This window comes from Lithobates pipiens, unplaced genomic scaffold (assembly GCF_037356315.1).
Source record: "Lithobates pipiens isolate NorthernLeopardFrog02 unplaced genomic scaffold, aLitPip1_a1.2 Scaffold_1, whole genome shotgun sequence".
NCBI classification, from domain to species: domain Eukaryota; kingdom Metazoa; phylum Chordata; class Amphibia; order Anura; family Ranidae; genus Lithobates; species Lithobates pipiens.
In genome coordinates this window covers 57279537-57407266 of record NW_027507685.1, presented here as the reverse complement: position 1 = coordinate 57407266, position 127730 = coordinate 57279537, and the positions used below count along the sequence as shown (strand labels likewise).

Here is a 127730-nt window from a genome sequence, read left to right as displayed (position 1 = left end):
GTCTGTTGTGCCTGGAAGCCAAGAGCCACACTGGCCCGGCACTCCTTTCAGCTTTGCGTTCACGGGCAGATCAGTGGCTAACACTGCTCAATTTGACAGTTTGTAAAGTGGTGTGTGACAACGGTGCCAATCTGCTTAGCGCATTGAAACAGGGCAAAATCACGCACGTGCCATGCATGGCACAGGTCTTAAACTTGGTCGTGCAGCGATTCGTTGTCAAATACCCTGGGGTCCAGGACATCTTGCGGCAGGCGAGGAAAATCTCGGCCCATTTCAGAAGATCTTACACGGCCATGGCTCGCCTTGCTGACATTCAGCGGCGACACAATCTGCCGGTCAGACATCTTATTTGTGATTGCCCGACGCGATGGAACTCAACCTTCTATATGCTTGATAGGCTGCTCCAGCAGAAACGTGCAGTTAACGTCGACCTGTATGAACTCTGCGGCAGAGCAGGTTCTGGGGAGCTGTTTTTTTTTTCACCGCGCCAGTGGCTGCTCATGCGCGACGCATGCAGACTTCTGCGCCCATTTGAGGAGATCACCAAACTGGTCAGTCGCAGCCATGGCGCCATCAGTGACATGGTACCTTATGCCTTCTTTATGGAGCGTGCACTGCGTCGTGTCATTGATCAAGCTGTGGAGGAGCAGGAGCGGAAAGATGAGGAAGTCGCAATGCTGGATGAATTCCCAGGGGGGGCTACTCTATCTGAGACAAGTCAACAACAGGAGTCTGAAGAGGAGTCAGAGGAGGATGATGCCGGGGCGGATGAGGAGGAGCAAGAAGAGCATGCTTTAAACCTTTCTGGGACCCCTGTTGTTGCGCGTGGATGGGGAGAGGAGAATGAAGAGGACGACATTATCCTGGATGATGAGCAGGAGCCAGGCCACCACACCGCTTCCACTTTAGTGCAAATGGGGGCCTTCATGCTCCAGTGTTTTAATAGGGACCCCCGTATAAAAAGCATAAGGGTCAAGGACCAGTACTGGGTGGCAACGTACTTAGACCCCCGGTACAAACACAAAATGGCGGAAATGCTACCGCCGTCACAGAGGGCTGTCAGAATGCAGCACTTCCAGGCCTTGCTTCGAGAAATGCTGCATTCTGCTTTTGCGTGCGCTGGCAGAGGAGCAATTCCCACTTCCAGAGAAGGAGTTGCGGGTACCAATCCAACAGCGCCTGCAAGAAGAGGCCGGTTTGAAGATATGTTGGTGACTTCGGATATGAGGTCATTCTTTCAGCCGACCCATCGACAGGTGTCATCCGGATCCAGCATCAGGGATTGCCTAGACCGTCAGGTGTCCGACTACATCGGGTTAACGGCCGATGTGGACGCTCTGAAGAGTGATGAACCCCTGGACTACTGGGTGGGCAGGCTTGACCTCTGGCCAGAGCTTGCCCAATTTGCAATCAAACTGTTGGCTTGCCCCTCGTCCAGTCTCCTGTCCGAAAGGACGTTCAGCGCAGCAGGGGGGATCGTGACCGATAAGCGTACTCGCCTAGCTCACAACAGTGTTAACTACCTCACATTTCTAAAAATGAATGAGGCATGGATCTCGGAGGAATTCAACACATGTGACCAGTAGACCATGTATATGTCTATAAACAATTTTTTAAATCGAGCACACAAACCTTCTTTCTTCATTTGGCTCCTCCTCTTTGAAGAGGTTGAGCCGTGTGATATTTCTACTGGGGCTGCTTATTATGAGGGGCTCCCACCATGCCTGTGCTGTGCTGACTTCCTCCTGGGGCTGTACCTCTGCTGTGCATATTATGAGGGGCTCCCACCATCCCTGTGCTATGCTCATTATGAGGAAATCCCACCATCCCTGTGCTATGCTCATTATTAGGGGCTCCCACCATCCCTGTACTATGCTGACTTCCTCCTGGGGCTGCTTACGGTGCAGGTGTCAGTGCTGTATATCACGGTGCTGATGTCAGTACTCTTTATCACGGTGCTGCTGTCAGTGCTGTATATCACGGGGCTGGTGTTAGTGCTTTATGTCACGCTGCTGATGTCAGTGCTCTCTATCACGGTGCTGGTGTCAGATGACTCTATCACGGTGCAGGTGTCATTGCTGTATGTCACGCTGCTGATGTCAGTGCTCTCTATCACGGTGCTGCATATCATGGTGCTGGTGTTAGTGCTTTATGTCACGCTGCTGATGTCAGTGCTCTCTATCACGGTGCTGCTGTCAGTGCTGTATATCACGGTGCTGGTGTTAGTGCTTTATGTCACGCTGATGATGTCAGTACACTCTATCACGGTGCTGCTGTCAGTGCTGTATATCACAGTGCTGGTGTTAGTGCTTTATGTCACGCTGATGATGTCAGTGCTCTCTATCATGGTGCTGGTGTCAGATCACTCTATCACGGTGCAGGTGTCATTGTTGTATGTCACGCTGCTGATGTCAGTGCTCTCTATCACAGTGCTGCTGTCAGTGCTGTATATCACGATGCTGGTGTTAGTGCTTTATGTCACGCTGCTGATGTCAGTGCTCTCTATCACGGTGCTGGTGTCAGATCACTCTATCACGGTGCAGGTGTCATTGCTGTATGTCACGCTGCTGATGTCAGTGCTCTCTATCATGGTGCTGCTGTCAGTGCTGTATATCACGGTGCTAGTGTTAGTGCTTTATGTTACGCTGCTGATGTCAGTGCTCTCTATCATGGTGCTGTTGTCAGATGACTCTATCACGGCGCAGGTGTCATTGCTGTATGTCACGCTGCTGATGTCAGTGCTCTCTATCACGGTGATGCTGTCATGCTGTATATCACGGTTCTGGTGTTAGTGCTTTATGTCACGCTGCTGATGTCAGTGCTCTCTATCACGGTGCTGCTGTCAGTGCTGTATATCACGGTGCAGGTGTTAGTCCTTTATGTCACGCTGCTGATGTCAGTGCTCTCTATCACGGTGCTGTTGTCAGATCACTCTATCACGGTGCAGGTGTCATTGCTGTATGTTTCATAGTTTCATAGTTAGTTAGGTTGAATAAAGACACCAGTCCATCCAGTTCAACCTGAGTGAGTGTCTACAATTGTCCCTATCCCTGTACATTGCACACTCATGTTGGTCCCTACCCTCAAGGAGCCCACAATCCAAGGTCCCCATTCATATCCTAGGGCCAATTTTGAACAGAAGCCAATTTACCTACCTGCATGTCTTTGGATAGTGGGAGGAAACCGGAGTACCCGGAGGAAACCCACGCAGGCACAGGGAGAACATGCAAACTCCAGGCAGGTAGTGTCGTGGTTGGGATTTGAACCAGTGACCCTTCTTACTGCTAGGTGAGAGTGCTAACCACTACACCACTGTGCCGCCCACCATGTCACGCTGCTGTCAGTGCTCTCTCTATCACGGTGCTGGTGTCAGATGACTCTATCACGGTGCAGGTGTCATTGCTGTATGTCATGCTGCTGGTGATCATCTCCTGCACCCTCTTCTTTGCCTACCCTGACCTTCCCTCTCCTCCATTGCCTTCATGCGCTCCACAGTCCTGAATTGTCACAACAATTTCCCATATAAAAAAAGAATGCTTGTAGTTGTCGATCCCAGATTCACCTCATACATGTGTTATGTCATTGGCCATGTGGTGGGACTATGTTTGCACAGCTATTAATTATTTTGTGGCTGCAAATTTGACCTGTAGGTTTGCAAAGTTCGCCTCCCATTGAAGTCAATTGGGCCCGCCGCGAACGTTCCGGTTCGCAAACTATCGGCCGCGTTCGCGAAACTTCCCGTCAGAAGTTCGTCCATCACTATTTACCAAGTAACTATAGACCTGTTAGTTTAACTTCTTAACTTTATTAAACTCTCCAGTATCTTGCAGACAGCGTGAATTCATGAAAGACAGAAGTTGTCAAACAAATCTGATTTCTTTTTATGAGGTGGTAAGTAAAACCTTGGACAGAGGGGTGGCTGTGGACATGATATACATGGATTTTGCAAAAGTGTTTGATACAGTTCCCCACACTTGGTTAAGGTAATGTCTACAGAGTTGGAAATATCAGTTTATAAATGGAAGTAAATGGAAAATAGAAAACTGGCTAAAAGATCGTATTCAGAGAGTAGTGGTTAATGATTCATACTCTGAATGGTCTAGGGTTGTTAGGGGTGTACCCAAGGTTCAGTGTTGGGACCTTTTCTTTTTAATATATGTATAAATTATCTGGGATCAAAAGTACCATTTCAGTCTTTGCAGATGACACCAAGCTATGCAGTGTAATAACGTCCTTACATGCTGTCTCAAACTTACAAGCTGACCTCCATGCACTGTTTAACCACTTGAGGACCGGAAAGATTTGCCCCCTTAATGACCAAGCCATTTTTTACGATGCAGCACTGTGTCACTTTAACTGACAATTGCGTGGTCATGCGACATTGTACTCAATCAAAATGTTTGTCCTTTTTTCCCTACAAGTAGAGCTTTCTTTTGGTGGTATTTAATCATTGGTATTTAAGCAATAAGCATATATTGGTTTGCGCAAAAGTTATAGCCTCTAGAAAATAGGGGATACATTTTTGGCATTTTTTATTATTTATTTATTTTTTACTACTAATGGCGACGATCTGCGATTTTTACTGGGACTGTGACATTGCTGCGGACAGAACGGACACTTTTGACACTTTTTTGGGACCAGTGATATTTATACAGTGATCAGAGCTAAAAATAGCCACTGATTACTGTATAAATGCCACTGGCAGGGAATGGGGTTAACACCAGGGGCGATCAAGGGGTTAAGTGTTCCCTAGGGAGGTATTTCTAACTGTGGGGACAGTGCAGTGACTAGAGGAGGAGAGAGATAGCTGTTCCTGATCACCAGGATCAGCATATCTCTTTCTACCCCCTGTCAGAACAGGGATCTGTCTGTTTACATTGACAGATCCCCATTCTGGCTCTCTGAGGAGCGATCGCGGGTGGCCAGGAGACATCACGGCCACCGGCCACATGCATCTGTTCCAGCATTGTGCCGACGGCACGCTGTGCCCCTATCATACTTAAAGCATCCGACGTGCACCTACGGCGATTCACGCAGCCGTGCCAACCTGCCGCAGTATAATGACGGCGGTAGGTCGGCAAGCGGTTAATTGGGTAACTATGTGGCAGATGGGACTTAATGTTGATAAATGTAAAGTTATGCACTTGGGGGCTAAGAATATGCATGCATCATACATATTAGGGGGAGTACAACTGGGGGAATCAATGGAGGAAAAGGATCTGGGTGTTTCAGGAGATCATAAGCTCAATAATAGCATGCAATGCCAAGCTGCGGTTTCCAAAGTGAGCAAAGTCCTTTCTTGTATAAGGAGAGTTATGGACTCAATAGAGAGAGATATAACTTTACCTCTACAAATCATCAGTAAGACCTCATCTGGAATATGCAGTTCAATTGTGGGCACCAGTTCACTAAAAGGATATCAGGAAACTGGAGAAAGTGCAGAGAAGAGCAACCAAACTGATAATAGGCATTGAGGACCTCAGCTATGAGGAAAGATTTGAGGAACTGAATTTATTCTCTCATGAGAAGAGGGGGGATATGATCAACATGTATCAATACTGTAATACGGGGGACCATTAGCCTTAGTGGTAGATGCGTTTTCAAGTGATTCATGTCAGTCAGCACTTTAGTTTCAGGGCATGGCAGCCCATTTTTATTTTCAAAAAAGGCAAAAACAAAGCAAAAGTCCAACATATAAAGGTTTCCCACACAGGGGTTCTTCTCCAGTAATATACACAAATGAATATAAAATCTTATCCCACCTGGCCCTTAAAGGGGTTGTAAAGGTAAGTGTTTTTTCACCTATGCATTAAGGTGAAAAAACACTTGTCAGTGACTGGCCCCCAGCCCCCCCGGTTTTACTTACCTGAACCCTCAAACTTGTCCCACGGGGACACGCCGTCTCTCTGCCCGGTGTTCTCGGCTGTTGATTGGATAGATTGATAGCAGCGCAGCCATTGGCTCCCACTGCCGTCAATCAAATCCAATGACACGGCCGCCGGGGGGAGGGGCCGAGTCCTGCCTTTGACGACTATGAACGCCAAATGCTGGACTCGGGAGCACGCCCACAAGGTAACCCCCGGGAGAGCACTTCTCCCAGGGGGTTATCTGAAGCGGGGCGGAGCCGAGAGAGCCACAGAGGGACCCCAGAAGACCAGGATCTGGGCCATTCTGTGCAAAACGAGCTGCACAGTGGAGGTAAGTATGACATGTTTGTTATTTAAAAAACAAAAATTAACTTTAGTGTCACTTTAAGCTCTCACACAGCTTTAATCACAGTACCTCTGCTTTTTATGCTGGTCACCCCCAGACCATAGGTTCTTCATTGCAGACAGCTTCGCTCTAGCGCTGACAGCTTCACTCTAGCGCCCACAGCTCAGCTCTGGCATTATCTCTTGCAGACACCCATGCTCTAGCAGAAAGCATTTTTCAGAAAATCAGAAATGTGAAATTTCACACATTAGCTGCCCAACCCCGCATAAACATGCAGCAAATATAATGTATGGGAAATCACAATGAATGTAAATACACTTTGAGGGTTACTTATTAAAGCAAACTCCACTTTGCATTACAAGTGCACTTGGAAGTAAAGTCGCTGTAGATTTGAGGGGGACATGCAAGGAAAATAAAAAAACAGCATTTTAGCTTGCACATGATTGGATGATAAAATCAGCAGAGCTTCCACTCATTTCAGATCTACCCCTCAGATTTATAGTGACTTCACTTCCAAGTGCACTTGTAGTGCAAAATGGATTTGCCTTTCGTAAAAAAAAACAAAAAAAACCTTTGTCTATTTATTGAATAAAGATTTTTTTTTAACTTCTCACAAAAAAATTACAAAGCTTTATCATGTCCATGAACATACCTAGCTGAAGTCCTGGGCTGGTTTTAAACACAGCATCTAACCTCTGGATTATTGAATTTGAGGCTTCATCTCTTGACACTCCCCTCCCACAGCCACTACTGTGTATGTGATGAAGCTCTGCCGTTTCATTGTACTTGTAAGTACCGGTAGTTGTTTAAAAATTGTATTCAACAAAAAGAAGTACTGCACTATACCAATGTGCTTTTACATTACGTTGAAACAGAGTTCTGAAAAGGAGCAATGCAAAATGAATTTACATTATCCAAGCTGAATAGTTATTTACCAATGTTTGATTTTTGTGTTTGTATGTACAGGTATACCCCACTTTTAAATACACAATGGGGTTTATTTACTAAAACTGGAACGTGTAAAATCAGGCTCACTTCTGCATAGAAACCAATGAGCTTCTAACCCCAGATTGTTCAATTAAGCTTTGGTAATAAAACCTGGAAGCTCATTGGTTTCTATGCAGAAGTGAGCCTGATTTTGCACTTTCCAGCTTTAGTAAATAAACCCCATTGTGTACATAGAAGTGGGATATGCCTGCATTCAAAATAAATTGTACTGCTCGCCACAGTTTTGGGTCTGTGGTGTGAAATGAAGCCTGTTTTGTGTGTTGTAGGCTACAGACTAGCCAACATATTAAAAAATGTCCTGCCCCATGTGTCATCCATCACAATACAAGAAATCTACATACCTGATATAATCTAGCTAGTAACCTTTTAGCACTGACATTTTGCAATTCACAATTAAAGGAGTAATTTCAAGTATGCATAATCTATAAAATATGTTATCTTGAGTGGAAATCTCCTTTAATGAATATTAAGCCTATAAATGTATTGTATTATTTATTGTAAAAATAAAACATGGCAGTTCTACAACCTCTACTTTCTGAGATACCATCATTTGCAGGATTTACTGTAAGAACTGGGTCACTGAATAATAAGAATGCACACATTAAAGTTTGGCATTTCAGCTATGCATGCAAGCAATAGGGTTTTTTTTTTTTTTTTACTTATTGATAGGCACACTTCTAGACAGTGAAGATCCAAAAACTGGATATCTGTCACATTTTTTTTTATTTATTTTTTTACAGGTAAAGGAAAATATTATTGTTGATTGAAGCTATAGTATTACTAAAGCCAACACCCCTTCATTTTTTAGCATAACTATTGGAAATGTTAAAACTCCTGACAGTTTTTTTTTTTTTTGCAGCACATACTCACCTTTGCTTCACTCCTGAATCCATTCAGCCACCAAGAGCAAATACAATTATCCAGTACTGCCAGACATTGTGAATGCTTTGAAAATACATTTACAGTGCCTTGAAAAAGTGTTCCTACCCCTTGACATGTTCCACATTTTGTCATGTTACAACCAAAAACGTAAATGTATTTTATTTGGATTTTATGTGATAGACCAACACAAAGGGGCACATCATTGTGAAGTGTAAGGATAATGATAAATGTTTTTAAAATATTTTACAAATAAATATCTGAAAAGTGTGGCGTGCATTTATAGCCCCCTTTACTCTGATACCCTCAACTAAAGTTTATTGGAACCAATTGCCTTCAGAAGTCACCTAATTAGTATATAGAGTGCACCTGTGTGTAATTTAATCTCAGTATAAATACAGCTGTTCTGTGAAGCCCTCAGAGGTTTGTTAGAGAACCTCAATGAACAAACAGCATTGTGAAGGCCAATGAACACACTTAACAGGTCAAGTAAAACGTTGCGGAGATGTCTAAAGCAGGGTTAGGTTATAAAAAAATACCCCAAGCTTTGAACATCTCACAGAGCACTGTTCAATCCATCATCTGAAAATGGAAAGAGTATGGTACAACTGAAAACCTACCAAGACATGGCCGTCCACCTAAACTGACAGGCCAGGCAAGGAGAGCATTGATTAGAGAAACAGCCAAGAGGCCCATGGTAACTCTGAAGGAGCTGCACAGATCCACAGCTCAAGTGGGAGAATCTGTCCACGGGACAACATTTAGTCGTGTACTCCACAAATTTGGCCTTGATGGAAGAGTGGCAAAAAGAAAGCCATTGTTGTAAGAAAGCCATAAGAAGTCCTGTTTGCAAGAAGCCATGTGGGGGACACAGCAAACATGTGGAAGAAGGAGCTCTGGTCAGATTAGACCAAATCTGACATTTTTGGCCTAAAAGTGTGATGGAATGTGTGATGGAAAACTAACACAGCACATCACCCTGAACCCTACATCCCCACCGTGAAACATGGTGGTGGCAGCATCATGTTTTGGGGATGCTTTTCTTAAACAGGGACAGGGAAGCTGGTCAGAATTGATGGGAACCTGACTGGAGCCAAATACAGGGCAATCTTAGAAGAAAACCTGCTAGAGTCTGCAAACGACTTGAGTAGAGGTTCACCTTCCAGCAGGACAATGACTCTAAACATACAGCCAGAGCTGCAATGGAATAGTTTAGATAAAAGCATATTCATTTGTTAGAAGAATGGCCCAGTCAAAGTCCAGACCTAAATCCAATTGAGACTCTGTAGCAAGATTTAAAAACTGCTGCTCACAGATGATCTCCATCCAATCTGACAGTGCTTGAGCTATTTTGCAAAGAAGAATGGGCAAAAATGTCACTCTCTAGATGTGCAAAGCTTGTAGAGACATCCCCAAAAAGCAGCTGTTATTGCAGTGAAAGGTGGTTCTACAAAATATTGACTAGGGGGGCTGAATACAAATGCACACCACACTTTTCACATATTTATTTGTAAAGAATGTTGAAAACCATTTATCATTTTCCTTCCATTTCACAACTATGTGCCACTTTGTGTTGGTCTATGACATAAAATCCCTATAAAATACATTTACGTTTTTGATTGTAACATGAGAAAATGTGGAAAACGTTAAGGGGTATGAATACTTTTACAAGGCACTGTATGTTATTATCCAGGTTTTTTTTCTCCCCAGTGTAAAAATTATATGTTGGGTGTATTTTCATGTTTTGTGTAATGTGTTGCACTTCTAAAGTAGTAAATTCACCAAACATTCACAACAGGCATATCTCTCAAAGATTGATTCACCTACAGTGAATGTTTGGTAATTTTCACATTGAATGCTAGATATACCTATTGAAGGTGTAACTTCTGTATACTTTAGGTACTGTAGTGCAGAATAATTAGACTCAGGACTATAATTAGAGAAATTGACAATCCCTCCCCTTGTTTTATATAGTAATCAAGTATTCAAATTCTGGGCCAGTGTTACCATGTTCAGATTACCACTTAAGGCTTAAAATGTAAAACTACATACAATAATGAAATTATTATTTAGACTAAGCCCTTGTACACACGGTCGGACATTCTGACAACCAAATCCATTGGATTTTGTCCGAAACTGTTGCATACACACACACAGTCGGACAAAGTTGTCGGAAAATCCGATCGTTCGTAACGTGATGTCGTTATTTCATTACGATGGGACTACGTTCAGGCTAGTAGCCAATAGCTTTGGTCTAGGAATTTGATCTGAGCATGTGTGGCACTTTGTCTGATCGGAATTCTCTAAAACGATCAGACAAAGTCCGATTGGAAAATGTTATAGCCCTGCTCTTAGCCCTTGTACACACGGTCGGACATTCCGACGGAAAATGTCCGATCGGACCATGTTGTTGGATAATTCGACCGTGTGTGGGCTCCATCGGACTGTTTCCGTCGGAATATCCAACCAACAAAGTTTTAGAGCTGGGCTATAAAATTTTCCGACAACATGTTCCGATCGCACTTTGTCCGATCGTTTGTAGAGAATTCCGATTGGACAAAGTGCCACACATGCTCAGATCAAATTTCTAGACCAAAGCTATTGGCTACTAGCCTGAACGTAGTCCCATCGTAATGAAATAACGTCATCACGTTACGAATGATCGGATTTTCCGTCAACTTTGTCCGACCGTGTGTATGCAACAGTTTCGGACAAAATCCATCGGACAAAATCCAACAGATTTGGTTGTCAGAATGTCCGACTGTGTGTACAAGGGCTTAGACTAGTCATGGTCAGTGATCCATTTTCCCTTGCCTGACTTATCAGTGTTTTGTAATTTTTAAAAAGCTAAATAAGAATAAGGAAAAAAAACAATGCAATGTTTTCATATGAGTCCTACATAATAGGTACTAGTAAACTTGTATACTGTTGGATCACATGCACTTGGTAAGCTTTGGGTTTAATGCATCAAATGCTGTACTGAAATTGAATCTGTGCATTGCCTACCACTTGTGCTTAGTCACTGACTTAGAATATATGCTGTATTCAATATTTCTGACTTTATTTTTACTTCAATAGCTGCATATTTATCCAGGGAGAGTGAGTTAGAAAATTCTGAGGACTAAAAGAGTCAACAAATAGCATTTTCAGCAGGTCAACAATGGCAACCTATTTAATTTTACTAACAAATAATAAACAATAATACAACATCCAAATAACTGATCACAATTATTGAAAGCACTGTCCTACTCTACCCTAAACTTTCTAACCCACATCTTCAACCTCTCCTTCTCGCTCAAACATGCACTTGTTGCCCCCATATTTTAAAAACCTTCACTAGACCCCACCTGTTTGAATAACTTAAGACCCATCTCCCTGCTCCTATTTGCCTCGCAGCTCACCAAATGCCTTGTCCATGACTGAATGAGTTGCTACCTCATGGACAGCAACCTTCTCGACCCCCTACAGTCCAGATTCCGTCCACAAAATTCCACTGAAACTGCCCTACTAAAACTCACCAATGACCTACTAACTTCTAAAAACAATTGCCATTACTCCATACTCATACTCTTAGACCTCTCTGCTGCTTTCGACACAGTTGACCACCTGCTCCTCCTCAGCAAACTACACTCCCTTGGCCTCCGTGATTCTGCTTTATCCTGGTTCTCCTCCTACCTATCTCAACTTTCAATGTAATTTACAACTTAATTTCCTCCTCTCCTCTTCCTCTTTCTGTTGGGGTACCCCAAGGCTCTGTCCTTGGGCCCCTCCTATTCTCATTCTATATCTCCTCCCTGGGCCAGTTGATAACCTCCCACGGCTTCCAATACCACCTCTACGCTGATGACACCCAGATCTATCTATCATTCCTCAACTCATCCCCTCAATCTCCTCACAGATTTCAAACTTACTGAATAACATATTGGTATGGATGTCACACAACTTTATCAAACTCAATCTTTCTAAAACTGAGCTTGTTATATTGACTTTACCATTAGGATCAACATGACTTTACCCCCATGACTTTACCATTAGGATCAACAGCACAACCATTGGTCCCTCCACACATGCCAGGGTGCTGGGTGTAATCCTTGACTCTGATGTCTCCTTCAGGCCCCACATCCAATCACTGGCTAAATCCTGCCTCCTGTCTCCAGAATTTGACCCTTCCTGACTAGTGACACCACAAAGGAACTTATTCACTCCTTGATTATTTCCTGCCTTGACTACTGCAACTCTTTCCTTAATGGCCTACCCTTACAAAGGCTATCCCCCCTTCAGTCTATTATGAATGCTGCTGCTAGACTAATACACCTCACTAACCAATCTGTGACTGCTGCTCCTCTCTGCCAATCCCTTCACTGGCTTCCCCTGCCCCACCGTATAAAATTAAAAATGCTAACCACAACATACAAGGCCATCCACAACATTGCCCCAACTACATCACCAACCTCATCTGCAGATATCGCCCAAATTGTCCCCTCCACTCCTCCCAGGACCTCCTGCTCTCTAGCTCCCTTGTTACCTCCTCCCATGCTCGCCTTCAGGACTTCTCCAGAGCCTCTCCCACCCTCTAGAACGCCTTGTCCTGGTGTGTCCAATCAGCCCCTAACCTGTCCATCTTTAGGAGATCCCTGAAAACTCACTTATATAGGGGGAGCCTATCCCACACCCACCTAGCAACTGTCCCCGAGCCACCCCCATCAAATCATTCCTCACATCTATTACCTATTACCTTTTGTAGCACCCCCCCCCCTTTAGAATATAAGCTCTACGAGCAGGGCCCTCCTGTCCCTCCTGTATTGAACTGTGTTGTATTGTACTGTGATTGTACTGTCCCCCTCTACATTGTAAAGCGCTGCGTAAACTGTTGGAGTTATATAAATCGTGTATAATAATAATCTTGTTGTTGCAGCTTTTATTGTGGAAGTTTTTTTTAGGACAAACAGAAAATTCACCCGACCCATGCATACTGACTAGTATACTCAGGACTAGGTGTGGCCAGGTGCTGGTTGACAAGCTACAGCCTTGTAAATTAGCAGTTGCAATGCAGATGGTTATGCCCTCTGCAACATTCTTTAACCACTTCAGCCCAGGAAGAATTTACAGACTTCCTGACTAGGCCATTTTTTGCGATACAGCGCTGTGTCGCTTTAACTGGCAATCGCGATTGAGCGATACTGTACCCAAACAAAATTATTGTCCTTTTTTTCCTCACGAATAGAGCTTTCTTTTGGTGGTATTTTATCAGCTCTGCAGCTTTTATTTTTGTGCTATTAACAAAAAAAAGAGCGACAATTTTGAAAAAAAAAAAAGTTTACTTTCTGCTATAAAACATTTCCAAAGTAAAAAAGTGAATGGCATTTTTATTATTTATTTATTTTTTACTAGTAATGGCGGTGATCAGTGATTTTTATTGGCACTGCAACATTGCGACGGACAGATCGGACACCTAACTGACATTTTTGACACTTTTTTGGGAACCAGTGACATTATTACAGTAATCAATGCTAAAAATATGCACTGTTATTGCACTAATGACACTGGCAGGGAAGGGGTTAACATCAGGGGCAATCAAGGGGTTAAATGTGTTCCCTGTTTGTGTTTTCTAACTATATGGGGGACTTTGTGACTGGGAAAACACACAGATCCATCTTCTTACATAGCAGAAAGACAGGATCTGTGTGATCTCCCCTGTCAGAACGGAGATTTGCCTTGTTTACACAGGCAGATCCCTGTTCTGTTACTGCGGGCAACAATCGCGGATTCCCGGCGGACATCGAGTCCGCCGGACCTGCTGATTGGCTCCACTGCTGGGAGTGCGTGCGTGCATCTGGCGGCACACACACGGCCACAATAGCGAGTTCCTGAGCCGTCATACAGCTACAGCGATTTGCGGGAACGAGCCACCTTGCTGCAGTATAATGACGGCGGTTGGTCGGGAAACAGTTAAATACCACTGTAGTGCAAGCAGGCAACTCTCCTTTGAATTCAGGAGCAGTGCAGCATTGTTGCCAGGCAATCACGGGACGTGGCATTAGGTAGAATTCACTGATAGACTCGACAGGTATTTGTGGAACTTTGCAGAGGAACTAAGAGAAAACTGTCAGAGCAGATGCATTTATAATTCAGTGCTGCAACAAATAATTGTATCTATTTTAATAAAGCTATTTAATAATTGTATATGTTTTTTTTTTTTGGTATGAGTACTGTTCAAAGCTACTTTATAAGAGTTTTAGTATACTGTATGTGTGTCTGTGCTTGATCTGGCTTAGAGGAGAGGAGGCTTTAGGGGTTCAAGAGACCTCTGATCCCTCTGCAAAAAGTACCTCTCAATCTGCATATGTTATCATGCAGGGGACTTGTCAGCTCCTTTGTGGGTAGCAATAAAGTTGAGGAAAAAAAAATGAAAAAAGTGTTTAAAGATCAGAATATTATAAAATCAATAAAAAAATGTAAAACCCTCCAACCCCTGCACACTTGCACACATTAGCCAAAATATGGTGCACATGGGAACATAAACAGCAATTCCGCAACACATATTTGGTATTGCCTCTATACACAGCAGTAAGAGAATTAATTCTAGAGCCATTAACTCTACAGTGATGTGCTCAATTGGGTTTTAAAATGTCACCTATGGAAAATTCTGGCTCTTATACATAGTTTATTGTGGTATCATTTTAAAAAGAATGTGCATTTTAGCATGTGTGTGAACAAATGGCTCTGCCAGTGAACTGGTTGCATTTCCATGTCTACCAAAACTGAAATATCAGTTTTGGGCTCTTTAAAGCAATAGCCAGTTTTCTGTGTTTTTTTTTTTTGTTTTTTTGTTTTGTTTTTCACATCTTTAAGAGTTAATTTGGCATAGTTCCTATAATTTTGAGTATGTATTTATAAGCAACGGAAGTTATTACTTTCAGCAACATGCGTAATAGATGAAACATTACAGCTTAAGTTTGTTTTGACAATTTTTTATGAAATTATAAGTACAGTCTGTACTTTCTCTGTAACACAAATATCTTCCAGTCAATTGTCTCTCATTCGGCTCACTATCCCAGTTGTCCATAATGTTCCCTCTCTGCCTTCTGTACACTCCAGCTCCACAATCAGTACTCTGTTCCCCCATGATGATTCTAAGGAGATTGCACTCTTGACCATGCATGTCCAGCTAAATTGTTGTCTGATTGTCCAGATATGCACATCAGGGTTTTATGAATACTACTACACTACTGTGTTCTGTAGTTAGGTAGAGGTTGGTGGGGGGAACACAGAATGCAGGCGGGAACCAGGCATCCAACACTGCTGGAAATTGAATACTGAAGATGCTTTAGGCAAGCTCTGCAGCAGAGCCTGTATTGGTGGAGCAGGCAACGCAGCAGGTATCTTTTACAAGATGGACTTTAGTTGTTTTTTGAAAGTGACAGGTTCACCATAGGACCATATAAGGTTGATGATGTTACCAGCATCCCAATCCCTTTTATTAAGTTAAGAGGAGATGAATTCCGCGGCCACAGCTGAATGGATTAGTGGCTGGCTAATGGCTATCATGTGACAGTTTCTCGAAGGGAACCTTAGCTTATCCTTACAGGTGACCTAATTAGCCAAGAACATTTTAATGGAAAAAAGGTTCTCAATAGTATCAGACATGGTGCCCAGAGGGCTGGCCCATAGAACTGCTAAGAACTGGATACAACTTAATGGATAGCACACACATATATAACAAAAGGGTTAACAATCTGTGGGGTCAATAAGGTTGCAAGGTATTGGAGGAGTCAAACTTGAGTTACAAAAATTGCAAAATTAGATTAAACAGGTTTATTTTTAGACATTTTGACACCACAGGGACTCAGTAATGATTTGAATTTGAAATTAATTATCTATGATTGTTAAAGAAATAGGTACTGTCTCTTTGGCAGAATAATATCAATGTACAATGTGATGCACATGATAAGGGTGTAAGCTGAGGATATTTTTGCCTGTATTTTATTTGATGTATCAATGTATATATATATATATATATATATATATATATATATATATATATATATATATACACGCAGTAATACCTTGAATTGCAAGCATAATTTGTTCCAGAAACATGTTTGTAATCCAAAGCACTCTTATATCGAAACAAATTTCCCCATAAGAAATAATGGAAACTCAGATGATTCGTTCCACAACCATTTATTCATACACCCTTCAGTTTATAGTCCATATAAAAAGATTATTGCAGTGTCATAGGTTCTGTAACCGTAAAATGTCCATTCACAAATGGAAGCCTCCACAAGGTGATTAGAAGCAAAATCCAGCAGGAGCTACAGAGTATAAAAGAGAATAGAGGCTCCTCCAAGTGTAGCAATATGGTTAGATTTAATGAAGGCACTTCATTAAATATATATATATATATATATATATATATATATATTATGTATGTAAGTATGTGTGTATATTAGGGATGAGCCGAACTAGGCTAGTTATTGCCCTAAAAAGGATTTGGGGACCCGGCTCCTGCCCCAGGGGACATGTATCAATGCAAAAAAAAGTTTTAAAAATTGAAGTTTTTTCGGGAGCACTGATTTTAATGACGCTTAAAGTGAATAAAAAGTTAAATATTCCTTTAAATATCTTGCCTGGGGGGTGTCTATAGTATGCCTGTGAAGTGGCATGTTTTTCCCGTGTTTAGAACAGTCCCTGCACAAAATGACATTTCTAACGGAAAAAAAGTAATTTAAAACTGCTTGCGGTTTTAATGTAATGTCTCGTTCCGGCAATATGAATGAAAACCATTGAGAAAAATGCCATGGGTAGCCCCCCTGGTGCCACAACACTGTAAGTACTCGCAGTTACTCTCGGTGGGCGCTGGAACGGGCCTGCTGTGAAATATTATATCAAGAATTGTAATTACATGCCCCTGTTAAACAGGGGCTGAAAAATTGGGCCTTAGTCACTGGTGCCACAACACTGCAACACCTCACAGAAACTCTAGTTGGAGAGCAGGAATGAGCCCTGCTGCAAAGTATTGCATCAAAAATTGTAATTACACGCCCCTGTTAAACAGGTGCTGGAGAATTGGGCCTTAGGCACTGGTGCTGGTGCTATGACACTGCAACCTCTCACAGATACTCTAGTTGGAGAGCAGGAATGAGCCCTGCTGCAAAATATTGCATCAAAAATTGTAGTTACACACCCCTGTTAAACAGGGGCTGAAAAATTTGGCCTTAGGCACTGGTGCTGGTGCCACAACACTGCAACCACTCACAAATATTGTAGTTGAGCACAGCAACGAACCCTCCCGCAAAATATTGCATCAAAAATTGTAATTACACACCCCTATTAAACAGGGGCTGAAAAATTGGGCCTTAGGCACTGGTGCTGGTGCCACGACACTGCAACCCCTCACAGATACTCTAATTTGAGTGCAGAAATGAGCCCTGCTGCAAAGTATTGCATCAAAAATTTTAATTACATGCCCCTGTTAAACAGGGACTGAAAAATTGGGCCTTAGCCACTGAACCTGAACGCGCCTAGAACCAAAAATGTTCTTCCAAGCTATCAGCAGGATCATTGAGGAGGAAGAGGATAGTCAGTCAGCATAACACGATAGTCACTCAGCATCAGCATAGGCAGTCTTGAAGGGATGTGACATTTCAAAAAAAAATTATAATTTGGTTACATCAGCTTCAGGTGCTTGGTAGCTGGTGGTGATCTAAGACTGATTCATCTTTATGAAGGTCAGTCGATCAACCGAGTTGGTGGACAGGCGCACACTGTGATCAGTTACAAAGCCTCCAGCAGCACTGAATGTGCGTTCTGAAAGAACACTGGATGCAGGACAGGCCAGTAGCTCAATTGCATACTGTGCAAGCTCTGGCCAGTGATCCATCCTCAAGACCCAGTAACCCAGAGGATTTTCAGTGGGAAAGGTGTCCACGTCTGATATTCCTGCACCATATAAATCAGATGCTGGCGATGGTTGTTGAAACCGATCATACCTTGGGGCTGTGGACTAAAAAATTATCTGAGCGCATCGGTCAGACGGCCACCTTCTCCACTGCTCCTTCTGTGACCTACCGAAGCCTCAGCAACATGTTGTCCAGGACCAGGAATTTGTAATCTCCCAGTCTCTGGGAACGCGTTGCACAGACCTTTCTGCAAGGCCTCCCAGAGATGTCTCAGCCTCTGCTCCCTCTGCGATGGCAAGATAAGGCCTGCAACCTTACCCTTGTACCGTGGATCAAGGGGAGTTGCCAGCCAGCAATGATCTCTCTCCTTGATCCGAAGAATACGAGGATCCTTCTGCAGGCTTTTCAGGATCAGGGAGGCCATGCAGCGTAGGTTAGCTGAGGCATTCGGTCCAGAGACCTCTGGGTCACTAAGGACAGCATAATCTGCAGCCACCTCCTCCCAGCCATGTACAAGTCCACGGGTTTCTTGGGACTGTAAATCATGCCTAAAAGACTGCTGCTGATGCTGAGTGCCAGGCTCCACCTCCATGCTGACACAATCCTCCTCCTCCTCCTCGTCCTCTTCCTGTGTGATCGGCAGGACAGCAGGAACACTGTGTGGATAAAGGGGGCCTTGAGAGGCAAGGAAGTCCTCCTCTTCCTGCCTCTGTTCTGCCTCAAGTGCTCTGTCCTTTATTCCATGCAGCGTGTGCTCCAACAGGTGGCAAGAGGTACAGTGTCACTGATGCATGCACTGTCACTGCTCACCATCCTCGTGGCCTGCAAAAAAGGTGACAGGACAGTGCATGCATCCCTGACCATGGCCCACTGGCATGGGGAAAAAAAACATGCTCCCCTGACCCTGTCCTGGTGCCGTAGTCGCACAGGTACTCACTCATGGCCCTCTGCTGCATGTGCAGCTGCTGCAGCATGGCCAATGTTGAGTTCCACCTGGTGGGCATGTCACTTGGGCAGGTTCAATTCCTTTTGGAGTTCAGCCAGCCGAGCACTGGCATTATATGACCGGCGGAAATGCACACAGTTGCTCCAGTGTGGCTCCTGTCCCCCAAGCACACCAGCGCAAGCACGGCATGGTATATTTTTGCCTGCGTACTTGCGTAGCCCCTTGAGCGCCTATGGAGCACCGCTGGTTCTGAGGACAAAGCACAGGAAGAGGCCATGGAGGAAGAAGAAGAGGAGGGGGTGGAGGAGAGAGGTGTGTCACAACCAGTAGTAGCATTTTGGAGGCATGGTGGCGGAAAAACCTCCAACACTATTGCACCTTGTCCTGCATCCTTCCCAGCTGCCAGAAGAGTCACCCAATGAGCCATGAAAGATAGGTAACATCCCTGTCCATGCCTGCTGGACCATGAGTCAGCGGTAATATGCACCTTACCACTGACCGCCCTTTCCAGCAAGGCATGGACATTGCCTTTCACATGTGGGTAGAGAGCCGGAATCGCCTTCCGTGAGAAAAAGTGGTGCTTGGGAACCTGCCACTGAGGAACCGCACATTGCACAAACTCACGGAAGGGGGCCGAGTCTACTAACTGAAAAGACAGCAGTTGAAGTGCTAGCATTTTAGCCAAGTTAGCATTCAACAGCTGGGCATGTGGATGGCTGGGAGTGAACTTCTTTCGAAAGTCCAGCAGCTGGGGCAGGGAAATTTACCTGGTACAATCGGACGTCAGTGTACTGCTAGTAGAGTGCCCACAAGTACTTGGCTGCAACACACCTAATTCTACACCTTCATTCCTCTCAGTGCAGGTTTCAGAGAGGAATGAAGGTATAGCGGGGTTGGAGATCCCAGCTGATGAGGAGCAAGGAGAGGTTCGCTTTGTTCTTTGGTGTGGGTCTTTAAGGTACGCTTGCCAACGATCTGCATGGCAGGTCAACATATGTCTGGTCAAGCATGTGGTGCCCAAGTGACTGATGTTTTGGCCACGCGAGATACGCTTGAGACATATGTTGCAAATAGCAGTGGTGTGATCTGATGCACTCATCTCAAAAAACGCCCACACCAAAGAACTTTTGGAATAACGCACAGAGGCATCTCCCTGCACAGACGGAGCTCTGCGGTGTGATTTAGTTGGTGGGCTGCCTTTAATCTGGCCCCTGGGGGGCATCCTGCCTTGTTGGAGATGTGCCCCCTCCTCCTCCTCTCTCCTATCAGGCACCCACGTAGAGTCAGTGACCTCATCATCCCCTCCCTCCTAATCACTGGAGCAAACCTGGCAGTATGCTGCAGCTGGTGGAACATGACTGCCAGATTGCTGTCCTTCTTGGGCATCCCCTCTCTCTGAGCTTACGCTACTGCCTGCACTGGTGAAATTTTTTTTGGTGTTGTGCTCCTATTATATACAATATGGTGATAATAAATCATGTGAAAATTGGGTGTGTCCAATTTATAACATAAATCAATGTATGCTTCAATGTGCTAATCAAATTTAAAGTACCAATGTGCAAATAAATATTCAAATATATTAGTGTATATGCTGATACCACATGCAGAACATATGTGAGCCAGTATAAACTCACATGAAAACACGTGATTGTGTATCAATCCTCAGCAAGTTAAACTTGGTACTGCTTATCCCAAGCAGTAAGGTAATTATTCTGTATATTTGGGTGCTGTGGACACCAAAGGATCACCAGTGTTTTGAACTACACTGTCACCTGGTTGCTGTGATCACCTTTTGTTTCACACAAGCTGCTATTTTGAAGCACTTTATTTGCACCTTGCACTTTGGACTGTGATTGACCAATTGTTCACATGTGTTTGCTTGGACTTTATTTTTATATTTAATATTTTTACATTTAATATTTGTTTCTTAATTGATTTGGGATAAGCAGAACTTAGTTTGAGGATTGATACACAATCACGTGTTTTCATGTGAGTTTATACTGGTTCACATATGTTCTGCATATGGTATCTGCATATACACTAATATATTTTAATATTTATTTGCACATTGGCACTTTAAATTTGATTAGCACATTGAAGCATACATTGATTTATGTTATAAATTGGACACACTATTCTTCACTTGATTTATTATTATCACTATATTGTACATAATAGGAGCGCAACACCAAAAAAAATGTTTTCACTTTTACTTTTTCCTGAGTTATGTTTGACTCAAACGGTGTGTGCAGCACCTATTAACTATAAAATTTCTCCAGAATAGCGCAGGGGCTCTTTTCATATAATTCGTAGCATGCATTCGGAGAATGTGTAAAGCATGGCACCTCAGGGATCTCTGCTGTAAATACTGCACACTTGTGAATATTGATAGTGCTGCCATACACTTACAGTACTTTAATTGAGTAGGCTTTAACTATGTATTATTGGTTTAAATAAAAACTGGGTTTTACTATCACAAGTGGTTCTACCTTATATTTTTGTGACACATAAGTATAGTAACTGGCAATGCATCTGCACTTGTTTATGATGCACATTAGTTTTGAATAGAGAGGAAGAGGATTAGAACACCTGTCAGGTTGTTGCCTGTCTCTCCATTAGGGAGATATACCCTCTCTATTTTGTCCTGTTTACCATTTGCACTGAAAACAAAACTGATAGAAAATCCAAAATTTTAAGTGGTCACCAGAACAGGAATAGAGGTAAATTCTTCCAATTGGAATGCTAGTTCTGTTGTTCTGTTGATTTAGGGAACTAATAGAGATTTATCTTTCAAGGGATTTCCTCTTACTTCCTACTGTGGCTTTGGGATAGGAAGTGAAGAAAAGTTCCCCAATAGGCCAGAGATTGCAAAAAGAAACAAAAACCAGACAAGGGTTCTAACTCTGTCTTAGCCCCCGTACACATGGTCGGAGAATCTGTCAGAATGTGTCCTATCGGACCGTGTTGTCAGATAATCCGACTGTGTGTGGTATGCATCGGACTGATTCCATCGGAATATCCGTCGGACCAAGTTTTCCAACATGTTGGAAATATTTTCCAACCAACTGGTCCGATAGGACATACTCCGATCGTGTGTAGAGAATTTCGATCGGACAAAGTGCCACGCATGCTCAGATCAACAAAGCTATTGGCTACTAGCCTGAACGTAGTCCCATCGTAACGAAATTACGTCATGCCCGCGGTGGAGCGCAACACGTCGATTGTGGCCGCACCGTGTTGCTAGGACACAGTGCGACCCCAAACTGTGTAAAGAGCTGTGACCGTGGCTCTTTAACCATGCAATCAGCTGTGTCCAATCACAGCCCGTTACATGTAAACACGGAGATGCCGGTAATCGGCTCTCCTCGCCTCACACTGACAGAGTGTGAGGAGAGGAGAGCCGAACAGCGGCATCTCCTCACAGGGGGACAGCTAGGGAAGTAATCAGGGTACTGATCATCAGTGCCCTGATTACAATTTATAAATAAAGTGTAAAAATACCATGCCCACTAATGCCAGCATACAGTGCCCACCAGTGCCAGTGATCAGAGCCCACCAGTGGCAGCAATCAGTGCCCACACTGCCCACAAGTGCCACAAATCAGTGCCCATTAGCCATGCCAGTTAGTGCTGGCAATTAGTGCCGCCTATCAGTGCTATCCATCAATGCCCATCACTGCTGTCCATCAATACCCATCAGTGTCGCCCATCAGTGCCATCCATCAATGCCCATCAGTGCTGCCTATCCATGCCCGTCACTGCTGCCTATCAGTGCCTGCCACAGCCACCTATCAGTGCCCACCAGTGCCACCTATTAGTGTCCATCAGTGCCACCTAACAGTGCCCATCAGTGCCACCTATCAGTACTCATCAGTGCCACATATCAGTGCCACCTATGAGTGCCCATAAGTGCGGCATATTAGTGCCTCCTCATCAGTGCCACCTCATCAGTACCCATAAGTGCCACCTCATCAGCACCCATGAGTGCCACCTCATCAATGCCCACCAGTTCAGCCTATCAGTGCCGCCTCATCAGCGCACATCAGTGAAGGCGAAAAATTACTTAGTTACAAAATTTACTGACATAAAAAAAAGTAAAAAAAAAATGTTTTCTGAATTTTTGGTCTTTTTTTTGTAAAAAACAAAAAACCCAGCAGTGATTACATGCCAGCAAAAGAAAGCTCTATTTATGTGAAGAAAATGATAAAAAATGTGTTTGGGTACAGTGTAGTATGACCGCGCAATTGTCATTTAAAGTGCAACAGCGCTGAAAGCTGAAAAATGGCCTGGGCAGGAAGGGGGTGTTCGTGCCTGGTAGGCAAGAAGTTAAGCACATTTCAGTTAGGGTTTTCATTAACCTTAAGAGAAAGTTGAAAACTATTTTACATTTCTATGCAATATTTAATTGTAATATTTACTATATGGTTACCTCAAAAACACCAATACAAAAAGGTGTTTCCTGTTTATTAATTAAAAACATTTTTATGTACATATGCCTTTTATTTAGCACTTGTAACATTCACACAATATTTTACACTTTCCATGTTCCTTGTGCATACATTGCGCTTTCCATATTTAAAAAAATGCATGTTTACACAGCTCTAATTAAGCTCTCTGTCACTTTAGCAAACCTCTTGATGCCATTTAGCAGTTATGACAGCCATACATGGAGCATAATTTCTTTCCTGCAACTCGATTCCCCCATCAACACAGAAAATGCTGATGCGAGAATCCCTCCTGCTGTGCCAATGTTTTCTCTCGACGGATGGGGTGGGGAAGCCCTCCGTACTGGGAGAAGACAGTGATTATTGCTAGCAGCTATATCAAAAGTTAGCGATTAATTGCAGGTAAAACCCAGCATGCTGATTAAACAACTTGGTGTATTTAGCCTGCCCATACATGGTTTAAATATCGGACAGTTCCTTCTGAACCGGACAGAATTCGAACCATGTATGGCCTGCCTTAGTCTATGGATTCATCTATCAGTCTATCAGAGATGGTCAATGTATATACATATACAGTGCCTTGCAAAAGTATTCACCCCCTTGGCTTTTTACCTATTTTGTTTCATTACAGCCTTTAGTTCAATGTTTTTTTTAATCTGAATTATATGTGATGGATCAGAACACAATAGTCTAAGTTGGTGAAGTAAAATTAGAAATATATATATATATATATATATATAACTATTTTTCAGAAATAAAAAACTGATACTGCATGTGCGTATGTATTCTTCACACCATTTGTTATGAAGCCCCAAAGCTCTGGTACAACAATTCTCTTCAGAAGTCACATAATTAGTGAAATTATGTCCACCTGTGTGCAATCTAAGTGTCACATGATCTGTCATTACATATACACACCTTTTTGAAAGGCCCCAGAGGCTGCAACACCTGAGCAAGAGGCACCACTAACCAAACACTGCCATAAAGACCAAGGAACTCTCCAAACATGTAAGGGACAATGTTGTTGTCCCTTACTTGTATAAGTAGTAGTACAAGTCAGGGTTAGGTTATAAAAAAATATCCAAATCTTTGATGATCCCTAGGAGCACCATCAAATATATCATAACCAAATAGAAAGAACATGGCACAACAGCAAACCTGCCAAGATATGGCCACACACCAAAACTTATGGACCGGCAAGGAGGGCATTAATCAGGCAGCACAGAGACCTAAGGTAACCCTAGAGGAGCTGCAGAGTTCCACAACAGAGACTGGAGTATCTGTACATAGGAAGACAATAAGTTGTATGCTCCATAGAGTTGGGCTTTATGGCAGAGTGTCCAGAAGAAAAAAAAATTCAGCAAAAAACAAAATGGCACATTTTGAGCTTGTGAAAAGGCATGTGGGAGACTCCCAAAATGTATGGAGGAAGGTGCTCTGGTCCGATGAGACTAAAATTGAACTATGTCTGGTGCAAACCCAACACATCACATCACCCAAAGAACAGCATTCCCACAGTGAAACATGGTGGTGGCAGCATCATGCTGTGGGGATGTTTTTCAGCAGTCAGGACTGGGAAACTGGTCAGAGTTGAGGGAAAGATAGATGGTGCTAAACACAGGAATCTTGAGCAAAACCTGTATCACTCTGTGTGATTTGAGGCTAAGATGGAGGTTCGCCTTCCAGCAGGACAATGACCCCAAATAAACTGCTTAAGTAACACTTGAGTGGTTTAAGGGGAAACATGTAAATGTGTTAGAATGGCCTAGTCAAAGCCCAGACCTCAATCCAACAGAAAATCTGTGGTCAGACTTAAAGATTGCTGTTCACAGATGCAAACCATCCAACTCGAAGGAACTGGAGCAGTTTTGCAAGGAGGAATGGCAAAAATCCCAGAGGTAAGATGTGGCAAGCTCATAGAGACTTATCCAAAGCGACTTGGAGCTGTGATAGCCACAAAAGGTGGCTCTATAAAGTATTGACTTTAGGGGGGTGAATAGTTATGCACATGACTTTTTCTGTTATTTTGTCCTATTTGTTGTTTGCTTCACAATAAAAAAAAAAACATACCTCAAATTAGTGGGCATGCTCTGTAAATTAAATGATGCCAATTCTTAAACAATCCATGTTAAGTCCAGGTTGTGAGGCAACAAAACATGAAAAATGCCAAGGGGGGTGAATACTTTTACAAGGCACTGTATGGTGTCTCAGTCTTAGTCTCTCTGAAATGAAACATTATCAAATCCTTTAACGTCAGGAATTTCCACTCCGTTGTCCTCCACCTTGACTGTGTCATCCTTTATATCTTTGTACCGCTCTCCACGATTCTTCACCAGGGCAGGTCCCCAGTTTTCAGCTGGTCTACAACAACTTGCAATACGCTGCGATAATAAAAGAAAATTAGTTAAGTGTGGAAGTTCACTGACATGTTATAGGAGACATCCTGAGGGGTTTGTGCTGTGCTCTATGCACCAGGCTTTTTTTGTATTAGTTGATAAAATAATTTTTTGCTTACTGGTTTCTGCATTGTAAGGCCGCGTACACACGCGCGGACTGTTGGCCCAACCTTGTCCGCTGAACAGTGTTTGGGCGGACAGTCCGCTCGTGTGTGGGCTTTCAGCGGACAGTTTCAGCGGACAGTTGGACGGACAAGGTTTTACGGAAATTCCGAAAAACTGTCCGCTGAAACCTTGTTTCAACGAACAGTCCGCCCGTGTGTAGGCTTGTTCGTCAAACTAAGTTCCGCGCATGCTCAGAAAGGATTTTCAAGCCGAAAGTTATAATGCAGTGTATAGGACGTCGTATTTTGCGTCCCGTCGTACGTGCCGTTCACGTCATCGCGCACGGTTTCAGCAAACTGTTCGTTCGTCGTGTGTGGCCATGTCCGTCCATGCTAAGTTTGAGCGGACTGTTCGCTCAAACTGTTGGACGGACAAAGTTGGGCCAACAGTCCGCGCGTGTGTACGCGGCCTAAGAGTTCATCTTTTTTTAGGCTTGTTTTTAGATAGCAAAGTTTTTATACTCCTACAACCTAGATCTATCATAGAAAATGCTTTTTCATACCTGCAAAATATTCCCTTTGGCTTGAATGACCTTTACAATAGCGATGATGGGAATCCATATAAGGCAGAAGACAACCATTAAAAATCCTAATATATTTGCCCATTGTGGGTAACCTACACCACCATATGTTGTATTTTCGTATGTGACCAAAGACCAGATTAAAATAGCCTGTAAAAAAAAAAAAGCATAAAGTAAATGGTTTATATATAAATGGTTTATATATATAAAAAATATTATTTATGTAACAATTGCAGTGTTTCTCAACTCCAGACCTCAATTTTCCAGAATTTCTTAACTTATACAAATAAATGTATTCTAAGTTCTCGGATCATTAATTCCCACAACTTTTGCCACTATGTGATATTACCAAACATGACCTATTGGGGTACTTCAGAACTGGAGTTCATAAGCACCAGTATAAGAATTAATTTTAATATTATCCTCAATTAATATTGTAAAGCCTAACATATTTTATTCCTTGCATTAAGGTAAAAAATGTTTAGGTATCAGCATCCCCCCTCACCCCCCCCTTTAACTTACCTAAGCCTCTATTCGATCCGGTGCTGTGCATGTCTCCAGCTCTTCTCTCCCCTCATTTCTGGGTCTCGCTGGCTTTTCTGTCAATCAAAGCCAGTGATGAGGAAGCAGGTATCGAGGGGGCTGAGTCCCCCTGTCTGTGTCAATGGATGCAGCAACGGGGCTTGGAAATGAGCACGCACTTGACTGAGGGGAGGGGCCAGGAGCGTCAGAGGGGGAACCGAAAAGAGGAGGTTTGCGACCACTCTGTGCAATTCCATAGATCCACTGCTGTGTTCACAGGCAATCGCGGGTGCGCAGCAGACATCATGGCTGCCAGGCTCGCACATTGGGTGCCTAGTGACATGGCGTGCTCCCTAGAGGTTCAGAAAGTAAAAGACGTCATATGACGGTGGCTCGGAGGGACAAAGGGTTCCTGCCGCCATCTTGCACGGTAGGGAAGTGGTTAACAGACAATTGTGCAGTGGTGTAACACTGCACCCAAACAAAATTGATGTCTTTTTTTCCCCACAAATAGAGCTTTCTTTTGGTGGTATTTGATCATCTCTGTGGTTTTCATTTTTTGCGCTATAACAAAAAAAGAGCATATATTTTGAAAAAAAACACAATATTTTGTACTTTTTGCTATAATAAATACCCCCAATTTATTTTTAAAAAAGCAAATTTTTTCCTTAGTTTAGGCCGATATGTATTCTTCTACATATTTTTGGTAATAAAATCGCAATAAGCGTATATTGATTGGTTTGCACAAAAGTTATAGTGTCTGCAAAATAGAGGAAAGATTTATGACATTTTTAATATTATTTTTTCATTACTAGCAATGGCGGTGATGAGAAATTTTTATTGGGACTTCTACATTATGGCGGACAGATCGGACATTTTAGATACATTTTTGGGACCACTGACAATTATATAGCGATAGTAAAAAAAAAAAAAAAAATTCTGCCAAAAAATACCTTGCACAGCCCACTTTCTTTTTATTATCTGGTCATTACCCTAGGTTTATGACATCATGCACAGCTCTCTCTCTCACTCTCGTGAGAGTTTGTGGGGAAGGGAGGGGTGGTGAGTCATAAGAGGGCCAATGAGAGCTACAGGGCTGCAGAGCTGGAGGTGTGCCACTGTGTGTCTGCAGTTCATCTGCCTTTGTTGCAGGCTCCCCAAAACCCCCCACCACACACACACACGTAAAAATGTACAAATGTACTGTAAAATTTATCAGAAAAATTAGAGAAAAATTGTAGAAGAAAATCTTATCTTATGCCCTTACGCTAGGCCCGCTCATGGGATTCTAAGCCAAACCGAGTGTTCCAAATCCCATGAACAATTGCTTCTACACAGTGCTGGAGTGTCTTTATATGGCATCATTAGTGCCTACAGGAAGGAGACATAAGATAGACATAATTCGGAGTGCGCATGCGCTCAGATTCTGAGAAGGCCACCTAAAATCCGTCCTGTTCCAGCCTTCCCAGCCTTGCCACTGCAAGCAGTGTGATCTCTGGGTCCCCCCAGGTTAAATTGAGAGCGGACCTGCTGGGGATTGAGCCCGCATGTCCAGGATCGGTCAGGAGAGACCCTTTCTGCTCCGGCCTTCCCGGTCCTGCCACAGCCTACTTGATCCCGCCATGGCAATCATCCTGCACTCTGGTTTCTTTAGCTGAGGAAAAGCAGCAGCAGAGAAGCCAGGGACTGATCACATAAACGCGGGGTAGGTCAGGAGAGATCTAATCTGCCGCCCCGGATTCGATCTTCCGGTGGACTGAAGCAGCAAAGTAATTATTTTGTGGCTGCAAATTTGACCTGTAGGTTTGTAAAGTTCGTCTCCCATTGAAGTCAATGGGGCCCGCCGCGAGCGTTACAGTAGACAGAATGTAAAAAGGCCGCCAGATCAGGTCTATTTATAAGGCAAGGGGAATGTCCAATTGCCCATGTGCTGAAATGTCTCAATAGGCTGTCCTGTACCCCATGATGGATGTGTCATCATGGGTCAAAGTTCTTTCACACTGTAAACACATATGTCCATCGGGCGAACAGCGGCAATAGTCCGCCGATCGGGGGAATCGCAAACATGCAAAATTTGCAGTGAAACGACCGCCGGGCGAACAGTTCGGCCATCCCTACATATCAGTAGCTTTATCCTGGGCTCAGTCTCCAATTGGCAGGAAGTGGCTGAATCATAACATAATCATAACCCATTTTGGTAATAAGTTTGTGTTTAAAGAACTGTTAGACAGTTTTTTGTGTTTATTTAAAAAGGTATTAGCAGGTTACGCTACTCCCCTTCTAACCTTCTCAGTGTATTTATCACTAAAGAACCCAGGGCTGGTGTCTTCATTTGCTCACCAATTTATGCTCCCTTTCATGCATTTCTAATCTTTTTCTTTTGCTCTTATAGGTTTTGATTCTTTGAAAACTCAATAAAAAATTATTGAACGAAAATCTCAATAAAAAGAAATTGAAACTTAAGGTCGGTCAAGTGGTCTCTGCACCATGGCACAGCTTGTTCCCAAGACTAGCAAGACTCAACTAGAACTTGGAACTGACTCTATTGTACATTTTATGTTTGATACTTATGCTCAGACATGTATATTCACTCAGATGTTCTTCTTACTATGTACTAATGTATTAAAGATAATGTTTATTATTTTTTTTCCTGTCTTGTTCTTCTTGAAAATCTTCAATAAAAAAAAAAAAAAAAAAGATAGACATAACCTTTCTCTACATTATAAGTTTTTTTTTTACAAGGGATGAGGGTTGCAACATAAACTGACCTTGCATTTTCATGTGAGGTAAAGGGGTTCACTGTGAAATGGGGCCTAGTCTTTGTCCCTCTGGCTGTAAGTCATACTGTATAATTATGGAAGGAGGGGACGAGCGCCGCTGGGTGACACAGATACATGATCTCCTTTGTATCTGGCGCTGTCACACACAGTCCCGGCCCCTGGCTCGGCATTGGACCACTGCTCTGTCCATCATATGAGCCCGACGGGACTGTGAGTGACTGAGTGCCAGGTACACAGGAGATCGTGTATCTGTGTCATCCAGCACTGGCGTGGCTGCAATCATCTGCAAAGGGAAGTCTGCAGATGTATACCATAGAGCCTGCAATCATGGGCATGTTAGAGGCTGCAATCAAGGGGATGTTATAGGCTGCAATCATTGACATGTTAGAGGCTGCAGATGGGCATAGATCAGGCTGCATTGATGGGCACTAATGAGCCTTACTTTAAAATTAAAAAAAATTTCTGAAACTTCCCTCTTAAATTTAAGGTGTGTGTTATACGCCGGTGCGTGTTATACACCAATAAATACAATACGGTTTTATGTAATAACTTAAAAAACAATTACGTTTTAAATGTTAATTTTGGACACCGAAATTAGGGAAAAACATACACAGAATTGTCAACTTTTTGTTTTAAAGTGGGCACATAAATATGTTACAGAAATAATCACTGTTGCAGAAATGATCTCTTTATGTCAAGATGTGCTTCAATACATGACTGCACTCTACTGTTGTTATAATTATATAAAGCCATAATAGAACTTACTGCTAATAATACCGGGGATACAAAATACCAGCATACTCTCCACCACAACCAGAATATCCAGTGCTTTTTCCCAATCATCATCTCTATATCCAGGATAACTCTATTCCCACCTGTTAACATGAACAGTAATATTATATATATCACCTTTGTTAAATGTATGATGTGCAAAGGTTAATCTTATGATAAAATAAAGGTAAAAAAACAAATGTATTTCCAATGAGTATACATTTGGAAATGTAATTGATATTTTTACTCTTACCTTAAAGTAAATTTTGATGTGACATTTTTACATGCTTGCTGTTTTGTATTTTCATTATTGTAATAAAAGAGATAGTCAGGCTTTCTATTTTTTTTTAGCTAACTGCTCATAAAATATGCAGACAACAATCCGCTTGGACTGCTCTAAGAGTATTACAGATTATAGGGATATGAGCTATGTGGTATCCCAAAAAATGACAGCTACTCAATGGATCAACAGCTTTGTCAATTGATCCTAATATGTTGTTATGTACTGTACGTATGCATGGCCCACAGTCATATTAAGCGAGAACATTTTAAAGTACATACCATATATCCAGATCACAGCCACCAGCTCCAAAACAGCAGCAAATAGAAGAGCCCATCCACCACAAAATGAGTCAATGAGGTTTACCCAATATATTCCTGCCTGTAGACATAATCGGTTAAATGTTTGTATGCTATTTCTACTACACCATGTTATAGAGCTTTTGATTTATCTAAAGCTTTAATTGTATTTGCTTATACTATGTAGCCTGGCTCTAACCAACAGAAAGTAAAATATATTTGTACCAGGAATTTATTTGGTATAGGACTTTTAATTGAGGAAGAAAGAAATATTCTCTCTCAACATTTTAATGTCACCCAAAACATATGTTTTACCTTTGAAAGTACAGGTTGGCAGACCTATGGAAGTCATTGCCTGGGGGTTCTGCTCTCTGTATTAGATTTTTTATTTCATTTATGCTATTTGCTGTAAAAAGGCAAAAGGACTGGAATCACCCAAAAAGAAAAAACAAAACACTCCAAGATAGGAGGTAAAGTATTTGGCATGTATGGTATGGAGATCTCACTCCAAAAGAGGTTCAAAATTACAGATCATATTTCAGCTCACCTAGAACTAAACTATCATTTTTTGGTTGGACTGACCCTATGATTAACTAAGATAAGGGTGCTGCTAAATCTTTCCAAATATAAGATAAAGAACAACCCAGTCTACCCAAGCCATACAGATGTTTGTGAATCCATTCTTATTCAGTGGGACCATCCGTGAGAAACATTGATTAAGGATTAGGGTATCAAGAAAATTGTGCTGTTTCAATATTTTTTCATTTACTTATAATTATTTAGATCTTATTTAGATCTTTTTTTTTTTTTTATAAGTGATGTTTTTGTTGGGCATAAATCCACAATTTCAAGAAAAAAAAAGAACAGTGTTTAGAATTTCCCTGGTGTTATTAATTATGAAAGATTTTTAAATGTATTTTTCTTGATCATACATCATGGGACACAGGAGCTTCATTACATAGTGGGTTATATAGGCACCTCTGGTGATTGGACACTGGTTAACCCCAATTAAGGAGAATTCCTCCCCTATATAACCCCTCCCATATGGGAGGCACCTCAGTTTTTTCGCCAGTGTCTATGGTGGTTGGTCACGTAAAACTTTAGCTCTGTGCAGGTTCCTGCGGGGGCCTAAGGGCTACAACAAACCGGATCCATACTTTGGGCCGATATTTGACTCCCAAGATGGTATGGTACCTGGGCCTCGTCAGCCGAAGAAATGAGGTTTGGTCTGTAAGTCCTCTCCTATTGGAAGACTGGGCTCTGGGAAAACCAGACTTGGTGTACTGTTTATACAGAGTGCACAAAAGTTTCTGGCAGAGTCTTTTACATGGTCCAGGCAGGAGGCTCTTCCGAGAAAGAGCCCCAGATAAACCTGAAGGTTGGCTAACACTGCCCGCCGTGATGGGTGAAGGCTGGAATTTGTCTGTTTCAGCAATTCCTGCGGCGAGGACAGGTAAGGGAAGTTAATCCTATATATATAATTATTTGATGGATTTCTTCATTTTGAGTAGTTGTATGTCTTACCTGGTTTCCACCACTAGAGGGAGTAAGAGTAGCCTGATGCATACTTACATGCCTTTCAGTACACACGCTCAGTGAAGCCTGGTTCTCCAGCTGTCTCACGTCTCCACTGCAGTCCCTGCCACATCAAGGTAAAACAGGGGTCCCACGTAGTCTGGGGGTCCCACGCAGCTCCGGTGGAGTTCTGCTTTCCACCCTGGATCCCGCGGTGCTCGTGCACGCGCGCCGGGAGCGTCGCCGGCCTAATGAAGGTGGGGGGAATGTGGTTGTGAGCTGTGCACGTCAGTGTGCACGGCGCTGTACTGCGCAGGCGCCAGGCGGCAGATTCAAAAAGCCCAGAGTGTCAGGGGACTGTAAGTGAGAGACACAGGAGCTGTGGGCAGTAAGCATCCGAGGGGATTGGATCCAGGGAAACCTTAGACACCTACTCAGCATCAGGTTATGCAGTTTAAGCATATATATTTATTGTGAGACTTTAAGCACAGCAGTGATTGCACTTTGTACTAGTACCTCTGCTTTGTAGCTTAGGACTATGTCTCCTCGTAAGAGGGTCTCAGGGGGAGGTAGCAAAGGCACTGATAAATCGCCCCCTAGGTCCAGGGGTTCTAAAAGTGCCTGTAAGTTACCATCCCCCCCTGCAAGACTGGAGCCAGCCTCACAGGATGAGTCAGTGCCCCTGTCAGGTTTTGCAGCCTCTCCTAATGTTTCAGCCCCGGTATATGTCACTGAGGACTCCCTTAGGGCTATATTGGAGGGTTTTGAAGGGAGAATAATGAAATTTATTTCTGCTTCCCTGAAAGATAGCAGGAAAAGGGGTAGATCCCCTCCCTCTGCTGAAATTCCTCTCTCAGAGGATTCTTCTGAAAATGAGGAGAGATCCCTGTCTTGGGACAGGGATCAGGAGCAGTCGGATGATTCAGAAGAAGAGGAGAGAGTCCCCTCCTCCCAGGCGCTCAGAAAACAGGTGCAGTATTATACTGAATTGGTGCGTACCACATTCAGAATGCCTGCTGCTGAAGTCGTAACGTCCTCTGTTTCTTCCCTGGGAGTCAGGAAAGCCCCACAGACTGCCCATTCCTTTCCAATTCATACCTTAATGAATGAATTGTTGTATGAGGATTGGGGACATCCCGATAAACTGTTTGCTCCTCCTAAAAGGTTTTCTATGCATTATCCTCTGGAGGAAAGTTTCACCAAGAAATGGAGGGTCCCATCTGTCGATGCGGCTGTTTCTTGCGTGAATAAAAACCTGACTTGTCCTTTGGATAATGCACAGGTATTTAAAGATCCAACTGATAAGAAGCTGGAAACCTTATTAAAAGCCTCCTTTTCCATGGCTAGCGCTGTAGTGCAACCTACAGTCGCAGCCGTGGGGTTGTGCCAGTTCCTCAAGGAACAGGTTAAGCAGATGCATGGGCTCCTTCCCAGCGAGGAAGTAGAGAAGTATGCAAAGATGCCTCATATTCTGTGTTTCATGATTGATGCGATTTTGGATTTTGTCCAAAAAGCATCACGTTTGTCCCTCATGTTGGTACACATGCGAAGGGCCCTATGGCTAAAGAATTGGGCAGCTGAGCTGTCATGCAAAAAGCATTTGATTGGGTTCCCATTTAAAGGGGAATGTTTGTTTGGAGAAGAATTAGATAAATTAGTCCAAAAAATTTCAGGGGGTAAATCTACTCTCCTTCCAGTCAAAAGGAGCAAGCGTCCTTCATTTAGGCGTGCTCTCTCTCCCGGAGCATCAAGCTCTAAGCAGTGGCGACTGCCTTCTCAACCCTCCTCTACAGGAAAGGCTCAGGGCCGGGCCCAGGGACAGAAAAAGACTTGGGGGCGAAAGCCTGCCAAGCAGAGCCCAAAAGCTTCCTCGTGAAGGGGCGCCCCCGCTCGGCCAAGTGGGGGGAAGGCTCCTGCAGTTTGCAGGAGCCTGGCGGGAAGAGATCCGGGACAAGTGGGTGATCTCTTTGGTATCTCTGGGCTACAGGCTAGAGTTTCAGGAGATTCCACCTTCTCGCTTTCTAAGGTCAAAAAACGCTATTTCTGGCCTTAGATCACTTACTATCCCAGGGGGTGATAGTAGAAGTGGACCCAAAAGAACAGGGTTCAGGGTTTTACTCAAATCTCTTCACCGTTCCAAAGCCAAATGGAAGTGTCAGACCTATCCTAGATCTGAAGGATCTGAACCAGTTTTTACGCATCCGGTCCTTCCAAATGCAGTCACTGTGATCTCCTCCCTGCAAGGGGGAGAGTTTATGGCATCAATAGATATCAAGGATGCATATCTCCATGTGCCAATTTTTCCCGCACACCAGAAATTTCTAAGGTTTGCGGTAGAGCGGCGCCATTTTCAACTTGTGGCCTTGCCGTTCGGGCTTGCTACGGCCCCTCGAGTCTTCACAAAGATTCTGGACCCTCTCTTGGCAAACCTAAGAGCTCAGGGTATCGCCGTCATGGCTTATTTAGATGATTTGATTCTCATGGAGAAAACAGTAGCGTTCCTGAACCACAGCGTCACCAGAACGCTAGAACACCTGGAACGCCTAGGTTGGATCGTAAACCTAGAAAAGTCGTCCCTACAGCCTGCCACCAGGTTGGAATACCTGGGTATGATCATCGACACCACTCAGGGCAAGGTGTTTCTTCCAAGACCAAAGGCCTTGGCCATTGGGGATCTGGTGCGCCTAATTCTGGGCAGAAGATCTTCCCCCATTCGGTTGTGCATGAGACTGTTAGGGAAAATGGTCGCCTCCTTCAAGGCCGTCCCATTCGCCCAGTTCCACTCAAGGCCTCTGCAAAGATGCATCCTTGCGGCTTGGAACAGGAAGCCCCAATCCTTGGATCTTCCTATGCGTCTATCCCCAGGGACACGCAGGAGTCTCATCTGGTGGTTACAAACCAAGAATTTGCTGAAGGGTAAAACTTTTCTTCCTCTTCCATGGAAGATTATCACGACAGATGCCAGCCTGACAGGCTGGGGAGCAGTGTTGGAGGAGACGTGCTCACAGGGGAAATGGTCTGCGATCGAGAAGCTATTGCCCATAAATGTCCTGCAGATCCGGGCAATTTATATGGCTCTCATAAAGTGGTCTTACAGACTACGAGGTCTCCCTGTTTGGGTTCAGTCCGACAATGCCACAGCAGTGGCCTATATCAATCACCAGGGCGGTACCAGGAGTCTGGTGGCCCAAAAAGAGGTGAATCGCATACTTGTCTGGGCAGATAAGCATGTTCTGTGTCTTTCTGCAGTCTTCATTCCAAGAGTGGAAAATTGGCAGGTGGATTTTCTGAGCCGCCAGCAGTTGTGCCCAGGAGAATGGGCTCTGCACCCCGACATGTTTCGGAACATATGTCACAGGTGGGGTACTCCAGACGTAGATCTGTTTGCATCCAGGTTCAACAGGAAACTGGACATTTTTGTGTCAAGGACAAGAGATACACTTGCTTAGGGGTCAGATGCTCTGACAGTTCCCTGGGATCAGTACAATCTGATTTATGCCTTCCCCCCGAGCCCGCTTCTGTCGCGGTTCCTGGGAACTGTGAAGAGGGAGACAAAATCGGTCCTTTTGGTGGCCCCGGCTTGGCCCAGGCGACCGTGGTACGCAGAGATCATGAAGTTGGCAGTAGGCAGGCCATGGATCCTCCCTCTCCGGCCAGATCTGCTCTCACAGGGTCCAATTTACCATCCTGCTTTACGCAGTCTGAATTTGACGGTTTGGCTGCTTAGACCCACATTCTGAGAGACTGTGGCCTTTCAGGGCCAGTCCTTTCTAGTCTGGTCAATGCCAGAAAGCCGGCCTCCAGGCTTATTTATTACAAAATCTGGAGGGCATATGTTTCCTGGTGTGAACTCAGGAAATGGCATCCTAGAAAGTATGTCATTAGCAGGATCTTGGCCTTTCTCCAGTCAGGCCTAGAAATGAATTTGGCCATAAGCACTATCAAGGTGCAGATTTCGGCCCTGTCAGCATTTTTTCAGAAGCCACTTGCATCGCATTCCCTGGTGCGGGCTTTCATCCAGGGGGCCATGCGGATAAGACCGCCAGTCAAACCTCCGGTATGCCCATGGGATCTGAATTTGGTTCTCTTGGCTTTGCAGGGGCAACCATTTGAACCTTTGCATCTGGCTTCATTAGTTCTCCTGACTAAAAAATTGGTCTTCTTGGTAGCCATATCTACGGCTAGAAGAGTATCAGAGCTAGCAGCTCTTTCCAGCAAGGAGCCGTATCTGATTATTTATAAGGACCGGGTGCTCATGCGTCCCAACAGGTCCTTTCTACCTAAGGTGGTTTCGGGATTCCATTTGAATCAAGACGTAATCCTACCATCCTTTTTTCCGGACCCACAGTCCACAGAAGAAGAATCCTTGCACACTTTGGATGTGGTTAGAGCAATCAGTATATATCTTCGGGCAACTGCTCAGATAAGGAAAACTGATTGCTTGTTTATTTTGCCGGAAAGCCCTAGGAAGGGCCAGGCGGCGTCAAAATCCACTCTCTCAAGGTGGGTTAGACAGGTTATTTCTCAGGCCTATAGTGTAAAGGGGAAGATTCCTCCTTTTCAAGTGAAAGCGCACTCTACTAGGGCTGTAAGTGCTTCTTGGGCAGTGCATCACCAGGCCTCCCTGGCTCAGATCTGTAAGGCTGCAACTTGGTCATCAGTCCACACATTCACCAGATTCTATCAGGTGGATGTCAGAGGGCTAGAGGATATCGCCTTCGGGCGCAGTGTACTGCAGGCTGCAGTTTAGGTCCTCCGGTCCCTGGCGGTCTATAATTATGATCTGTGTCTCCCTCCCCTCAATCTGAGCATTGCTTTGGGACATCCCACTATGTAATGAAGCTCCTGTGTCCCGTGATGTATGATCAAGAAAATTGGATTTTTATATACAGCTTCCTGTAAAATCCTTTTCTTGAGAGTACATCACGGGACACAGGGCTCCCGCCCCTCTTGGGTTTTACGTGGTTTCTTATTGCTTTGCTACAAAACTGAGGTGCCTCCCATATGGGAGGGGTTATATAGGGGAGGAATTCTCCTTAATTGGGGTTAACCAGTGTCCAATCACCAGAGGTGCCTATATAACCCACTATGTAATGAAGCTCCTGTGTCCCGTGATGTACTTTCAAGAAAAGGATTTTACAGGTAAGCTGTATATAAAAATCCCATTATTTTAAGGCACGTAGCAACAGTCAGGCAAAAGTTTACCTGTGTAACACACGGGAGCCCCAGTAAGAAAAGCACAGCACATATCACAGCCGTCAAAGGAATCCTTATTTTTTTCATTACTTTTGGGAAAACATCTTGTATTGTTGTTGTAAGAGTTTCTATAAGGATAAAAACAAAAGTAAGTAGATTAAACATACATGACCATATCCAAACAATAAGCTAATATTAAGTATAGTATATGTTTTTACCACCAAAAAGGTTATAGGAAAATTCCACTTTTATTCATTAATAATTTCACCCATACACAAGTGTAGTATTGTAAGGAAACTTTAAGTGTAATCATGCATATGCAACTGTTTTTAAAATGCAACCTTCGATCATTTTTTTTGCAGAAAGGTTTAAAATATCTGTTTTTGTGTTGTCATCTGAAAGAATCCCTCAAAGAAGGTGAATTCAAAACAACAAGTGTCGGAGAGCAAAAGGAGAGGGAGAAACTGTTCCAGTGACAACTGTTAAAGCAGGGATCTACCCTCAGTTTGTTTCTTTCTTCCTGTTCTGTCTCTGGAAGTAGACATGAGGAGAAATATTCCCAAGATATATATAAACTAATAAAAGTAATAGAGGTTCTAGTAAAGAAAAAAGATTTGGCTGCAGATTAATTGTACTTGATAATAAACGGTACAAATTTAATGTACATTCTATGACCTGATTGAGAAGGTAAGTTCCTGTGAAAATTTTCCAACAAATTAGAAAATCTCTAAAAAAAGAAACAAGTGCTTCTGATATTGTCATTGACATTTTGGGTTCCTAAAGTGGAGCTTTCATAAAAATGCAAGTTAGCTACCCCCCCCCCCCCCCCCAATATATAAAATATAAATTAGCACTCCCTTTTCTTGATTTAAAACCTTAAGTTCAAATAGAAAAACAATCTGAATAAAAGTGATGAATACTTATGTTTCACCCCAGCTTCTGGTATGAATTGCATTTTCATGCAAGGTCTGCTTTAGATGTCCTGATCATTTTCCTGGCATCATATTGGGCTATTGGACTGTGAGGAGCACAGCCAGTGCCTTGCTCAATAAGTTATCTCAACAAATAAGATACAAGCCCTGTTATACTAAAGAAGGGAAGGTGGGGGGATGTGATCCCATGGCCGACATGTGTTTACACATGTAGGGATCCTGTTTTAGGATGGAGTCTAAATTTAGTGCCAGCCTGAGCTTTGTTTATGTTATCTGGGATCGTTAGGTTTTTTCTAAGATCAAGGACTGTGTGCTTCTTGGGAGTGTTCTCCGTTAGCTAGAGTGAAAAGATATAGAGAGTTATTTACGAAAGTCAAATCTACTTTGAACTACAAGTGCACTGCAAGTGCATTTGAAAGTGCACTTGGAAGTGCAGTATCTGTAAATCTGAGGGGTAGATCTGAAATGAGAGGAAGCTCTGCCTATTTTGTGGTCCAATCATATACAAGCTAAAATGCTGTTTTTTATTTTCCTTGCACGTCTCCCTCAAATCTACAGTGACTGCACTTCCAAGTGCACTGCAAGTGCACTTTCAAGTGCACTTGAAGTCAACTTGTAGTGAAAAGTGGATTTGCCATTTAGTAAAAAACCCCCATAGTGTATTGAGTAATGAATATTTTTTTTACCCTAATCATTCACTGAAGGGTTCTTGCTTGTGATGTGAGCTGGAGAAGTTAAAAGAGAAGTTCAGTTTTTTTTTTCTTCAAAATCATACTTACCTATGCAAATGCAATGCTGAGCTGTGGAGGGGCTGTGGAGGGGCTGGCTCAGGCTCTTAGGGGCTCGCTGAGAGGCTGAGCCAGGTGCAGGTTCAGGGTTGTGGGTGAGTCCTGACTTGATTATCATGATCTTGCCCCAGCCTGGCTTTGTGTTGTCAGCCAACAGCAGGCTTCAGCTGAAAATGGGTCACAGAAGTGCAGAATGAACTGAACTCCTGTGATCCATTGGAGAAGTACAGTCAAACGAGTGTTGGCTTTACTTATTAATAAATAAATATAATAAACTTAATAAATATTTAGAGAGAATTTCTAAAAAGGTATTTTCCTCCCAGGCTCTGTCTAGTGGGAATGCATATTTAGAAGGATCCAGTTTACAGATGTGTTCACAGAGAAAGGTGTTTTCTGGGGCCTGAGTGTTGATCCAAAAAAACCTAAGCTGGCGTGTGTTAGGCCTGGAGAATTAAGAAGGTGGCTATCAGTTAAAAATATTCTCAGATGAGTCTGCTTTTTGAAAAAAAATGTACAGGAGAGCTCACGGGGAGCTTCTCTCAATGGACATTGCATTGAGACCCCATAACTCAGCTCTGTAAGGTGTGTGTGACTGCTTGGCCTGAAGACCAATTCTTATTGGGAGGCTGCTACTGTAGTATTTTTAGTTACCACTGGAGGTACTTGAAAATAGTATTTTTATAACAGCTTACCTGTAAAATCCTTTTCTTGGAGTACTTCATGGGTCACAGAGTTACAGTAGTTACTATGTGGGTTATAGGCCACATTCAGGTTATGGACACTGGCACACCCTAAAATAGGAAATTCACTCCCTATATAACCCCTCCCACTACTGGGAGTACCTCAGTTTTGTAGCAAAGCAATATATGTGTATATAAGAGGGGAGGAACCTCTGTGTCCTGTGATGTACTCCAAGAAAAGGATTTTACAGTTAAGCTGTTATAAAAATCCTATTTTCTTTATCGTACATCACAGGACACAGAGCCATAGAAGTTATTATGTGGAATGTCCCCAATGCCAACTGAGGGGAGGGAGAAAAGTAGGGAAACCATGAGACTAGAGGACTTAGCCCTTGTACACATGGTCGGACATTCTGACAACCAAATCCGTTGGATTTTGTCCGATGGATTTTGTAGGACGGATTTTGTCAAGACACACGGTCGGACAAAGTTGTCGGAAGATCCGATTGTTCAGAACGTGGTGATGTTATTTCGTTACGATGGGACTAAGTTCAGGCTAGTAGCCAATAGCTTTGGTCTAGGAATTTGATCTGAGCATGCGTGGCACTTTGTCCGATCGGAATTCTCTACAAACGATCGGACAAAGTCCGATCGGATCATGTTGTCGGAAAATTTTATAGCCCTGCTCTAAAACTTTGTTGGTCGGATATCCCGACGAAAACAGTCCGATGGAGCCCACACACGGTCAGATTATCCGACAACATGGTCCGATCGTACATTTTCCATCGGAATGTCCGACCGTGTGTACAAGGGCTTATACTGCAGCCTGTAGCACACTACGCCCAAAGGCAATATCCTCACACCTTCTTACATCCACCTGATAGAATCTGATAAATGTATGAACTGAAGACCAAGCTGCCGCCTTGCAGATTTGAGCCATGGAAGCTTGGTGATGCACTGCCCACGAAGCACTAACAGCCCTAGTGGAGTGTGCTTTTGATTTGAGAGGGTGGAATTTTCCTCTCCAATCCATAAGATTGAACAATTACTTGTAAATTCCATTTAGAAATAGATTTTGATTCTGCCTGTCCCCTTTTAGGCCCTTCAGGCAAAACAAACGAAACATCAGTTTTTTTTAATCTGAGCAGTCGCCTTCAAGTAGACGTTGACTGCTCTCACCACATCTAGAGAATGTAGTGATTTCTCTTCCATAGAACAGGGTTCTGGAAAAAAATAAAGGTAGAACAATATCCTGGCTTTGTTTTCTGCCCAGGTTAGGATATGGTTCACCTCTCTCTGGGCCGCACAACTTCTCGTGCCCCCTTGGTGATTGATATAGGCCACTGCTTGTCCTGAATGTCCAGGCCCTCAGCGCCAAGCACGCTGCCCAAATCTCTAGAATGTTGATGGTTAAGGTCATTTCTGATCTGGACCATTTCCCTTGGACAGTTGCCTCTTCCAGGACTGCTCCCCAACCTGAAAGGCTGGAATCTGTTGTTACCACCTTCCAGGTAACTGGTGGGAAGGATTTTCCCTTCTGCAGATTCTTGGATATCAACCGACTGAGGCTCCGGCACACCCTTGGAGACAGACACATTGGGAAATCTGGAGCTTGGACCTTCTTGTTCCAAGCTGATAGGGTACTGTTTTGCAGCAGCCTCAAAGGAAACTGAGAATAAGGAACAGTCTCGAATGAAGCCACCATCTTTCCCAACAACTTCATGCTAATTTGAATAGAAGGATTCTTCTTCATCTTGACCACCTGAATCAGTTCCTTTATGGCACTAATCTTCGCCTGGGGCAACATACCCTTTTCTGGGCTTTATCTATGATCAGACACAAGTAGTTTAATCTCCCTGATGGTTTTAAGGAGGAGTCTTCTAGGTTGAGAACACAACCTAGGTATTTCAGGTAGTTGACTGTGGTGATCATACTTTGGTCTAAGCGGGCTACCGACTGGTCTATCAAGAGCAGATCATCTAGGTAAGCTATAATTGTTATACCTTGGGCCCTTAATCTGGCTAAAGGAAGGGCCAGGACCTTTGTAAATACTTGAGGTGCAGTTGCTAGACTGAAAGGCAGAGCTACAAACTGAAAATTACGATTTTCTACCTCAAAACGTAGATATTTCTAGTGAGCAGGAAAAATAGGCACATGGAAGCATGCATCCTTGATGTCGACTGAGGACAGAAGTTCTCCATCTTGTAAAATGGAGACTACTGATCGGATTGACTCCATGCGAATAGAGCGGATATTCAGAAACTGGTTTAGATCTCCGGGGTCTAGAATGGGTCTGACATCCCCATTTGGTTTTGTTACAGTGAAAAGGTTTGAATAAAACCCCAATCCCTGCTCTTTCATGGGGACCACTGAAATCACCTTTTGAGACAAAAGATGGTCTAATGCTTGAAAGAGAGTCTTCTTTTTCTCTGGATCCCTGGGAAGGTTTGATCAGAGAAAACGAGGAGACGGGAACTTTCGGAACTCTAGTTTGTACCCTAGAATAATTGATGAAGTCACCCATCTGTCTTGACACTTTTCCTGCCAGACCCTTGAGAAATGCAGAAGTCTTCCCCCCACTCAAACGAGCAGGGGCGCCCCTTCATAAGGAAGCTTTAGTATTTTGTCTTGTAGGTTTCCTCCCCCAGGGCTTCTTTTGTCCCTGGGGTTGACTCTGAGGTTTATCTCTTGAACTTGATGGCCATCGTCCTTGGCACTGGAGAAACACCGTGAAAATGAAAACTAGCCAGGAGCTTTTTGCATGGCACTTTGGCTGACCAATTTTTCAACCATAAGATTCTACGCATATGCACCAGCCCAAGCGTGAGGCATGAGGCCTGGAAAATATAATATTTCATAGCTTATATTGCAAAACATAAGGTACCTGTGTAGCTTGGCTAAATAGTGGGCCTGCTGATCAGGAATGACCTTGAGCACCTGTTTAAACTGGTCTCTCAAGGATTAACATATACCAATTGCTGCTAGCGCAGGCTGAGTCACTGAACCTGCCAGAGAGAAAGTGCTTTTTAATAGGAAAACCAACTTCTTATCCATTGGATCCCTAAGAATTTTGAGCATTGTCTACTGGACAAGTCAAACTTTTATTCACAGAGGATATAGCAGCGTCAATTGCTGGTATCTCCCATTTCTTAGTGAATTTTTCCTCCCTAGGATAAAGTGAAAACTTTTTAGGAGGAAAAAAATGCTTATCTGGGTGAACCCAGTCAGAATACATAAGCTTTCCCAGCAATGAATGGACATGAAAGGTATGCACAGCTTGAGCGGGCTTTAGTGAACCCAATGTCAGGGCTGGCTTAACCCTTCCTCCTCTGGGCTGGCAGCTCAGCTGTTGGCTAATTGCTAGCTCTCTTCTCTCTCCACAGTTACCAGCTGTTCCCAATGATGCTCATCTGACCTGCCTATTTAAAGCCTTCCAGCTCACTTCCCCTCTGCCCTTGCGTTGGTCACATCACAAGGAACCATCTCCTGCTGTTTGTTTCAAGACTGGCTTGCTGACATCCCTCCTCGCTCCTTATCCTGCTTGCAGTTGCTCTCCTTGGATCCCTGACTTCAGGCCTGGCTGATTACCCGATCTGGTTAATGAACTTTGGACTGGCTGACTACCCGATCTGGTTACTGGACTCTGACTATGCTTGACTACACTTTTTCTATTTACCTTTTTATTTTTATTAATAAACAAGTGTGATTTAATTGTACTTCTGTCTCAGTCTGATTCATGGTTTCTGACACCCAAACAAGAAGTGGGCTTATCAACCGACTCAGTTAAGGGTAGCATAAATGTGGAACGGAACATTTCATTAAGAGATTGCACCATCAGTCTTTCAGATTGTGAAGCTGATCTTTTTGCATTTGAACCCTCAGAAGAGGAGTCATCAGCCTCTTCACGGTCCCCTGAGAGAAAATCGTCTTCTCCGACCCCCAGTTCCTCAGATTGAGGGTCCTGGTTGATGGAAGGGGACCTGCCACGTTTTGTAGGAGAGATGAGTTTAGGCTTTTTTTAGCTTGAGCGAGTTCCACTTGAGCCCTTTTTTGAGGTGATTCTACCTCCCCTTCTGACAATAGCCTGATGCACAAATGCAGAGGTACTACCAGAAGAAATTGCACCCACTGCTTGAGCAAATAGTTCAGCAACTGCTGCTGCTATTAGTGTTCAGCCTGGTGCTTTAGTAAATGTGTCAAAGGAATGCCTGTGTCACCACTTACATGCCCCCTTTTTGCTCCTGTGTCCCTCCGACAGCTGCAATCAGTAAAATTGAGCTTTTTAAGTGTACTCCTGCACTGGATGTTGCTGCACACCAATGGCATGCTAAGCCATTCCGTATTCCCACTGCCCCCCTTCCTCTTTTCAAAATGAGAGTTTTCCCTCACTATTGCGGGCCTCCGATCCAACGGGATCGGCGTGTGTGTGTGTGTGTGTGTGTGTGGGGGGGGGGCAGTGAGGAGGAGAGCTGCGACAAAACCGCCGTGCAGAGCCGGTGAAGAAAGGTGCGGCTTCCGCAGATCGTTCTGGCTTCCCCCTCTATCCATGGAGAGCTTCAGTCCAGCTGGGTTTTTTTTGGGGGGGAAAAAAATGCCCCCCAACATCTTACTGCAGGCCTAGGATTGTTAGCCGGAGGGAGAGCTGCAGCTTCAGCTGACACAGTGATCTGAGGAAAGCATGACAAGGATCATGCTCTATACTGCCCCCAGTAGTGACTTTATGGCATGACAACATTTACTTTTAAAGGAGATAATGCATAGGAAAATTAAAATTCCTTAGAAATCTCCACTTACCTTTCCCGTCACAGGGATTCTGTGGTAAAACCAACAGACCCAATCTTTACCCCTCACGGTGGGCTCTGTTAAAAAACTTTCAGGAACCAGGGCCCCTTTTTAATGGGGGATCCACACTTTTGGACCCGTGACTCAAAAAAACAAAAACAAAGCACTGGGTACCCAGGGTCCAGCTCTCTAAAAAGAGAAGCGTTACGGGCTAAACCTCATTTCTTCTGCCACGAGGCCCAGGTACCATTCAATTTGGCCTAAAAAGACACCTTGAATGGATCTGGTTGCATAGCCTGCCCCAGCAAGGAATATTCCAGTGGAGCTCAGCATAGCAGATCTTTACTCATGACCAACACCTAAGACACTGGTGAAAAAATTGAGGTATTCCCAGTAGTGGCACGGGTTATATAGTGAATGAAATTCCTGTCTGAGGGTGTGCCATTGTCTATCACTTGAAGGTGGCCTATAACCCACATAGTAACTACTATGGTTCTGTGTCCCATGATGTACGATAAAAAAAGATTTATTGTCACTGAGAAGCTGCTACTGAAGAATTTGGGGCCACCAATGAGTTTTTCTTGGCTGATCTATTTGTAACTGGCAGACTGCCACTAACGCACTACAGCTGTTATCAACATAGATATTATTGGAAGGCTGCTACTAGAAAAACTAGATCCACCATATTTTTTTGCTGACTTGAGAAGACCTGATATATTTTTTAATATTAAGGTAATCATGTACCCTTAACCTGCTCTCCATAGACATTCAAGCCAACAGAGCAGGTACCTTTTAAGGTGGAAGATCCCAATAAAACTCAGCAGCTCCTTCAAAGGTCATTGCTACATACATATTGGTCAGGGTGTTTTACTAGAGAAATAAGGGAAAATCACATTGAAGCGAACACTGTATTAAAATGAAAGGAGCATAGAATATTTATGTAACTCACCAATTAGTGCAAACTGAGAATCAAGCCCCAATGCAAGGAGCATACAGAAGAACAAAATAGACCAGAGGGGTGATACTGGAAGCCTGGCCAATGCATCAGGGTAAGCAATGAATGCAAGTCCGAATCCTGTAGGATGATAGATATTAAGAGATATTTTGTTTATAGTTTTAAAGTGAACCTGTTAAAAATGTAAATATGGCAGTTACTGCTTGGTGACTGAGGCTTTCAGTTTGATTCTCGTTTCACTTCCTTCTGACTTACTGACCAGGAAAGAAGGTACAAGCGACATTTATATACACAAACGATATAAGAGGGGCGTTTAAGTCAAACGTTTATATAATAAAAGGAGGAGTGGAAACTGCATTTATTTTTCAACATACACCCCTGCTACATTTATACACATATCCCAGTGTTTAACTAATGCCTGGAAAGCTTTGGCATAGATAGATCTGTTAGTACACCTGAACCATCCTAGGACTGTCTACTTCATTTCATCATCAGTGCTAAAAAGCTGACCTCCCTGTTTAAGGGTCCAAACAGTAGGAAATCACTCGGAGTGAGGTCTGAGCTGTAAGGGGATGTGGCAATACCCTACAGCCGAGTTGCTGTAATATGTGGTGAGCAGTATGAGCTTGTGTACTTTCCTGGAGAAACAGAACACCCTTAGTGATCAAACCAGGCCGATTTTTCTTCAGATGTGTATGCACATTATTATGAATAATGAAATGTCCGTGAATGATTATGTTCAATGTTCCCACGGAAAGATTAGCCCAATTCATGGTTATATTGCATCGATTATCCAGAATCAGGCGTTCCACATGCTGAATTTTCTTTGGAATGATTGCTGTGGTCTAGGAACCACCATGGCCGGGATGGTCACTGATGGATGTACGGACATCTTTGAAACGTTTACACCATTCAAATGTCTTATTGTGGCTGAGCATCTTATCACCAAACTGTGCTTGAAGTCTTCTATAGATATCTCAGTTTTTTTGCCCTTCGTTCACAAGAAACTTCCTCACACATACATGCACTAACACTGTTTCTCTATAATCTTGATTAATGGTCTCTGGACTGGCCAGCAGTATGTGCGCTGCCTATGAGTAATAGGACACACTTGCCACTTACTACTGCATGTAGTACATGCCATGCTAGCACCCATTTTTAATCCTGTAAAATTAAAAGTCCTGCTTGACTTGAACACCCCTCATATATATAACCTTGTCTGACTATGGCCTGGGAAGACAGAGGGTTTGTGGTGTGTGTGCCTCCTGGGAGTGGTCATCCTGGGGGTGCTCTTAGAACACATGGTCACAGGACCAAATTATGCTTTCCTTTTGCACTGTGCCTTTGGCTAAGTTCGGGGGGCATTTTTGTCTACCAGACCTCAGGGCCTAGCCAGTGCACATCTAAACTGAATCTTTTTTATTTTTTATTTATTTTTCTCCCACTGTTAGTCACTGCTTTCACATTTGTGTGTGTTTTTTCTCACAGATGAAGGGTGTTAGTCCTTGGGCTTGCCTTGACGTCTAGGGAGAGGATGTGTAGCCCTCAGGTTCCTTCCTCCCCGCCCCTTGGGGGTCTCTCTTCCCCACATGGCTTCTCGCAAACTGCAAATGGGTCTTCTTATGGCTTTCTTTCAACAATGGCCTTCTTCTTGCCACTCTTCCATAAAGACCAGATTTGGGCAAGGCATGACTAATATTTGTCCTGTGGACAGATTCTCCTACCTGAGCTGTGGATCTCTGCAGCTCCTCCAGAGATACTATAGGCCTCTTGGTTTCTTCTCTGATTAATGCTCTCCTTAAAAGGTCTGTCAGTTTAGGTGGACAGCTATGTCTTGATAGGTTTGCAGTTGTGCCATACTCTTTCCATTTTCCGATGATGGATTGAACAGTGCTCCATAAGATTTTCAAAGCTTGGAATATTTTTTTATAACCTAATCCTGCTTTGAACTTCTCCACAATTTTATCCCTGACCTGTCTGGTGTATTCTCTCACCTTCATAATGCTGTTTGTTAACTAAGGTTATCTAACAAACCTCTGAGGGCTTGACAGAACAGCTGTATTTATACCGAGATTAAATTACACACACGTGGACTCTATTTACTAATTAGGTGAATTCTGAAGGCAATTTGTCCCACTAGATCCACTATACCCACTAGGGGTATTAGAGTAAAGGGAGCTTTATACAAATGCAAGCCCCACTTTTCACATATTTATTTTTAAAAGATTGTGAAAACCATTTATCATTTTCCTTCTACTTCACAATTAAGCACCACTTTGTTTTGTTCTATCACATAAAGTCCCAATAAAATACAATTATATTTTTGGTTGTAACATGAAAAAATGTGGAAAATGTGGAGAGGTATGAATACTTTTTCATGGCAATGTCAATCCAATTGAGAATCTGTGGCAAAACTTGAAAACTGCTACTACAGACACTCTCCATCCAATCTGACAGAGCCTGGGCTTTTTTACAAAGAAGAATGGACAAATATTTCCTTCTCTAGCTGTTCAAAGTTAGTAGAGACATACCCAAAAAGACTTGCAGCTGTAATTGCAGCGAAAGGTGGTTCTACAAAGTATTGACTCAGGGGGGCTGAATACAAATACACCCTACACTTTTCACATATTTATGTGTAAAAAATGTTGAAAACCATTTATCATTTTCCTTCCACTTCACAATTATGTGACACTTTGAGTTGGTCTATCACATAAAATCCCAGTAAAATCAATTTACGTTTTTGGTGGTAACATGACAAAATGTGAAAAATGTCAAGGGGTATGAATACTTTTTCAACAACTGTATCTATCTATCTATCTATATATATATATATATATATATATATATATATATATATATATATATATATATATATACACAGTATATAGACATACATTTACATGCAAACTATACACTTCTTGGCCCACAATAAAATCTATATATGTATTACATCATTGTTGAGGTTTATAAAGTCAATCCTGATGATAGGGATGACAAGATGAAGTAGTAAATAAACTCCAACAGAAACAGCATATGTTAAATTATGTATTTTTTTTCCATTGGAGCCATGATTTCTTTTTGTAATTGTTCAAAATATTCTCTCAACATTCTGAATAGCTCATTGATATTAAATATCTAAATCAATATACAGTACATATATGAGTATAGGTGTGTTGATTTAGATATTTATCATCATCAAGCCATTTTTTTTGTTATTTAATTTTTTATTGAAATTTTCATAAGAAAATAAAACATTCCAGTCAGAAAATAAAAGCAATGCGTTTTTGAATAATTAAATTATCGGAAATTATTGGGCCGACAAAGACGACAAGAGAATAAATATACAATAACATATGTTACAAAACTGTAGAATAGTTAAAAAAAAGGGGGGGGGGGGGGTGGTCAGGAGGAGGGAAGATCGAGAGAGCAAGTTTAACTAAAAGGTCACATATAGGTCACCAACAAGAATTTTTGCTCTCTTGATCTGCAAGCAGTGAAAATTTTCAGAGTACCTAAACTGCAAGACCAGGGTTCACTAGGGTAACTTGATTAAGACAAAGGCAAGGGGAAAGGGGGAAAGGCACCATGGATAGGAGATTTTAACAGTATGGTTTCTTATGAGGTATACGTGAACAGGCGTTAAACAGAGGAGGTTAAGGGCATGGCTCCTGGGTTAAGCTCAGAGTGATCCAATAAATCCCAAATTAGCGAAACTTGAATAAGTGAATCGTGGATTAAGGCAGTAAGATTTTCCATTCTACGGATCTGTTCCAGTATTTGCAGAACCCGCGGGAGTGTGGGTGGGGAGGTAGATAGCCATCTTAGAGGGATCACCCTTTTTGCTGCTAGCAGAATGAAGGTAGCTAATTTTTGGGTGTAGAGATATCCGGGAATGGTAAGCCCAGGGGGTAATGAATCGGGTCTAAAGGTAGGTCCATTTTGAATAGGCCTTGCAGGAGTGCTTGGATGGAGGACCAGAATGGTTGAACAGCAGAGAAATCTCAAAATATGTGGAAGAGAGAGCCAACATCATTCTAGCATCTCCAGCACACTGGATGGAGCTTAGGATCATATCTATGTAAACTTTTGGGGGTTCTATACCAGAAAAATAAAATTTTGTAAGCCGTCTCTCTCTGTTCAATACATCTTGATGACTTGGAGATTGCCTCTTCTGCCACTGAGGGAGAGAGATAGGCCGGTGTAAAATTTGAGACCATTTTTACATATATAGATGGTGTGTATTGGTCAATGGCAGGGCATTGTAATTGTAGCGGTGGGCTCCTGAAGAGCAAGCGTTATGCGTTTATGAAAGTTAAACTCTACCTAAACTGCAGTTAGGTTTGGGTTTATTTGTCTAAATTTGACTTCGGCATCAGTCTGACTGGACTGTGAAATGTTTTGCCTGGCCACAGGGGGCACTGTCTCTTCTGGCAGACGTAAAAACTATGGTCTGGTGAGGTGTTCAAATTACTTTCTCTCTCGGAGCCAGGTCAGTGGGAGTGGCCCTCTCGCTGTGCCCTCTGGGAGAGGGTATTTAAGATGCGGGCGTCCCGTGGTTCGGGGTTCCGGTCCAGTGTGATGTGCTGATTGCATGGTCCTAGTCCTTCTGACCAGCCCCCAGGAAGGCTATGGCCTGGGGTGCAGACCCACCCTACTATTAATGCCTCAGGGCTGGCTAGCCCAGGGCAAGGAAACTAAAGGAGGATTCTGAGGTGGTTGAATGCTGTCTCCGGTTCGGGAGAGACCCATTGTACTTTGAGCATTCCAGGGGAAGACTCTTTAGAAGAACACCACATACGGGTTGGTTTTCTTAACAAGAGCCTGGAAGGGCTGAAGTTACCAAGAGAATCCGGTCTTGTGGATATCGCCAAGCAGGTTGAAAGATTTAGGTATCCTACAAGTGTTCTAAAGCTTAGTTTCCCTACATGTTCTGCAACAACGTCTGTGACAAAGACTTTGTACTTGAGTAAGCACCTTGTTAGCTGCTAGGCCTTGTGAGAGAGGGACTGTCCAACCTGGGTGTTCATACAGCTGCAAATGGCTATTCTCTGGATGCAGTCAAAGTAAGCAAGTTCTTTCATGTTTTTTTGGACTTTGACATTGAGAGTACCTGAACTTCCTTTCCAACAATCTAATCCCAAGTTGAAAGACTGTTCAATGGTTTGAATTTTGCAAATAAAATCCCTTCAAGTGGATCTATTGTCAGTCTCAAGTCACTGGGTCATCTACCACGGGACATCCCCTAGACGTACCACAAAAAGAACATAAGGTAACGGTAAGCCCTAAAATAACCAACAGCCGCTTCAGGGGTTAGTGCTACATTATGAATCATTTCTGATTGGGACTCAAAGTTAATACTGCAGCTGCAGGAACAGATTCACAGGACTCAATCACTGTGTTTAAAATGTCCGTTCAGTGTCAAAATGTATTATTATTACATGTTATTTTATACATAAAGGGGTGGTGTGTTATTAAAAACTAACAGATAGAAATATGTTATTAAAAGCTAACAAATAGAAATACATTATTTAAAGCTAGCCAATAGAACAATTGCAAACGTAAGACATTGAGAAGTGAGGGGGATTAGAGAACGTTTAGTAGGAAATGTGTCTGTGTGTTAGGTGAAGGTTACAGAACACATTTCAACAGTGAGAACAAAATGGAGTCTCTTGTGCTTAAATGAACAGTACAGTGAATGTCCATGTCAGCATCATGGAGGAATTTATAAATGTCTGATATGAGATGGATCTTGTGTGGGCCTTGGGAACATAAAAGTTCAAATGGAGTGGGCTTTTCTAGGGTCAGAGTCTGTGACTGAGAATGGGAGTAATTTTTAAATTGCAGAAATTAATAAAAAAGATGTTTTGGGATCTGGTGTTTTCGTTGTAATTCAGTGAAAGATAATAAGGTACGGGTGACGGGGTGAACTATATTGCGGAATTGGAAGATTCCAGCTTGTGTCCAGGAATACATTTGGGTGTAGGATAAACTATCCATAATATCTGTGTTAAAGAGTAGGTTCAGTAGGGGTGGGCATGTGGAGGAGAGAGAGAATTGACAAGAGCATAGTGTGAACAGCATCGGATGTAAACAGAGGCTTCGAAGTTGGACAGCTACTGGAAGCCATTTTGATGGAACAAGCAATAATCGGTGTGTAGCATAGTAATACTTGATAAGGTCTGGGGCTCCAGTACCTCCCCTAGAACATGCAGCTAATATTACTGACTTGGCTATGCGGTGTATTTTATTGTACCAGATACAATTTAGGAAGAGTCTTTGTGTAGCTTTGAGTTGTGACATTGGGACGGGAATTGGCAAAGTTTCAAACAGGTAAAGGAGTCTCGGCATGACAGACATTTTAAGGACATTGTTCCGGCCTAAGAAAGAAATAGGGAGGGTGTCCCATTGATGCAAAAGTCGGTCATTATCCGGGAAAAGGGTGGGGGAAATTTACCTGATAAAGAGTTTGATACGAGGAGGTTAAATATATCCCCAAGTATTTAAGGGAGAGTGGGCACCAATGGAAGGAATAATTCTGTTGTAGTATGGCTAGGATGGAGGGGGGGGGATTTGAAGTGGCAGAGCTTCTGTTTTGCTTGTGTTAGTTTTATACCCCGAAACTGAGCCAAATTTTTGTAGTAAAATTTGGAGATTTGGGAGCGAGGTATGGGGACTGGTCAATGTCAATAGGATATCATCTGCGAACAGAGAAAGTTTATATTCTCTCTGTCTTAGTGTGACTCCTTTGATATCAGGGTGGTTGCGAACAGCTTCAGCCAAAGATTCCAGACATGGGATAAATAGCAGTGGGGATAGCTTGACCTGGGAAGTGGCTTGGGAATATAAGGCGTGTAACATTGCCATTAAAGGGCCTTTAAAACCATATTTGGTGAGAGTAGCAAACATAAAAGGCCAGCTAAGTTGGTCAAAGGCCTTTTGTGTATCTAGGCTCAGGATTAGGGCTGGACGTGTCGTCCTATTGTGCAGGTCAATGAGGTCAATGGTATGTGTTGTGTTGTCGCCTGCATGTCGAGTGGGGGAGCGGGGACAAATCCCACTTGATCCTCGTGTATAAGCTTAGGCATTATAAGGGAAAGTCTGTTGGCTAATATTTTGGTAAAGATTTTTTAATCAGAGTTGAGAAGGGCTATGGGTCTATAATTATCAGGGAGAGAGGAGTTTTTACCGGGTTTGGGGATCACTGAGATATGGGCGTGGAGAAAATGAGGATGGGGGTTGTTCCCTTCAGTAAGGAGGTAAAGAGGGATATTAAATGTGTGCTTGGGATCTGTAGAAATGTTTTATAATATGAATAAGGTAAACCATCCGGGCCTGGGGATTTATGGGTTGGAAGGTTCTTGACTACTTCTGCTAACTCTTCAGGCGTGATCGTGGAATTCAGAGAGGCAGAGGCAAGATGGGTTGAGGAAATTTTGGGCATATGTAGGGATTCGAAAAAGGAGTCAAATTTTTCTTGCGTAAAGAGGTGATTGGGATCTGTATTTAGACAATTGTATCCTTTATGGTAAAATTCTCCAAAGACTTTAGACATAGTAAGGGGGCAATAGGTAGGTGTACTGTTATCTTGCATAAGAAAGTCCAGAGATGAGTGGAAGGGGCAAGGTTTTCATTTATTCACTAGCATTCTGTGGGGTTTGTTTGAGTATTCATAAAACTTCTGCTTGGACCAAAAAAGAGACTTATCATTTTTTTTCATGTCTGTGTCTAAATACATTGTCTGTGTCCAAATACATTGGCCATATAAGACAGTTTTGTGGGCTTCCCACAAGGTTGAGGACTAAGGAACCGTGTTTTCATTAAGTTGCAAAAATTCAGATGGAGTATTAGATAGGCTTTCTCTAGCCCCTGGGTTACAGAACAGAGATTAGTTGAGCCACCAGTGGCATGTTCTAGGTGAAGCATAGGATAGGGCAATCTCCAAATGTACAAAAGAGTGGTCAGACCAAGTTATGGGGTCGATCTCCGAGAAGACCGTGGATGTCAGCAGAGGAGAAGAGAAAAAAAAGTGGTCTTGCCTGGGATAAAGCTTATGGGCATTGGAATAGAATGTGTACTGTTTTTGTGTGGGGTGTTTAATTCTCCAAACATCAAAGAGATTATGTGTCCTAATGAGTTTGCGGAAAGATGTTGAGAGGCAATAGACTGTGGAGGCTGTTGTGTTGGGGAAACGTAAGTGTCTATCTTTACCAGGGAACATGGTCATGTTAAACTTACCTTCTATAACAGTAAAGGGTTGAGAAACTTTGTCTAGTTCTTCAAACATAGCAGAGAGAAATTGAATTTGACCAGAGTTGGGAGCATAGACATTCACCAAAGTTAGGGAGTGAGTGAGGAAAGAACAGTTCAAGATAGTAAATATGCCCTGGGGGTCCAAATAAGAGGATTTGATTCTCAATGGACAGGAGCTTTTTATTAAGATCGCCACTCCTGCTTTCCCAGAAGGATCAGAAGCTGTAAACGCAGTTGGGAAATATTTACTGGCAAATTTAAAGGACCCCTCAGGGCGGAAATGGGTCTCCTGCACCATTATCATATCAGCCCCTGAAGAGTTAAACTGCTTCAAAGCCAACCATCGCTTTGGAACGGAGTTTAAACCTTTAACATTGCATGCAAAGAACCATGTTAATTGAATACATTGAAAGAGGAATTGAAATATAGCATTGAACATAATAGGTAGGGAGTTCCATGGTGTGTGGAACAATGGGAGAGGGAGGGCAATTCAAAGAAACTGTTAAACTGAAACATACATACATTACATTCACATGAAATAGTGACAACAGGTCAGAAAAAGGACATCAATAAATAAATAAACAACAATTGGGAAAAAGAAACCTGGAGGATGGACATCGGCCAGGAAGCCAAGGCCGAAGCCTCGAACCAAGAAGAGATGCATGGGATCTCCAAAGATGGGGAGGAGGCGGGTGTCCCCCACTATCCTCCGGAATTGGATGTACTGGAACAGTAAATGTTAATGAACAAACAAGAACAGAAGAAGCAACATCAAAAAAACTAAAATAAAGAAGTTCATTACCAGGGAGTTACAAAAACAGCAAACAGCATACCCCATGGGAATAGGGCAGATAAAAAAGCCTCCATTGTGGAGAAAAGAATGTCAGAGGGCCAGGTGACCTCAGGAGGCAAAACCAGATTATAAACTTATGGTCTTCAGGTTGAAAATCTGGACAGGGGGTGCCTCTGAGGGGTGAAGGAGGTCTTGCAGTATTTTTGCATCACAGGCGTCCAGATGTGGCTTGGAGCTGTTGGTGGTTTAGGTGTAGCAGGGAGTGGAGCAATGTCTTCTTCAGGAAGAGGAGGGAGATCCAGGTTGCGTAAGAAGGCATCGCTTTCATGAAGGTCCCGCAGGATGTATTGTGTGCCATCTCATGAGGCAGAGAGGGGAAAGGGAAAGCCCCATCGATATGCAACTTCATGAGCCTGGAGATGGAGCGTGAGTGGGCGTAGATGCTCCCTACTCTTTGCTAGAGTAGTGGGTGAAAGGTCATTGAAAATCTGGATCTTTGACCCCTTGAAATCAAGCCTTTAGTTATTACAGGCTGCCATGGACAGGGCCTCCTTACTGTCATAGTAATGAAAACGTACAATTATGTCTTGTGGGTTTGCCCCTGCTGGAGGTTTGGGGCCAGTGATCTGTGGGCTCTGTTCAGTCGCCAGTCAATATCGGGGATATATTGGGGGCCACCACATTGAAGAGGTTTAACAAATTGGGGCGAATATCCGGATCACCCACTGTTTCTGGGATACCTCTGATCCACAGGTTCTGTCTGCGCTCCCTATTTACCAAATCTTCTTGCTGAGCTTGGAGCTGCTCCGCCTTCTTCTAAGACCTGAACATATTAAACAAGTTCATCAAATTTAGTTTTTACGGTGTCTGCGTGTTCCCCTAGTTATGTCATTTTACCTCTTTGGCTAGCTTCCCCACTTCTTGAGCCATATTGCGGGTGAGTGCTTGGAGCAAAGCGTGTAGTTTGTCATCCAGCATTTCAGCTGTTAGGGGGTGAATGAGCCCTGGGATTGTGTGGGGGGGAGAGCAGTAAAAGTACTTGCCTCAGCTGCACGATGTTCTGGTGGGTCCGGCGCATTGGTTTGATTACTTGAGGCCGTGGATGCAGGCCTAAACAGAAAGCTGTCCATGGTGTGGGAAGATTGCGGCCTGGAGGGAAGGGATAGCCTTGCCGTTGGTCTCCTATCTTGCCCATGGGATGTACTATTACCGCGGGAGTGTAGGGAGATGACTCTCGTGGCTGACAAATCTGTGTAGTGGTGTGCGGGAGTCCCAGAGATTCAGTGGGGGACAGAGCTGATGCCTCACACCTCCGCCAATGTCTAGAGGCGCATGAGCCCCCTCCACATCAACTTTTACTGTCTCTGCGCAAGAAAAGGCCCCAGTATGGGAGGCCCCAGTATGGAGGTAGTGTAGTGATACCGTGTCAGTAATCTTAGTGTATAGCTAGAGTAGGGACAGTTCAGATAGCATCAGTGTAGTGAAGGTTGAACACCCTCTATTTGATTGTGTTACTGCCAGTTCAATGCCATTTACTTATGTGTGCATTACTGCCAATTTAACACCATATAATTTTGTGTGAGTTGCTGCCAGTTTAACAGCATATAGTCCTATGTGCGTTACTGTCAGTTTAACGCCATATAGTTTTGTGTGTGCTGCTGCCAGTTTAATGCCATATAGTTCTGTGTGTGTTACTGCCAGTTCAACGCCATATAGTTCTGTGTGCGTTACTACCAGGTTAATGCCATATAGTTTTGTGCATTACTGTAAGTTTAACGCCATTTACTTCTGTGTGCATTACTGCAAGTTTATCGCCATTTACATGTGTGTGCATTACTGCAAGTTTAATGCCATATAGTTCTAAGTCACTGTACGTTTGGCGCATTATATTGCAGTATATTACAGTGTATCCGTGGAGTGTGTCTGTATAGTGTGAGTACTCAAATTAAAGTGCACCAAATACCACTTTCCATTGATTAAAGTGCATCTATGTACAGATTTCCACTTATGCTTTACATTTGGTTATAAGCACTGCCCCCTTCCTCCTAATAATGTTGGCACTGTAACCAGCAACAAATGTGTCCACAGGAAAAGGTGGACGTGGTGGTCAGTCCTCAGGCAGGGCATCATTTCCTCTATTTAGTGTTTTTGCCCATGCTATCCAGCCACAGCATGCAGAATAGGTGTCTGTCACGCAAGCAGAGACAAGTGTGCAGTCCCCTGCAGTTGCTAGAGTGGATAAACCTGCCTCCTTGTCCATATCTATTCCTGCCATAGCCCCAACATCAGCCTTGGAGGAGTCAGCTGAGTTATTTGACCACAGCATCAGCCACTTGCTTCTTGATGATGCCCAGCCATTACCGGATTCAGATGTTGGTTCTGAGGTTGAGGATGATATAACATGAGCCTAGAGAGAGGGAAGAACACTGGTAGACAAATTGACATTCATGTGCCCCCAGCCGCAGCGTATTGCCATGTTGTCTCCAGTGGAAATAATGATGGAGGAGATGGAGATGATGATGATGATGATGATGAGGTCACTGATGCAAATTGGGTGCCAGATAGAGCAGAGGAGGAAACTGAAGGTGAGGGGTCACAACCCCAAGGAGGCCCACATCAAGAAAGAGTAGAGAGCAGCCACCCTATTCATCACATTCTGCAGCTGTTATCTCCCGGCCAACTCCCCAAAGCTCAGCTGTCTGGGCCTTTTTCAGCACATCTGCAGCCGATCGCACTGTTGCTAGCTGCAAACTGTGTCTCAGGCACATCAAACGTGGCAAAAACACCAGCCATTTGGGTACCACATGCTTAACAAGGTAAATTAATGTCCAACCACTCAGCCTGTTGGCAAGAGCACCTAAAAGGCACACAAAAGGGGCACAAATCTGCCCCTCCTCCTCCTCCTCCTTACCCACTTCAGTCTGCCCCTGCTATACTGAGTCATTACTTCTCAGCAGCCTCCACTGACAGGGATTATGGTATAGCACAGGGTATCCCAGATCCTAGCAGCACATCTACCAGCAGCACACCACCAGCTGTAGACTGTAGCCGGCAAATTTATCTACCCCATCTGCTGCAGCAGAAAAAAATACAGTCCCTGCCAACCACATGCCCAGCATCTAAATGCAAGCTTGTCAAAGCTGTTGGCTCTCCAATTTCTGCCTTTCAGCCTGGTGGATTCTGCCCCCTTCCGTGAATTTGCACAATGTCCTGTACCACAATGGCAGGTTCCCAGTTGCTACTACTTTTTACGTAAGGTCGTTCCATCTCTCTACCATCACGTGGAAGGGAATGTTCTGGCATTGTTGGGCAAGGCAGTGAGCCATAAAGTCCACCTTACTGTTAACACGTGGTCCAGCAAGTATGGGCAGGGATGATATATTTTGTTCACAGCACACTGGGTAATGCTGCTTGCAACTCAAAAGGATGCAGGACAGGGCTAGGTGCTGCAGCTTGTTTTGCCTCCACATCTCCATACAGCTGGTGGTGCTGATGCCAGGCCTGTGAGCTCTACTCCTTCCTCCTCCTCCTCTGCCAACTCCATGCCCTCCTCTGCAGAATTGTCCTATGAACTTCAGGTACCCCCTAAGCGTTCAAAGACCTATTCCCAGAGTCAGGCTAAAAGGTGCCATGCAATGCTTCAGGGGGTGTGTTTAGGGGAAAGGAACCACACCGGAGCAGAGATTCTTGCAGCTCTGCAGGGACAGGCCCAGAGATGGTTTATATCATGCCAGCTGGAGCCAGGGTTGCAAGATGTGCTAAAGCTGGCCAGAAGAGTCTGTAGCCATTTCAGGTGATCATACACAGCCAGTGCTCGGCTGGCTGAAATTCAGCGGGAAATCCACCTGCCCATAAACCGCCTGATTTATGACATGCCCACCAGGTGCAACTCGACTTTGTCACTCCTGCAGTGGCTATACATGCAGCAGAGGGCCACCAATGGCACAACAACGGCTGCCTCAGCTTTTTTCCCCACGTCAATGGCTGATCATTAAATATGCATACACTGTATTGTCACCATTTGAGGAGGCCACAAGGATGGTGAGCCGTGATAGTGCATGCATCAGTGACAGTTGTGTTCCTGCTGAAGCAGACTCTGTGTGGCATTAAGGACAGGGCACTGGAGGCAGAGCAGCAGGAGGAAGAGGAGGACTTCCTTTCCTCTCAAGGCCCACTTTATTCAGACACCATCATTCCTATGTCACAGAACACACAAGAGGAGAGAGGGGAGGAATATCCTGGCACTTTCATAGGCTTTGAAAAAGAGGAAGATATGTATCAATCTGTAAGCGATGGCTTTCCAACCCCAGGGCCCTTGAAAGTAGTACGTGGCTGGGAGGAGGAAGTTCCAGATGCTGTCATCCTGAGTGATCACGAGGAGTCTGCTTCTCAAGCCTTGGCAAATTTGAGGCACATGGGTAACCTTGTGTTTCAAAGCCTACAAAAGGACCCAATAATACGTGGCATAAAGTATAAGGATGATTACTGGTTGGCAACCCTCACCGTTATAAGGGAAAGGTCTCAGAACTCATCCTGTCCCCACAGAGAGTGCAGAAGATGAAATCTTTTGAGGACATGTTAAAGAGGATTTTATTGCACGTTTTTCCTGACTCCAGTAGGTTACAGTGTCGTGGAAAATGTAGAGTCATTTAAGTCTTTTGTTGGTCAAGAGAGGAGCGTTGGAGAAGGCATTTCAGAATTCTTTTAGTCCTTGCCACCCAGGGCTGTCAGCTTCCACATCCTATCAGCAGCATCTGCATCATATGATGGATGATTACCTCGAGGCCAAAACAGAGATGGAGAACTTTCCAGCTGACAATCCACTGACTTACTGCATCATGAGAATATACCACTGGCCAGAATTTGCCCAGTATGCTATTGAGTTGTTGGGCTGCCCTGCATCCATCGTGCTTTCAGAATGAGCATTCAGTGCTGCAGGAGGTTTTGTTGCTGATCATAGAACTCGTCTGTCCACAAACTCCGTGGACAGTTTGACTTTTATAAAAATGAATCAGTCCTGAATTACGAGCTATGAAGCCCCTAATGCCGATGTCACTGATTAGGTCTTTTTGGGATGTGAAATCTCTGCAGGACTTCAAGGCTGTCTAGCTTTGAGGGTGTTCAATCATTTCATCTGGAAGAATGTTTTTGGTTTAGGGTTCATGGGCACACTTAACACCCAAAGACCAATTTTTCAGCACCTGTTTGACAGGTGAAAATCATTGAAAATCATTGCAATTTTTTTTGCCTTCATCAAGAGCACCTCTATAGGGTTACGGTGGGAAGGCGCCCCTGACACCCAAAGAGCAATTTATCTGCACTTGTTTGACAGATGCATATCATTGCAATTTTTTACAGCAAGGCCAATCATTGCCTTCATCAAGAGCATCTCTATAGGGTTACGGGGGGAAGGCACCACTGAAACCCAAAGACCAATTTTTCTGCACCTGTTTGACAGGTGCCTATCATTGCAATATTTTACAGCAAGGGCAACTCTTGCTTTCTTCAAGAGTAACTCTATAGGGTTATGGTGGGAATGCGCCACCGACACCCAAAGACCAATTTGTATGCGTTGGAGAAGGCATTTCAGAATTCTTTTAGTCCTTGCCACCCAGGGCTGTCAGCTTCCACATCCCATCAGCATTGTCTGCATCATATGATGGATGATTACCTCGAGGCCAAAACAGAGATGGAGAACTTTCCAGCTGACAATCCACTGACTTACTGCATCATGAGAATATACCACTGGCCAGAATTTGCCCAGTATGCTATTGAGTTGTTGGGCTGCCCTGCATCCATCGTGCTTTCAGAATGAGCATTCAGTGCTGCAGGAGGTTTTGTTGCTGATCATAGAACTCGTCTGTCCACAAACTCCGTGGACAGTTTGACTTTTATAAAAATGAATCAGTCCTGAATTACGAGCTATGAAGCCCCTAATGCCGATGTCACTGATTAGGTCTTTTTGGGATGTGAAATCTCTGCAGGACTTCAAGGCTGTCTAGCTTTGAGAGTGTTCAATCATTTCATCTGGAAGAATGTTTTTGGTTTAGGGTTCATGGGCACACTTAACACCCAAAGACCAATTTTTCAGCACCTGTTTGACAGGTGAAAATCATTGAAAATCATTGCAATTTTTTTTGCCTTCATCAAGAGCACCTCTATAAGGTTACGGTGGGAAGGCGCCGCTGACACCCAAAGAGCAATTTATCTGCACTTGTTTGACAGATGTATATCATTGCAATTTTTTACAGCAAGGCCAATCATTGCCTTCATCAAGAGCATCTCTATAGGGTTACGGGGGGGGGAAGGCACCACTGAAACCCAAAGACCAATTTTTCTGCACCTGTTTGACAGGTGCCTATCATTGCAATATTTTACAGCAAGGGCAACTCTTGCTTTCTTCAAGAGTAACTCTATAGGGTTATGGTGGGAATGCGCCACCGACACCCAAAGACCAATTTGTATGCACCCATTACTTCTATACAAAGTGACACCAGAATGTATCCAAAAAATCTCTACTCTTGTTCCCATTGCACTACATTGTGGCCTCATCATACACACTGGCTCCCCAGCTGTTGCTGATCAAAATAAAGGCAGCTTGCAGGGAAAATTTTATTTTTTTGGTTTCATAAATGCAATTATTGCTGCAGCATCTTCTAGAGGTGGTACAGATCTGCCACTTTACATGTAGACTAAGGGGACACCTAGGCACTATATTGGAAGGAATTTTAATTTTATACTTTCACTTTAAAAATCAATAAATCACTGCTCATTTAAAAATGACCCTTTTCACAAACTTGCATATAAGCCTTCAAAATGGGCACTTTTGATGTTCGGGTCCCATTGACTTTAATGGGGTTCATTGTTCGGGTCCGAACTTTTGGGGTGTTCGAAAGTTTTGGTGCGAACTGAACAGGGGCCCGTTCGACCCAACCCTAGTGCACATGTGCAGCTATTTTTGAAGGTAAGGCTGTGGGAGGTGGGGGGATCTAGTAAAATAAAATTAAAAATAAATAAAATTACAACTGAGCTTTAAGACTCATTATCACTTATTACAAGAAAAAATTATTCTGGGCCATGAGGGGTTTGATAGCTGAAGTGATTAAAAAAGAACTGCAGGGCAAAACATTACTGAGAACATGTGTATGTTTTTTTTTTCCATATACCACTTGCCAGAAAAATACCATCCCAAAAAAAAGGTGGGACTGCTGCATGAAAATCCATTTACTGCTGATAAAAACTCAGTTTTAGAAATTAAAGTAAAAGTGAATTACCTTCATCTACAACATCAGGAACTTTCTTGCCTGACACTAGGGCCATGTGACCAAGGATGGAGAAGATAGCAAATCCTGCAAGGATGCTGGTCAGGCAGTTTATAATAGAAACCACTATGGAGTCCCAGTAACAGTTGTTTTGGAATTTGTTATAGGAGGAAAGAGCAATCAATCCGCCCCAAGCTGTGCTAAGAGAATAAAATAGTTGGGTAGCGGCATCTCTCCATACCTAGAAAGGAAAAGCAAACGTTTAAAGCACTTAAACAGTAACAGTAACTAACAGTATTGATTTTAAAGGATAATTATCGAAATCACTCAAATTGTCTCTAAACTTTTTCTTTTTCATAGAGTGGGAGGAGATCAGTGATATTTGGTCAGTGATGCCAGTGCTATCCCTACATGTTTCTTGATATGCTGAAGTTTATGTGCTTCTGCCAACCCTACTACTAGCAATCATAATGATTTAAAGAGAAACTTTAATATTTTTTATACCTATCGTGGGAAAAATATAGGGTCGCAGCTGCTGATCTTTTTTTGAAAGTGCTATTTGCATGCCTATTGCCACGTACACACGACCTGATATTATGATCATGTGTGGGCTTCATCTGACTTTTTTATTCAAAAATTCAGATGGACCTAGAAATAGAACATATTTCAAATCTGTCCGAAGGAATCAATTTCTATCTGGAAAACCGTTCGTCTGTATGTTGGTCCAACGGTCAAATACGTTGCAAGGGCAGCTATTAGCTTCTTGCTATTGAACTTCTTTTTCTAGTCCTGTCATACATCATCACATTCAAAACCAAAGTCTGTTCATGTGTGAGCAAGTCTGTTTGGTCGGAACTCCGTCGGGAAGACCGTCGGACCTTTTCTGCCGGAAAGTCCGGTCGTGTGTACATGGCATTTGGCTAACTTTTATATTACTGAATTGTAGACCCAGAAAACGCATGCACCGAATGAAAAAAAAACTATCTTTTGTTATACTTTTCCAGGTCAAAAACTCAGAACGTATGGAAGCAAAATCATCAGTATGACAGACAAACAGCAACTGGGCCCTCATTTATTTAATGAAAGGTGTTTATTATTTAAAGCTATAAAAATATACTGCGCTATTTGAAAAATTTACAAGCTGCGGCTCAAGATGTTATATGACACCAACACAAATATACAAAAAAGGAGCTGCGCTAGATATATCACTGCACACTAATTCAACCAAAAATTATAAATGTGCTGCAAAAATTAAAAATAATTCTAAATAATTAAAACCGTGACAATATAATGTAAATAAATTATCAATAATATATGCTATTTGATAATCTAAAAAACATATCGTGAACTTGTTAAATCTTTTGACTGAAACACAACAGTGACAATATAATATAAATTGAATTATCAATACCAATTAGTGAAATATATGCTATTAGTAAGCAAAAAAATATATATATCATGAACTTATTAAATCCTGTGACTAAAAGAAAGAAAAGTCCTCACATAATAGTGATCACGTGAATTAATGTGAAAAACTTGTATAAAAAAATATCCTTATAAGAATCAGTGATTGGTTCAATGATGTTGTAGCACCCAATCCTCCACACAAAATGACATGTGAGAACCTCCACCACGAAATACAGACTGCCGCGTACCAGAACGAGGTGGTCCCTTACTACAGGGGGCCACACTGAGCAGATGGCTATAACCGTAGCCCGGGATATATCTGACACACAAGGTTCTCCTCAGCCTCAATAGAATGGTCCACAGATGGGCAACCACAATTACGTAGGTGGCTGACATACACAGGAATCCTCAACTCCAATAAGGGTAGTTCACAGACTCAAACCCATGGCAAATTTCCCAGAAAATAAATAATAGCGTAAAAAAACCCTTTAAATTTTAATTAATAAATAATAAATAAATAAAAGACAAATGGACACTTACAAATACGAAGATAAATTCAGCATAAAACATGAGTTGGCCGGCCTCGCTTACAGCCCGTGACTTCCCGGGACTATGCGTGTAGTGGTGATGTCAGTACGTCGCTCCTCCTCCCTATGCGTTTTGTCATCAATAGGACGTTGTCACAGGGTACCCGGTCGGCAGTGTGTTTTCGGGTGGAGGTTCTCACATGTCATTTTTTTTAGAGGATTGGGTGTTACACCATCATTGAATCAATCACTGATTCTTATAAGGACATTTTTTATACAAGTTTTTCACATTAATTCACGTGATCACTATTATGTGAGAACTTTTCTTTCTTTTAGTCACAGGATTTATTAAGTTGATGATATATATTTTTTTCACTTACTAATAGCATATATTTCACTAATTGGTATTGATAATTCAATTTATATTATATTGTCACTGTTGTGTTTCAGTCACAAGATTTAACAAGTTCATGATATGTTTTTTCGATTATCAAATAGCATATATTATTGATAATTTATTTACATTATATTGTCACGCTTTTAATTATTTTGAATTGTTTTGAATTTTTGCAGCACATTTATAATTTTCGGTTGAATTAGTGTGCAGTGATATATCTAATGCAGCTCCTTTTTTGCATGTTCATTATTGAAAACAATGTTATCTTTCCCTGTTAAAGTGATATTAAAGTTTTGTTTTTGATGTTATACTTACCTGCTCTGAGCAGTGGTTTTGCACAGAACATCCCTGATCCTCCACTTCTTGGGTCCCACGCCAGTGTTCCTGGCCCCTCCCTCCTGCCAGGTGCCCCCACAGCAAGCAGCTTGTTATGGGAGCACTCATGCTGAGCCGCTGCTCTGCATGTCCATTCACACAGCTTGGCCCCTGACTTCCTTTGAAAATTGATCCTGGGTTGTGCATAAATATAGAAGGGACGTTAGATTGAACTCCTTTGGGGGACTGGAAAGACAATCAAAACACTTACTTCTCCATTGGAAAGCTTTGAAATATCAGATTGTTGTCCAATAAAGTATTCAATGCCATCCCTTGCTCCCTCCAGTGTGACTCCTCTAATAAGAAGTATGATGAGGACTACATATGGAAACAAGGCTGTGAAATACACCACCTGAAAAACAGTTGTTACAGCTTCACTGATTTATTACTATAATTTTATTCTTCATCAGACCACAAAGCACTGCAGGAAATATTATAATATTGAAACAAAAACCATCACAAAACAAAATATCTTTACAGTGTATTTACATTCTTGCAGTCAAATTTTAGAAAACCCAACTATACGTTTGTTATGGGGTTCCTATTTGCAAAGCATACCTAAAAACGAGGGTTCTTCAGTTTTGCAGTCATCTTTACCACAGCGTGACAACTCATGTAAGCACTATCTGCCGTGGCCACTTTGATTGTTTATGTGAAACGCTGATTATTTGATATACATGCGAGTGTGCATTTTTTAATAAAGATACTGTTGATTTTAAAAACATATTTCACTGTGGTATTTTTGATACCTTTGTGAGGTGACCCATACTAGCATTGAATGAGGAAGTATGCTTTGGCGCTGGCCATTGGAGGTCTACATGGTTGTCCTTAGGGTACCGGCTCCCTAACACCTGTTGGAGTTTTCCATCTGATTTGGTAACAGTTCCTTTGGATTGAGGAATCCATCTGATGGCTACCAAATGAGTTTGACCACTCTATAATTTGAGGGTCCACTCTTTCCAGGAAGGGAAATTGCCTGGTCACAGTGGTGTTGTGTGGTTCCTGCTGTCACACTGAAGCTGGTGATGGGATATCCTTTCTTTTTTTGCTGGTACCTCTTAAGGACTTTTCCATGTTATGTTATTTAGTCCTACATTTATCAAGAGCTGCATGTTATTATATAGCGAGCAATATAGTATTTAAATCACTAGTAGCACTACTAGCAATTTGAGCACTAAAGGTCAACAACAGCAGCTCCCATGTTTCTTTAATGACAGGTTATCTTCAGGCAAAATGTATACTATCATGATTAATGATGAGCTTGGAATGTTTGGATGCACTTCCAAACCGATGATGCCAAGCCTGCTGGGAAGCTGTCACCTGTAATCAGGTTTGCTAACCGTCAGTTAATTTATGGACAGTTTGTAAAAATCTTGATTTTTAACAACTGTTTGTAAATATCGGGGACTGATATTTTGTCATGCTGTGTTGACTTTTTAGGTATAAACCAGGCAAATTTCTTGTTATGGGTTTTGTCAGGGTTTCCATAGTGTGTCTATACTGTTTAATTACTTCAGCCCCAGAAGGATTTGCCTCCTTAATGACCAGGCCATTTTTTGTGATACAACACTGTGTCAATTTAACTGACAATTGCGCAGTCGTGCGACGTTGTACCAAAACAAAATTAATGTCAATTTTTTCCCACAAATAGAGCTTTCTTTTGGTGGTATTTGCTCATCTCTGCGGTTTTTATTTTTAAACAAAACAAGAGGGACAATTAAAAAAAAAAAAAAACTATATTTTTTATTTTTTGCTACAATAAATATCCAAAAAAAGTGAAAAAAAATCTTCATTAGTTTAGGCCAATATGTATTCTACTACATATATTTGGTAAAAAAAAATTGCAATAAGCGTATATTGATTGGATTGGGCAAACGTTATAGCGTCTACAAAATTGGTGATATGTTTATGGCATTTTTATTATTTATTTATTCTTTTACTAGCAATGGCGGTGATCTGAGATTGTTAGCGGGACTGTGACATTGCGGTAGACAGATCAGATACTTTTGACACTTTTTTGGGACCACTGACACTTATACAGCGATCAGTACTATAAAAATGCACTGATTTCTGTGTAAATGTCACTGGCAGGGAATGGGTTAACACTAGGGAACGATCAAGGGGTTTAGTGTGTTCCCTAGGTGTGTTTCTAACTGTGAAAGGGATGGGACTCACTAGAAGAGGAGACAGATCGCTGTTCCTACTAGGTAGGAACAGACAATCTGTCTCTCCATCCCTGACAGAACAGGGATTTGTGTGTTTACACACACAAATCCCTCGTTCTGGCTCTCGTGCCTGCCATTGCAGGTGGCCAGTGGCGATTGCACCTGCCAGCCATTTGCATCTTGTCCCCCGCTATGCAGCGGGCATTCACCTGCTATGGCTCTTAAAGGAGCCTCTGTACGGGCTTGGCGATTTGCGCAGCGGTGCCCCTCTGCCATCGTATATCGGTGTGAGACAGTTGGCAAGTGGTTAAATATTGATTGTCTTAGTTTTTAATAGTTCTGTAAAAGTTCAGGTTGTCAGTAAAAAATGTGCTCCGTCAGTAAATTTTCTGTTTTATCAGAAAAACACTGCCTGTCATGGGAAAAATCATTTGCAGTCAAGATTTTTCCCACCACACAGCCGCATGTATAAACACCCTTTGCATACATATAGCTGCAGGGTGGGGAAGGCCTTGGTGCAACTGATTAGCTCATTACAATTGACAGCTACCTGGTGGCCTCACCTATGTGGGTGTATCCAACACTCCCAAGCTCATCTCTAATCTCAACAATAAATACTATTTTATCATGGCAATCAATACTTTCAGGTTAATAACAATGAGAAAATACTATGGTGACAAAAAGTGATGTAATAAAAGCCTTTTTGGCTATTTTCAGTTCTCAAAAGGAATTTACATAGAAAAACCGGTGTGCTGAAATTAACTTCTGTGTGCTTACCAGTGAGACCTTTGCTCTTAGTGACAAAGATGGATTTTGTAGTGTTAAAAAAAAATTGCAGTGTTTATCCAAACGTTTTGAAGACATAGTACAGAGGACAGTGATACTATCCAGAGCTGGATCACCCAAAAGGCAACATAGGCAGGAGCCTAGGGCTCAGTGAATATTTTGGAGGATCAGCTACAACCTCCATGCTCCTGTAGTAAACCAGGAAAAAAAGTTGAAGGTGAACCTACCTGACATTTCATTAGGGAGGATATGTTTGTATCTAGTTGGTATCTGATGGGGTGGATTATGTCAGAACAAACAATTCACACGGAGTGCCTTTCCTATACCTATTGCAATATGGAATATATGGTTTTGATAGGTGCAAAAAATTCACAACCTTCGTCAGTACATCGTAAACACTGTCCTGATTTTGTTATGTTTATTGCACAAGTATAACAAGCACAAATGTATTTTTATGCCATGCTCTTGTCTGATGATGTGGCACAGAAGGACTTTATGTACCAGATCTCTGTGAATGTCTGTGTCCACTGGGTATAGGAATAAGAAAATGTATTTTGCCTTCTTATGGTCTGAGTAAAGATGCTGCCAGTTCCTTCTCTAATGTTTCTCAGATGTGCTATTCTGTTTGCATTACAGAGCAGTAATATTTATATAGCGCATTTAAACCTAACTGAACTTTTAGTTTAAATCAGCAAACCACATTTCTGGTGGGTTAAAACAAATGGTGTTAGAAGTTTTACAGTTTGTTTTCTTAGGAAATCAAATACAACCTGCAAAGCCTGTGTGCTCTCTTGGTGGAAGCAGCAGTCTCTATGCAGCGGTCCAACACACCACCTGCTGAATCAGAACCAGAGCTCCCCAATCATCAGTAATAATAGGCTTAAAGTGATGCTAAATACACACGGTTTAATTTACATTGCCCCTTCTATTTCTGGGTGTGGATGATACCACTGTCATTATTTTACTAAAAAAAACATCCACAGTGAGGATAAAAAGTATTTGAACCCCTGCTGATTTTGTACGTTTGTTCACTAACAAAGAAATGATCAATCTATAATTTTCGTGGTAGGTTTATTTTAACAGTGAGAGACAGAAAAAAAACAAAAATATCCAGAAAAAATGCATTTCAAAAAAGTTATAAATTGATTTGCATTTTAATGAGTGAAATAAGTATTTGACCCCTTCACAAAACATGACTTAGTACTTGGTGGCAAAACCCTTGTTGGCAATCACAGAGGTCAAACGTTTCCTGTAGTTGGCCACCAGGTTTCCACACATCTCAGGGGGGATTTTGTCCCACTCCTCTTTGCAGATCCTCTCCAAATCATTAAGGTTTTGAGGCTGACAACTCGAACCTTCAGCTCCCTTCACATATTTTCTATGGGATTAAGGTCTGGAGATTGGCTAGGCCACTCCAGGACCTTAATGTGCTTCTTCTTGAGCGAGTCCTTTGTTGCCTTGGCTGTGTGTTTTGGGTCATTGTCATGCTTGAATATCCATTCATGACCCATTCTCAATGCCCTGGCGGAAAGAAGGTGGTTCTCTCCCAAGATTTGATGGTACAACTTTTTTTGAAATGCATTTTTTGGGGATATTTGTGTTGTTATTCTGTCTTTCATTGTTAAAATAAGCCTACCATTAAAATTATAGACTGATCATTTCTTTGTCAGTGGGCAAACGTACAAAAATCAGCAGGGGATCAAATACTTTTTTCCCTCACTAAATGTTTCTTTTTCCTAATTGATATACAGCTGTCACATGACCCAAATCTTTCCCAGCCTGTCTGCAGGGAAACATAAGTAGGAGGAACTTCAAAGAGTTTACAACTGCCACAACAAGCCAAGGACTGCAGGTGACCATAGGAGGCATTTAGGGACCAGCTAAGAATAAATGAAAATTGAAAACTAAATACATTATAAAGAAATAAATGACATGGGAACAGTTATCTCCAAAGCAAAAACAAAGACTTACAAGAAATGGTCTTGCACAAAATGCAGAAAATGCAGAACACTCGGGGACTTATGCCGCGTACACACGACCAGACTTTTCGACATCAAAGGTCCGACGGAACGATTCCGGCAGACCATTCGATTGTGTGTGGGCTGCAGCGGACTTTTGATTTGCAAAAATCCGTCAGACTTTAGAAATGGAACATGTTTCAAATTTTTCCGCCGGAACTCAGCCGAACCCAATTCCTACTGAGAAATCCGCTTGTGTGTATGCTAGTCCGACGGACAAAAACAGACGCGAGGGCAGCTATTGGCTACTGGCTATGAACTTCCTTATTCTAGTCCAGTCGTACGTCATCACGTTTGAATCCGTCGGACTTTGGTGTTATTGTGTGTGACCAAGTTCGTTCATTCGGAAAGTCTGTCAGAACTCTGTCAGAACTCCGTCAGAACTCCGTCAGAACTCTGCCGAAAGTCCGTCGGACCTAGTCCCTCGAAAAGTCCGGTCGTGTACGCGGCATTAGAGTCTCCAAGGTAGGACACTCACATATGTAACTACACAATCAAAGACTTCAAATGTATGCATTGATGTTAAAAAATCGCCAGCATTTAAACATTAAAAACAAACGCTTCATACTGAAGTGAGTTTCCCCAAACAGCGGGCGACAAAATAGGATGCTGTGCCAATAACATTCCATATACAGTGTATATATTGGTCAGGGTGTCTTATGCTAGGGAATCTCCTTTTCCCCGGGATGGTGTCCGCTTTTACCGTGCCTCTGTGCGCTTCCCCGAGTCAATCTGTCACCATTTCCAGGCCTTCTCCTCAGCTGTCTGCCACTGTTTTTCCTATGCCCAGTCCTATTGTTATCTCTGAGGTGAATGATTTCACTCCAGCCACTAGAGGGGGTCTATTGTGCCCTTTCAAAATTGGAGCATTTGGACCTAGCGGCAGCTCAGAGGGCAGAGGATATGACGCCAGCGGCATATGCCCAGTGCGGCTTTCATCCTCTGCATCTTGCCGTGCTGATTGCTGGCTGGATGGGAGGTATTTAAGGCAGCTTTTTACGTCCATTACACACTGCTGGAACTACAGGGACACGTTCGTTATTGCAGGACATCGGATATTGGTTTTTGGAAGAAAGTTTTTCTATATATTTTATGTGATTGGCGCAGCATCCTTCTTTGTCCCCCACTGTTTGGGGAAAGTTACTTCAGTATGAAGCGTTTGTTTTGAATGTTTAAACGCTGGCGATTTTTTAACATCAATGCATACATTTGAAGTCTCTTTGATTGTGTAGATACATATGCGAGTGTCCTGCCTTAGAGACTCTAAGTCCCTGAGTGTTCTGTATTTTGTGCAAGACTATTTCTTGTAAGTCTTTGTTTTTGCTTTAGAGATAACTGTTCCCAGGTCATTTATTTCTTTATAATGTATTTAGTTTTCAATTTTCATTTACTCTTAGCTGGTCCCTAAATGCCTCCTATGGTCACCTGCAGTCCTTGGCTTGTTGTGGCAGTTGTAAACTCTTTGACTACGCTGTAGTGTATACATTTGTCTCAAATCCTGGGGTGAGTAGGGATGCATTTGAGTTTAATATGGACATGTATGTAAATCCAACCTCTTTGTGTTTTTGCTGTTTTTTTTTTTCTGCTCTTGGTGTTTTAAAAATGCTTTATATTGATATCAATGTATATTTTTTTCTTTATTAGAAGGTTTGTGCTTCAAGTAGACAGCTCCCCCCGGGGAAGCCCAGATTGAGGGCGAAACATGTTGAGAACTCCATCAAATCTGCTGTATCCATAAGGATTGTACTTTATGTACTTGTTGTGGAATTGTTTTTAGACAATTCTTTAATCGTTGTGTAGCGCTGGCTCCTGACGAGCATGCGCTATATGTTTTTGAAAATGAATATTCCTGAAACCACAGTTGGGTTTTAGGACTCATTTTACCAAATTATGGTTTCAGTACCAGTCCAGCTGGGTTGCACTGGGTTCTCCTTGACCGCAGGTGTCGCTGTCACCGCCCGCAAGTGTGAGAAAGCAGTTTAGCTGGGTGTATTGAATGCCATGTTTTCTCTAGGAACCAGCCCAGTGGGAGTGTTCTTCTGCTGTGCATTCTGGGAGGTGGTATTTAAGGTACTGACATCACATGCTTCTGGGTTCTGTCCCAGAAGATATTTCTGGCTGTTTGGTTCTGGTCCTCCTGACTGGCCCCCATGGCCCTCCTGGCCTGGGGTGCAGATCTATGCATTTTCCAAGTCTCGGGGCTGGATAACCCGAGGCGAAGCAACTGCAGGGACAGGCCTGAATGGATATCGGGGCCGGCGATTCAATGGTGGCCCAGCAACTGGAGAAGCATCCCGGGGGAGGACTCTTCAGGAGAAGGCCATGCGCAAGGCTGGTTTCTCTGAAGGAACCTGGAGGCTCAGTTGAAGGACACTTAATGGATCTACACTCATACGGTATCGCCGGATAGGCTGAGAGATACCGGTACCATATGATAGCTCTATAAATGCGTCCATGTCCCTCAGTTATGCACAAGTCTGTGGCAGAGACTTTTCTCAAGTATTCTACATTCAAGTCTGTGGCAGAGACTTTACTTTACTTAATACCCTACCGGCTGCTAGGCCTAATGAGAGGAGGTCTATCTGGGGGTTGTGAAATCCAGCTGTGAAACGGTTATTCTCTGGATTTCTGCTATAAGAGACTTTTAAACTTTTGCAGTCCAAAGTACCTGAACTTTCTCCTGACCCTCTACCCTAAACTGAAATACTCTGTTTCTATTCCAAATAAATAACCCAAAAAGAAGAGTCAGTGTCAGTTTTCAAATTTCTTTGGGCCATCTACCACAGGAAACCCTAGACGGAGACAAGGTAAAGAAGGTAACGGTAAGCCCAATAAAACCAGCAGCTTGTAATATACTTCCTTGGATCAATGTATTAGTACATGCACCTTAAAAATCCCACAACTACAGTGGTGTGAAAAAGTGTTTGCCCCCTTCCTCATTTCCTGTTCCTTTGCATGTTTGTCACACTTAAGTGTTTCGGAACATCAAACCAATTTAAACAATAGTCAAGGACAACACAAGTAAACACAAAATGCAATTTGTAAATGAAGGTGTTTATTATTAAAGGTGAAAAAAAATCCAAACCATCATGGCCCTGTGTGAAAAAGTGATTGCCCCCCTTGTTAAAACATACTATAACTGTGGTTGTCCACACCTGAGTTCAATTTCTCTAGCCACACCCAGGCCTGATTATTGCCACACCTGTTCACAATCAAGGCATCACTTAAATAGGAGCTGCTTGACACAGTAAGGTCCACCAGAAGATCCTTAAAAGCTACACATCATGCCGAGACCCAAAGAAATTCAGGAACAATTGAGAAAGAAAGTAATTGAGATCTATCAGTCCGGAAAGGGTTATAAAGCCATTTCCAAAGCTTTGGGAATCCAGCGAACCACAGTGAGAGCCATTATCCACAAATGGCGAAGACATGGAACAGTGGTGAACCTTCCCAGGAGTGGCCGGCCGCCCAAAATTACCCCAAGAGCGCAGCGACGACTCATCCAAGAGGTCACAAAAGACCCCACAACAACGTCCAAGGAACTGCAGGCCTCACTTGCCTCAGTTAAGGTCAGCGTTCATGCCTCCACCATCAGGAAAAGACTGGGCAAAAATGGCCTGCATGGCAGAGTTCCAAGGAGAAAACCACTGCTGAGCAAAAAGAACATCAAAGCTCGTCTCAATTTCTCCACAACACATCTTGATGATCCCCAAGACTTTTGGGACAACATTCTGTGGACCGATGAGACAAAAGTGGAACTCTTTGGAAGGTGTGTGTCCAAGTATATCTGGCATAGAAGGAACACTGCATTTCATAAAAAGAACATTATACCAACAGTAAAATATGGTGGTGGTAGTGTGATGGTCTGGGGCTGTTTTGCTGCTTCAGGACCTGGAAGACTTGCCGTGATAAAAGGAACTATGAATTCTGCTGTCTACCAAGAGATCCTGAAGGAGAATGTCCGACCATCTGTTCGTGTACTCAAGCTGAAACGAACTTGGGTTCTGCAGCAGGACAATGATCCTAAACACACCAGCAAGTCCACCACCGAATGGCTGAAGAAAAACAAAATGAAGACTTTGGAGTGGCCTAGCCAAAGTCCTGACCTGAATCCTATTGAGATGTTGTGGCATGACCTTAAAAAGGCCGTTCATGCTCGAAAACCCTCTAATGTAACTGAATTAGGACAATTCTGCAAAGATGAGTGGGCCAAAATTCCTCCAGGACGCTGTAAAAGCCTCATTGCACGTTATCGCAAACGCTTGGTTGCAGTTGTTGCTGCTAAGGGTGGCCCAACCAGTTATTAGGTTTAGGGGGCAATCACTTTTTCACACAGGGCCATGATGGTTTGGATTTTTTTTCACCTTTAATAATAAACACCTTCATTTACAAATTGCATTTTGTGTTTACTTGTGTTGTCCTTGACTATTGTTTAAATTGGTTTGATGTTCCCGAAACACTTAAGTGTGACAAACATGCAAAGGAACAGGAAATGAGGAAGGGGGCAAACACTTTTTCACACCACTGTATTTCTATATCTATTCAATTTAGGGGTGTGGTGCTATTTTCACTGGTTTGTTTGTGGTTAATAATTTATCCTATGTCATGCAAATGTTTTACCTACAATTATATCAATGATGTCATTGTAATTACTAAAATCACATTTTGGATGCTGGTATTTAGCAGAGTTTTCCCTGCAGTTAGGCTGCTTTCACACTGATCAGTTTTTGATGTCTTCCCATTGACGAAAAAAAAAAGAATAACAGAAGAAAAATGCATCTCTTTAAATCCTATGTAACTGTTCACACCTGTCAGGTGCATTGCAGTTGTGGTTAAAGTCCTGCTAGCTGCATTTTTGATGCATGTTTGGTGCCTATTTCACAGTAAAGTGTTTTTTATGCGCTTTTATTCAGGTGTGAAGAGTTCCATTTAAAAGGATGTATTTTCCTTCCACAAAAACTGATCGATGTGACAGCAGCCTAAAGTTAGTACACAAGTCAATAGCACAATAGAAATATTTACCTTTCCAGAGGATTTTATTCCTTTGAAGAGCGCAGCGGCAGTTATAATCCATGCCAGTAGCAGACATAATGCTAGGTGCCAAACCACTTGACCTGTTTCATCTATACCACTTGATCGCTTCAGAGCTACTTTACTGAAAATACAAAAACATTTGCTCAAATATCCAAGAGTAACATATTTAACTTGCTCCCAAAAATTCTCTTTTTTTCGTTTCTACTTTTTTAGCCCCCCAGAGAACTGAACATAAGTTAAGGCATAGAAATGAATGGAAGAGGAGTGCTATGGCTTTTAGAAGGCGTCACAAGAAACCTTACAGTTCCACTGAAATGCAGCCATTCCCTCTTTCTTTTTTAGTAGTGTAATGCAGTGGTGGTTTTATTTTTTGTGTGGGGCGGCAAACACTCCACCCGATGCCACCCCCCCAGTCAGTTGGGTCACAGGCACCCCCCCCACTTGGTTGGTCACCAGCCCCTTCACTTATCCCATCTAGGTGTCTCCTCCTGGTGCTTCCTCTCCACTGTCCTCCAGTGTCTCCTCCCTCCCTTCATCTCCAGGGCAGCCAATGGGATCGCTTCTCCTCTCAGCCAATCGGGTGACGGGTCTAAGGACAATTTGCTTTTGTCACACAACTGGGTGGGCTCAGGGCGCAGAACTCACCCTTTTTTGAAGCCTATTAGAGCCTCTGGGTCTAAAAAAATTAATAAAAATACATTCCTATTGGAATCCATGCGTCCGGCACCCTGCATGTAGATTAGGGGGCTGGACGCATGGATTAGGGGGGTGGCACCCCTGCGCCCTGCATTATGGGCTGCCACTGATATAATGTGTATAGTGAAAGGGTAGCTGTGCATGAAAAGCAGACTATATATTGATATCATTAGCAGGACATTCTGGCTTTTCTTTAAATATCAATGTCATTTGTTCATGTGAAGCCCACAAGCACTATCTTCCTGATTACGGTGCTGCTGCCTGACCAGCATGCACTGGCCTGTTCTTGTGCATGCGCAGTAATGCGCCACAGAGGCGCTGTAAAGTATACAGGTTGCCATAGCAATGGGCGGCGGTGTTGAAAGTGCAAGCCCCGTTATGACAACCTAGCCCTCGGCGCAGCCCACTGACTCCTGGGGAATGACACACATCTCCCAGAAGCAGTAACGAGCAGGGGTACAGGGGGAAGTGACGTCAGGGGCCGAGGTGATGAAGGAGGCACATTTTGAGGGATCACATAGCAACAGGCATAAAAAGGTGAGTAAAAAAAATGTCTCCAAATGTTTTTCTTTTATGCACATTAATGAAATTTTTTTTTTTTTTGGGTGAACTCCATTTTAAGAGTATAAGCAATCTATGCGTGCTTCACTTTAGCTGCCAAAATTATTTTATAAAAGATTATTTCATAAAAATTATACAATATACCAGTCCAGAGCAAAAACTTTTACAGATGATGACAGGCAAAATAATACTTCACAAGATACATTTAATAAAATAAAGTAATTTTAATTATATATTTTATATAATTTTATATCATTTTAATATTTATTTATTAGTATTTAATATAATTTTTTTAAATATTGTTTTTATATTATTTTTGTATAGAGGGATGCCCCTTTTATGAAGGGTCAAGTGCACACATTCGCCACATTACGTCAAAATCTTTGTGGAAGAATAATCCTATCATAGAAAACAGGCATGTGATAGATCACATGCCTGATGAAGGGGTCCTGCTCAGCTCCGAATTGTTGCACTTTGTCTTCTGTGATGTGATCATTCTTCCACAAAATTTTGGATGTAATTGATAATCCATGGTGTGTTATATATGTGCATTTAATCTGTGATGTCTCCAATTCCAGCTGGTTGTTGCTGCACCTCCCACTACTTCTAAGGCCTTATCCAGGAAAATGTGCAATGGGAATATTGATACTACCTTCTGTCAAGGGGACATGGGTCTGTTGCCCCTTTTTGCCCCCTTATAAACCTGGCGGCTGCCTGAGATCCTGCTCAGAGATCCCACCTAGTTCATATATTGGACCAGAGAATTGTTAGTGTATATGCTGTGTACAAGAGAGGAGGAAATAGGTCTGAGTAATTTGGCAAGAAACAACTGGGAGGGCAGTAAGGCCCTATTCACATGAAAGGTCTGATCAGGTTTGCCTGTCAGTTTTCTTATGGACCTAATTGGACCCTCCATTCACCCCTATGGACTAGCAGGTGTCCGTTTACACCTGCCTACCTCCAATCCAATTTGGTTCACAAAAAAAAGCAGAAGGGTTCCGTCCCCCTTTGTCTAAGTGAATCGGATAAGAGGGCAGTCTGGTGTAAATGGACAACGGTTGCATTGGAATCTGCCCTATGTGAAAAGGGGCCTTATGGTCAACTCAGAACTACACATACAGTTTCCAAGGTTCTGTGGTCTCGTCTTAAAGCCAGAATATCACACACGATGTAAAAAGTTATATATAAAACATATGATCATTTGTTTCATGCGTTACTCAAAATAAAACCTAAAAGTCCAATTGCTGATCAAGAAAACACAAGCAATGGATCAAAGTAATTACATTTATTAATTTAAAGCATTGAAGTGACACAAAACTCTTGTTTTAAAAAAAATCATATTCAGGTATATATTCTTTACTCAAAAAATTAACTTCTATTGCTCTCAGCCTCCACTAAATCTCCAAATTCCCTTTGCTACTGATGTGGGTTTGATGGCACAGCCCCACTGAAAGGAAAAACTTTTTGAGTTGGGCTTTAAAACTTTTGGTATTCTGTTCACTGTTTGGTCCTAGGAAGTGATGATGACCTTACATGATCCGTCTACATGGATCTCTTAAATAAAACGAAGTAACAAGTTAATTTCTGCTTTCAGAGCATCGGATGTCATGAACAAATAATCCCAGGTCTTCCTGTCTCTGTGACTTAAAATTTCCTCCAGGCAAAACTGAAAATATACAGATGAAATACATACAGAATACGGGAACTGTTTTACCTGCCAAAGTATTAGTTTTTCTTTCTTTTCAGTTCTAAGATTTACTCTGCTTTGCTACACAGCAAAGCCCTAGACTGGTGGAGTGGCAATGGCTCTGCATGCCCCATCCAAATGCAACACATACATTAGTACAATTGTGTAGTTTTTTGGGACAAAATATCTTAAATTACATATACAGATACTCCTCGTTTAACGACCGCTCGGACTTACGACCAGCTCTCCCAACCCGCGCAGGACGACTTCTTGGACTTAAAATCAGCTCTCCTGACCCGCACACAGGACGTCATATGGAGATGAAATTTTTTAGGTTTGTGTGTCTCCTTCCTATGCAGACTGACCTGTGAGCAGAGCCCTCACCTTTTTATTACAGCACATGGGAGAGAGCAGAGCTCATAAAAGACCAAGAAACTGCAGAGGCAGGTTTTACCCCTTCCCAGCCTGGGCAGTCTGATTCTTTTGCTAACAGAAAACATTCCCCTTGTAGGGGAATACCTTGTCTACATGCTGACTAACCTGTGTAAGAAAGATGTATTTAATAACTTAGTTTCAGGCTGCTCTAATCAGGTCATTTGATCCCCTGTGTAAGCCAACTGTGGTTACAGAGTAGAGGAAAGAACTTTCCAATAGCGGATGGGTCTTTGAAGCCTGTGGTTGACGTTACTGCTCCAGACTTAACTAGCCATTGTTGTGGAGCTCTTCTGGCTGACACAGGGATCACGTAAAAATAGGTAAGTATAACATCTTTCTTACACTGTGTAGTTAGCAAAGGTGTTAGGACAGATGAGAGAACAGTTTTAAGGCTAACTGGGTGTAACTTGGAATTCCACTTTAAATTCGGAGGAAAGTATTTTACAAACTTATAATTGTTTCATATTTGATAGGCAGGCAAATACTCCCTCCTAACACCTATGCTAACTAAACAGTGTAAGAAAGATGTTATACTTACCTATTTTCAGACTGGTACAATCTGGTCACGTGATCTGGCTCTACAATGCCAGCCAGTGTGGTTTCAAGGGAGAGAAGGGAGCCCTGATAATAGATGGTCAAATCAAAGCCTATGGGTGACATCATGGCTCTAGGTTTTACTAGCTGTTGCCAGAGCAAATTTCAACCTAATTTTTCCCAATCTGAAGGTCATAGCTCAAGTTTCATTGGCTGGGGGCCTAGCCAACTTCTCAGATTATAGGTCAGATTGATTGAGTTTATCATAGAAAGGCCAGGTTATACAACACATTAATATAAGCAAAATGGAAATTTAAGGTGGGGGGCTGTGATTTAAGGGAGAGTGAAAAGGGCAAGCTTCTAAGCCCTTGTACACACGGTCGGAGAATCTGTCGGAATGAGTCTTATCGGACCATGTCGTCAGATAATCCGACTGTGTGTGGTATGCATCGGACTGATTCCGTCCGAATCTCTGTCCGACCCAATTTTCTAACATGTTGGAAATATTTCCCGACCAACTGGGCCGGACGGACCTAATCCGATCATGTGTAGAGCATTTTCATCGGACCAAGTGCCACGCATGCTCAGATCAAATTCCTACATCAAAGCTATTGGCTACTAGCCTGAATGTAGTCCCATCGTAACGAAAATTACGTCATCACGTTCTGAAAGATCGGATTTTTCCCGACTGTGTGTATGCAACAGTTTCGGACACAATTCGTCGGACTAAATCCGACGGGCAAAATCCGACGGATTTGGTTGGCAAAATCTCCGACCGTGTGTACGTGGGCTAAGAGTATAATAGCTATCATTCATCTGACTATTTTTTGTCATTTATTTTTTGTCCTCTGTCACCTAACTCAACCTCGCCATTAAAAAAATAAATAAAATATCCATGAAACTTACTCCCAGTATTGCTTGCTTGGTAGCTCTGTTGTGTTGTCTGAAATACAAGTCAGATTTTGTTCATGTACTGAAGACATGTTCATCGTTATTGTAGCATTGTCGAAAGTGACATTGCAGAAACCTGGAAAACAAAACTTTCGGTTCTCATCTAAATTTTCATGATTTATACAGTTATATTATATCATGAAAAAGCCTACTTACCATGTATTGTACCTTGACAGCTACTATCTGCCCATTCATAGCAATCATCCCATGGCAGATAGCTTCGAAATGATGAGAATAAATAAAATAAGCTGTAAGCAATGATAACATTGTAGTATATAGATACAAGGGTTGATATAATCACCATAGTATATCCAACACCTAGGATAGAAAAAGACAATACACTGATTTATAATATTTCTTATCAGAAGGAATATTTATGCAGTATAAAGTAATAAATGAGACTTAAAACGTAAAGCGGTAAAATGTAAAGATACATTTTAAATTGAGTCTAACATTGTTCCTGGAGCTTATGGTTTTCAACATTTTCAGGGGTTGGATGCGTTGAAGGTCTTCCTGAACTCTCGTTATCTTTCAGTGATGTTCTTCTGCTTTCAAATCATGCATGCCACTCAAAACACCTCAAACGACTCATTGTAGCATCACCGCTGTTGTCATCATTGCTGTCCATAATGAAATAGCAGACGTGGTAACTCACATGGTCAAAATAGGAACAGTTGCAGGCTCCCGATGTACACAGGACAATGGGGGAGATTTACTAAAACGGGTGCACTCAGAATCTGGTGCAGCTGTGCATGGTAGCCAATAAGCTGCTAACACTGCTTGTTCATTTAAGCTTTGGCAATAAAACCTGGAAACTGATTGGTTTCTATGTAGAGTTACACCAGATTTTGCACTCTGCAGTTTTAGTAAATAATCCCCAATGTCTTTTGGCACACTGACTCACGATGGTCGGTGCTCCCTGTGACTGTGCGTGCAGCCTTGTGCTGCCATCTATTGGTGGGTTACAAAATTAGTCTTGAAACCTTTTTGATATCATTTATTGTGCTATCTTTTCACATGCTTCTTTTCTAAAATTAAGGTTTTTATAACTAAAATCAATATATAATATCGCATAGCATTTAGCCTACCAGCTTATGTACTATACTGTAATGATGTATAATGTAATATAATATGATTATAATAATAATATGATTTAAGTATAATGTCACTCTTTAAAAATTCAGTAGTATCAAAACGATATTCCCATCGCTCACTTGTTTGGATAAGACTTTAGGAGAGACGTCACAGATCAAATGCACATATTAGCCAGCACACCACGGACCATCATCTACATTTAAATCTTCATTGAAGGATGATCTCATCCCAGAAGACATGTTTGGACATTTAGGACCCCTTCATCACCCATGTGTTAAATGATTGGTGTGGCTCCAAAACATTGCACTATGTGTTCTGTGACGTGATCGATTTGGACATAATTGACGATCCTGGTGGGCTGGCAAATATATGCATTTGATCTTTAAGAATTCTAACACCTCTACCATACTTCTTGTTGGGGTTTCATGCTTTTACATGTTTACACAGAAAAATCTTAGGAGCTGGTTCAAAAGCTCTTGTATTATGATGCAAACAAATTCCCCTTTTGTCTTGAGTCCCTCACAGAATCATGGCAATGCCATGATCATTGATGATCAAATTAGGTTAGTATACCAAAATGAGTTAGGCCCACTTTGAGTATTGCACTCTCTAGTTCCCTAGTGCAGGTTGGTAACCACAAGGGCCTAATAGATATTTGCAAATATTTACCTTGTGTTAATCAGCCTGATCTGTCTTGAATATTGCATTAGGTGGATTGATATTCTTATCTTAATCATTTTAAAACATGAGATTCTTAATAGGAACCCAATATGATAGAAATACCGAAAGCTCCAGAGTTGTTCTGTTTATCATTTTGTCACTCATTGGTTTTGCTGACTCAGAACAAGGATATTGCTATAGGTATATATATATCTATACATACAATGTATATATATATATATATATATATATATATATATATATATATATATATATATATATATATATATACATACATACATATTTATGGTCAGAGCCCTATGACAGGAACAACATAAAGTAGACCTGAAGTGGGCGGTATGCCAAGAGAAGGGGGCATACCCAAGATAAGTGAGTGGATGGTTTGTAGAGTAAGTGTTTTTAGAGGCGTGCCCTGAGAAGGGGAATGGATGGGCGGGTACCACACACTGGAACCAACAAAGACCACTGTGGGTTGTCTGCTTAAATACACCCACCCCAGGCTCCTCCTATAATTTCAGGCCACCACACTGGCCTTCCTATATATATATATATATATATATATATATATATATACCTCACTGTCTGTATGGTTGTTCTGGGCTGGATCAATAACTCATTTGTTATTAAAGTAATGCCTTAACATATTTTCTCTTTGCCAAGTCAGCAATGGCAATTTACATATTTATGTCCTTAAAGATTAATTTTAAATGGTCAAATAAGGTTATAAATAAAGTATACAGCGAGAGATGTGGCAATTACTGACAGTAAATGCAAGATAGATTTGAATGCTCAATAAGTACAATCAGTGGTAATTTTTTTTACTAAGTACCACAATACTTATAAATGTCAACATCTGAATTTGAAAGCTCTTCAAACAGGTTCTACCAGCCTGCTTACTTTTTCAATAAAAGAATACTGGAATATAAAATAGTCTGTAATAACAAAACAATAGATGAATATAAAGATAATGAGGATAGAAAGGTGTATCGCTAAAGAAACAAGTTTGACGTGGTACACAGGAAATATACTGAAACTTATGAAATATGGGGCAAATGTGGGGCCGCTCCTGCCTAAATTCCAATTGCAGGTTGATAATATTACAAGCTGGTTTCGAAGACAGGCTCCTGAGGGTCTATAAGCAATATTTTTATTCCTCCTTAGATATACACTATATTCCCAAAAGTATTGGGATGCAAGCCTTGTAATCACATACACTATATTGTATTGGGACACCTGCCTTTACATGCACATTAACTTTTATGACATCCCAGTCTTAGTCGATAGGGTTCAATACTGAGTTGGCCCGCCCTTTACAGCTATAAAAGCTTCAACTCTTCTAAGAAGGCTGTCCACAAGGTTTAGGAGTGTGTCTATGAGAATGTTTGACCATTCTTTCAGAAGCACATTTTTGAGGCCAGGCACTGATGTTGGACGAGAAGGCCTGGCTTGCAGTTTCCATTCTAATTCATCCTAAAGGTTCGCTATCGTGTTGAGATCAGGATCAGGCCAGTCAAGGTCCTCCACCCCAAACTCGCTCATCCATGTCTTTATGGACCTTGCTTTGTGCACTAGTCCAAATCCTTTGGTGGAGGGGGGGATTATGATGTGGGGTTGTTTCTCAGAGATTGGGCTTGGCCCCTTAGTTCAAGTGAAGGAAACTCTTAAGGTATCAGCATACCTAGACATTTTGGACAATTTCATGCTCCCATCTTTGTAGGAATAGTTTGGGAATGGCTTCTTCCTGTTCCAACATGACTGCACATCAGTGCACAAAGCAAGGTCCAAAAAGACATGGATGAGCGAGTTTGGGGTGGAGGAACTTGACTGGCCTGGCCTGTACAGAGTCCTGACTTAAACCTGATAGAACACCTTTGGGATGAATTAGAGTGGAGACTGCAAGACAGGCCTTCTCGTCCAACATCATTGGTTGACCTCACACATGTGCTTCTGGGAGAATGGTCAAACATTCCCATAGACCAACTCCTAATACTTGTGGACAGCCTTTCCAGAAGAGTTAAAACTGTTATAGCTACAAAGAATGGGCCAACTCAATATTGAAACCTACGGACTAAGACTGGAATGCCATTAAAGTTCATGTACGTGTAAAGGCAGGTGTCCCAATACTTTTGACAATATAATGTATGCGGTGTACCGTGCACCTCTTCATGCAAGGATGCCACATTTAGGTACTGCCTAAGGCAGCTCCATCTAAACCATATTACCTGCCAGATTCAGACACGTATTTCTCCACATGTACAGTATTTCACAAAAGTGAGTACACCCCTCATATTTTTGTAAATATTTTATTATGTCTTTTCATGTGACAACACTGAAGAAATGACACTTTTCTACAGTGTAAATTAGTGAGTATACAGCAAGTATAACAATGTAAATTTGATATTCCCTCAAAATAACTCAACACACAGCAATTCATTTCTAAACCGCTGGCAACAAAAGTGAGTACACCTCTAAGTGAAAATGTCCAAATTGGGCCCAAAGTGTCAATATTTTGTGTGTCCACCATTATTTTCCAGCACTGCCTTAACCCTCCTGGGCATAGAGTTCACCAGAGCTTCACACTTTGCCACTGGAGTCCTCTTCCACTCCTCCATGATGACATCACAGAGCTGGTGGATGTTAGAGACCTTGTGCTCCTCAATCTTCCATTTGAGGATGCCCCACAGATGCTCAATAGGGTTTAGGTCTGGAGACATGCTTGGGTAGTCCATCACCTTTACCCTCAGCTTCTTTATGAAGGCAGTGGTCATCTTGGAGGTGTGTTTGGGGTTGTTATGTTGGAATACTGCCCTGTCTCAGAAGGGACGAGATCATGCTCTGCTTCAGTACATGTTGCCATTCATTGTTCCTTCAATGAACTGTAGCTCCCCAGTGCTGGCAGCACTCATGCAACCCCAGACCATGACACTCCCACCACCATGCTTGACTGTAGTCAAGACACACTTGTCTTTGTACTCCTCACTAGGGATGAGCCGAACATCCCCCGGTTCGGTTTGCAGCAGAGCATGTGAACAGGCAAAAAATTTGTTCAAGCGCGCAAACACCGTTAAAGTCTATGCGACACGAACATGAATAATCAAAGGTCCTAATTTTAAAGGCTTATATGCAAATTGAGTGGCCAGCTCAGAGAAGGAAAGGCTGAGCCCAGCACTGACAGTATCTCCTCCTCAATGACCCTCTCCCTCAGAGGACCACCAGGCTTGAGGGGAAACATCTATGGAAATCACTGAGGAGGACAGGGGCATGTATGTCTGAGGATGAGACCCAAGAGCATTTCTCCGGACCTTACCCTTTCCAATGCACCAGGTACTGTATGCTCCCACGGAACCTATGGGAGTCAACAATGGACTGTACTACATACTCCTCATGGTTCTCAACCTGTACAGGGTGAGGACGAGGCACTGAAAAGTAGACACAAGTATGCATAGTGCTCTCAGAGTTAGGACGTTGAGAAAGAGGGGCTCCAACTCCAGTCTCAGAAGCATCAACCTGAAAGATAAAAGAGAGTAGAGTCAGGATGTGCCAACACAGGAACAGAAACAAAGGCAGCCTTGAGACTCTCAAAGGTCTTAATGGATTCTGAAATCCATCACTGTGGGTTACGGTCCTTTCTGGTCATATCAGTCAGTGGCTTGACCAGAGACGAGCAGTTACAAATAAACTTCCGATAATAGTTGGCAAAGCCAAGAAAACGCTGCAGAGGATGTAAACCCATGAGTCGGGGCCACTGTAGGACTGATGAAAGTTTCTCTGGGCCCATCGAAAAACCAGCAGTGGAAATTACATAGCCCAGAAATGTAACCTGTTCTCAATGGAATTCGCACTTCTCCAATTTACAATAGAGATTTTGCTCTCTTAGTTTCTGAAGCACCGGACAGATATCTGTGTGGTGGCTCTCCAGGGACTTGGAAAATATGAGGATATCGTCGAGATAAACCACCGCACATAACTGCAACAAATCTTGGAGGACATTGTTAATAAATTCCTGGAAAACTGCCGGGGTGTTACAAAGGCCAAAAGGCAATACGAGGTACTCATAATGGCCTGTTCTGGTATTAAATGTAGTTTTACACTGGCCGCCCTCCTTAAGCCTCACAAGATTGTATGCCCCTCTCAAATCAAGCTTTGTGAAAACCATTGCTCCCTTGAGGCAGTCAAATAACTCTATAATCAATGAAATCGGATAGGCATTCTTAATAGGGAAACGATTCAGACCCCTATAATCAATACAAGGCCTCAGTTCACACCTCTTCTTCTTCACAAAGAAGAAACCAGCAGGAGATGAGGATTTGCGGATGAAACCTTGAGAAAATGCGTCTGCAACATACTCCTCCATGGCCTTATTCTGTAAGCCCTTGTACACACGGTCGGAGAATCCGCCGGAATGTGTCCTATCGGACCGTGTCGTCGGATAATCCGACTGTGTGTGGTATGCATCGGACTGATTCCGTCGGAATATCCGTCGGACCCAATTTTCCAACATGTTGGAAATATTTCCCGACCAACTGGGCCGATCGGACATACTCCGTTCATGTGTAGAGAATTTTGATCGGACCAAGTGCCACGCATGCTCAGATCAAATTCCTACATCAAAGCTATTGGCTACTAGCCTGAATGTAGTCCCATCGTAACGAAATTACGTCATCACGTTCTGAAAGATCGGATTTTTCGACAACTTAGTCTGACCGCGTGTATGCAACAGTTTCGGACAAGATCCGACGGACAAAATCCGACGGGCAAAATCCGACGGATTTGGTTGTGGAAATCTCCGACCGCGTGTACAGGGGCTAAGACAGAGAAAGGGTAAACCTGACCATGAGGGGGTATGGCACCAGGTTGAAGGTCAATTGTGCAATCATACAACCAATGTGAAGGCAAACTATTGGATTATCTCATGGTGAAGAGCCCCTACCGTCCTGGACAATGGAACAGTCTCATGAGTCACATGGATAGGCTGTAGAGGTCTCCTGTTTTGAGCCTCAATGACAAGTGTAGTGTCACGCATCTGCAGCGGAATCAAGTGCTTCAAAACAAAGGCAGCATCAATGAACAGGCCAGCAGCCCCAGAGTCGTTTAGAGACTGTATCTTGACAGACAACTCAGTCCAAGAAAGGGTAACTGAAACCAGGAGCTTATACTTCTGGATAACTGGGGACAAAACAATGCCACCTAAGGTCTGTTTGTGACAGGACCTCAAGGTTCGGATGTTCCCTGGATGGGTAGGACAAGACTTCAAAAAGTGACCTGCTTGCCACAATAAAGGAACAATCTCTCCTTCCTCCTAAGGCTACTTTCACACTGAGGCGCTTTACAGGTGCTACAGTACTAAAAATAGCGCTTGCATATCGCCTGTAAAGAGCCTCTCCTGACTCTCCAGTATGAAAGCCCGAGTGCTTTCACACTGGAGCGGTGCACATGCAGGACGGTAAAAAAAGTCCTGCGAGCAGCATCTTTGCCCATTGAAATCAATGGGGCAGCACTGCCAATCTGCCAGCAAACCTTTGCGGGCGGTTTTAACCTTTTTTCGGGCTCTAGCAGGGGTTAAAAGCACCCCGCTAATGGCCGAATAGTGCGCTAAAACGACGGTAAAGCATCGCAAATAAATTACCACGGACACCCCCAACACCCCAGTGTGAAAGTAGCCTAAGGGTTTCTCATCCGCAGAGACACGTGAAGCCCAAGTGCATTGGTTCATCTTCACTGACCGACTCGGTGCCAGTAGGCATCGGAGGTGATGGAGGCAAGGGTGGGACTGCAAAGCTCAGAGACTAATATACAGGAGGCTTCCACAAGCGCTCCTTAAAAAAGAGTCTTTCTCTAAGTGTGGAGTCAATGAGGATGGCAAATGTGATCAACTTCTCCAGCTCAGTGGGTATATCTCAGGCTGCTATCTCCTCCTTGATGGTATCCGAGAAATCATGAGAAAAAACAGCCACGAAGGCCTCATTGTTCCAAGAAACCACTGCTGCCAAAGTACTGAATTCAATGGCGTAATCGGTAACAGTTCTCATACTCTAGTATACAAACTCAGGGTAACTCAAGACAACAGGTTTTTGCATCTCCCATAGAGGGTTTGCCCAGGCCAAGGCTCTCTCAGAAAGCAAAGATATCACAAAACCTACTTTGCTTTTGTCCGTGGGAAATGCCTGGGGCAGCATCTCAAAGTATATCTTAATCTGATTGAGAAACCCTCTGCATTGGACTGGATTGCCCCCAAATCACTGGGGAAGTGGAGCGGACCCAGACATACCACTTATAGAGTTAATTCTCAAGGTGAGTGCCTGCACAGAGACTGGAGCAGCAGCAGGGACAACCTACAACACAGGCTGTAATGGAGCAGCCACAGTGGGAGATTCCAGGTGAGCCGCGCGACTCAGAAGCGTTTGTAACACCATGGCAAACTGATCCATGCGGTGATCCTGCTCATCCAGTCTGGAAAAAATATTACCAACAAATGGATTGACTGCATCTTCTGAATTCATGGCCTTCGCCTACTGTCAGAAACCATGAATCAGACTGAGAAAGAAGTACAGTTAAATCATAAAAAAAAGGTAAACAGAGTGAACGTAGTCAAAACATAGCTTGAGTTCAGGTACCGGAACGGATAGTCAGGCAAGCCAAAATGTCAGGGAGCCAGAGATGAGCGTAGTAGAACAGCAACCAAGATCTGGAGCCAGAAGGAATGGCAGCCAAGCAAGTCTTTAACAGGAGAGCGTCTCTAGAGATGTGACCAATGCAAAGGCAGAGATCATCTGGGCTGGATGGCTTAAGTAGGCAGGACTGACAAGCAGGATATCATCAACAGGTGAGTCACTGTGGAGAGATAGGAGCTGGCAATTAGCCGACAGCCAGCCAGCTCAGAGAAGGAAGGGCTGAGCCCAGCCCTGACAAAAAGTCACTTTTACAGTTGGACAGTAGAATCCCCTGATCTGGCTCAGATCATAGCTATATGAATGACTAGGTGATTCATGTGAGTTTTAACCAACCAATCAGTGGCACAGTTCCTGTCTGATGATAGCAATACTGTGAGTCTCTAGCTAAATCTACAGACAGAAGAACCTGCAGGTGGACATTGGGTCAGGTGTTAGGTAAGCATTGGAGTCTTTTTTTTTTTTTTTTAGAAAGGATTAAAGGTATAGGTCTGTATAAACACGCCATTACTCAACATCTGATGTTTTCAATTAATTAAATTACTTAAATGTTCCCATATTTTACAATAATTAAATGTATACCTATACCAGTAATGACAAACCTTGGCACCCCAGATGTTTTGGAACTACATTTTCTATGATGCTCATGCACTCTGCAGTGTAGTTGAGCATCATGGGAAATGTAGTTCCAAAACATCTGGGGTGCCAAGGTTCACCATCACTGACCTTTACCATAGTTTATTGAAGCTTAACTTCAGGCAAACAGCTAAAATACAGTTAAAACACATATATATTTGGAATAAAAGGTTAAATAATGTTTAATTCTGCCCAGACAGTGCTGTAAACCAAACACTTATGGGACACTGCACAGCAAAATTTGTGGCCTCACTTTTCTATGCAGCTTGGTCACCCAATCACCTCTCAGGCCACTGTTTAGACCAGCTTTTTTCAACCAGGGTGTTCAGATTTCATCAGGGATGCCTTGGCAAAATGCCTAAAAGTTGCTCCAAAATTGTATACAAGTTAGCAAGTGGGCCAAGCCTGCCTTTTAGTTACTCAAAGCCACAGGTTTTCACTTTGAACCATTACAATATTCCAGCTATCGGTGTCCTAGAAATCAATGACTTCATAGGTTGCTAAGGAGGACGTTAAGCGCCTGCACAGCATCCTTGTTTGTCCCAACCCTTACCCTCTTCATAAGCACCAGGGTCACATTAGCTGAGTGAGGGAGAGAAACTGAGGAATATGAGAAACACTGGTGTACTAGCCAGTACCAGTGCACACGCAAGGTGTTTTTGTTTTGCAAGAATAAATTACCTCTAATGTTGGGTGTCCTACATGTGTTGATGTCGCTGCATTATTTAAAACTATTAAGCCCCATACACACTATCAGAGTTTCTGCAGATTTTTGTCTTCAGATTGCCTGATTGCATACACATTGAAACTCCTAAGGTTTGACCTCATATTATATGGTTTTGGTAAATCTGAAGGAAAAAATCAGCAGAAAATCTGAAAATGTGTATGGGGCTTTAGTTATATTTTTTACATTTGAGAATGGGGTGCCACGAGATTGGGCATCTGATTAATCAATCAATTTTTATTGTATTTAAGATAATGCATATAAAATACACATTGTACAATATATGTCGAAATATAAGTAAACATAAGATATCCGGTAAGGAATATTAACTTTCCTATAAGCGTACAATTCATATACTAAACAAGAGATCATTAATACGGTTCATGAAAAGAAAGGCAAAATTAGTTGGTATATATGATATTGTATAAATGTTGGCCTCCCCTAGACACCCCAATGGGTGCTCAACTGTGTCTTGGGGGAGGGTGATGTCGCAAAAGTTGAGTACCTTCAATTACCTATAGCTACAATACATCCATATATAGTACAACAGCAAATTGAAAACACAGTAAAAGTATATTAACCACTTACCACCCGGCCAATGTACATATACGGCTGGGTGGGAGCTCTCTACTTCTGAGAGGACGTTCAGGAACGTCCTTCAGAAGGAGGGGGATCGCACGCGCGTGCGTGCCCGCTCAGCGGCACGATCCCGATGTGCTCATGTCACCCGGACACTGCGCATCTCGGATCGGCAGGAGGGCTCTGTGATTGGCCCTCCTGATCACATTATGGCCGTGTCCAATCACGTTTGTCATGTGATGTAAACAAACAGCCGGTTGCTAGGCAATTGGCTCTCCTCTCCTCACACGGAAGTCGTCGCTGAGGAGAGCAGATCGCTGCGGCTGGCTGGTGATCAGTGAGTATGAGCTGTTTTTACAGCTTTTTACTCACTGATCACCAGTCTAGTATAAACCTACAGTGTAAACACACATGTCACCACAATACACATGTCACCACACATGTCCCCAAAACACACATGTCCCCAAATAATAAAAAGACATGTCCCCAAATAATAAAAAGACATGTCCCCCACATATGTCTCACTAAAATCACATGTTCCAATGATTATCTGCACACATATGTACATGATCATTTGCGTACATATGTCTGTGATCACACAAACCAATTATTATACACTTAATGGAATTTTTTTTACCAAAAACATGTAGCAGAATACATTTTGGCTGAAATTTATGACAAAATGTGGCTTTATTGGATTTCTTTTAAAATAGAAAAAAGAAAATATATTTTTTTTTCCAAATTTCTGCTTTTTTGCGCTTATATCGCAAAAAATAAAAAACGGAGTCGTGAATAAATACCACCAAAATAAAGCTCTAAAAAAAATTTCATTTGGGTACAGTGTAGCATGACCGTGCAATTGTCATTGAAAGTGCGAGAGCGATGAAAGCTGAAAATTGGGCTGGGAAGGAAGGGGGCGAAAGTGCCCTGTATTGTAGTGGTTAAGATATGGTTTAAGATTATTTCAGAAAATCTGCGGATTTTTACCACCCTTCCCATGATGACCACCTATGTCTTTCTTTTGTTAAAGTACCTTCACTGGAGGCCATCATCAATTCATAACTGTAATGCAAGTACGGTATACAGTATCCAGAAGTTGGTACATGGATGGAGGTGTCACCGATTTCCATAGTCTGGTTATGGATATTCTGGCTGCCAGGAGAATATGTGTCGTTACATGACGAAAAGGGTAGGATATGTCCTCTATAGTCAGGTTTAAGAGAGCTAAACCAGGGGTAGATGAAATTTGTATTTTGGTTATGTCTGTTGCTTTGACTGAAAAAGGGGCATATAGTGTGATCCAGGTGTGTCTGGGCACACCCTAATCACCTCATGTGGTGCAGATTTCCTTTGGTATCCAAAGACACCAATGCCCCCTAAGGGGGCTCCTAAAAAATATAGTAAAAAAAAAAAAAAAATAGTAAAAAAAAAAAAATAATAAAAAAAAAACAATGAGACACCAGCCTCTGCCCCACTGACACTGTTCACTGCTCTACTGAGACTGTCAGTATATATACACATGCACATTCATATGCATATGTGGTTGAGCTTTGGGGTGCACACCTTAATGCAATACCTATGACTGGTTTGGACAATTGAAGGTCAATACCACCCTGTGCAGTTGATCACTTTGCTATCTGCTCCTGACAGTGAGCTCCTTCTGTAAGATTAAGAGCATTATACAATGCCTTAGAGACTGATTAGCTCACAGAGGTGTCCCGTCCCTCTCATAGACATGCTGTGCAAGAGATCACACAAAGCAAATATAAAGATAGATTTACCTTACCTATTCCAGATATATTTAAAAACACCTTTATTGATTTTGAATGCATGCATATCATAAAAAATATTTACACAATTATTTATTATCGATTATATTTATAAATGATATTTGCTTGAAGAAAACCTGTCCTATAAGAAATATAATAATATATTTTTTATAAAATAAGTCAATTATCTGGAACAAAGATGCAGATGCAGAATTTTGCTTCACTTTGGTGTGTTGCATATTTTTTCTAGGTCAGTATACTTCTTTCACTAGTCTTGACTCAATTAACAGGACCTCTTAATGACAGTAAAACAAGGAATAATTCAAGATTACCTTGGAATAAGGGAGCAAATCTCCATATTTCAATGGGGCCGAGGCTGGCAAACTGGCCTAGTGAACACTCTAAAAATAATAAAGGTAAACCTGCCAGAGCCAGCATTATTACATAAGGGATCAGGAAGGCACCTAAAACAGATAAGAACAGCAGGTTAACGGTTTTAACACAAATTATTGCAACCATTTAAATAAGTCAATTTAAATTGTGCTAACATCTGCATTGCTTAAAGAAATGATCAACCAGTATGTCAGGCTTAGTGGGTGTTTCAGTAGCATTTAAAGCTACAGTATTAGGTGACCATATACAAGACCTGATAATAGGGGTGCATGGAGCTTTTTTTCTCAGAAAGCAGGTGCAGGAACTCAACCACGAGCCATCCCCCCCCCCCCCCCCCACACACACACACACACCCTCCAAAATTAGTGGGTGTGGTAAAATTTCCTTAATAGTGGGAGGGTCTCAAAGAATCATTAAATATCAGGAGTGCATTACGTGCAGAGTTGGGGGGGGGGGGGGGGGGTAACACAGAGTGCAGGGTTCAGGTTGCACTGAATACAGAGTGCAGAGTTCAGGGGCGCTCTACACACAGACAGGGCTGGATTAAGAACATCATGGGCCTGGTGCTGAGGATTGTGGAGGGGATTTTTATAAAAAATAAATAAATAAATAAATAATGCTAAAATTTGTTGTTATAACAAATGAAATTAAATAGAGAGATGGAGGATGAGAGAGAGAAAGGGATGAGAGAGGGGGGAAGGGTAAGGGAAGGAGGATAAGAGAGAGAGAGAGAGAGAGAGGATGCGCATGTGCATGCGTGGAAGTGACAGCACCACAGCCCGGCCAAGGCAAAAAAAACAAAGGCACAGGTGAAGTTGGAAGCGCCCAGGACCCACCGGATTGATCACAGTGCAGCACTGGAGAGCTCAGTCTGACAGGCAAGTGTACCCTAATGTACTAATATGCTGTGCATACTTGTACATCATGGCAAACCTACCTCAGGGCCTCTAAAAATTAGTAATGTTAGCAAAGTTTACTAAGGCTTTAATATCACAGGTTCCCAGGAACCTCTCAAGGGGCTGCCTACTGACCCGGTGGCCCTTAGGCAGTGGCAACATTTCAAAAATATTTTCATGGACACTTTTTTCCAGTGGTATATTTAGAGTAGCTGATATCCCCTATGTTCCTCTATACATCACAGTAGTAATCACAACATTAAATGAGTACTAATAATGGGCAGAACAAATATGAGGACTGTGAAGTTTTCCTTTGGTTGAACTAACAAAAGTGTTCCTATTCTAGAGCTGGTAACATTGAGGATATTCAATATAAGAACCGTTTTGTGGGTAAGAGGCATAGGGGAGGAGTATGGATGGTATACAAGTGGGAAGTATGTGCAGGTGAGGGAGAGGAATGTGGACGGTATAACAGTGGGCACTATGTACAGGAGAGGAGTGTGGAGGGTATGGCAATGGGAACTATGTACATGACAGCAGTGTGGGGGGTATGACAGTGGTCAGTATGCACAGCAGAGTAGTGTGGGGGTATGACAATGGGCAGTATCCACAGTAGAGGAGTGTGGAGGGTATGGAAGTGGGCACTATGTAGAGACAAGGAGTGTGGGGGGTATGACAGTGGGCAGTATCCACAGTAGAGGAGTGTGGAGGGTATGGCAGTGGGCACTATGTAGAGGCAAGGAGTGTGGGGTTATGACAGTGGGCAGTATGCACAGAAAAGGAGTGTGACAGGTTGATAGTGGCCACTATGTACAGGAGAGGAGTGTGGAAGGTATGCCAGTGGGCAGTATGTACAGGAGAGGAGTGTGGAGGGTATGATGGGGGCAGTATGTACAGAAGAGAAGTGTGGAGGGTGTGATAGGGGCAGTATGTACAGGAGAGGAGTGTGGAAGGTATTATGAGGGCAGTATGTACAGGAGAAGAGTGTGGAGAGAAAGATAGTTGGCAGTATGTACAGGAGAGGAGTGTGGAGAGTATGACAGTGGGCAGTATGTACAGGAGAGGAGTGTGGAGGGTATCACAGTGGGCGGTATATACAGGAGAGGAGTGTGGACAGTATGATACTGAGCAGTATGTACAGGAGACAAGTGTGGAGGGTAAGACAGCGGGCAGTATGTACAGGAGAAGAGTGTGGAGGATATGACAGTGGGCAGTATGTACAGGAGAAGAGTGTGGAGGGTATGACTGTAAGCAGTCTGTACAGTAGAGGAATGTGTAGGGTATGACAATGGGCAGTATGTACAGGAGAGGAGTGTGGAGGGTATGACAGTGAGCACTATGTACAGGTGAGGAGAATTAAGGAATCTGGGAAGGAAAAAAATAAAGGTTTGTGAAAGGATGTTTAGGGACTGCGTAGTGGTGAAGCGGGCCATACATGAATTGAAATTAGGCCAATTAAGCAGAGACCAGCCATAGTCGATCTATGTATGGGCTAGCTGGTTGTACACAAGTCAATCTATATATACTTGAGTATAACCAGCCTGACAGGTTTTTCTCAAAACAATCAGTGCTGCTAGCAACACTGATCGTTGTATTGTGTGGGTAGGGAAGGTTCCCCACTGACAGAACACAATAACACTGCAGGAGTGATTCCCCCATCCACAGGTCAGCAGGTGAGAAGGTGTGTGTGGGGACAGGCTGGGGAGGGAGGTCTGTCAGCAGGGAGGGTGTGAGGTGGTCATGGGGGGATATCAATCAGCGGGTGGGGGGGGGGGGGTAACTGGGAGTGATATCTTTTGGAGTAGTGTCTGTCATCTTCAGGTTGGGAATGGGAGATGGTCACCTATGATATAAGTTGAAGGGAGTGGCTAACATTTGAATTGGCTGAGGAGTGACCTGGTTGATGGGGAGTATGAAATGGATGATGTGTTTCACATTTCTTTCACATTTGCAGTAATGCTTACTGCCCTCTTAAAAGTGATCAGTGGTGTATTGCTTTTAAACGAGTCAGCAGCTGACAGGCATTCATGAGGTGCTACTGCCACTTTTTTTTTTACCATTGCTGAATGGTAGTTTTACATTGTTGGACTATGCTGCTACTGCGAGCAAGTTTGGCAAACTCTGCAGGCTCCAAGCTGTCCATTGAGCTCAGTGTCTAAACTGGCCACTCTGTATGTAGCTTCTGACAGGCTGCACAAGGAGCCCTGTATCTCAGGACCATGGGTGATAGGAGCCCCAAATTTTGATCAGTAGTGGGATGGACCTTCAGCTACCTACCTCCTAAATCTGGGCTTTATGTGGTCGCCGAGCCACAACCCTCAAAGTCGATCGTTTGTTGTTTTTTTTTTTTTAAATGGTCCTATCTTAAGGTAACGGGCCTGGAGCTGCAGCTCCAATAGCCCCTATGTTAATTCAGCCCTGAGTGCAGGATTCAGCCTTCTTCCACAACTGCTAACCTCTGCATTCCCCATCCACAGCTCACTTTCACCCCTCTTCAGCTCTGACCTCTGCATGCAACCCCCTCTACTGCCCACATATTCTCCCCCCTTCCTTAAAAAGCTCCACCATCTTCCACTTTACTTTTGCTGCTGTATTAAGATAAAGCATGCAGCCGGCTCTAGTACCTACCCAAACACTGTAGGTGGCTCCACCTCTCTCACTTGCAGGGAGACCATCCATTGGGGGTGCAGACATCCTCATTCCACACCAGCACCTGCACCTCCCTTGTTTTGATCCTATACTCAGTTGGAGCCATTCAGGAGATCAGATCTACGGAAGCCGTTGAGAGTCAAGCTGTCACTTGTAAACACAAAAGCCGGACTTCTGTGTTTACAGGTGATAGTGGTGAGCAGGGAGCAGAGGTACTGAGCCAGAGGTGGTGCAACTGAGTTCCCACAAGTTCCAGCTGAAAAAAAGCCCTGGTGATGCAACAGAATCCGTTATTGACAACAACATTCTAGACCATGCACACAGGGCTGTTTTAAAGCCTAACTCCAACCAACTTTGTTTTTATTTTTTATTTTTGCATAGAGTGGGAAAGAGTTTAATAGGAGTTTCCCTTAAGAGAAAATATTAAAAGTCAGCAGCTACAAATACTTACATTTTTTTTTCCCAAATGTTTTTTATTAATTTTTTTAGAAATTTTAAGCATTTTTTTTGGTGTGTGGAACACCACTTTAAGTCTTATTCATGTTTGTGACCTTACTGAGACAATTTCCCCTCCCTCCCTGTTACTGTGACACCTGTAAAAAATTTGTTTGTAGGTGTCAATACAACAGGGAAGCACAAACAGCTATAAAATATTAGTAGAAATTCTATCCATTTTCCATTGTATAAAATTATTTGCATATGTAGCACTAATCCCTGAAGGAGCTGCTGGTTAGATTGGGCTTACCGTTACCTTGTTTTTTCTCAATTCACGTCTAGGGGTGTCCCATGCTAAATGACCCAGTAACTTCAGAGACTGACGACAGATCCACTTAAATGGATTTTATTAGCAAAAACGTAGACAATGAACAGTCTCTTAAAATGGGATCAGAGGGTTGGGAAGGAAGTTCAGGTACTCTTGGTGTCAAAGTCAATATTGAAGAACTTGCTTACTTTGACTGCATCCAGAGAATAGCCATTCACAACTGGATGTTCACTCAAGTTGGACAGTCCCTCTATCACAAGGCCTAGCAGCCAACAAGGTGCTTACTTGGGAACAAGTCTCTGCCAGAGACGTTGTTGTAGAACATACAAAGATAAGTCTCTGCCACAGACGTTGTTGTAGAACACGTAGGAAAACTAAACTTGTAGAACACTCATGTGATACCTGGATCTTTCAGCCAGCTTGGCGATATCCACGAGATCGGATTCTCTTGGGTACTTCCTCTCCTCCAGGCTCTTGCTAAGAAACCAAACCATACGTGGCCTTCTTCTGAAGAGTCCTCCCCTGGATAGCATGAAGTCAGTGGGTCTCTACCAAACCGGAGACGGCACCCAAACACCTCAGAATCCTCCTTTAGTTTCCTTGCCTCAGGCTAGCCAGCCCAGAGACAACAAGATCGGGTGGATCCGCACCCCAGGCCATAGCCTTCCTGGGGTGGTGATGAGTGCTCTTGTAGTCCATTGGTGTGCCCTTCTGCTTACAAACAGAAGACCCATACAAAGATATGGGCTGAATGCCGGAGGACATGTCTACCGACAGGAGCCCACATTGCATCTGTGATCTACTGAACACATGTGCAATGTTTTCCAGGCTCCTGCTAGACAAGATAATAAATGCCCTTTTTTTAATGCAAAAAATATTTGCATTTATTATTTTTCCATAAGGCTGGGTTCACACCGCTGCGGGGGGAGAACCGGATGTGATTCGCACAGCAAATCACATCCGATCTCCGTAGCGCTGCGAGTTCAGCCATACAGATAGTATGGCTGAACTCGCAGCGGTCCCGCAGCAAACTCGCACGGGACCCTTTTTTGGGTCCGCAACGGAATCGGATCGCATGGGGGTTCACACCATGCGATCCGATTCCTGTGCGAGTCGGCAGATCGCACTGCGATATGCGGACGGATCTGGGGGTGTCATTAACATATCATTGACACCCCCAGCCGTCCGCATAGGGCAGTGTGAACTGCCGGCGGGAGGTATGCGATGCGGGAAAACGCCGCGGATTCGCGGCGTTCCCGCATCGCAGCAATGTGAACCTAGCCTAAAGGTGATCTTATCCTTTAATGGGCTACATTCTGACCTTGGATAGGCTATTTGTTAATAGTTTCAGCCCGGGTATTATTTTAGAATTTTTTATACAACTATAAAATGTAGATATAGGAGACATGAAACAAAATCAGCAGTGATGACTACGCATTTTAGAAAGTTAACTTGTAAACAAATAACGGCAAAAAAGAAGACAATAAAAGTTTAATAAAATGACCCTAACAAGGAACATGACAATGCTTTGATCCAGCCTGTTTACTGTGAAGTTTATGTATCAAGGCAAACAGAAAGCACAATTGAGGAAATGCAATGACTAATTTTCATTCTTTGGATGTGAAATGTGAAAAAAAAATGAAAGCACCCCACTGGATAACAAAAAGCTGCATATTTTGTATATTTTGATGAATATTAATATATTTCATAAAAATCTATGCCAACATTGACTCCTTTTTTTCATGTTTTTTCCAGACAATTTTTTATTTGCATTTTTTTTAACTTAATTATCTGTTTGATTACTATAAGCAGCAAGAACAGTTTTTTCATTCAGACACTTGGGAAAGTACTGTATGTAAGCATATCTTTCTGTGTGCAAGGGAATTACTGTACACAGAATATATATGTTTTTTTAAAAAACTATTCTACACCCACTTAGTCATGGAATTCAGCAGACAATGTATTCTTTACAGTACCTCCACCATGTTTGTACGCGAGATATGGAAATCTCCAGACGTTTCCAAGTCCTACGGCGTACCCCACTAAAGACAACAAGTAATCTGTTTTGCTAGACCAAAACTCTCGTTCTGGATTTTCATTTGTGCTGTTCACACTTGTGTTATCCTGAAAAAGAAAAAATAAAGTTGAAGCACGTTAAATGTATGACATAATTACAAAAAAAACCCACTGAAAACAAAAGAAAAAACAATTGCGTAAATATTAATTTTAATTATCCAGTCATGTACAGATGGTTGGGTATTTAAAGTGAACAGGAAATAGCTTTTCACTTGCTTGGCTAACAAGTACTGATTAAACTGTATTTTGCATGTATGGATTGAAGATAGGCTTATCATTTAGTGCATATAGAAATGATACAGTAATATGGGTTAATTATTTGTCCCATTTAAATGTAACAAACTATAACACAAAAGATTCCATCATAAATCCAGTTTAAAACTTTTTTTCCCTTCTAATTCTAGCAAAGGAGGGAGGGAAGGAGGGGAGGTTATATGTGCCCCCCCCCCCCCCCCCCAAGAAAAAATTCAAACCTAAGAATTGCATTAGGCTGTGGAACTGAACTGACTGACTGTGACAATAACAAATTCAATTGAAATCACAAATGTACTCCAATCCGAATTATCAAACAAATTTGAAAATTTAATTTATTTACCCATGGGCTCAAACTACTATCGCTTCATGTAACATCATCCGATTGCACCGAATGAAACAAATGCACTCGTTGTTAAGTTCCTTATGACTTTCTTTTGGATTCGTTGACATTTGTTACTATGTCTAGTCAGCGATTTGTATACATCCAAATCTCAGAAAAACACATTTTCATCCGAAAAATCTGGGCACTGAACAAAGCACTAGGGACAAAAGGGATGTGAAATAATTTGATATAGTAATTTAATCTTACAGATTACAGTGTACTTTATGTGTTATGTATTTTGCACTTTTTGAATTTGCAGCCGGGCTTGCAGTGATTGGAGCCCAGCACACAGTACATCGGGTGGAGGACACAGCCTACGGACATGGGAGGGACATCGCAGGATCCTGGGGACAAGTAACTTTGCCTGCAATCTCGAGTGTGACTCAGAGTTACCGCATTTAGTAGTGAAAATTCACCCTGAGCCATACTTGGGAATACTGCCAGGGAGGTTAAGAATGTTCCAATAAAGGGTTTAGTTATTTAGCAAAGTGAAAGTTCACTTAGCTTACAAAAAAGGTGAAGCTATGTTCACTTTGAATAACCAATCATGTGCAAGGGCAATAAAAAAACTGTATTTTTTTATACATGATTGGATGATTGACGTGAACACAACTTAAAGCCTGGTACACACTATGACATTATTGGATTAATGATTGTCCATTTTCTTTGCATGCTAGTCTCCATATCAGAAATGAAGAGGTTACTAAAGTCAATAAAATTCTCGTACGACAGAATAAAAATTTGGAAATGATTTAATGTGTTGTATTGTGTTTGCACTGTATTTTCAGACAAAAACTGTACTGATGAAATGAAAATACTAGCTCGTACGAGATAAATTCTGTTTGTCCGTTTGGATAATCTTGGACAAAAGCTGCATACTAACGATCTGATTATTGCACAATCGCTTCAAAAGTGGTATTTTTCCTACAATTTTCTGATCGTGTGTACTAGGCTTTAGTGTACACACAATTTATAAAGTGAACATGCCTAATCCCATTAACCCTATAGTCTATAATTGGCCAAAGTCAACTTAAAGCTGTAGTAAAGGTTTAAAAAAAAAAAAAAAAACCTGCAAGGTAAAGGCATAGGGGGTTATTTATGAAAAGGAGAAACCACTTTGCACTACAAGTGCACTTGGAAGTGCAGTCACTGCAGATCTGAGGGAAAGATCTGAAATGAGGGGAAGCTCTGCTGATTTTATCATCCAATCATGTGCAAGCTAAAATTCTGTTTTTTATTTTCCTTGCATGTCCCCCTTAGATCTACAGTGACTGCATTTCCAAGTGCACTTTCAAATGCACTTGCGGTGCACTTGTAGTGCAAAGTGGGTTTGCCTTTCATAAATAACCCCCACAATGTCCTAGTATGTATTTCATACTAGGACATTATGAAAGACTTACTTTGAAGTTAAGCCTTCCATTGGCACACTTTCACCGCTGCAGAGGCTACATCTTCTCCTAGTCTTCCTCCCAAGATCACGGGCTGCAGCCTCTTCAAATACGTCACTCCTGCACATGCGCTCGGGAGTCACAGTCGTGGCACAGGGCCATGCCATTCCATTCCTTCAGAGCCCATGTTCTGGTGCCATCACTGGCTGTTGCTCCCTAAAATATCTCCTAAACTGTGCATGTTTAGGAAATATTAATTTAACTTGCAGGTAAGCTTTATTATAAGCTTACCTGTAATTAAAGATAAATATAGTGCATTTACTACCACTTTAATAGTAGATTCATTCAATGCATAGTGCATAGTCGAATGATCAATTGTATTGCTCTCCTGCAGTAATCCATCACCTTATTACCATTACAGTGACAGTTTAGAAAGAGATGGTATATACTATAATCTAGTTGAAAAAAAAAACATTTAGGCTAGGTTCACACTGATGCTGTGCAAGTTTATTCAGATTTCTAGTGCAAATTCAACGAGCACTAGTGATGGACGAACTTCCAACGGGACGTTTCGCGAACGCGGCCAAAAGTTCACGAACCGCAAAGTTTGCAGCGGACACCATTGACTTTAATGGCAGGCAAACCTTAAAAACCTACAGGTCATATTTTCAGCCACAAAATAATTACTAGCTGTGCACACATAGTCCCACCACATGGACACTGACATAACAAAAGTATTAAGTGAATCTGAGATCGACAACGACAAGCATTCTTTTTTTATCTGTGAAATTTTGACAATTCAGGAGCGCATGAAGGCCATGGAGGAGAGGCAAGGTCAAGGCAGGCTATGAAGGGGGTGCATGAGATGATCAGTGCTACAGTCAGGGCAGCACAGTCCTGTGCCAGTGTCCCAGTGTGCCAACCTGTGCTTGAGCCCCTCCCTCTGCCCGGCCCTTACCCCCACCTATGCAGGGCTCCACCGCGGTGGTCCAGAGGTGCCAGTCCAGTGCTGATCCTCAGCCATGGTGCTGGCACTGCCTGCTGATTGGCTTCTCCATTGCTATCTACCTCACTGTCTGACACCAGCATTGAGATAGAACACTGACACCAGCACCATGATAGAGAGCACTGACACCAGCACCGAGAAAGAGAGCACTGACATCATCACTGTGATAGAGAACACTGACACCAGCACCAAGATAGAGAGCACTCACATCATCACTGTGATAGAGAGCACTGACATCAGCACTGAAATAGAGAGAACTGACATCAGCACCGTGATAGAGAGCACTGACACCAGCACCGAGATAGAGAGCACTGACACCAGCACCATGATAGATCGCACTGACACCAGCACCGAGATAGAGAGCACTGATACCAGCACCGAGATAGAGAGCACTGACACCAGCACCGAGATAGAGAGCACTGACACCAGCACCATGATAGAGAGCACTGACACCAGCACTGAGATAGAGAGCACTGACACTACACCAGCACCGTGATAGAGAGCACTGAGACCACACCAGCATCGAGATAGAGAGCACTGACACCACACCAGCACCATGCTAGAGAGCACTGACACCAGCACCGTGATAGAGAGCACTGACACCAGCACCTTGATAGAGAGTACTGAGACCACACCAGCACCGTGATAGAGAGCCCTAACACCACACCAGCACCGTGATAGAGAGCACTGACACCAACACTGAGATAGAGAGCACTGACACCACACCAGCACCGAGATAGAGAGCACTGACACCACACCAGCAGAGAGATAGAGAGAGGGCACTGACACCAGCACCAAGATAGAGAGCACTGACAGCAGCACTGATACCAGCAACTCGCTGCAGGACCCAAAAATATGACACCGCTCAACCTCTTCAAACAGGAGGGTACGGTGTGCTTTTTTTGTACAAGTAAGTGAGCCAAAGGTAGAAAAAAGGTCTGTGTGCTCGATTAAATAAATTCACACCTCATATCAGAAGTCACCAACACATCTTCAAACCTCCCTCTTCTTGCAGGCGCTCTTGGATTGGTACCCGCAACTCTTTCTCTGGGAGTGGGAATTCCTCCTCTGCCAGCGCACTCAAAAGCAGAATGCAGCATTTCTCGAAGCAAGGAATGGAAGTGCCCCATTCCGTCAGCCCTCTGTGACGGTGGTAACATTTCTGCCATTTTGTGTTTGTACCGGGGGTCTAAATATGTTACCACCCAGTACTGGTCCTTGACCCTTATGCTTTTTATACGGAGTCCCTGTTAAAACACTGGAGCATGAAGGCCCCCATTTGCACTAAACTGGAAGCGGTGTGGTGGCCTGGCTCCTGCTCATCATCCAGGATAATGTCGTCCTCCTCGTTCTCCTCTCCCCATCCACGCACAACAACAGGGATCCCAGAAAGGTTTAAAGCATGCTCTTCTTGCTCTTCCTCATCCGCCCGGCACATCCTCCTCTGACTCCTCTTCAGACTCCTGTTGTTGACTTGTCTCAGATAGAGTAGCCCCCCTGGGAATTCATCCAGCATTGCGACTTCCTCATCTTCCTGCTCCTGCTCCTCCACAGCTTGATCAATGTCACAACGCAATGCATGCTCCATAAAGAAGGCATAAGGTACCATGTCACTGATGGCGCCATGGCTGTGACTGACCAGTTTGGTGATCTCATCAAATGGCCACAGAAGTCTGTATGCGTCATGCATGAGCAGCCACTGGCGTGGTAAAAAAACCAAGCTCCCCAGAACCTGTTCTGCCTCAGAGTTCATACAGGTAGTCGTTAACTGCACGTTTCTGCTGGAGCAGCCTATCAAGCATATAGAAGGTTGAGTTCCATCGCGTCGGGCAATCGCAAATAAGATCTCTGACCGGCAGATTGTGTCGCCGCTGAATGTCATCAAGGCGAGCCATGGCCGTGTAAGATCTTCTGAAATGGGCCGAGATTTTCCTTGCCTGCCGCAAGATGTCCTGGACCCCAGGGTATTGGACAACGAAACGCTGCACGACCAAGCTTAAGATGTGTGCCATGCATGGCACGTGTGTAATTTTACCCTGTTTCAATGCGCTAAGCAGATTGGCACTGTTGTCACACACCACTTTACCAACTGTCAAATTGAGCGGTGTTAGCCACTGATCTGCCTGTGAACACAAAGCTGAAAGGAGTGCAGGGCCAGTGTGGCTCTTGGCTTCCAGGCACAACAGACACAGCATAGCATGGCAATGTCTCACCTGGCATGTTGAATAGGTTCTGGGGAGCTTGGGCGACGCAGCGGAAGAGACGCTATCAGCAGAAAAGGAGGAGTCAGCCGAGGAGGAGAGGGAGGAGGATGGAGTAGGAGGAGGAGAAGAAGAGGCAGGCCTGCATGCAATTCGTGGCGGTAAAACCAAATCTACACGGGTGCCACGGGTTACATGCTTGACGGCCGTCAGAAGGTTCACCCAGTGGGCAGTAAAAGTGATATACCTTCCCTGCCCGTGTTTGCTAGACCACGTGTCTGTGGTCAGATGTATCTTGGCACCGACACTGTGTGCCAGAGATACATTCACTTGCCACTGAACATGGCCATATAGCTCTGGGATGCCCTTCTGTGAGAAATACTTCCTTCCTGGGACCTTCCATTGTGGTGTTCCAATGGCCACAAATTTTTGAAAGGCCTCCGAGTCCACCAGTTTATATGGCAGTAGTTGGCGGGCTATCAGTTCTGACAAGCCAGCCGTCAACCGTTGGGCAAGAGGGTCATCCGGCGTCATAATTTTTTTACGCTCAAACATTTGACCCATGGAAGCCTGCCTTTTTGCAGATGGCAGCTCATGTGCCTTCTTTTTTTTTTTTTAACCAAGAAAAGGTTTATTGAGCAGATGCAAAAAAAAGATTACATAGGAGTAGTCAAACCTAGAACGGTGCAACAGGCACCAAACAACAGAGAAAGAAGGATACATTCCATATCTGACACAGCATAATAAGAGCACAATATTCACATTACCATGTCCATCAGTAATACACATAGAGATACTGCAAATAAACCGTCCAGGCATGCCCAGGGGAGAGGCAGCAAGTACACCAACCAGAATGATCCCAAAGGGCTAGTCCTCGCAGCTGTCTGCACTCTCCAGCCACCTATCCCACACTTTATTGAATTTTAGCGGGCACCCTCTGTTGGAGTATATAATTTTTTTGAAGGGCAGAGTGCGGTTAACAGCCACCTTCCACTGCTGGAACGTAGGAGGATCCGGCCTAAGCCACAATTGCGCTATCTGCATCCTAGCAGCAAAAAGTGTCTCCTGTAAAAAGGTACGTAAGTATTTGCTTTCCTCCTGAAGGGGGAGGAGTCCAAGTACACACTGGCGTGGGCAGAGCGTGAGAGGAGAACCCATATGATCATGCAGAAATTGTACAATCTGTGCCCAGTACCTGTGAACGGGGGGGCAGGTCCAGATGAGGTGGAAAAACGTGCTATTTCTGTCGCCACACCTGGGGCATGTAGGGTCAAAGTCAGGCTTATATTTGGCAAGGCGGTTGGGAGTCAAATAGGAACGGTGCAATACATAAAGGTGGGTCAGTCTGTCAGACAATTTAGGGGATACCTCAGTCGACACTGCCAGCATCTCCTCCCACTGATCATCCTCCACCCGCCCAATGTCAGCCTCCCACCTAGCTTTGAGAGTATACGCATGAGTTGTAGCCCGGGGAGTGAGTAAGTACATGTACAAGGTAGAAATAAGTTTTCGGGAATCCTCACCAAAAAGCAACTTTGCCAGTGGGAGGTCCGCAAGAGCAGGGGGAGCAGTCCGAAATTGCGTCTGCAGGGCGTGACGTACCTGCAGGTATCGAAAAAACAGGTGATTAGGGAGGCCAAATTCCTCCCTAAGGGCCTGGAATGTCTTGACGCCCCGAGTAGTAAGGAGTTGGGATAGAAATACTATACCTCTGCATATCCACACCTTATAGTCCGGGACCTGCAACAGCTCAGGTAATGCAGGATTATCCCAAAGGGGCGTATGCGCGTGTAAGGAGGGAGCCCCAGTTCTGGACATCGCCGTCAGCCATACCTGGCAGTGGTGTGTGAGCATGCCGCGGCCAGGCCCCGAGCGACGGACATTTTTGTGTTTACAGAAAACAATTTGGAAGGGATGCGCGATCACGTCCGTCGCCGTGGTGCATACCAGATACAAGTACCGCATCTTATCGTATGTGTTGAGATAATAAAAGTGGGAAAGCTGGGAGGCCAGGTAATACGTTTCCAAATCAGGCAGCGCAACGCCCCCAAGGCGGACCGGACATTTGAGGGTCTGCCAGGCCAATTTGTGCCTGGAAGAGCCCCAAACAAACGAGTTAAGGATCGATTCCATGTCACGGAACAGGTGAGATGGCACCTGAAGCGGGGCATGCCAAAACAGATACAATAATTTAGGGAGGATAATCATTTTAATAAGACCCAGGCGGCCCATAACCCCAAGAGGGAGCCTGGACCACACCTGGGTCTTCTGTTTCAATAGAGAAAAAATAGGTGCGATATTAAGGCCAACATAGTCCGCCGGGGAGCGAGAGCAGCTCATGTGCCTTCTTAAGGCGGTCCTCCCTAGGTGAGTGTTGGGCTTACCGTGACTTATGCGTTGACTGCAAAGATTGCAGATGGCAACACTATTGTCAGCAGTGGACACGTTAAAAAAAAAAACATGTGCCGGCGTCCTGGGAGCACCAGATGTGACCGTATATGGTTGATGCCTCACTCCTTATACATTAGCAGTCTGCTTTGTCCCTCCTGTGCAATCTAAGTTCCGCCTTCTTCTCCTCCCTATCTGCTGGTCCATATCTCCCTCTGAACTCCTCTCCTCTTCCTCTCTTGTTGGCACCCACGTGACATCATTAGACACGTCATCATCAACGTCACCTTCCCCACCGCTATAATTAGAGATCTCGGAGTAGGCAGCAACATCAGGGACCAACCTCCTCCTTGGGCTGATCTAGGTACTGTCGTCAGACTGCTGAGTGGCGGTGGTTGCTACCTCTTCTTCCTGATCCAATGTCAAGAATGTCTGCGCATCCGAAATGTATTGTGATGGATCAGAAAATAATTCCTCTGACTCAATCGGAAGGTATATGGTGGTGGTGTTGGTGGTAGTGTCTTTGGGGGTGCACACAGCAGAGAGTGAAGAGAGTGCAGATCGAGAGGATGAGGAGGGTGCAGAAGAGTAAGGCTGAGTGAGCCACTCAACCAAGTCTGATGCGTCCTTTGACGTAATCGCATGCACCTTGTGCAATTTGCCACTTTGGCTCAAGGCTGTTGCTTCTGCCCTACCCCTGCCACCCCTGCGGAAGGGCCTGCCTCTTCCTCTGCCTGTCATTTTTTAAATGATCCTGTGACAAAAGTCTCTAGAGAAGTGCAGTATGTATGTGGAAGAAGGTATATGACACCCTGCTTCAATCTGTCATTTTTGGGGGCCACTGGTCTATTACACCAGTTATAATACTTTTAATTGCGTTTGTCACTCTTTGTAGTATCACTGCAGAACCGCTAAGCAGTCACAATGCTGCACAGTGGAAATGCACTATACTATGCTTTCTATATGTGCAAGTATTTTATACGTGTATTACACACCTATATACTGCACACCAAATAGTAAACCTATACCAGTCCTTAAAAGGACCTTTGTGGACCTAGTAGCTAGTGATTTGCAGACTGTCCCTCAGTCCCTACACTGATAAAAGACAGCTGCAGAATTGGTCAGCAGTCAAGTATAATAGGCTTTCTATATTTGAAAGAAAGTATATTATACGTGTAAAACCCTATTTACTGTATACCTATACCAGTCCTTAAAAAGACCTTTGTGGACCTAATAGTAATAGCTAGTGATTAAACTGACTGTCCCTGCTCCACACAGCGTCCTGCCCCTACACTGACAAAAGACAGATGCAGAATCGGTCAATAGTGCACTCAGCAATCAGCAGCACAGCAGTCAGCAGCAGTGTATCAGAACCCTATATACTGTACACCTATACCAGTCCTTAAAATAACTTTTGTGGACCTAATAGCTAGGGATTTGTGTCACTACAGTCTGTCCCTGCTCCACACAGCAACCTCTCCCTACACTCACAAAAGACAGAATGTAAAATGGCTGCCAGATCAGGTCTATTTATAAGATAGGGGGAATGTCCAATTGTCCACGTGCTGAAATGTCTCAATTGGCTGTCCTGTACCCCATGATGGATGTGTCATCATGGGTCAAAGTTCTTTCACAATGTAAACGCATATGTCCGCCGCGAGAACAGCTGCAGAAGTCCGCCGGTTTGGCAAATCGCGAACACGCAAAATTCGCCACGAACCAACCGCCGGGCGAACCGCAAGGCCATCCCTAATGAGCACTTTCATTGCAATTCAGATGTGGTTCAGCTGAGATTGCAATGCATTTTTCATGCAATTTGGATTCAAGCCCTGGGTTCTCTTTCTCTGTCCCTTTTAACTGGCTTTTAACTGGAATCTGTCCAAAAACAAAAACACCAAATGCTCATAGTCATAAAGTAAAGAGCTGATGTTAGTACTCTCTGAATCCCAACTTTCCAAGCAGTTTTATATTACATTTTATTGAAGACAAGTAAATTCTTTGAATTTAATAGCTGATGGTTTTCTTTTCAAATTATTCCATTAGTACGTTTAGTGCATATAGCAATAACACAGCAATATGTGTTAATTATTTGTTCCAATTAAATGTAACAAACTATAACACAAAAGTTTCCATCATAAATCTAATTTATTCTTTATTTTTCAAAATTTTCCGATATTGTACCCATTTACAAAAAATACAATAAATACATCATACTTTCTACAATACATACCCCCTACCCCCCCCCCCCATACCCTCCCTCCCCCTCCCTATACCCATGCTCTCAGTCGATCCTTCCGATAATATTTCTTACTAACATTCTAGCAGTTTCATGTACCTTTCAGTTTTCTCAAATTGCAACCATTGCCGCCACTTATTATAGTACTTCCCTATTGAACGCTCTGATTTATACATTGACTCTTCGATGTGCCTTATCCGCTCTAATCTTTCTACCCACTCCTTCATCAAGGGAGGGTCCTGTTTTTTCCATCTTAGCAGTATCAGTCCCTTAGCTGAATTCAATAAACAAGGGGTGAGAGAGTGACTATACTCCCTCTCTCCTTTTTCAGAGTCATGAAAAAGGCACATCCATCATAAATCAAGTTGAAAAAGTTTTTTCCCTTCTAATCCTAGCACGGAAGGAAGGAAGGTCATATTTATAGATCACATTGCATTGAAAAATTAAATCTTGACACTGGTTAGATAAATCCTAACAAATGCACTAAAAAAAATGTACAGAAGATAAATTATTTGAAAATGACTTACATTAGTTTTTGTTGACTTTTTCCTACAGCATTTTAAAAATCCTGGTAGCGCTATATTTCCCATGTCCTCTTTTTAAGTAGTTAGCAAGTCCCTTGTTGTAACCTCTTTGTTGTACTGTAATGGAGTGATGTAAAGTTAAACAAGACAGGTAGCATATAATTAAGGAATGTAAAAATTAACTTCTTGTGATTACTCGATCAGGCCACTACAGGAAACCTAGATCACAATAGGATTGAACAACATTCATGGCTCTGCAAATATTTAAAGTGAATTACCCAAAGCCACCTAGAATTGCTGTAGCTCTACTGTGAAACAATTCTAAATACTAAGTTCTCCTCCTAGAACACAATTATATATCCGTGACAAAAGTGGCCCCACCTTAAATGAGCAGCTCTTTCAACATTATGTGGTAATTATTATTTTTGAATATGAATTGGATCCAACTTTAACTGCTTGCCGACCAGTGCACGATGATATACATCAGCACAATGGCACAGCTGAGCAGATGGGCATACAGGTACATCCCCTTTAAGAAGCGCCATTGTGGGTGCGCGCCTGCCACGCGCCTCCGTGACCTTACCCAGGGGACCCAAGGACTCGATGTCCATCAGTGTCCTGCAATTGTGTCACGGAGCGGCAGAACGGGGAGATGCCTATTGTAAACAAGGAATTTCCCTGTTCTGCCTGGGGACATGACATAGATCTACTGCTCCCTGTCATCGGGTAGTGATCACTGTCGTGTCCTAGGTAGCCCCCCCAACAGTTAGAATCACTCCTTAGGACACACTTAACCCCTTGATTGCCCCCTAGTGTTTGACCCCTTCCCTGCCAGTGTCATTTATACAGTAATCAGTGCATTTTTATAGCACTGATCACTGTATAAATGACAACGGTCCCAAAATAGTGTCAAAAGTGTCCGATGTGTCCACCATAATGTCACAGTCACGATAAAAATCGCAGATCGCTACCATTACTAATAAAAAAAAATAATAATAAAAATGCCATAAATCTTTCCCCTATTTTGTAGACGCTATAACTTTTGCACAAACCAATCAATATATGCTTATTGGCCTAAACTGAGGAAAAAAAGTTTAAAAAAAAATATTTTTGGGGGATATGTATTATAGCAAAAAGTTAAAAATATAACTTTTTTTTTTAAATTTGTCACTCTTTTTTTGTTTTTAGCACAAAAAATAAAAACCACAGAGGTGATCAAATACCACCAAAAGAAAGCACTATTTGGGGGAGAAAAAGGATGTCAGTTTTGCTTGGATACAATGTCGTATGACCGCGCAATTGTCAGATAAAGCGACACAGTGCTGTATTGCAAAAAGTGCTCTGGTCAGGAAGGGGGTAAATTCTTCCAGGGCTGAAGCGTTTAAAGGTGACTTTGCAAGGCTGTTTTTTTTACTGGCTGGCTGAATTAAAATACTGAACCGATTTCTCTAATCCCACATGTAAGGTGGATGGGGAAACATGCTGTTGTGTCATTGTATTCTGAAATATACCAATAAACCAGTTCATGAAAAGTGGTTTAATAGATCAACTTCTCATACTGTATATGGGAATCGCCATACATAGATTGAAATTCGTCCTGTTAAACCGACAGAAAATTTGACCCATGTATGGCCAGCTTCAGGTACGATCAAGAACAATGTTTTTTTTCCAGTTAAGGGTAGAGATATACAATTTTCAGAAATTTTGAAGCCATGGAAAAGAAAAACGTTTTTTCACCTGTTTTTTTTTCTCTGAAAAGTTGAAATTTTGGAAAAGTTGCAAAAAATTTAATTAAAAATTGTGTGGAGTAGTTTTTCAAATTGAAAGTCATTTTGTCACACTGTTGAAATGCTATCTATATGAAAGTATCATGCTTACATTAAAAGTAAAGCTTATTGTAAACTTAACTTGCTTTTTAAAATGATATATTTTATTACAAATGGAAGACTATACATGATATACATATACATATGCATTTTACTATACATGAGAACAGATAACCCCCCCCCCCCTCCTTTAACTCATAATTATGTAAAAGCTTCCTGCCAATATGCATTTTCAGTTATTGACAATGCTGATCCAGAAACATACACTCACCGGCCCCTTTATTAGGTAGAAAAGGCTTCCACCATGTCAGAAGAGCAGTGTGGTGGTCCCATCCCTAGTTTGATAGAACATAAGAGAATACCCCCTAAATTGAGACTTTGAAAGGCCAACAGCACTATGTTTTGTAGAAAAGGTTTTATTCAATGGTTACAAATAAACAGATGATCAAATATAAAAAGGCGTGTAGTGTCACAATATATATATATATTTATATTTATATTTATGGTTGGGGCCCTATGGCCGATACGGATATGGATAGCATTCAGAGTTAACATAAAACTTACCACATGAAATGTACCTGAAAGTGCGCCTTGGTCTAACGTATGGTATACCAAAATAAGGGGGCATACCCTAGATAAGTAATGAGAAATTAAATTAAATAAAATATGAAATGAGATGAAATGAGTAATCTGTGAGGAGTATGAATACTTTGAGAAATGCCCTAAAAAGGGTATGGGAGGGTGGGTATGGTGCACAGGAAACCGACAAAGACCACAGGTGAACAGGCTGGTTAAATACCCCCCGGGCTCCTCCCAAAAAATTCAGGCCACCATACTGGCCTTCTTATTAATGGTTGGAGCCCTATGGCTGATACGGATATGGATAACATTCAGAGTTAACATAAAACTTAACTTACCACATGAAATGGACCTGAAAGTGTGCCTTGGTCTAACGTATGGTATACCAAAATAAGGGGGCAAAAACATTCCGGTAGGGGATAGTTCTTTATTAACTGAGTTTGATCATTGAGTGAGTTTAGTAAATGCCTGAGCCATTTACACTTGCGGATTGGGGATGTTCCCAGGCGAAGCAGGCAGACTCCCACCTGCCTAGCCTTTTAATGACATGGTCTGGGACCCTGGGATGGGATGCTGCTGAGGCTGCCCCAATGCGGAAGGAGTGACAGGAGTACTGGCTAGGATTTTGGTGAAAGTTGCAGAGAAGTACCCTCCTGTGTTTCATGAACTGACCGGTACTAAAGGGCTTGATGGGAAAGAAAGAAGGGGACTGGAGTCTGATTGTTCGGGCAATAGTGTCGACAGTTGGTTGAGTGTGGCAACTGGACACTCGCTATTATCGGTTCTGTAAAAGTGGATGTCTATCCCAGAGCCTACTAGGTGAAGTATGAAGTCATCTTTGCAGCGGACTAAGTGGTGTCTACGTAGCTCTTGGCCTGCTGGATTGCTGCAGGTGAAATTTCCAGGTCGCAGGAACCCGTAGTAGGCCAAATACCTGGCTGCTTGTAGGACCATACTGGGTGGGAGACCAAATGGAGAGGTAGCCAGGATGGTCACCCGTTTGGGTAAGCGTTTGGCATTGACCACTGGTTGGAGTTCCTGGACGTCACGTAGCATGGCTCGAATAGCGTGGGACGTGAATAAGGAAGGTTTGCGGGGTCCCGCAAAGACAAGATATGTTGGATGCCGGCTAGGTATTACCGAATAGTGTTGTGGGATAGGGCCAGCTGGGTATGACAGTATGAGATAAAGGCCAGTATCTGCTTGATGTTTGAAGTTTCCTAGGAGTGGAGTGTCAGGAATTTGTTGAAGACCCTCCAGGCCGTCTGGTAGGCTTTGAGGGTGTTGCGAGAGAGTGAGAAGTTGATGAGCTGGGTCGCTGTTTGCAGATGTTGTGCTAATCAAGGGTTAGCTGAGACCGAGCAAGGATAGTGGCTGATACTTGATCGGCTCCGAGCACCTGTTCAAAAGGAGGTGTAGTTAAACATGACAGTGCATCTGCTGCGAGGTTGAGCTTGCCTGGGAACAAATGTACAGTAAACTTTGAACTGAATTTGTAAGGACAGTTGTACCAGCCTACGCAGGAAGGACATGACAGCAAAGGATTTAGACCTGCCTTTATAATAATCTCTGCTGTGGCTTGGTTGTCGGTGGTGAAGGCCATAGTTTGCCCTGTCCAGAAATGACCCCAGAGCTGTGCGGCTGTTACTATGGGATAGAGCTGCCATGACGGGGTTTAGCTAAAAGAGGGAGGAAATCCGGGTAAACCCGGGGTTTAGGAGTATCTCTGGAGGCCATGGTCCAGTAAACCAATGGTGGCCAAAAATTGCAGCGAAGCCTGTGGTGGCCGTGGCATCTGTCACTACCTGGGGTGATAGGGGCGACATAGACGGTATGAACATTGATATACCGATCTACGTAGTACAGAACCTCCAACATTGATAGGTCTGCAGCGTCCAGATTAGGGAACTGACAGGGGTCCTGTGTCTGGGAGAGGAAGACCAGGAAACGTGACATAAAGATCAACCCTGGGGAATTACCCGTATTGCAGAATTGAGCATTCTCAAAACAGACTGAAGCTGCTTCTTGGTACACCCCTGTGTATGGGTGAAGTGTTGCAGAACTGACCTGATTGGGTCAGCTTGTCAAGGGGGAGGCTGGCCTGCATGGAGTTGTTAATACAAAAGAGGTTAATGTAGAGCTCGGGTCTGGATTGTTGAGTTTTGAAGACCGTAAGCTGAAGGACGTAATTTTTTTTTTATAAATGAGTCAGGTGGTGTCTGTATAGTACCTGACTGCCAGTACCATTAAAGATGAATTCGCTAGGCCGTAGAAAACCGTAAAGGGCCAGGTAGACGGTTGCTTGGATGACTAGACTGGGGAACGTGCAAGGATATATTACATGTCCCTAAAGATGGCAATTGTGATGGGCAAGCGTTTACCGTTAGCTATGGGCTGATGCTTCTGGATGCCAGGTAGAGGGGATCTTACTGTATGGGCCGTAAACAGAGACGGCTCACCGGGGTCCTGTAAGGATAGAAATGCTGGATGCTGGCTAGATATAACTCGATATCTGGTGTAGGACGGAAGCTGAACTCAACTGTCCTAAGGGAGAAATGACAGACAGGAAACGGCAAGTGGCTCGTATGAAAATGCCACTGGGGACAAGTGGCCAATTAAGTACCACTGAAAATGATGTGTGGCTGTTTGAGTACCACCGAGAATGTGGTTGGAACGATCGCAAGTTATGCTAAGTTGCGTGCCTTGCCATGATAGCAATTGTTGTGCTTAAATGTGTGCTTGCAATGATTGCAAGGGAGTTAATGTCACTGGACCTATGTTAGTAGTGGCTGTGAGAAGTTCGTATTACTGCATGTGCTTGCGAAGACTGAAGAAGTTATGCCAGGATGCGTGCTTGCAACGATTGCAAGAAGTTATGCTAGGATGCATAGTTAGCTAGGTCGAAAAAGACAAAAGTCCACCCAGTCCCACCACAATAAATCAACAATTAAACAAACAAAATATCGCACAATCCAACACACCCAATTCCACACCCACAGCTGATCCAGAGGAAGGCAAAAAACCCCAGCAGAGCATGCTCCAATTTGCTACAGCAGGGGAAAAAATTACTTCCTGATCCCCCAAGAGGCAATCCGATTTCTCTCGGGATCAACTTACCTATAATATTAGTACCCCGTTATATTATGTACATTAGGAAAGTATCCAGGCCTTGCCTAGAGCAATGTACTGAGCTAGCCAGAACTGCGTGTCAGCAACGATTGCAATAAGTTTGTGCCTGGTATTTTGCTTGCGACAATTGCAAAAGCTTATGCTTGGATGTGTGCTTGCAACTATCGCAAGTCGTCTACGCTTGGATGCGTGCTTGCAACGGTTGCAAGAAGTTATGCTTGGGTGCGTGCTTGCGGCGATTGCAAGACGTTTGTGATTGGATGCATGCTTGCAACAATTGCAAGAAGTTGTACTTGGATGTGTCTGAAATGAATCTGATATGAATCTGATGTAAGTATGAAATGAATCCTATGAATTGGTTGTATGAAATAAATCTGATACGAAGCGTATAGTGTACAAATCGTAGAGTGTATGAAATTAATCCGATATGAAAAGGTTGAATTATACCTGTAAGGCTGAAATGATGGGTGCAGATCAATGCCTTGTTGGTTTGAGTGGATTCGACTCGATAAAGCGATGAGTATGTGAAATGAAATGAATGAAATGTTTTGCCATGATATAGGCAAGAATTGGTACACTGTGACTAACAATGAGTTAGACAACTGGGGCATGCCGGGACGAATCGGTGCATCATGGATGCTACTGGATTCGAATCGGGATGTGGTACGAGACAGTGAAATGAGTGAAATGAATGAAATGAATGAAGCGACGGAGGCACGAATCGATTAGCCGCAAACTGCGACTGACAACGAACCGGACTCTGGAGCATGTACTGAAATGAGACCAAACAACCTGGGGCACGCCGAGATGAATTAGTGTGTAGATGTGACTAGATTCATGTTGGAGCGTGATACGTGACAAAGAAATGATATGCAATGACAGACAAGAATCAATGACCGAACCCACAACTGACAAGTGAATCCGTCTCTGGAGCATGCACTGAAATGAGGCCGAGAACAACTGGGCACACTATAGCGAATCGGTGCTTCTTAGATGCGACTAGATTCGTATCGGAGCGTGATACATGACAAGAAATGATATGCCATGACAGAGACAAGAATCAGTAACTGAACCCACGACTGACAAATGAATCCGTCTCTGGAGCATGTACTGAAATGAGGCCGAAAACATCTGGGCACACCGGAGCAAATCGGTGCATCTTTAGATGCGACTAGATTCGTATCGGAGAGTAATAAGTGACAAGAAATGATATGACATGACAAAGACAAGAATCAATGACCGAATCCACGAGTGACAAATGAATCCGTCTCTGGAGCATGTACTGAAATGAGGCCGAGATCCACTGGGGCACACCAGAACGAATCGGTGCATCAAAGATGCGACTGGATTTGAATCGGAGCGCGGTATGTGACAGGAATGAATGAAATGATTCTAAATGCTTTGAATTGATTAGAAATTATTAAAAATGTTTTGAAATGATGAGAAATGAATCAAAAAGGTTTCGAAATTATTCGAAATGATTAGAAATGATTTGAAATGGTTAGAGATGATTAGAATTGATTTGAATTGGTTAGGAATGATTAGGAACGATTCGGAAAGATTTGAAATGATTGAAATGTTTACGAAATGAATGCCTGATGTGGCATCGACTGATGTGTCACAAGCGAGCGACTATGAGCCGTCTTGTGAAGCATGGTAAGCATGGTAACAAACGGTGTTTGGTTGCAAACACGTGTGGGTGAGAGGTATACGTTACGGTTATTAAAAGTTTGTGAGTAATTCGTGAGTTTTGGATGTCACAGTTTAGTGACATGACAATTACAGTGCATGAAATGAAAAAATGGGAGCCGAAGCCCTACCTGAGACAGACGAACCAGATACGTTGTACGATAACTGCGACTCAGTAACGAGTGTTACGAAAGACGACAACTCACGAATGCGGAATCTCACGGACATGGAACTTACAAACACAGAACTCGAAACAAAAACTCACGAAGATGGGACTAACGAATATGGGAACTCACGAACACGGGCACTCACAAACGCTTAGTCTCGAATAGTCTCTGATCTAGATCTCTGACGTAACAGATATCGCGCACAGGAAACCGAAAAAGACCACAGGCGAACGGGCTGGTTAAATACCCCCCGGGCTCCTCCCAAAAATGATATATATATATCAAACATAACAAAAAAACTAAATTGAATTGAATCATTAGATGCGAATGACACTAATACTCTCCAGCAGGTGATGTAGCATGATACCCAACACTGATGTTTCCAACACCTTGTTAAATCTGTGCCACAAAGAATCAAGGCAGTTCAGAAGACAAAAGTGAGTCCAACCTGGTACTAGCAGGGTGTACCTAATAAAGTGGCCGGTGAGTGTATATTGCTCTTACAAGAGCTTGCTTAATATTCTCCCTATTTTCAGATGCCATTTTATCTATAAATGAAGGGATTGTGTATTTTTGTGAGGCCATGGTTTGCAACACTTCCTTACACAACATGCAATCTTATAAATAAATGTAAAAAAAAAAAACATTTTAAAATGTAACAGAAGTGCTTCTACTCTTCTCTTATAAGCAGAGCCACTCACTGGGAGGTCTTTCCCATCTCCCACTGACACAGTGAAAGAGAAGTACTGAAGCAGAGTCAGTTGGTGGGAGATCATTCCCATTTGCCCACTGGCACACAGAGCGATACTGCTAATGCCATAGTTGCCAATATTTAAAAAAAATCACAGGAACATAATTTCTTGCTGTGCATTCACAAGCCATTAGTGGAGAATGTACTTTATTAGGGGTGGGGCATTAATTTAGTATGGGTGTGGTTCTAGAAGAGGTATATCATTAATCTAATGGCATACATTAATTTACCATATATATATTTATGGGCGAAGCCCTATGACCGATATGTATCCGAACAAGACAAACTTACCATAAGATACACCAAGTGAAATGGAACTGAAGTGTGCCCTGGTCTAATGGACGGTATACCAAAATAAGGGGGCATACCCAATGATTAGAAATGAATGTGTTTGAAGAGAAATTATTGAGAAATGCCCTAAAAAGGGGATGGGAGGGTGGGTTTCACGCACAGGAAACCGACAAAGACCACAGGCGAGTGGGCTGGTTAAATACCCCCCGGGTTCCTCCCATAAATTCAGGCCACCATACTGGCCTTCTTACTTATGGCCGAAGCCCTATGACCGATACGTATCCGAACAAGACAAACTTACCATAAGATACACCATGTGAAATGGACCTGAAGTGTGCCCTGGTCTAATGGACGGTATACCAAAATAAGGGGGCAAAAACACTTAGGTAGGGATGAAAGATCTTTATTGTTTCCAGCCTTATCTATTGAGCCAGTTGGGTGAATGCCCAAGACATCTCTGCCTGAGGGTTAGGGATGTACCGGGCGAAGCAGGCCGACTTCCACCTGCCTAACCTTTTAATGACATGGTCTGGGACCCCGTGCCGGGATGCGGATGAAGCTGCTCCGATGCGGAAGGAATGGCCGGAGTTCTCACGGGGATTGAGAAGCAAGTTGCGAAGGAGAATCCTTACATGTTTTATGAACTGGCAGTTAGTTAAAAGTTTGACCGGAAAGGGCAAAAGGGGAATAGAGTCTGGAAGCTTTGTTGGTTTTATAGAGGTGGATATCTACGCCAGCACCTGCCTGCTGGGTTTTGGTCACCGAGAGGTGAAGGATGAAGTGATCCTCGCGGTGAACCAGAGGACGTCTGCGAAGGACTGGACTGAGTGAGTTGTTGTGGGTAAACTCACTGGGCCGTAGAAAGCCGTAGTAGGCCAGATAAATGGCCGCTTGTATAACCAGGCTGGGGAGAACACCAAAGGGGTAGCTGGTAAGCATGGTGGATATGTCCCTAAAAATGGTACTGGTGATAGGGAGCCGTTTAACTTTAACTAGCAGCTGCTGCTTCTGGATGCCGCGCAGGGCGGCTCGGATCGCATGGGATGAGAAGATGGATGGTTTGGTAGGATCCTGGAGTGAGAGAAAGTGCTGTATGCCAGCCAAGTATAGCTAGATGGTGTTGTAGGACAAGGCCAGTTGACTATGGCAATATGAGACGAAGGCTAGTATATGCCTGGCATCTGTCGGGGTACCCGCTGTGCAGGCAACCAGGAACTTGTTAAATACGTTCCAGGCTACCCGGTAGGCTTTCAGAGTGTTATTTGAGAGGGATTGGTTGATGAGCTGAGTGGCTCCATGTAGATGCGGCTCTAGTCCAGGGTCAGCTGAGACCAAAGCGGGATAGGAGCTGACACTGTATCGGCTTCAGGAACCTGCCGAAAGAAGGAGAGGAAATTAAAGTGTGACAGTGCGTCAGCTGCAAGGTTGTACTTTCCTGGGACAAACGTACAGTAAACATTAAATTGATGCTGCAGAGACAGCTGCACCAGCCTGCGTACGAAGGACATCACGGTGAGAGACTTAGACCTGCCTTTGTTGATGATTTCGGCTGTGGTCTGGTTGTCGGTAGTGAAGCTACAGTTTGTCCTGTCCAGGTATGACCACAGAGCTGGGCGGCTGCTACAATGGGGTAGAGCTCGAAGAGGGATGAAGACTGGCTAAACCTGGGGACCAAAAGTATCTGTGAAGGCCAGGGTCCTGCAAACCAATGGTGGCCAAAAATAGCAGCGAACCCTGCGGAGGCTGCGGCATCTGTCACTACCTGTGGTGACAGAGGTGAGATTGACGGGATAAACAAGGAGATGCCATTCCAGGTGGACAGGAACTCGTCCCACATCGACAGGTCTGCTATGGCTGCGGTATCCAGGCTAAGGACTTGATCCGGGTCTTGTGCCTGAGAAAGGTAGACCAACAGGCGCGAGACAAAGGAGCGACCCTGTGGAATGATTCACATGGCAAAGTTAAGCATGCCCAATAGTGACTGTAGCTGTCTCTTTGTACACCCCCTAGTATGGGGGAATTCACAGAGAACTGACCTAATTCGGGTCAGCTTGTCAAGGGGCAGGCTGGCCTGCATGGACCAGGTGTCGAGATTGACTCAGAGAAAAGTGATGGAGTATGTGGGCCCATCAACCTTATGTTCCGCAATGGGGACATTGAGGTTCCCAAAGACGGTTCTTAGTTTGTCGGGGTCCCCTGGAGGTATGCCCGGATGCTCAATTAGTAGGAAGTCATCCAGGTAATGGATAACTTGCTGACAACAAGCTTTGTGCAATAGGATCCAGGCGAGAGATTGTGCGAATGTGTTGAACAGCCAGGGGCTGCTTTTAGAGCCAAATGTCAGTTTGGTGGCGAAATAATATAGGTCTCTCCATTTAATACCGTGCCAGCACCAGAGGGACAGGTGGATAGGCAAAAGTTTAAAGGCATCAGAAATGTCGGCCTTAGACAGCGATGCGCCTGTGCCTACTTTAAGGATGGCCATGTCAACGGAGGCGTATTTTAATGAGAATTCTTCGGAGGGGATCAGGGAATTTAGGCTGGGAACGTGACAAGAATTAGGCGCAGACAGGTCGTACACCAAACGGACTTTATTTGAGAACTTGCCCTTGACAAGCCCAATAGGGCTAACTCTCCACGTGTTGAAAGGGAGCTGTGTGAAGGGACCTATGACAAAGCCTCGCTCCAACTCGGTTTGCAGCAGCTGGTCTATAGCCTGCTCATCGGAGGCTGCTGAGCGAAGATTCCTGCACTCATAGGTTGTGTGGGGCAGAGAGATAAGGCCGGTATGAAAGCCATTTGTGAAGCCACGGATGAGGAAGGTGGCTAGTGAGGTAGTGGGGTGCAAGGTGAGATAGAACCCCAACCATAGGACATCTATGCGGCTTAGTCACGAGCCCTTCTGTTTGACCTCACATAAATTCCTGGGGTGCGCTCTGTGACATAAGACACACACGTGCAGTAGGCGGCATTGGCTAAAATTACACGAGCCATAATTGTAATTGTTGCAAATAGCCGCCCCTCCTACGGTTCGAACCGAGCATCCGAGCTTATCTACCTGTGTCTTATGAGCGGGGGCTGACAGGCCTTGGGCTGTACCGGAGGTGGAGGGGAACTCTAAGGGGCGACTAACTGCTGCATTGGCGCACCAGGAGGCGGTGTGGGTGGAGGACTGGCAGATGGCACACAGAGGCGAGCGTAAGCCGGCAAAATGCCGGCAAAACAACTCGGTATCCATGAGGCTCCAGTCTGTGGCTGTCTGAAACTGTGCCAGCCTGGCGGCTGCCTTGGCAGAGAAGGAACGGTTGTAATCATAGAAAAAGAAGCCTCCGTATTTTTACCCTAGGTCCACCACGGTGTGGAGATATAAGTCCAGCTCTTCCCTTCTGAGCATATGACATCCCTTAGCATACCAAAGGCTAGGGCGAACTCTGGGATAGACAGCTTGCAGTTCAGTCTAGGATCTTTGGCCTTGAGAACTACAGAGACATCTCCCCAGGTATAGGCCTTGTTTTCTGCGAGATCGTGGACCGAAATGAGCAGGGAGGCAAGGTTGCCGTCCAGGATGTCCTTCCTTATGCCGGCCGGAACTAGATGTGCTGGGCAGACAACGGGACATGTCCCTGAGGTACCTGTCGGAAGTGGTGTCAGGACTGTGATTGGATCAGGGGTGGTTGTGGCCGGGTGAGCCTCTAAGAGCGCCACTCTGGCCTGGACATCCGTGACCGTGCTAGCTAAAGATGACACCATTGTATGAAGCTGTGATATAGCTGCTGAAATGGATTGGAGAGAGGCCTGAGGTGGGGTACTGGGCCCAGCCGTGGCTGGCGGGGGGGGAAAGGAGCCTGAAAAGCTCTGCCTTCCTGGCCGTGGCGGGGAAAGGAATGCCCCTGCGCCTCAGCTCTGCCGTCAGCTTGGGGATGGTCCAACCCCTGAGGGACTGTATGCTGCCGCTCACTGAAGGCGGGTGAGGAGACAAAGGGGCGGTGAAATCTTCGCTGCCAGTTTGAGACATGGCTCAAGGTAGTCTGTGCCCTAGGCACAATGTCCTATCTCCTTGGGGTCGCAAGATGGACGACCGGAACCTATAGAGGGTGACAAAAGTCAAGACTGTTTCTCTATCTTACCAAGAACACGTGCCCGTTGCTATGCACTAAGGCGGGAGCGAACATGTATACACATATATATATATATATATATCGTCATATGCCCTCATATATATATATACACGTATACCTGCATGGTTTCTGTCGCGTTACCTCCCCCCCCTTTTTTTTTTACCTGGGAAAATAACGTCCAACCTGGTGCAGGGTGGACCTATTGAACTTGACTGACCTGGAGAGAGAAACGACAGATGACTACTGATGAGGAGTCTGACAAACTAACTAAAAGGTGACGTAAATGACTGACTGATATAACCGAGGTGCACCGGTGAGTAAACAGTTTTGAAGCAGTTCTTCTTTTTTTTTTGTATTCTCCTGTCCCAATTCGACGTGTCATTGCACAAAGGACAAAATGAGTGGAATGTTCCGTGCTAGCGTGGGGGCACGAATTAGTGCTACAACTGCGAACATCAAATGAGACAACCTGTGGAAAAATATGAAATGTGGCCGATCCATCTGGGGCACGCCGAGATGAATCGATGCATCACGGATGCTACTGGATTCGAATCGGAGCGCAGTAGGTGACAGTGAAATGAAGCAGAAATTGCCATGACAGAGGCACGAAACGGTTGTGTCGCCAGTGCGACTGACAACGAACCGGACTCTGGAGCATGTACTGAAATGTGGAAAAACAAACCTGGGGCGGACCGGGACAAATCGGTGCATGTTTAGATGCGACTGGATTCGAATCGGAGCGTGGAGCTTGAGAGTGAAATTAAATGAACAACATATGTCATGACAGAGGCCTAGATCGACCTGTGACTGGATGACGAACTGGTCTCTGGAGCATGCACTGAAATGAGGCCGAAAAAATACCTGGGGAACGTCCAAACGAATCGACACACAGGGATGCGATCGGGTTCGAATGGAGCGCACTATGTGACAGTGAAATGATTCCCATCATAGAGACACAAATCGGAGAGGTCGCAAAACTGTGACTAACAATGAACGGGCTCTAGCGCATGTACTGAAATGAGGCCAACGCAACTGGGGCACGCCGACCGAATAAGTGAATTTACGGATGCAACTGGATTCGAATCAGGACGTAATAGGTGACAGTGAAAGGATTCCCATGACAGAGACCCAGATCAATAAGCCGAAAACTACGACTAACAACGAGCGGGCTCTGGAGCATGTAATGAAATGAGGCCGTGCAACTGGGGCACACCGGGACGGATCGGCGCATTGCGGATGCGACTGGATTTGAATCGGAGCGCGGTATGTGACAGAAATTTGTGAAATGTTTGAAATGATTAAATGAGCCAGCCGTGGCAAAGGCATGAATCATTGTGCCGTGTTGTTGCGACTGGCAACGACTTGTCTGTGGAACACGGTGTAGAGGCAGAAACACAACAAGCTACGAAATGGTGCGACATTTAAGCATAACCAACTCTAAACGAAACGAGGCCCGTGAAATGAAGCCAGTTACAATAATGGTGCGTTCGAGTAACTAATGACCCAGTCGCGAGCCGGTTTTATAACAAATGACTCGAGGGTTTAGTGTCGAGATTCGTGGTAAGATACTCAATAGAAATGTATGAGAAAAAGGAAGGTCAATCGAGACCCTTACCTGAGGCAGTCGAGCCAGAGACGTTGTACAAAAACACGATCGGGAACGAAAACCACAAGACTTCTGGAGAGAGAAGTTTTACGAATGGCAACGAATCTCAAATAGTCAGCCTAGTGACGTAGTATCGCGCACAGGAAACCGACAAAGACCACAGGCGAGTGGGCTGGTTAAATACCCCCCGGGCTCCTCCCATAAATTCAGGCCACCATACTGGCCTTCTTACATATATATATCTGAGCTGTAGAGCTGTAGAGCTGTAGGTGGTATGATTAAAGGAAAACACAAGTAAATAAAAACAACAAAAAACACCGGTAGTAACAGTCAACACATACATTGATCCAATGATTTTAAAGGAAGCCTGCAGATATGAAGGACCCTTTCACATGGGGTGGCCTCCTTCAGGAGTCCGCCTGCTCAGTGCAGAATCTGTCCACTAATCCTCGCTGAGCAGAAGGATGGCTTGTTTGTGTCTGTGCCGCTTATGCAGAGCGGACACAGACACAGCCCGCTGTCCATTATGGGCAGTCGGATGTAAACAGACTGCCTGTCCATTTACACCTAATGCCCATCTGATCTTCTAGATCAGTGATGGCGAACCTTGGCACTCCAGATGTTTTGGAACTACATTTCCCATGATGCTCACACACTCTGCAGTGTAGTTGAGCATCATGGGAAATGTAGTTCCAAAACATCTGGGGTGCCAAGGTTCGCCATCACTGTTCTAGATGGAAGGAAGCAATCCCCATCCATCTGTTTTTAGTGGATAGTATTGGATCAGATGTCAGCAGGTGTCAACGGATACATGTCCATTGACATTTGCCGCTCCATAGAGTGCAATAGATAGTCTGATCGGATGCGCCTAAAAAAGGTTCAATTGTCAGGCACCACCCTTTGGGCTCCTTCTGCTAAATTCGTGTTAGTAGAAGTTTGGTGAGTGTTGATTAGCGCTTTTCATTTTGCGCTTTTCAGTTCATGTTTTTCATTTCGTGCTTTTCAGTTTGTTTTTGAATGGCCGTTCATCCACCAGACATGTTACGGAATCGGAGGAGATAACATGTTATTTATTAATGGCTTTGGAGTTATTGCTTCGACCCAAGTCCAGCCCAGGAACAGGAGGAGGAGGATTTCTTGGACCAAAAATTGGTTGCTTTATTAATCGTCACCAATTATGTCATATGCCTTTGCTGCGGGAGCTCCAGGAGAATAATCCAGATGATTTTCGAAAAATTATCCCCGGATGATAGACTCCTGCTTTCACCAACTCTTGGCATTGTTAACTCCTTATATTAAGAAGCAGGACACATGCATAAGGCTTTTATTTTATTTTGTGGTTGAATAATCATTTGATTTTGTAAATTTTCTATATTTTTGGATGCATAGAATGCACTTTTTGATTAAGTTCTATTGGCAGATAGTATGTCTATTTTTTTTAATGCACAATAAAAAAATTGTGGAGAATAATCCTTGGCTATGTGTATGACAATTTGGGAGTAGGCAGTTACATTTAAAAAAATATAATGTAAAAGTAACAAGGGACACAACATAGCTGTATCTTTGATAATGGTGTTGTGGTAACTTGCCCCTCCTCCCAAAAAAAAAACAAGAATAATAATATTATTCTTGATATCAATAGAAAATAAAAGCCTTTTAAAATAGATTTGGCAGAACTCCATCAGTATCACCAGCAAAGCAGCTTCATTATTATCACATTAGACCCCTTTCACACTGTGCTAAAAATAGCGCCTGCAAAGCAACCTAAACGAGCCACTGCTGTCTCTTCAATGTGAAAGCCCCAAGGGCTTTTACACTGGAGCAGTGCACTGACAGGACGCTAAAAATAGTCCTGCTAGCAGCATCTTTTGGAGCAGTGAAGGAATCAATGGGGCAGCGCGAGTATACCGCAGTGGTTTTAACCCTTTCGTGGCTGGTTTTTAAACCTTTCTAGGCCAGAGGTAAAAGCGCCCCACTAGTGGCTGAATAGTGCCACAAAATTGACAATAAATCGCCGCTAAAAATAGCACCCATCACCCCAGTGTGAAAGGGGACTTAAAGAAGAAGAGAATGTGCGCTGCATTTCAAGATTTCATAATTTGCCGCATCACAAATGTGAATTCTCATTACGAGCGCTAGTTTACAAGACTGACCGCTTCTGGCTCATGCTTGCTTCCGAGCATGCGTGTTTGTACTTTACCCTAGGAAAATCTGACAACAGGCCACTGTCCGCGGAAAATTTTAAAGCCTGCCATCCAACATTTGTCTGCAGAAAATCCAACAACAATTGTCTGATGGAGTGTACAAGCGGTCGGATTTTCTGCCAACATCCTGTGATCACATAATTCCCATTGGAAAATCCGATTGTGTGTACGAGGCTTTACACAGTACAGAACCAGTGAAAACAAACTACATAGATAATCATAAAACAATAAAGTTGTCCCATGCAGTATGTACAAGAAAGGAGTGTGGAGGGTATTAAACAAGCAGTATGTGTCTGTGTTATTTTTTATATATAAGCAACCCCCAGGCACTCTGTGTATGTCCAGTGAATGTGAAGTTTGTGACCATTCCATTTAACCCTGTGTTGATGTAAGCCCTGTACAATCAAAAGTGTAAACTCACCACAAACTGAATGACAGGTACTCTTTATTGAGAGGTCTGGGGCCAAAAAGACCCTAAATCAAAATAATTTTTTTTTATTATGGCCTGGGAAGTGTTGTCAGACGTTGCTCCGGTCCTCCAGGGGCATAGAGACAAGGTCTCTCCCCCCCTCAGGAGGTCCGTGTGCACTCTACCCAAGCAGTTTCTTCTTCCTGGGCACCCTGGTCTAAGGTGTTGGCAGACATAGTCTGTAAAGCAGCAAGTTGGAGCTCTCCAAATACATTCATTAGGCATTACAAGCTTGACGGGATGTCCTCTCAGTCCAAAGCTATGGAAACATCTGTGTTGTCTTTTGATTTGTCCACTTGTTAATAAAATGACTTTGGCAGGACCTACCCACCCAGAAAATTGTCTAGTTAGATCCCAAGGTCATGATGGCTCAGACTGAACCAGGAAAACAGAAAATTGTTATCAATACTTACCATGATTTTCCTTTCCTGGTTCTGCCCCATGCCAGCACATACCCTCCCCGGTCGGCCACAGGCTAGTTATAGAACAGGCTTTCCAGGTACTGTCTGTCTTTTATTATGCTAATAAGGGATCTCCTACATGGGGTCAAGGGGTGGAGTTGACCCATATATATATATATATATATATATATATATATATATATATATATAAATACATCAATACATCAAATAAAATGCAGATGGAAACATCCTCAGGTTTATTATACTCATACTGTATATTGATACTACATATCTCTTTAGTTTTTTTAACAATCAGAGATAAAACATTTCAAGTCCAAATCATTACTAAATCCTTGTGGTGATAAAGTATTTAAAAAAATAAAAAAACGTATTGATCGCACAGATTTTTAACCCCTTTGTTATGTGTGTGCGTGATATCCATTAAGTTCCAGTCAGGTATGAGATCCCATTAAAGTTCATACACGTGTAAAGGCAGGCATCGCAATACTTTTGGTAATATAGTCTATCTATCTATCTATCTATCTATCTATCTATCTATCTATCTATCTATCTATCTATCTATCTATCTATCTATCTATCTATCTATCTAGCTATCCCTCTATGTATATATATATATATATATATATATATATATATATATATATATATATATATATATATATATATATATATATACAGTATCTCACAAAAGTGAGTAGTCTCCTCAAATTTTTGTAAATTTTTTCTTCTTTTCATATGACAACACTGAAGAAATTACACTTTTCTACAATGTAAAGTAGTGAGTGTACAGCTTGTATAACAGTGTAAATTTGCTGTCCCCTCAAAAAAACTCAACATACAGCCATTAATGTCTAAACTGCTGTCAATATTTTATGTGGCCACCATTACTTCCCAGCACTGCCTTAAACCTCTTGCTCTGCTTCAGTATGTCACAGTACATGTTGCCATTCATGGTTCCCTCAGTGTCCTGTTAAACCACTGTATGGTCTTGGTCACAGTGCTGCAGCTCAGTCTAAGGGTCTTGGCAATCTTCTTATAGCCTAGGCTATCTTTATGTAGAGCAACAATTCTTTGCCATGAGGTGCCATGTTGAACTTCCAGTGACCAGTATTAGACAGTGAGAGCGATAACACCAAATTTAACACACCTGCTCCTCATTCACACCTGAGACCTTGTAACGCTAATGAGTCACATGACACCGGGGAGGGAAAATGGCTAATTGGGACCAATTTGGTAAATTTTACTTGGGGTGTACTCACTTTTATTGCCAGCGGTTTAGACATTAATAGATGTGTTGAGTCATTTTGAGGGGACAGCAA

The 127730-nt window shown here is 43.1% G+C and overlaps 1 pseudogene across 1 annotated transcript; it reads right to left on the bottom strand.

Moving 5' to 3' along the window:
* Window positions 1-23458: 23458 nt before the first annotated feature.
* LOC143923765 (sodium- and chloride-dependent neutral and basic amino acid transporter B(0+)-like) lies at window positions 23459-109226 on the bottom strand (annotated as a pseudogene). Its single transcript, XR_013261781.1, has 14 exons — window positions 109164-109226; window positions 98681-98828; window positions 92336-92467; window positions 80008-80169; window positions 79807-79927; window positions 74976-75108; window positions 65196-65336; window positions 62291-62519; window positions 45968-46093; window positions 37846-37964; window positions 31069-31207; window positions 30541-30716; window positions 26456-26623; window positions 23459-25773 (listed from the first exon to the last, which is right to left on the bottom strand). The product of XR_013261781.1 is annotated as a sodium- and chloride-dependent neutral and basic amino acid transporter B(0+)-like (transcript).
* Between the last annotated feature and the right edge of the window lie 18504 nt (window positions 109227-127730).